The sequence below is a fragment of the Phascolarctos cinereus genome, unplaced genomic scaffold (assembly GCF_003287225.1).
Source record: "Phascolarctos cinereus isolate Bilbo 61053 unplaced genomic scaffold, phaCin_HiC Scaffold_2;HRSCAF=192, whole genome shotgun sequence".
NCBI classification, from domain to species: domain Eukaryota; kingdom Metazoa; phylum Chordata; class Mammalia; order Diprotodontia; family Phascolarctidae; genus Phascolarctos; species Phascolarctos cinereus.
Genome location: NW_027555625.1, coordinates 40,095,867 through 40,240,045, shown reverse-complemented (window position 1 = coordinate 40,240,045; position 144,179 = coordinate 40,095,867). Strand labels below are relative to the sequence as shown.

At 40.9% G+C, this 144,179-nt stretch overlaps 4 protein-coding genes across 4 annotated transcripts; all 4 read left to right on the top strand.

The window, feature by feature from the left end:
• Positions 1-33,831: 33,831 nt before the first annotated feature.
• Positions 33,832-45,750, top strand: LOC110192544 (interleukin-36 alpha-like). Its single transcript, XM_020963763.1, is given in 7 exon segments — positions 33,832-34,127; positions 34,703-34,750; positions 35,482-35,661; positions 42,287-42,317; positions 42,319-42,421; positions 44,656-44,818; positions 44,821-45,750. Coding segments are annotated over 6 exon segments (576 nt in total). The 5' UTR covers positions 33,832-34,127; positions 34,703-34,725; the 3' UTR covers positions 44,895-45,750.
• An 18,959-nt stretch (positions 45,751-64,709) lies between these two features.
• LOC110192400 (interleukin-36 alpha-like) lies at positions 64,710-72,728 on the top strand. Its single transcript, XM_020963531.2, has 4 exons — positions 64,710-64,734; positions 66,876-66,986; positions 68,013-68,152; positions 72,314-72,728. Exons 1-4 carry the CDS (start codon positions 64,710-64,712, stop codon positions 72,524-72,526), a joined length of 489 nt encoding a protein of 162 aa, XP_020819190.1. The 3' UTR covers positions 72,527-72,728.
• Positions 72,729-92,137: 19,409 nt separating this feature from the next.
• On the top strand, positions 92,138-100,237 carry IL36RN (interleukin 36 receptor antagonist). The gene is made up of 5 exons (XM_020963519.2): positions 92,138-92,190; positions 92,488-92,550; positions 97,342-97,427; positions 99,284-99,411; positions 99,691-100,237. The coding sequence occupies exons 2-5, from the start codon at positions 92,522-92,524 to the stop codon at positions 99,907-99,909; spliced, it is 462 nt and encodes a 153-aa protein (XP_020819178.1). The 5' UTR covers positions 92,138-92,190; positions 92,488-92,521; the 3' UTR covers positions 99,910-100,237.
• A 13,836-nt stretch (positions 100,238-114,073) lies between these two features.
• On the top strand, positions 114,074-122,279 carry IL1F10 (interleukin 1 family member 10). Its single transcript, XM_020963521.2, has 4 exons — positions 114,074-114,144; positions 116,629-116,714; positions 118,392-118,519; positions 118,946-122,279. Exons 1-4 carry the CDS (start codon positions 114,113-114,115, stop codon positions 119,156-119,158), a joined length of 459 nt encoding a protein of 152 aa, XP_020819180.1. The 5' UTR covers positions 114,074-114,112; the 3' UTR covers positions 119,159-122,279.
• Positions 122,280-144,179: the final 21,900 nt, after the last annotated feature.

The window sequence follows — 144,179 nt, the reverse complement described above, 5'->3', positions numbered from 1 at the left end:
CCTCGAGCTATGTGCTAGCCAATTCCTTCCATGGGAGGGAGCCCCATTTGCAGTCCTCTTTCTGCCTCCATCCCTCCCTTCCCCAAGTCCCAGGCAAATTCACATTACTGTCAACCAATCCACTCACATAAAGAGAACTGTCTATATGTGTACATGTGATTTGCTCTGTTAGAGTTCAAGCTGTTTGAGGACAGGCATGGGACCTATCACATAGCTTGTGGATTGATTGATTGAAGGATATCATGTCCTGTTCAACTTGGAAATAACACAGTGCCTAGATTTTTGTGTTTCTGCTTTCACTACTTTTCAGGTGGAACAAAACCAGTAGAACCAAAAGGTGAAATGTGGCTATGTCACCTTCCCTCCCCCAAGCCTGCTTGTCTGGGATCCCAGGGTGGGGTTGGGGGAAGCCTGTCCTAGGCTCACGCAGTTCCCTGCTGACACAAAGACCTCCAGGAATGGAGACATTCTAGGTCCAATTGCCCATTACTACCTTAATGGTTATTTGGGAGTGGGTAGCCAAGGTAAGGAAAAAGATATTAAGAGAGCTACTCTTGAATTCAAGTTACTTGGTCCAAGTGAGCTACCTCTTGGCAGATGTGGGGAAGGTGCTGGCAGTGAAACCTAAAAGATCCTAGAGAATGGTCATGGTGCTGTGGGCCCAGAGAAAGGCGAGCATCCTAATTTCCATCAAAAGGGTAAAGAATAGGATCTTTTCTGCTAACTATAGGCCAATGAACTTGTCTTGGATTTCTACAAAATTGAGGAGAGAACCATTCAAGCAATGCTGGTTGAATAGCTAGAGAAAGAAGAGGTGATCACAAATTGTCAGCATAGCTTTACCAAAAACAAGTCAAGTGATTCTAAATTTGTTTCCTTGTTTGATGCAGTAACTGGACTGGAGGATCAGGGAGATGCCACAATTAGAATTCAGATGAATTTGGCAAAGCAATAAAGGCTCTCATGCTATTCTTGTGGGGAGAAATAGATTCTGCCTTTATTATGGGACAATTGGAATCCAGATGGATTGAGAATTGTTTGGGTGGCTGGACTCAAAAGATGATTTATTAGTGGTTAGGTGGATAGCTCAGTCGTGGAGTCAGGAAGACCTGAGTTCAAATGCAATGTCAGACATTTACCAGATGTGTGACCCTAAGCAAGTGACTTAACCCTATTTGCCTCAGTTTCCCCATTTGTAAAATGAGCTGGAGAAAGAAATGGCAAACCACTCCAGTATCTTTGCCAAGAAAACCCCAAATGGAGTCATCAGACATGACCTGAGCAAGAACAAATCCAATTTTTTTAAAGTGTACTTGGAAGGAACTCTCTAGTGGAGTAGCCCAGAGATTTGTTCTTGACCCTGGGCTGTTAAACAATTTTTTCAGTAACAAATGGGATGCTCCTCAAGCTTGCAGGTGATAACAGAGCCAAGGGGGATAGTCAATACCCAGAAGTATAAAATCAGGTTTCAAATAGATCCTGGCAGGCTAGAACATTGGTTTCATGCTAATAATAATCAAAATAATAGGGATAAATGTCAAGTCCTACATGTAGGTTTAAAAAATGGTCATAACCAGAACTATGTGATATGGATAGACAGCAGTTTGCCTGAAAAAGACCTGGGGTTTTCATTCCGTAAGGACTTTAATAAACTGGTGAGTACTCAGAGAAGGGAGGCCAATTCAGTGTCTCGATATTGACAGCAGTGAGATTATGACAGGGAAACATATATACGCACACACCCTTGATGTGATATGGGGATGCTTTGAGAGAATCCCTGATGTGATATGGGGATGCTTTGAGAGAATCCATCACAGCTTCCAGGAATAAGGAGGTGATTATGACTGTTCTCACACCTGGAAGGTTGTGTTCCTTTTGAGGCATGATGGAGGATGCTGAGAAGCTGGAAGCAGCCAGATGGGGGCAGCTTGATGAGGGACAGGCCTCAAGTCCATTCCACATGAGGGTGGTTTACAGAGACTGGGGAGGTTCAGCTTGGAGAAAAGAAGACTCAGTGGGGAAATGATCACTGTCTTTAAGTATATAAAGCGAACCCTGGGGAGAGAAATTAAACTCATGTTGTTTGCCCACAAAGATAAGAAAAAGAGTAAAAGGTCCAGTTTACAAAGAGGTAAATTTAGACTCAGTGTCAACAATGAGCTGTCCCAAAGTGGAACTGGGATGTCTCCTGATGTGGTGGGGTCCTCTGCATTAAAGGTTTTCTTAAAAAAAGATATTTTCTAGATGTACTCAGTGTTTGGGAGTGGGTTGGTTAGATAGACTCTAAGTTCCCTTCCATTTCTGAAATTCTGCAGTCTTCTTCTTCATGATCACAGCTCTCTGGTCATCACAGTAAGGATTTATATATATAGAGAAAGTGGCCATGTGTGGACTCTGTTGGGGGCTATATTCTATGAACATCAGTCCATCCTTCTCTGTGTGCTTGATGAAAATCAGCAATCTAGTGGAAACCAACCCATTAAATCAGCTTTAATCCTCATCAGTTAATGACACTTGCATTTTAACAATTTTCATTTGAAAGTATTAGGGGAGCCTCACTTCCTGGGAATTCGGGACATCTATTAGCATGTCTTGCTCCTTCGAGAGAAGACCCTCATAGCAGTTCCTCACAATGGAGTGGTGCACCCAAGTGAGTAGTAAACCTGACCCTATTTTCTCTTTCTTTAAGGCAGTCTCATGCTTTGGACCCTGTCTTTACAGTGTTGCCTAGGACAGATGCCTGTAGCTCAAAAATTCCAGGGATGACTTGGGCAGTTATTAGGTATAAATCATGGGAAAAGGGTTAAGTCCGATACCAGGCACTGAAAGATGGCAAGGGAAAGGGCAGGCTGGCCTTTATTAGAGATAAACTGTGCTGTTCCATGAAGACAGGGACAAAAGTGCAGCAGAACAATACTTAGGAAGGATGGAGGAGGGGAGGAGAAATTCAGATTGATTGATCTTTTGCAATCCAACCTGGAAGGGTTCTAATGCCAGGGAATTATGAGAAGAATGGGGCTGGAAGGAGGGGTAATCAGAGGAGAGGAACAGAGTGGAACACATGGATGGAGCAAATGCATTTGACCTGGGTTGCTGACATCCAGGAAAGAGATTGGGAGCTTCCTTCATGTGATATTCCTTTATAGGCAAACTAGGGTGGCACAGTGGATAGAGCAATGAACTTGGCATTAGGGTGATCTGTGTTGACTCCTCCCTAAGATCCTTAATAGTTTCATCAACTTAGGCAGTCTTTAGACACAAGTGAGGCTCTCTGAGCCACATTTTCCTCATCCGTAAAATAAGGGTGTTCAATTTGATGACCCATAAGGTCTTTTCTTTGTCCAAATCTATAACTTTATTGTAGCAAGTTGAACTGAACTCAAGGTCCCAGAGTGTACATCAACAGATGGATCTGGGATATGGAGTGCCCCCACTTCACACCTCCCAGGAATAATGTCACTTTTGCCTTTGTGGAAAGTAGGGGGATGACTGTGAATGTATGACTACTCCCTAGCTCTCTAATCTTCCCCAGGAGTACAGGGCCACAACTATATATAGCTATTGCACATCAGATATTTGCCATCTAGAAGTAAACTTTTGCTAGTCACTCTGGTAGTAAGTAGTCCTACCCTAGAACAAGAGGGTAACACTCAATGTAATCTCAGCCAGCTTGTATCCCATTCCACAAAATGCTAATTACATCAAAGACAAACATGTATAACGAACAAATAAAACTACCAAAGCAAACAGTAAAGCAATAATTAGGGAAGTTATACCAATTAGTTTGGGCAGAAGGATACATATGAGTCAGGTGTGTCTGGGATTTGGAAGGGAGGTAAAATCTCAGTTCCACTAAGGAAAGAACAATCTCACCCCAGAGGTCTGCTCTTTGTAGCCTTTGGGGGTGCAGGTTCTGGGGATTAATGAACAAATATGTTGAGGTGCTAGCTCCTCCTGGGCATCTCCTGTTTGCCAAAAAATCAATCCTTTCTCATTCCCCATCTTTATTTCTCTCTTTCTCTGCTTCTCTATCAGAAGTTTTTTTAGCTAATCAGGAGTCATATCTCCCTCATATATACTATACACAACATAACAGGACTCTCTTTCAGGAGACTGCCAAGCCTGCCTGGTTAGGGTGTTACCTGAAGGGAAATCAGAGAAGGCAAATTGCAGTCATGGCTGAAGCAACAGTCTGGGAGATTGCTCTTTTGTGAAGTCAGAAGTCCCTCCCCATGGGATGCTTCCTGGGAGGATTATGCTCAAATTCAGGAGCTAGAATTCCTAACAGGGATTCCAAAGTCCAAAGGAAAAATGGAATCAATATGATGACTAGGCCATTGAGCAGATGATCTCTCCAACTGGGAATGAATGGAAGATTCTTATAGACCTAGGCACTGCCCTTCCCTTCCCTTCCCTTCCCTTCCCTTCCCTTCCCTTCCCTTCCCTTCCCTTCCCTTCCCTTCCCTTCCCTTCCCTTCCCTTCCCTTCCCTTCCCTTCCCTTTCCTTCCCTTTACGCTTCCAACTCAATATCCCTAAAGCTCAAGTCCAACTTTGGCATTCCCTTGCTCTTTTCTTTAGAGGGATGGTGCCCTCTCCCATCACGCTCCTCTTTGTCAGAAATGGATTCTTGATCCTCATATTTTTTTCACCCTGTGTGGTCACTGATTCTTGTATTCTCAGTCACCTTGATGGCTGCACCATGCCGAGATGAGTCTCTTGAAAAAGACAAAGGCAATCCTATTTACCTGGGAATAGCAGAGACTAAACTGTGCCTGTGCTGTGAAGATAGTGGAGGGCAACCCATATTGAAGCTGCAGGTGAGTGTTACAGCATCTCAGAATTTTAGAAAGGGAAGGAATTTCCAAGGTCACCAACAATAGCTGAATTATAATCTTCTAGAAAGTATGACCAAGTAGGGGTCATTTAGGTTCCAGTGAAAGCTCTTGGGTTGTGATAAATGAGCTTTTGCCTCAGCTTGCTCAAAACCAGGCCATCCTGCCATGTCCTGGCCATTTCCAAACCACACCTACCCTCCATATGCTTTCTAGCTTTGTTTTATATGTTGTCTTCCACAATTTAAATGTAAGCTCCTTGAGGGCAGGGACTGCCTTACTTGCTGATATTTGTAACTCCAATGCTTTGCACAATGTCTATCATGTGTAATCTCTCAATAAATGCATTTTATCTTCCTCTTTTCTTTTTCCATTCCTTCCATCATTTTTAGTTCTTTCCTTCTTTCTTCTTTCCTTCCTTCCTTCCTTCCTTCCTTCCTTCCTTCCTTCCTTCCTTCCTTCCTTCCTTCCTTCCTTCCTTCCTTCCTTCTTCCTGTCATTGCCTTTTAAAGTAGCTGATTCTTCTTTAATCTTAATTATTAATAATTAATCTTTAATCATTAAGTTGTTATGCCTTATATTAGTTGTGAATTTTTCCTGCAATATTCACACTTTCTTCCTAGTTCTGCTCTGTGGGACCAAGCAGAGAATATTTAAATCCTTCTTCTATAGGAAAGAAAATCTGAGTCTTGAAAAAAGATATCATATCCTCCATAGAACTGTTCTGGAAGTTAAATACCACTAGTTCCTTCATTTCATTCTTATGTGCCATGATCTTAACATCTTTCATCATCCTGGTCGCCCTTCTCTGGATACTCTGCACTTTTAAAGTCCTTACTGAAATATGGTGCTCAGAACTGAATGAATGAAAAACATTGAGTATTTGCCATGAGCTAACACTGTTCTAAGCATTGAGAATGTAAATAGAAAAGTCCCTGCCTTTAAGGAGCTTAACTTCTAATAGGGAAGATGCCACACCTAAGGGAGTGGTGGCCAGCAAAGGGAGTTATGGTCTGGAAAGTCCCAGGTATAAGTTCAACAACAGGGCAGTTAACTGACATTCCCTTTGAGAGGCAATGGTGATGGCTAATAATAGCTAGCATTTATATACCACTTTAAGGTTTGCAAAGCACTTTATGAATGTGATCTCATTTGATCCTGAGGACAACCCTGTGAGGAAGGTGCTTTTATCATCCCCATTGTATAGATGTGGAAACTGAGGCAAGCAAAGGTTAAGTGACTTCCTAGGCTTACATAACTAGTAAGTATCTGAGGCAGGATTTGAATTCAGGTTTTCTTGATTCAGCTTCCACAGAATTTAGGTGCCAGTGGGAGGGTTGATTTGCTTAAAATTCTCAGGGGAAGAAGCAGCCAAAAATAAACTAATGCAAGTTTTGGCTTCATTAAAAGGGATGGTTTCCAGGAAGAGCTGATAGACAGTCCAATTGTACTCCGCTCTTGTCCCACTTCATCTGGAGTATTGTATTCAATTTTGGACACCCCAGCTTAAAAAGGACGTTGATAAAATGGAGCATATTCAGAGGAAGGCAACCAAGATGATGGAGGGTCTTGATTCCTTGTCATTTGAGGATTTATTGATAGACTCTGGCATGCTCACCCTGGAGAAGAGACTTGGGGGTGTTGGAAGGTGACACAATATCTGTCTTCAAGTAGCTGAAGGGCTATCTCATGGAAGAGGAACTTGACATTCCATTTGGCCTTGGTGGGCAGAACTGGAATCAAGCGGTGGAAATTGCAAAAAGGCAAATTTGGGCTTAATATCAGCAAACCCACCACAACAATTAGAGCTGTCTCAGAGTTAGATGGACAGCCTCAGGAGGAGATGGGTTCCCAGTCCTTGGAGGTCATACTAGGGATTTTTTTTTTGTGTGTGTGTGTATGGGTTGGACTGGATGGCTGTTGAGATCCCTTCCAGTTCTCATATTCTGAAATTTGATAACACCATCTGATGGGTCTTTTCTTCTTGCTTTTCAGGAGAGGGACATAATGGAATTATATCGTAATGAAAAAGCAGAGAAGCCTTTTGTGTTTTACCAAAGAGTAGATGTCCACATTTCTAACTTTCAATCAGCTGCTTATCCTGGATGGTTCATCTCTAGTTCAATGGAGACAGGGAGACCCATCACAATGACCAACAATGTGGGAAGAGATAATATAGCCTTCTATTTCCATTAATTGAGCCTGGCCTGGGCAAGAAGCCTCAGTTCAACAAAAGCTTGCCCTGCGTGCACAGTATATTACATGTTCCAAAATACTTTCATGGATATTAATCTTGTGCCTGTGTTGGAAGACATGAATTATAACTAGGATGTCTTCCTGCCTTCCAGGGGCTTAGATTTAATACCACTGAGTTAAATAAACATATATGTCAACCATTGCAGTCATTGATATAGAGGTCCTGGGTGACTGAAGCTTTTGGTATGTCAACTTCTGAACTCCCCCTCCAGCCAATTTCCCTCACATTCTCCAAGGGAGCAGTCACTCATATGAGAGGTCTCTAATGACATGGGGGAAGGCTGACATAGACATGGGGGCCTTGGCCAGGTGGAACTTGGGAATGTTTATCTTCAGGAATTTCTTTGAGGAAGATGGGTTCCATACCAGACCTGTCCCAGGTGCTTAAGTTTTGTGTCTGTTTCTCAGACCTAAAGCATTAGCACCAAGGTTCATGAAGAATTTTCTAAAAAAATATTAAAGATGCTGTCCCCAGTGGTCTATGAATATGAACTGAATGAGTTTGTCAGAATGTTAGGATTATTAGAAGAAAATGGGTGGGCATATGTTCCAACATGAAAGGACTTGATCATATATATATATGTATATAAAATCCATATTTGTACATTTAATACATCATTATATATGAATATGTGATATATTTTATAGTTATGTTTTATATAAAATATGTATTTAATGGATTATACAGCACACACACAGACACACAAACTCATGCACATGAACCCAGAAATGTATGCATAGTCTGAACAGGTTGCAGAGTATAGTTGATAAAGACATTGAATGAGATTCAGAGGTCTTGGATTCAAATTCTAACTGTGCTTCTTATTACCTGTGTAACTGTGTTCAAGTCACTCAACCTCCTCAGGCCTCAGTCTCCTCACCTGTGAAATGAGAGGATTGATCTCAATGGCCTCTGAGATCCCTTCTAGCTCTAAATCCAGAGTTCTACCATCCTGAGGCCAAATTAAAGTTGGCTGTGTCTCAGGAAATAGGTGGAGTGATTGCTGTTCAGACCCACAGAAAGGGAGAACTGGGAGGCACCTCTCACTTTGGAAATGAAGATATAGAGATGTTGTGTCTCCTCTTAGCTCACACAGTTTGCTGTGAGAGAGCTAGGATGAAAAACTGGCTAAGAAATAGAGTGGTGGATGTGTGGAATAGGTTAAACATGCAAGACACAATAGTCAATGACTACAGTAATCTATTATTTGACAAACCCAAAGACCCCAGCTTCTGGGATAAGAATCTACTCTTTGAAAAAAACTGGTAGGAAAACTGGAAGGAGAGTATGGCAGAAACTATGCATAGACCCAAATCTCACACCGTATACCAAAATAAAGTCAAAATGGGTTCATGATTTAGATATAAAGGCTGATACTATAAGCAAACTGGGAGAACAAGGAATAGTTTACCTATCAGATCTGTGGAGAACAGAAGAATTCATGACCAAATAGGAGATAGAGAACATTATGAAAAGCAAAATGGATAATTTTGAATACATTAAATTGAAAAGTTTTTGCACAAACAAAGCCAATGCAACTAAGATTAGAAGGAAGGTAGAAAATTGGGAAAGAATTTTTACAACCAGTCTCTCTGATAAAGACCTCATTTCTAAAGTATATAGAGAATTACGACAAATTTATAAGAATACAAGCCATTCCCCAATTGATAAATGGTCAAAGGATATGAACAGGCAGTTCTCAGATGAAGAAATTAAAACCATCTATAGTCATATGAAAAAATGCTCTAAATCATTATTGATTAGAGAAATGCAAATCAAAACAACTCTGAGGTACCACATCCCACCTATCAGATTGGCCAACATGACAAAACAGGAAAATGATAAATGTTGGAGATAATGTGGGAAAATTGGAACACTAATACATTGTTGGTGGAGTTATGAAATGATCCAACCATTTTGGAGAACAATTTGGAACTATGCCCAAAGGGCTATAAAAATGTACATACCCAGCAATAGCACTTCTAGGGCTATATCCCAAAGAGATCATACAAATGGGAAAAGGACCCACATGTACAAAAAATATTCATAGCAGCTCTTTTTGTGGTGGCAAAGAATTGGAAATTGAGAGGATGCCCGTCAATTAGGGAATACTGAGCAAGTTGTGGTATATGAATGTAATGAAATACTATTGTGCTATAAGAAATGATGAACAGGCTGACTTCAGAAAAACCTGGAAAGACTTGCATGGTCTGATGCTGAGTGAAGTGAGCAGAACCAAGAGAACATTGTACACAATAACAGCCATATTGTGTGATGACTAATATTGATAAACTTAACCTTTCTCAGCAATACAAAGATCTAAGACATCTCCAAAGGCCTTGTGATGGAAAATGCTATCCACATCCAAAGAAAGAACTACGGAAGTTGAATCGCTATTATTTTTTTTTCTCTTCTGTTGAGTTTTGTTTCCTCTTTCTGATGGTTTCTCTTATTGCTTTTAATTTTTACTTACAACTTCACTAATGCTAAAATTTGTTTAATAAGAATGTAAATGTACAGCCTATATCAGATTGTGTGCCATCTTGGGGAGGGTGGTGTGGAGGAAGGGGGAGAAAAATTTTAAACTCTAAAGCATATGGAAGTGATTGTTGATAAATCAAAATAAATTAATAAAATTTAAAAAAAAGGAGTCAGTGGGAGAAAAAAAGAGCTAGGATGAGAATCTAGACCTGCTAACTCCAAATTCCCTCCACCTCCACTCCAATGCTTCCCTGCTTCCTTGAGTTATGAGTATTTTGAAACACAATTCCACAGATCATTAAAGATTGTGCAGAGTCTGATGAGAAAGGTATTGTAGAGGCACCCAACTCACATCCTCATTTCTATCTAAGTGTCAAAATCAGAGCAATCATTAGCCCTGAGTCAAGAGCATGTTTGGGTAGATGTCAGTGTATACTGTTACTTGGGTGTGAGAATTAATATTAACATCTAACAATCTCTGTGAAGCTGTGGGTATGAATGAATGGACGGGTGGGTGCATAAGAGATATTTAGCTTTTTTGTGCAGAATTATGTCATTGCTATTAATACTGTTGTTGTTCAGTTGTGTCTGACTGTTCATCAATCTGTATGGGGTATTCTTGGCACAAATACTGGAGTGGTTTTCCATTTTCTTCTCCAGTGAATTAAGGCAAAAAGAGGTTAAGTGAGTTGCCCAGGGTCACACAGCTTGTGAGTATTTGAAGCCAGATGTGAACTCAGGTCATCCTGACTCCAGGCCCAGCACTCTCTCCACAATTCCACCTAGCCACTCAAGTTGACAAAAGGTATACATATTATGAGCAGGCTATCAATTGCACAGTGCTCTGCCCTCCTCTTACCTCCTGGGCTCTGACCAGGAATTACCAGTCAACTCTCACTTATCAAGCATTGAAACATATCTCCATCCTTTGCATCTCAAACTTGTGGATCCAGGGATTCAGGCTATTAATATTCACTTTGATCTCAAGTACCCAGTTAAGCAGCCATTTCACTGGATTAGTAAAAATCAAGAAGCAGTATACAAGTGTACCACAGAATCCACCATTCCAAACATTTCTCAGCCCCAGTCCTCTCCAGGCAAAGACTCTCTTGTCGGTCGAAATATGTTTTCTCCCCTTTCCTCCTGCCATAGGTATGGGAGAGTCATCAACACAAGGTTCATTATTTTACCATAAAGCTCCCTTGTCCCTGTGAAGTGGGACTGAGACCTAGACTGTTTCAAGGACAACAAGCATTTATTACCCACCTACTATGTGCAAAGCCCTGTTCTAGGAATAGAAAGACAAAATTGAAGTAGTTTTTTTTTTTTTACCTTCAGGGAGCTTAAAGCGAGTATACATAAGGGACAAAAGGCCTTCAGTGAGAGAGAGGGAGTGAGACAGAGAGAAAGGAAGAGAGAGACAAAGAGTGGGGAGTAGAGGGAGAAAGAAAGAAAGCAAGAGAGGGGGAGAGAGAGAGAGAGAGAGAGAGAGAGAGAGAGAGAGAGAGAGAGAGAGAGAGAGAGAGAGAGGAAGAAGGAAGAAGGAGGGAGAGGGAGAGAGATCTGATTACATGGCACAGTGGAAAAACCAATGGAGGCAGAAAATCTGGGCTTGCAACCAGGTCTGCCTTTTTCTAGCTGTATGATTGTGGGAAAGTCACTTAGAAGTGAAAGGTTAAGTAACTTGTCATAGTAATGTCAGATGCGACATTTAAACCCAGGTCTCAGTCACAGATACATAGGCAAATAAGGCAGCACAAAGTTGGGGGGTAGGAGGAGAGAGAGGAGAGAGAGGGACCAGAGAGAGAGATAGAGGAAGGGAGGGAGAAGGAAGGAGGGTGAGAGGGAGGTGGCAGAGGAAGGGAGAGGGAAGAAGGGAAAGTGATGAAGAGAGAGACTTGTCTACTTTGACCTAGGTCAGATCCAAACCTTAAACCTTCGGAGAGATACTAGTACCTTCCATTTGTAAGATTACAGAGTTCACATAATCATAATGAGAGAGTTGGAAAGTCCTTGATGGTTATTTAATCCATATCCCAAAAGAATTCCCACTTAATACCCCTGACAAGTGCTTATCCAGCTTCTGTTTGAAAACCTTGATGGCTCCAAATTTCAGGAAGTCTTTCTGGTCTCCAATGAAAAATCCCCTCTCACTCTTAACTCATGATTCTTTCTAGGATCTCTGCCTCTCAGAAGCCTTGGTTTCCTTCAAAGTTCAGGTGAGGCATCACCTCCCACATGATCCTCCAGTGCAAGCACTTTTTTGGGTGTCATGACCCCCTCTGGCACTCTGGTGAAGCTTATGCACTCCTCACAATCGTGCTTTTAAATGCATAAAGTATAATCAATCAATCAATAAACACTTATTAAGCACCTGCCACATGTCAGGCATTTTACTAAGCTCTGAGGATACAAAAAGAGGCAAAAGACAGTCCCTGCCCTCAAGGAAGTTATAATGTAACAAGGGAGACAACAAGAAAATAAATGTACACAATGCAAGCTATATAAAAGATAAATAGAAAATAATTAATAGAGAGGACACAGGAATTAAGAAATGCATAAAATTTCATAAAAATATGGAAATGTATAAAAGTACAAAGGAGAGCAATCACAGTGAAATATCATTATCGTAGTATTAAAAAAGGAAAAGAATCTTGTTGTCCCCAGGTTGAGAACCCCTGTGCCCAGGGAGAGAACCCTCCTTCTCCCATTGTCTCATGGCGGCTTTTTGTACACATTTCCTAGATACTTATATGCCTCCATGTATCCCCTGATACAGTGTAACTTCCCTGAAAGCAGGGATCAGTTCCTTTCAGTCTTTGTATCCTTAGCACATGGGCAGTGTCTGATACATTTTGAATGCTATGACATATTTGGGGTGGTGTCCTGGTGGGGACTGGTGTCCCCACCTGACAATTTAATTTGGGCACACCCTGCATGGAGGAAAGATAGTCAAGTGATGTAATGCAATAATGTAATCTGGGTGAGACCCTGAGATAGGATATTGGACTTAATTATCAGGGACCACTGTTTTTTCACTGGCTGTGGGATGGGGTGGAGAATGAATCCACTTGGAGTTACAGAGTTACTGGAGGTTTAGCTATGGTGGTATGTGGTGTTTTGTAAACTTTTATCCCTAATGCAACCATGGAGAACTTAGAACATTTTAAGGGGGGGGGGGAAGAGCTGTCCTTTGAAAGCCTGTCTGAGAAAGATGCAAAGGAGAAGAAAGAACCTCTTGATACAACTATTCCATTCAGAAGTGAAATTAGAACCCATGTGGAATCATGGGGACCTTAGAGTCATCTGGTTCACCATCCCACCTCCCATTTTACTGATGAAAAAACTGAGGCTCACAAAGTTAAGTGACTTGCTTAAAGTCTCACAAATACTAAGCATCAGAGATGGGCATTGTACCTGGGCCCTCTGACTGTGCTTTATTTGCTCCTCTAATTCACGTTGGTCCTTGGGTATGGGAAGATGGGTAAGGAATGAGGCTTTGGGAAGCAGGGGTGGAGGACGGATTGCCAGCAGAGATCATGGTCTGGATTATGCTTGCTCAATCTTTGTGGGAGAGGGCCTCTCACAAGTAAGAACATAGGCAGCAAAGTTAGAAGCCTTATAATGACAAGTTTATTGTTTGTTCAAAATGTAAGCACTCACGAGGAAGGGGTATTTTCCAAATTACTGAATGGAGGTAGGTCTAAAGAAATGTGTTAATTCTACATCAACCTCAGTAAAAACTATTTTGTACTTTTTAAATATTATTTTCTTTATTTTTATATGAGTTGTTTTCCTCTAGCAGACTTTGGTACCATTTATTTTTATCCAGGTATTCCCAGCCCCAAGCTCAGTATCTGGGCTTACTAAATTATTGTCAAGTGAATTGAATACATTGCCTCCCCCTTCAAGGAACTGTACGTGTAAGGCAAGTGTGAGTTGTAGGCAGAGTCCTGGAATCCTTTGAGTGAGAGGTTTAGGCAGAAATAGAAAAACTAACAGTGAGCTTTCTCCATTCAGCCTTTGGTTCCACCTTCCTTCAATGACATAATTACATATGATCCTGAAATGCTATCTTCTGTTTCCTCTGATTCACAATATGGTTGAGGTTTTGTTCTAACTTATGCCTGATTTTTAGACGGCAGTGGCCTCAGAGGTTGTTTGATCTTTGTTTTGAAGAAGACCAGTGACATCACACATGATGGCTTTACTTGCACATGGATTGGATTGAAGTGAGACAGAGTTGCATAAAGTAGTCAGCTTCACTGTCTTCCAGAGTCATCAGTGACAAGACAAAAGTCACATGATGCAATGGATACTTTTGGCATCTTTGATGTCTAACCAGGGCTCTAAGCTCTCCACTGCCTTCGTGGTCATTAGAATAAATTATTCTCATTTGCCCATTCTGCCAGGGGAAGTCTTCACATGCTTGGGGTAGACCCCACTCTAAATTACTGACTGATTTGAGGTTTCAAATACTTTGGGGAGGAAAGTCAAGTCGAGTGTTAGGGAGGTAGAGAGAAAAGGGGGCTAAGCAAATTTTGTCATGGCCCTGGGCCTCATTTTCCCCTTCTGTAACATGAAGACTTGGACTAGGTGATGATGGAAGGAGGAAGAGCAGTGCAATGAGAATAACATTGGATTTAGAGTCTGAGGACTTCAGTTAAAAATCTCACTTCAGCAACTTATTGTTTGTGTGATCTTGGGCAAATCATACAACCTCTCTGTTTTGTCTTCCTTATCTGTAAAATGAAGGGACCTCAATTACATAGCTTCTAATGTGCCTTCCTGCTCTGAATCTCTGGTTCTATGACCCTTTCTAGGTCTTGACCTTAGCTACTTTGGTACTATAACCAGATACTGAGATTCTTTGTGATGCTTCACAGATTTGGGCTTCCAAGGGAAGCCCTATGATTCCTCCTAGCCACTACGTCTCAGTGACTCACCAACACCCATACAATGATCTGCCCCACACATGAATCGTAGGATCGTGGAATTAGAAGAGACTGAATTTCATTAAACACTAGCTACAACTGGCCACTAGGCGGCAATCTTGGGAATTTATTCCTTCAAGAAAGTATAGAGCATTTATGTAACTGACAAAAACTCAATATTCTTTTAAACAAATCAAATTTTGATATTAAATACACCTCACTTCTTAATAAATCCTTACTATACTGAACTGTGGAATGACAGCAACTATTATTGTTATTATTGTTAGCCTAGACTCTTGATTGATACATAGTATACAAAGAAATGGTAGAAAATACAACAATAACTACAAGTTACGAAAATTTAGCACCTAATGAATATCTAATATGGCAAGTGTCAACGAATCTCACTTGCTGGTCACTTCTTGGTCTGCTACCTGATTTGTTGACGTGCTCATTTTTATCATCCCAAACTCTAGAACAATCCAATTTTGTATCTTTCCTCATTAATTAGCAAGTCAAAACATCTCTCACTAATTAGTCAATTAGTTCAGAATCTCACCCCAGGTTTTAAAGAAGAAGTTGTTCTTATTTCTTATATCAAAATCTCTTATTCTCTAGGACTAGCTCAGTATTAAAAATACTGGCTACACAATTTATTAACAATATAATTGATAATAACACAAAGATGTAAAAATGATGGTATTTTAGTGGAGAGCAAGAACATAGCCTGAATCACCTCAAATCATCACAGTGACACAAAGTATTTGTCCTTATTTCTGGAAACGTAGTTGCATCATTCATTTTATTCAAGATACCAAGCAAAGTCTCCACTCAAGAATTCTCTTCACCTGTTCAACAAAATAGATGTTAAGAGATCAAGAGAGAATTTCTGTCTTTCTCAGCTTCTTTCTAACCATGATAGGAAAACAATCTCTTCAGATTCTCTTAAGTTATTACTCTCAACATTTTCTTCAAACTGACTGTTCATAGAAAGATAGGCAGCACTTCATAATAATAATAAAACTCTTCAATTTGTTGTCATTTAGTCACGTCCAACTCTTCATGACCCCATTTGGGGTTTTCTTGGCAAAGGTACTGGAATGTTTGCCATTTCCTTCTCCAGCCAGGGATGTGGTGTCTTCTGGACAGAGCCAGGTCTCAGTAAGTGCCAGAAAATGGAAGGGGGTGGGGGAGAGAGAGAGAGAGAGAGAGAGAGAGAGAGAGAGAAGAGAGAGAGAGAGAGACAGAGAGAGAGACAGAGAGAGAGAGAGAGAGAGACAGAGAGAGAGACAGAGACAGAGAGACAGAGAGGAAGAGAGACAGAGAGAGAGAGAGAGAGAGAGAGAGAGACAGAGAGAGAGACAGAGAGAGAGACAGAGACAGAGAAGGAGACAGAGAAAGAGACAAAGAGACAGAGAGATGAGGGAACTGAGGCAAACAGGGCTAAGTGACTTGTCCAGGGTCACACTACTAGTAAGTGTCTAAGGCTGGATTTGAACTCAGGACAATGAGGCTTGGCACTTTAACCACTGTGCCATCTAGCTACCCCAAATTCTCCAAACTGTCAAACTGACATTTCCAAAATATCCCAATGAACACTTAAAGATATAATAAAAGTATCTGTAGTTACTGTTGGGCACCCTAGTGAATTAGGTGCTACAGTAGAAAGACATGATAAGGTGGCCAGAATTATAAACCATAATTGCATTAATCTGTTTAAACAAAGAGACAAGAAATTTCCTTATTATAAATACAGACCTTAAAATATCTTCAATAAATCAATAATGAGCTTTAATGGAACTGGAGCATCATAACAGACAAAACTGTTGCCCACAATTGTAAATCCTAACATTGATCCACAAAAATTTAAGAAAAACCTTTTTAATGCATGTCACTATACTGAATATTCCTCCTCTCTAAACTATGTTGATTGAAAATCTTTCAAAATATAGATATCTAGAGGAAGAAATCCAAGCTATTTGGGAAAAGCTACTTATAATTCTTTAAAAACATCCTCAAACTACCACTATAGATATTGCCTCTGTTTCTTAAGCAAACTCCTAGGGAAAAAAATGCTATCTATATATATTGTTTCCCTTTCTTTTCTCTCATTCACTCCAGTCTTTGCTCTCAGGTTTTTGACCATACAAATGTTCTCAATGGACAAATCTCATACTCTTCTCAATCCTCACCCTTTTTAACTTCCACTGAAGGACATTACCACTACCACTCATTCCTCATTTTTATCCCATTCAACCCTAGTCTACAAAGTCCCATTCCAGATCTGCCTTCCTCTTCCATCATGCCTTCTGTAATATCTGCCCCATAATTGACAAACTTCCTCGACTTAAATTCCTCTCTTTCCCTCCCCCTTTCTCCCCATGTCTCCCTCTCCCTCTCTCCCCATCTCTCTCTCTCTCTGTCTCTCTCTCTCTGTCTCTCTCTCTGTCTCTCTCTCTGTCTCTCTCTCTCTTTCTCCTTCCATTTTCTGGCACTCACTGAGACCTGGCTCTGTCTAGAAGACACCACATCCCTGGCTACCCTTTCCACTACTACTTGCAATTTCTTTCTTATGATAGTCCACATCCCTGCTCCTGCCTTACTGGCCTGAGGGGGAAAACTTCTTGTTCATGTTGCCACTTCCAGACTCTTCCCCCTAAGGCCATCACTCAGCCCCTCTCCTCTTTTGAAGTTTGTGCTATCTAAATTTATCTTTCAATTCAGATCTTGGTAAAGTTATTTTTAACCCAGATCCAGACATTCATCCACCCTCCTCAATTAATTCAGTGACTCAGAATCTCCTCCCTACCTCAGTATCTGCTCCCATTCTTGGGGACTTCAATGTATGTGTTAATATTTAGTCAAGTACCCAAACTTCTCAGTTCCTGATTGTATTCAACTCCCACCACCTAGTCCTCTATCCTACCTGAGATACGTGCAGAGATAATCATAACCTTGATGTTGCCATCACCCACAAGTGTTCCTCTTTCAAGTTCATGAATTCCAAAATTTCTTCATATGGTCATATTTTATCACACCATTTCTCTTTAAGCCTTACAATTCCCCACCTTGTTCTTTGAGCCTATTCTGGCCACCAGTTCACCCACCCCCTCACCAGGCCATCACCCCCGAACTGGGCTATACTCTTCTCTCTTCTAAACCTTGGCCCCTTGGTGAACTAGTTCAACTCTATACTGTCTTTACTTTCAAATCCTTTGTCCCTTTGTCACAACATCTACTACACCCTGACAACTAATCTTGGAATACTGCCACAAGCTACCTTCTTTGCTCCTACTCACATGCTACTGAACAGATCTGAAGGAAGTCAGAAAACCTTGTTGACTGAGTCTATACTTAACTTCAACTGGGCCCTCACTAAAGCAAGGCAATCTTTCTGCTAATGGTTAACCAAACCTATCCCATTCATCACAGTGGCAGTTCCAAACTTCTCTTATCAAGCCACTTCCTTCAGCCTCTTACCTCTCCCCTTAAAAAAAAAAAACAAAAAAACCCCTAAACCCTCTCATTAGATCCTACCATCTTTGATAGGTATTGTTATACATCTCCCCCCCTTCTCAGCTGAATTCTTCAACAAAACTATCTATATTAGTTGCATCCATTTACTCTCTCCTCCCTCCCTCCTAAACTCTCTTGAATCTGGTGTCCAACTTCATCCTTCCCTTAAAATCATTCTCTCCAAAGCTGCCAATGATTTCTTAATTGTTGAATCTCATGGCCTTTTGTCGACCCTCATTCTTCTTGAACTTTCTGAGTTATTGGACAGCATTGCTCATCTTCTCCTCAATACTCTCTCCTTTCTGAATTTTTCATGATATTGTTCTATCTTAGTTCCTCTTCTACCTGCCTCACTGCTCCTTCTCAGTCTTCTTTGTTGTATCTTCATCCATTAACTGTGGCTGTACCTCGAGGATCTGTCTGGGGACCTCTTTTCTGGATGGCAATGTATTCTTGAGGTATACTACTGCTGGGGAGGTGGGGTGGATTTCAGGATTTTGTTGGAGGAACTGGGTTGTGCTCTAAGAAGCTTCAGGAAAATTCAGTTCTCCTTGTCAGAGGAGTCCCAGATTGAGAGGGACCTGACTGGAGAGGCCAGAGGACTGAGGAATTCTGGGTGAGAAGTCCAAGTGGTTTTATTAGGGCCTCTGTAACAGGATTAAATGGGGAAAGTGGAGTACATGGGAACTATGTCTATATCAGGTCCCTTTTCTTCCCTGACTTCAACTGCTCAGAGTTAAATGGGGATAGTTGAACAGGGGTTCTGAGACAGTTTTCCTTGGAAAATTTGTAGGAAAAATGCCCAGGAGAATATGGGCTCAGTCAGAGATGAAGAACTGAGATGGCTTTTCTCCCTTTAGAACCTAACCTGGGGGAAAGGAAATCAGAAGGTCTTAGGCTCAGATTTAGGGCTGGAAAGGAGCAGGTTATTGACACCAACACTCTCATTTTACAGATGTGGAATCTGAGACCGAGAGAGGCTACAGAGTTACCCAGAGCCACGCAACTGTTACATAGTGAGTGGGACAGGCTTTGAACCTGACCTCAAGTCCAGTGCTCCATCTATTATGCCGCTTGCATCATGCCATCTTCTCAGTCCCTAGATTCAGGATACGCTTGGAGATTCCCCAATGTTTTCAACTTTGGTTCCAGTTTTGTCCTTCAACCCTCATTTGTTTTGGGGATAGAGTTTCTTAGGGGTATGAGCTTCCTTGTCCATCCCCATTTCTCAGACTGACAGTGCTCCAGGGTATCAGTACCAACAAGATCCCATTCACATTGATCTCTTCCTAGACATTTCACAGATTTTTCAATCTTCCCCTTCTCCTAGCCTGATCATTCTACTGCTTCAGGGGGACAAGCAGAACAGTGTAACTTTCTCTATCTGGGGGAAAGTGGAAGACCACCAGTATAGAATGTGGAAATAGGTCCAGGAAATGGAGACAGGTTGACCCAGCTCAGTTCTGTATATCTTAACCCATCCTTCCCCAAGTACCTAGCTTCAAGTTGGCCAGTCTCTTGGACATCAGTCCAAGAAGCCAAGTCTTCCTAGATTAACTGGATTGCCATTTTACATATGTACTATAGTCCTCAACAGACCTTACAAAGGGAAAATTCAGGACACTCAACTGATCTTTTGGGATCATAATCTCACTGTGATAACCAAGAATGAAGCTATGATCCCAGGTGACATTTGAGGGCCTTTCCAAACCTGAAATTCTATGAAATTTACCACCAGCTACAGGGTAAACTACCTTCCATTCTACACAGGACGACAGAAATTGCGGTCTTTTATTCTGAAGTTAGTATTTTCCCCAAGAGAATACTCATTTCTGCATTTTGTGATGTACAAAGTCATTGGGAATGAAGTCAGTGGAGAGAAAATCAGCGACGATGTTGTCACAAAGAGGAGTGAATAAAGATGTGGACCCAGAATCCCTTCCTAGGAAAGAGGATAAGGATGGAGCAGAACTCCTGCTAAGGACCATAGGATCCTCAGGACAGAGATGTCTTTCGGGGCATCTCCTTCAATGGAGTCCTGAATAGAGACTTCCAGCCCTCAGGCACAACTGTCCTGTTCCCCACATATCTTCACATCTTGAGTGAATTTTGCCTTGTGAATCCCTGGTGGAATAGGGTCCCATTTTAGCTCTCTTTTCCCCATCCCCTCTGAATACCTCCCAGGGGACAGGGAAAGTAGCCTTTATACCCATTCCTCTTCTACAGAGCTTTCCTTTCCACTCCCAAAGCTGCCTGGATAAGCTTATCACATGCAAATCAATACTGTTACTCTATAACATGTGGGCCAGAATGGCAGCCAAGGTGGCCCTCTCTACATCTCAGTGAGCTTTGTCTGGGTAACTAGACTCTAGACTCCCACACTCTTTAGGTCATTATCGAATGACTTCATGGTAGCATAGTGGAAGAATACTGAAGTAGGAGGCAGGTGACCCGGGGTCTTGTTTCACCCTCTCCTTCTCCAGGGGAGACTTAGGTTCTTGTAAGGCAGAATGGAAAGAGACTGGAGCCTGAGGCTTTGCCACTCTTCTCTCCTCAGTGAGAGTAAGGGTACTGGGCTAGAATTGAAGCTATTTGCTCCATTAAATGTTATTAGTCTAAGGCAGGGGTGGGGAACCTGCAGCTTCAAGGCTACAAGTGGCCCTCTAGGTCCTCAAGTGCAGCCCTTTGACCGAATCCAAACTGCACGAAACAAATCCCCTTAATAAAATGATTTGTTCCATAAAACTTAGATTCAGTCAAAAGACTGCACCCAGGGACCTAGAAGGCCATATGTGCCCTCAAGGCCATAGGTTCTCCACCCTTTATGGGATGTGATTTTTAGGCTCAAGCTGAACTCCTGATCAGTGTTTCTTATTGGGAAAGGAGGCCCTCAAACTTTATATCAATAGCTTGACTTCCCTCTCAGCAAATACTAGCTCCACAATGAACATGTATAATAAATAACAAATAATTCCAAAATTATCCAAGTTCATAGCAAAATACATACCTAGGAAAGTGTATGTAGGAAAATATATACCAGACAGTTCAAAGTAAAGCAAATCTCCCAGCGCAAGTGAGTTTAGTTCAGCCAAGAGAGAGAGTCCCAGATGTCATCCAAAGGAGAAATTCCCTGATGTCTCTAGTGTAGCAAATATGGGACATCGCAGGGACTGCCAGCTCCTCTCATGTTGGCCTCTTCCCAGCCTTTTTCTCCCTTCAGGGTGCTAAAGAGAGGAATCTCATGAAGACAGGAATCTCCCATGTTTTCTCCCTTGATGCTGGAAGCCAGAAGAACCTAGAGACCGAATCCCTCTTCTCTCCTGCTCTCTATAATTCCACTTCTCATTCAGGTGCAGCACATTGATCTTCATCAAGGAGGAGAGCTCCCCAAATTGACCCTTCAAGCTAGGGTTATACCAAGAAGCCCTGGTTTCAAACCTCACCTCTGACACATACTGGCTGGATTTCATAGAAAAGGTGCCAGCCTATGTCCGCAGAAGAACTTTCCGCTTTTAGGCATCCTCTAGACCAGGGGTGGGGCACCTGCAGCCTCAAGGCCACATGTGGCCCTCCAGGTCCTGTAATGCAGCCCTTAGACTGAATCCAAACTTCACAGAACAAATCCCCTTAATAAAAGGGTTAGTTCTGTCAAACTTGGACTCAGTCAAAAGGCCGTACCTGAGGCCCTAGAAGGCCACATGCGGCCTTGAGACCGCAGGTGCCCCATCCCTGCTCTAGACAAAAGAAATCGTGAGTCCAGTCCCCATCCTTTCCTCTACACAAGCCCTATTTTAGTGCCTCTTCATGGTATGAAGGTGATGCTGAACTCTTAAAGGCCATGCCAGGGCAGGGCAAGCTCTAGAAATTCCTGCCAAGCCAGAAAGACCAAACGAATCCAGTCAGTGATAGATGCTGTGTCCACTCCCAGTCTGGTCCCCTTTGAGGAGTTCCTAACAAGCAGCTTTTCATCAGATGATGCATTTTTTTTTCAGTCACAGCAGCCCAGGAAAACTGTCTTCTAAGGCATAGAAGGGTTGCAATCTGCACTGGCAGGGGGGAGCGGGGAGGCAGGCAGGGATTTCTGTATTTTTATATAAACATATTTACACATTTTACATAAATTTATATTTATTATATAAATAATATAATATATAATTAATTAAAATTAAATATATTTTTATTTTAACTTTAAATTTTATTTATTTATTTAAGTTCTGAATTTATCTCTCCCCCTGCCCTATCTGCTAAGCCATGCCACAGAACAAAGAATGCAAAAGAAAGAGAAGGAAAAAAATGCAGATTACTGAAAATAACCAACACCCGTTGAACCTGACTGTACATGCAGTTTTCACTCCTATAGCCCCGTACCTCTACAAGGGGCGAAGGGAAATGCATTTTCTTATCTCTTCTTCAGGGATAGGCTTGGTCGCAAAGGGTTCAATTTCATTTTTAGTTTTCCACCTCTGCCCCTCATTTTACAGGTAAGAAGAATGAGGCCCATAGAGGGGAGGTGATTAGCTCTGAGTTACACAGCATGGCATAACCCAGGTCTCCTCACTCCTAATCCAAGGAGGGGGTGGGGTGCCTTTCTACCACAGCATCCAATGTCTGGTTTTTCAATGAGTTTTCAGAGATGAAAGATTACTTACAGTATCAGCCTTGGGGGGCCAGATCTTTCACCAGGTCCTTACAGTTGTCCTCTGCTTCTCTTCACTGCCACTGGCTGCAACTGTCATTGACTGCACTGCCATTGCTAGGTTCTAGCTTTGCCTGGGAGCTGAGCGAAACTCAGTTTAATCACAGCTCAAGCTGTTCTCTTTAAAATCAGGAAAGAGAAGCAGCACATTCCACTCTCAATTCTCCTTCCTGGGATTCTTTCCTCTGTGTCTCTTAAAAGTGGATTCCCTAGCTATCCTGTTAATTTCCTTCCCAGACAGAAGGAGCTTTGGGCTAAAAGGAGACACAGTCTAGTGTGATCACCAGAGACTTGATGGGAGGCAGCTGTGGTCTAGTGGGAGGGCACCAGACTGGGAGTCAGGACTCTTGGGCTCTAATCCGAGTCTGCCAGGAAGCAGCTGCCTAGCCTGGGGCAAATCACCTCATGTCTTTAAGTGTCAGTTTTCTCATATGTCAAATGAAAAACTAGAGTAGCCATCTCCCAGGTTTCTGCCAACTTGAAAATTCTTTCATTCTGCCTGTCTGGGACATGCCTGGGCCAAATTAAGGAGTCCCATGTATAGTACAATGGAAGACAGCTCCCCTCCCTCTGAAAGCTGATAGGCCTGCCAGTCACCAGGAGAACAATGATTTCTTTTAGTCAACATGGATAACATCATAAACCAGATCCAGAAAGCATTCTTAGCAAAATTTCAGATGACACGAAGCCAGCAGTGATGGCTACTATACTAGATAAAATTATTGAGTTAGTATTCAAAAGTATCCCATGTGACTTACAGCCTGGGTTGAGAATGATAAAATGCAATCTAAGAGGGATAAATACAAAATCTTGCATTTACATTAGTTTTTAAAAAATAACTTCCAGAACAAGTTATGGTATACGAATGTAATGGAATACTATTGCACTATAAAAAATGATGAACAGGCTGACTTCAGAAAAATCTGCAAAGACTTGTACAGACTAATGCTGAGTGAAGTGAGCAGGATCAGGAGAACATTGTACACGGTGACACCCACGTTGTGCAATGACTAATGTTGATAAACTTAACCCTTCTCAGCAATACAAGGATCGAAGACATCTCCAAAGGCCTCGTGATGGAAAATGCTATCCACATCCAAGCAAAGAACTATGGAGTTTGAATGCAGATCAAAACATACTGTATACTATTTTTTTTCTTCTGTTGTGTTTTGTTTCCTCTTTCTGATGGTTCCTCCTATTGATTCTAATTCTCACTTACAACATCACTAATGTGAAAATATGTTTAATAGGAACGAATATATATAGCCTATATCAGTTTGTGTGCCTTGGGGAAGGGTGGTGGGGAGGGAAGAGGAGAAAAATTTTAAACTCAAAAGCATATGGAAGTGATGGTTGATAAATCAAAATAAATTAATTAAAAAAAATTAAAATGACTTCCGTGAGTATAAGAGGAGATCTGACCTGATAATACTTTATGTGAAAAAGATCTTGAGATTTTAGTGGACCACAAGGCAATGTTAGGCAAAGTGGTAGCAGTACAAAGTAAAACAAAGCAAGACAAATAAAAGCCCAAATTTTTAACATATTGGGGGCAATGAATTTCTTTTTTTTTTTTCTGGGATATGAGTATCTGCACCAGGAGGAGATGGTGCCACATTAGCAACCACCTGGTCAACATGTTTGCCTACACACCACAAGTCAAAAATAAACCACTTCCCCATATGTGCTGCAACTTTGTGCATTATCATTATCGTAAGACTAAAGACAGTTTACTTAGATGTAGAGAATATTTTGTAGGTTAGGTAATAAATAGAGGAATGCAGCAAGGCAGGAGGAAAACAATGACATTATCCCCTGGGCTTAACTTCATCCTGGTGAATACAAAACTTAAGATGAGGTCTGATGAGGACAGAGTAAAGTGATACTATCACCTCCCCATTCTTGGAAACTCTGCCTATTTTAATATAGCCCAAGACCACACTGGAGGCAACTAGGTGACTCAGTGGATAGAGCTCTGAGCCTAGAGTCAGGAAGACCTCCATTTAAACCTGGCCTCAGACCCACACGAGGTGCATGATCCTGGGCAAGTCACTTAACCTCTGTTTGTCCTAATCCATTGGAGAAGGAAATAGCAAACCATTCCAGTCTCTCCGAAAAACAAAACAAAACAAAAAAACCACATGAGGTCATGAAGGATCAGACATGACTGAAAAGCAGCAACAAGACCACATTAGTTAGTTTTTTATTTTTGAGTGCCGTGCTTCATTGCTGACTCAGATTGAACTTACATTCCACTAAGACCTCCAGATCTTTTTCAGAACCACTGCAACCCATGCTTTCCCTTCTGGTACTTGTGAAAGTGACTTTTTGTACCCAAATGCAAGACTTGTTGAATTTTAGTTTATTCAATTCAGCTGAATAGTCTAACCTGTTCTGATGCTTTTTTGTTTTTATCCTACCTGTCATCCAGCAGGTTTGTAATCACACCCAGCTTTGCACCATCCATAAATTTGATGAATACGCTATCTACGCCATGATCTAAACAGTTAATAAAGATATTAAGCAGCATCAGGCCATGCACAGATCCCAGTGTTAATTCACTGGAGACCTCTTACTATGTCGATATTGAACCATTAAAAACGACTTTTTTTCAGTCTAGCCATCCAAGGCAGCTCTGAAACCATTTGATTGTATTATTTGACTAACCAAAATTTCTCCATTTTCTCCACAAAAATATTTTAATATTTTGTTTGGTTTTAATGGTTTATTATTTTTACTTTTCCAAATAACAAGTATTTTAAAAATTAACCTGTCCCTCTACTCTATCTTCTCCCAATTCAGCTTACTTTGCTCTGCCTCAGTTTATGAAAATCTCCCTTATTTCCTCTGAAATGGTCCATTTCATTATTTTACATGAAATAATAACATTCCACTACTTCAGTTTGTTTAGTCATTCCTCAATAGGAAGATACTCCTTAGTTTCCATTTTCTATTTTTCCAGTTTTTGTCTACTATGAAAAGAGATGCTATAAATATTTTTCAATAGCTTTTCCTTCTTTTTTTCTTTGGTTTCTGTAGTATATTGATCTGGTAGTAACATAGGTGGGTCAAAGGATATGCATAATTTGGTGACATTTTAGGCATAGTTTCAAGCTGCCTTCCAGAATGGCTAGACCAATTGACAGCTTCACCAACAATGCACCAGTGAACCTACTTTCCCACAGTCCCTCCAACATTTATCATTTTTCTCTTTTGCCATATTTTTCAGCCTGATATGAAGTAGAACCTCAAAGTTGTTTTAATTTGCATTTCTTTAATTATCAATGATCTAGAATATTTTAATGTTGTTGTTGTTAGCTTCTATTTTTTCCTTTAAAAACTGCCTGTTCATATCCTTTGAATATATACTGGGGATGCCTGTCCACATGAATAATATGAGATACTCTGTCAATAGACTTGCTCAAATCGAGATAAATTATATCTGCAGAATTTGCCTCATGTACCAATATAGCAGTCATTTCAAAGAAAGAAATGGAATTCGCCAGACACAATTTTCTCTTAATGAATCTATGCTGGCTCTTTGCAGTCATCGCTTCTGTTGTTCAGTATGTTTATCATCCTTTTATTGATATGTTCTCGAATTTCCCTAGGAATCCAGGTCTAGGTCACTGACCTGTAGTTCACAAACTCTATTCTATTCCTTTTTTTTTAAAATTGGGATATTTGACCCTTTTCATCTTCTGGTGCTACTCCTGTTTTCCACGATCTTTCAAATATTGCTGACAGTAGCTCATCAATTACACCCACCAATTCTTTCAGGATGTGAGAATGCCATCCATTTCAGTCAATTTTTTGTTATTCAGTTTTGTTTTGCTGATTCCAGTGTAAATGTGTTCTCTTTTTCTGAGAAAATAAAAACAAAATAGATAATGAACAGCTCTGCCTTCTCTCTGTGGCCAGTTATCATCATCCCATTTGCTCTGAAAAAAGATTCATTCCTTTCTTTGGCCCTACTTGTCCTTAGCTGCCCTTGGCTCATCTGTGCCTTAGCATTCCCGACATCATTTTTCTAGAACCACAACACAAATTCACCTCTAGTTCCTGTCCTTGCATGCATCTTCTGAATAATTTTTTTATATCTAAATTGGTTGGCAAGTTTCCTGTGCAGCCATATTGGTCTATTTAGACAAATCTCATTTTTCTTCTTCAAAACAATTATTTTTCTTTGCGTCTTCAAAATTTTATTCTTTTTTTTAAAAAACTTGCTTTTATTCTGAACTTAACAACAAATGAAATGGACATTTACGCATGCATAGTAGAGCAGAAAAATGCAAATAAAACTACAGATTTCTATTATGTGCAGTTGGTTTTTCTTTAACTTCAACCTGTAACTTTCAAAGCTATCTTGCTTGACTGTTCTTCAGTCTGGCCTTCCCTCTGTTCTTTTCTCTGCATAAAAAAGATGCCTTAATGACCCTCTTTTGTGTTTTTCTTAATTTTTACTACCTTATTTTTATCCTCCATCCCCAATGGCCTTTCCTGAATCCTCATCTATCATGATAACTCTGTTGCCTTTTATAATGTTGATCATCCTCTCCTCCTTCTTTCTAGGTTTCATGACTTCCTTCCCTCCTAATTCTTTACTTATTTGAAGAACACTTTCACAATATCCTTTGCTATATCTTCATCCAGGGCACATACACTAACTGAGGGTGTCCTCCAAGGCTCAGTCTTGAGTCCTATTCCCTTTACTCTATGTTATTTCTCTTGGTGATCTCATTAGCTCCCACATGTGTGTGTGTGTGTGTGTGTGTGTATAAATATATATATTTATTTGTGTATAAACATATATGTATATTTGTGTATATATACATATATATAAATATACACACACATTTGTATATACATATGCATACATATTTATAACACACACATATATACATATGTGTATGTGTGTGTGTGTGTGTGTATGTACAGCTCTAATCTCTCTTGTGAGCTCTACTCCAGTAGCACCAGTTGCTTTTTATATATTTTGAATTAGATATCCCATAGGCATCTGAAATTTAACATGTCCAAAACAGAACTCTTCATCTTTTACCCAAAGCCCACCTTCTTCTCAACTTTCTGATGATTGTAGAGGACACCATCATTCTCCTGGTCAGCTGGGCTCACAACCTAGGTGTCATCTGCAACTTCTCACTCAAACTTATCACACACGTCCGATCTATTGTCAAAGTTTATCATTTTTACCTTCTCAGCCTCTCTCATACATCTCCTCACTCACCACATTTTTATAAGTCTTAATCATCTCTTGCCTTAGATTATTTTAATAGCCTATTAATTGGTCTCCCTTCTTCAAGTCTCTCTTCATTTCAATCCATTCTCCTTTCAGCTGACAAAGTAATTTTCCTAAAGTTCAGGTCCGATCATGTCATCATTGTGTTCAAAAAACTCTATGGCTCCATAATAACTCCAGGATCTAATATAAAGTTCTTAGTCATTCAAAGCTCTTTATGATCCTTCCTACTTGTCCAGTCTTCTTACATTTTGTTCCCCTCCACACTCTTTACAACCCTGCTATATGGGCTTAGTTATTGTTCTTCATACAGGAAACTCCATTTCCCAACTCCATCTTAGGCTTGTCACCCATAACTGCAATGTTCTACCTCTTTATTTCTTTAGTTTTCCTGGCTTCCTTTAAGATTTAGCTCAAATCCCCCCTTCTCCATGAAGGCTTTTCTAGCCCCCCACACTTCTATTACCTTCTAAGATTCCCTCCAATTTACACTGTATTTATCTCGTCCATACATAGTTATTTACATGCTGATGCCCCCATTAGCCTGTGGGCTTCTTGACAGCACAGACTGTATTTATGCTTTTTCCTCCCTTTTATCCCCAGTACTTAGCACAGTGCCTGGTATATAGGAATCCTTCAATGCCTGTTGACTGACTCAGCGACTGACTACCATCCCTTTTCACCAGGCTTGTGATCTGTTTCTCAAACTCCTATTTTACTTTGTCTTTCTGTCCATGTGGTCTGTAGCACACCCCAATGACAAAAATCACTTCTTATTTCTCTCTTTAACCAAATACTCCTGCTTGTGCCCTCTGGTTCTTGGATTTCCTTGCATGAGTATGCCTTCTTAATCTACAGTACTCACTTTACTTACTCATTTCCTCTTGACCATCGTATACCCACATAGCAATATGGTATGGTCATGGGTTTCTTCCCACTGACTCTTAATGATACCTATGAAGTCTAATTCACTTTCATGTGTTGGGGCCTTTACTCAGTCACTGGAAGTCAACAAGCACTCATTTATGCCTTTGTATCTCTAACACCTTCTTGTGCATAGGTATTAATAACTGCTGAATTGAAGTGAGTTGAAGAAAGAGCTACATTTTTACTCTAGATCACCTGTATAGGAAGATGAAATAGGGAATTTTGGAAACAGACCACAAGCCTGGCAAAGAAGAACGATATAGAAGCCAGCCAGTCAGTCAACCAGTCAAAAAGCATTTATTGAGGGTGAATTTATGCCAGACACTGCATTAAACACTAGGGAAAAAAAGAAAGGCAGAGCCTAAGTCTTCCTGTTTGTTGCCTAAACTTTGGACATTTGTATATAGATAGTTGAGATCATGAATTTTCCTACTGGCTCTTCTCTGGGATTTTGTTTCCTATAAATTTCCAATTATCTCAGCTACTATTCTTTTTCTCCTTTGTGCCTGCTTTCTATAGCAAATAACTCAGAAGATACATGCATACATGCATGCACACACACATATCCTCATACACTTATTAGCTTTCAGCTTGATCTTATTAGGGAGAGGCTTCCTAGTCATGTCACTTCAGTAGATAGGAACAGTGAGCAGTAGATGACTTTGAAGACCCAAAGCTCAGCAGATGGTAGCAGAGAGCAGTTTGGAACACCAAAGCCAGAAGCAACAACACAAGGGAGAGCAGAGGTAGTATACCCACCAGAGGTAAATATGATGACCCAAAGAGAACAACAGAAAATATGTGCCACATTGATTGCTGACGTGTATGCCCTCAACGCATGTACCTTGGATGCACAGATCTCTGGTGTGGGCCCCTAGCCACATGTATTCCTTAATTGTGTGCTCTTCATGTGTATTTCAAAGAATCAGAGAATCAGAGCTCGAAGGGACCTTATAAGTCATCCAATTTAACCTCTTCATTTTACATAATAGGTGTTTGGCTGGGAGAGTGATTAAACACTTTGCCCGGGATCACATGGTTAATAAATTATATGAGGCACAATTCAAATTCAGTTCTTCCTGATTCCAAGTCAAGTATTCTCCACTGTTTACCTGTGTGCCTCTCACCTCTCCTGCTATTGTCTACTTTCCTGTATTCTTAGATGAAGTATGCCTTCTCCTTGCCAAGGTCAATCTCTCTACATGTAACCTTTATCTCATTCTCTTTCATCCTCTCCAGTAGATCACCTCCACAATCATATTCATTCTTTAATCTTCTATTTCTCGCTATCTACTTATTTGTTCCTTGATGCCTACAGACAGACCCATGTCTCTCTCACCCTTAAAAAAAAACTCTAAGTAGATCCTGTCATGCCTACCAGCTATTATCCTTTATCTTTCCTCTCTGCTCAGCTAAACACCTTAGAAAAGACATCCACAATTTGTATTTACATTTGAATTTAACTTTGATCTAAGGAAGAGTCCACACTCACCACTCAGTTGATCAAGACTGTTTATTTGCAACATAAATATATACATTTTGCTTAAAACTACCTATGGTCGCTAGATTTTAGAACATAATTAGAAAAAAATAATGGTGTGGTATTTGTTCAATTGGATGTCTGGCAGACACAATGTCTTTAGCAATTCTTCTTAAGGTATTACTCTAGCTCAGGGGTGGGGAACCTGTAGCCTGGAGGCCACATGTGGTCCTCTAGGTCTTCAAGTGTGGTATTTTGATGACTGAATCCAAACTTCATGGAGCAAATCCCCTTAATAAAAGGATTTGTTCTGTAAAACTTGGACTCAGTCAAAAAGCCACCCCTGTTATACTCTTGTTATACCCACACTTGTTATAAACAAGTAAATTAGATTATGCAAATAGAAGTCAACCAGGTAACAGAATTATAGCTTCTCACACTCAATTATAACCAGTTGCCTTGGATTGAGGATCTTATCTGTATCAGATAAGGCCCAAAAGTGTTGAAAAAAAGAATAATTCTAGGAAGTAACATGCAGTTACATGATGAGTCTAGAAATAGAGATGGGCTATAGAATAAATGTTTCATCACTAAAAGGCATGTAATTGGCAGATCTTTTGGACTATTTCACAGAGGAAAAGTCAGGCAATGTTATCTTGCTTCAAGGTTTGTCAGGAATCTGCCATTTGCTGTCATAGCATTAAAATGAACATCAAAGATCATAGAAGTCAAACTGCTTCAATAGACATTTACCGTTACCATGTCCCAGGAAAAGTAGGTATTCAGCCTTTCCTTGAAGACTTCTCAGTAGGGGGGATGTCCTACTTCTAAAGGAAGGCCATTATACTTTGGGATAACTCTATTTTAAGGATTTTTTCCCCTTAAATCAAGATTAAATTTGCAAGAATGATCACATGACTGTTGCTTCTAGTCTTGATGTCAAAGCACAGTCTTGAGGGCAGAGCATAACCACACTATCACTTCCCTAGTCCTGGACACCATGCCTCTTGTCATGTCACATCATCTTTTTTGGCTGGCATACTATAACATTGACTCAATGTTGGAGTCTATTAAAACTCCCACTAAAACCACTAGACTGCTTTCGAGTAAATATCTAATGAGCCATTTCTTCCCCATCTTGTATTTCTGAACATCTAATCCATATTAACTATTATGTTATTAGAGTTGATAGCTTGTTGAGATCTTTTTTGGATCCTGACTCCATCATCTAATATATTAGCTAAGCTGTCCACTCCCACTGTTGTCCTTCCTCAAATCTGATAGGGAAGCAACCGTGCCTTCACTCAAGTCAAGAATAAAAATATTAAACTAGTATCATGTCAAACATATTCTTGGGCCTGTCCATCATATACCTCTTTCCAAATTAAGATGAAACCACTAAAAACTACTATTAAGTTCTAGCTATTCAATCCACCTAATTGTAGGCCTAGTTCATATCTCTCCAAGCTGTTTGGAAGAAGAGCATTTAGTCTGAAGCCAGTATATTTGAATGGTACAGAGAAGACAAGGAACTCAAGGTGGAGGTTGTCCAAGAATGAAGAGATGCTTTCAAAAATAAGGTTCTGAAGATTCAAATAGAAACAATTTCAATGTAAAGGAAAAGGGGAAAAAATGTTATGTAAAGAGAATTTCTGGATGCTCAGGAAATACATTTTTAATCTAGATTTTCTTTGTTTTCAAATTTCATAAAGATACCAGAGAGTTTTTTATTTTCCCAGTTGAAAAAAGGAAATCCTTAACTGAGTCAACACTAGAAAGGTACAATATTTACTTTATAAAGTTGCTTTAAATTGGGAGTGTTTATGAGAAAATCATTTGAATTTTGAAAAAAAATTGCTGTGAATGTAATGACCACTAAAACCATGAATAATTCAACATGCAAAAAGAACCAAAAATTTTATAAGAAATTATAAGCTTTAGCTATTTACAGTTTTTTTAAAGTTTAAATGTTAAAATTAACATGGTAGTACCAAAATTGCCCTGTTGATCTGTTTGTCCTTAGATTCTATGGACTCTTTATTATTTAATTTAAATTTTCTTTTTTTAAAAATATTAACTAAACATAAAATGAACATTTTAATAGAAAAAGAAAAACATAAAAAGACAATTGTAGATGAAACTGTGCACTTCTATTACATGGAGTGTTTTAAAACATATATTAAATTAACTTGATGGTAATAAAACTTTCCTGCTTGTCTCTGTCTCCTTCTGAACTTGTTTCTTCTCACATTTGTGTTTTCTTAAAATATTTTGCTTATACTTTTCTTTTTTTAAAACTTAGATTTTTCAAGCTGTTTAGAAAATGGAAACAAGGTCAGGTATGTGAGGATGAATACCAATGTATAGCAATTAGAATAGTGTCAGGAACACAAAAGTCCAGAAAAAGATAAGAGCTAAAGAGGAAAAAAAGACTTTTAAAACTAAATTGGGAAAAGAAGAAAAATCAAAGAAATATCTGGAGTACTGCAAATAGAAGGAAAGATGATAATGGTTAGTGAAGAGAAGGTAGAACTACTCACCTCCTACTTTGTATGTTTCTTCTTTGTTAAGGAGGATGATCTTTGTCCTGGAAAGGAGAGAATAAGAATGAATAATAGGAAGATGAAATTCACAGTAAGGAAGGAGATGGTAGAAACATACCTAGCTGTGCTTGATGAGTTCTAATCACCAGATCTCAATGAAGGCCATGCTGGGGTGATGAAAAAAACTGACTTTGTTATTGCTGAGTCTGTGTTACTAGTCTTTGAAAGATCTTAGAGAATATTAGAGGTAATATAGATTGGGAGAAAGGCAAATGCTCCAATTTTTCAAATAAGCGAATAGTGGAGCCTGCTAACTATTTCCTAGTGAGCTTCCCTTTGATGCCTAACAAACTTCTTCTGTGTATTCAAGGGATAATTTGCTTTTATATCACATTCACTTCTTAATACATTTGTCTCCCTTCCACACCCATTGAACATAATAAAGAATAATAAAAGAATAAAAGCAATAAAATGAAAATAAAAAGAATAAAGAACAAAGAAGAAATAAAAGTTTTTAAAAAGCAATAAACGAACTATATATGCATGTACATACTGTTTGTATGTATGACATATACTCTCATACTTGCAAGTATAGCAGTAATATTCTATGCCCATGTTCCCTCACCCTTGCAAAGAAGGGAAGAAAATTTATTTTTTTATCTCTTCTTTGGGGACAAATTTGGTCATTAAAATTACATAGTATTCATTTTTGCAGTTTCTATCTTGTTCTTTTATGGAGGACTTTCTATCTCTATTCAATTTGAATCCCTTCCAACCCCAGAAAAAAAACCCCAGGAAAACACAATGACTTCTTTCAGGACACTGAGTTACTTTCATTTCTTTGTTGCTCATATCCTCCCCACCTCCCCTTGGAAGCTCAAGCTCCAAGGAATCGCAGAATACATATTAAGAGTTGGAAGGGATCTCAGGGGCCATTTGGCCCAGCCACTAGACCAACAAGAATTCTCTTTACAAAAGATTCTTGTTCTGCAGGATTCCACGACACCAGGAAATATCTCTCCCTTTGGTATCGCGTACAGCTACAGAGACACAGTGTCGTCTTCTTGGCTTGTATGGATATAAGGCTGAGAAATCCCAGAAGAACCTATCTGGGCCTCTGAGACCTGAAGGAAACACAGCTCAAGTCCTCAGGAACATAAGAATTGGTGGTTAGTTCAGGTACCCTCTTCTCAGGTTCAACCTGTGAGTGGAAACATTTGTTTTGGGATCTTTCTCTTTCTGCTGCTCCTCTGGCTCTAGATGCTGGTGTGGATCTTGACCTATCTCTGTGCAGGGTTTGAATACGAGGTTTTCCATTCATCAGTCCCATTGTGGAGGGCAGAAGGGTACTCTCTTCCTCTGCATTTCTGCTGCATGCAGCACAGGGACAAGCTAAGATTCCTGAAGACTTCAGAGTTTTCTGAAACTTGAAATGGGGGGAGGCTAGTTAACATTGTCTCAGCTTTGAGATCCTTAGGCACAGACACATAGAATGCACTTTTCAGGGGACAAATCACAATAGTGGAAGAATCTCTCGTGGATATTTATTTTTGAGATGTTGTTCATTATCTGTTCTAAAGAATGCTGCAAGAAGACAGAGCTTTCATGGAACTATACTGGGTTTTAGGATGTTGCAAGATAAGGTACATACCTCCCATTCTGATTGTCCTAATGGTAAACACTCATCACTCAGCAGCAAGGATGGGGTTGTTTGGGGGTGTCCCTTGCTACTCCCTTAAGTCTGATTCTTTAGGCCACTGACTCTTTTACCTCTACAGGTACCACAGGGATCCACTTAGCCATGGAAATGAATGATGGACCTTCAGGTAGGGAAAACACCAGGGACCTCACGAACTTTTCCTCTGCAGAAATGGATTACAAATCAACTCAGGGGTTTGATAGGATTCTCTCTAAAATAGGTGAGTACAGCAACCCCAAAGTTTACAATACTCCCTGAATGGAGCCTGTCAGAGGAAAGGGATGCTGGATATATGTAGTTCATTGATAAGTTGGAAATGTCTGAACCAAGACAACTAAGACAATGAAGAGACTTGAGGCTCCATCCTACAGAGATCAGTGGAAGGTTTTTAGCCTGGAGAAGAGAAAGCTAGGGGGAAGGGGGAAGGAGCAAAGCCATAATCCCTATACTAAGGGCTGTCATATGGAAGATTTTTGGCTTGTTCTGTTTGATTCTAGCAGCCACGTTCTGTTCAGACTTCCATAACAGGACTAGGCGGGTGCTAAGTGAGGCTTTTAAAGCCATCATTAAGTGACTAACATAGGAATTCTCCTCTCCTTGGCCTCTGTTACCCACCTCTATAAGGGGACTGCAGCAAAGAGTTTCAGAGGGAGCTCTACCTGGGGAATTTGTAGGAAAACATCCAGGTAGATAGAGGCCAGAATGGGCCAAATAGTGCATTTCCCCCTCTCTTCTCCCTGGGCCTTGGCCTAGAAAAGAGGAGAGATCATCACACCATCCTTTCTATGGACTTGGGAGCACTGGGGGAATTCATCAGTTATAGTAAGATTCCTTAGTTATCCTCACCTTCTGTTCCAGCATTCCCTAACCCAAGCAATATTAAAAAAAGAATCTGGGGAAATTTGCTGTGGAATTGTCAGGAGTCACAATCCATAGAACATCCTCCTCTTGGGAAAATTCATGACATCCATCAACAGGTCTGGATTCTTCTGAATGGGACACTTATAGCAACTCCCTATGAAGAGAATGTGAACCCAGGTGAGTCAAAGCCTCTGTCCTATTGCTTCTTTTTATGAGGCAACCTTGTCTTCTGTTCACAGTGCCTCCTTGGAATGGAAACATTGTCATTCTCATTTCCAGTGATGTGTAATTTATTGTGTTTAATGGACGTAGGGAAAGTCCCACATATATCGGTGAAAAATGGGAAGGAAAGGTGGGGTTGGCCCTTTTTTGTAATTAAAGTAAGCTTTTTCAATGGAGACAGACAGATGTACAGGATGAAAGGATGCTCAGATGGGTTGAGCTGAAGAGAACACCTCTAAGACAGTACCTAGGTAGGACTCTCATTCCAGAGGAAAAAGTGAGAAACAGGGAGAATGTAGAAGATGAAAGGTACAGAAGGGGAATAAAGGAAAGCAAAGTAGGGGTGGCCCCAGTAGCAGACCTTGAACTTACTGTCCTATGCAATCTCTTCCCCTGAGATGTTTCCTGGGAGGTTATTTCTCTAGATCCCAGGTTCTAGACTTTGCGGCCAGTGATTCTAATATGCTTCCATTTGCATAGCACTGTTATGTTTGAGAAGCATGCTCCTATGAGCTCCTGTAAGTTTTACAAGAATTTGGTGAGGGAGATAAAACATGAACTGTCACCCCACCTCCCCTCTTTTTATACATGAGAAGACTGAAGCCCAAAAGCAGCTATGTAAGTGCTCAAGCTTATAGCTAGCAGGGCAAGGTCAGGACTAGTACTTGGGTCTCCTGCTTTCTGGCCCCATGCTTTCTCATTGAACTGGCTTTCCAGTTTGGAGCATTCATAGCTGCTTGCTCAGTGTAAAATTCTCAGTCTCTTTCTCTCTGCTTGCCCAGAGAGACTTCACTAAAATCTGCCATGGACTCGCCAGAGACCCCCTATAAACCCTTTGTGATGCAATATGATTGTTGTCCAATGTAACTGAGTAAGTATATAGCTTTGGGAGTCAGGAGACTTAAGCACTGGAAAGCCACCTACACTCCTCCCAACTTCTGTGTTTCTGTTGAGGAAATCTCGATCCTTCCAGTCACCTGAGTTAGTAATCTATAAGGATTCTCAGTACCCATCCCACATTCAATTGTCACATCTTGTTGATTACAACTCCACAACATTCCTGTCTTCTATCTTTTTTTCTTCAATCCCACAGCCATCACCCTTGTTCAGACTCTCATCACTTCTCACTGGGAATATTATAGTAATCTCCTAACTCACAAATTCTTAGCCATTTTTACATAATGGATGCTTTTGGTGATATCATTAAGTCTATGGACCATTTATCAGAAAAAGTTATTTTAAATAATTGAAGAAAATGCTAAATTTCAGTTACAGTTCAGTAAAATAAAAAGTGTTATCTTTTCTATACAACTTCATGGACTCCCTAAATTCTATTTATGGACATCAGGTTAAGAACGCCTGTCCTAACAAGACTTCCTGACTCCAGTCTCTCCTCTCTGCAATTTATATACAACTGCCAAAGTGTTATTCCTTATGCACAAGTCTGACAATGTCACTCTTTTGCTCAGAAAGTCTCAATGATACCCTCTTATCTTTTTTCAAATTATATTTTATTTTTATCAATTAATAAAGATCTGCTTTCTTTTCCTCCGCATCCCTCACCCTAGAAAAAAGAAGAAAGCCCTGCAACAAATGTGCCAAGCAAAACTTCCCACATTGGCCACATCCCAAAACATATCTCACTCTGTATATCTAGAGCATCTTCTTTTTGTCGAGAAGTGGGCAGCATTCCACATCTTAGGTCATCTGGAATAGTGATTGATCCTTTTGTTGATAAAATTCTTAAGTCTTTCAAAATTGTTTGCTTTTACACTATTGTTGTTATACTACAAATTATTCTCCTAATTCTGCTCACTTTCCTTTCTATCAGGTCAAAGTGAAGTTTAAGTGATGCCCACTCCCCTCATCCTTTTCTTGTTTGTATAACTTTTATTTGTACCTTCTGATTATTCTTTCCTGTTGACATCCCAGTTCCTAAGGGATGCTTGTATTATCCTCCCCCCTTCCATTAGAATGCAAACATGTCATCCTTGAAAAAGACTTTTCTAATTGTTTGTTTGCATTCACCTTTTTGTGTTTCTTCTATGTTTGTATTTCAAAGTTTCTACAAAGCTCTGGTCTTTTCATTAAGAATCCTTGGAATGCCTTTATTTCATTAAAGGTTCAATTTTTTTCACCTTTAGGTTATATTCCATTTTGCTGGGTAAATTTAAGCCTGTATCTTTTGCCTTTTCGAATATTGTGTTCCACGTTCTGTTTGTAGTGGTAGCTGCTAAATCTTGGGTGGTCCTGATTGTGTCTCCTTGGTACTTGAATTCTTTCCTTCTTGCTGCTTTTCAAATTTTTTTCTTTGCCCTGGAAGCTCTGAGTTTTGGCCATGACATTTCTAGAAATACTAGGAATCCTAGCACATTCACTTTAAGGTTTCTTTCAGGAAGGAACTGATGGATTATTTTTATTTTTACTTTGTTCTCTAGATCTAAGAGATAGAGCAAAAATGAAAAGGACCTATTTGTACAAAAATATTGATAGCAGCTCTTTTTGTGGTGGATAAGATTTGGAAATTGAAGGGATGCCCATCAATTGGGGAATGGCTAAACAAGCTGTGGTATATGATTGTAATGGAATATTATTGTGATGTAAGAAATGACAAACAGGAAAAATCTGGAAAGGCTTACATGAACTGATGCATAGTGAAGTGGACAGAACCAAGATAATGATGTACATAGTAGCAGCAACATTGTTCAATGAAGAACTGTGAATGACTTAGCTATTCTCAGCAATACAGTGATCCAAGACAATCCTAAAGGACTAATGATGAAGCATACTATCTACCTCCAGAGAAACAACTGATATTGATTCAATAAGGCTGTTTTTCCACTTTCTTTCTTATTTTTCTTTTATTTGAGTCTTCTTGCATAAAATGACTAATATGGAAATATTTTACATAATTGCATGGGTATAATCTATATATTATTGTTTACTGTCTCAGGGAGTGAGGGGGGAAGGAGGAAGAGATGGAGTTTGGAACTCAAAACTTTAAACAAAAATGTTTAAAAAATTAAAAAAGAGCAACTTTCTCTCATGATTTTCATGATTTATTGAAACAGGATATTTACTCTCTCTCTCTCTCTCTCTCTCTCTCTCTCTTTCTATCTCTCTGTCTTTCTCTCTCTCTTTTGGTCATGGCTTTCAGAAAGTCCATTGTTTTTTTTTCAGTGTTAATACCTTATTTTTTTTTCCACGCAAAACACATTTACATATTAGCCATGTTACAAACAAAACAAAACAAAATTAAAAAAACCCAAAACAACAAAAAGCAAGAAACATAAAGAAAGTGGGAAAAACATACACTTCAGTTTGCATCCAGGGTTCACCAGTTTTCTCTCTGGAGGTGGATGGCATTATTCATCATGAGCCCTTTGGAATTGCCTTGGGTCATTCATTGTCTTTATCAAAGTATCTAAGTCTTTCACATTTGATCACCATTACCATACTGTTGTTACCGTGTACAATGTTCTGGTTCTTCTCACTTTACTTTACATCAGTTTATATACATTTCCCCAGGTGTTTTCCGAAATCATTGTGCTCATCATTTCCTATAGCACAATAGTATTCCATCACAACAATATACCACAACTTGTTCAGCTATTCCCCAATTGATAGGCATCTCCTCAGTGTCAAATTTTTTGCCACCACAAAAAGAGCTGCTATAAATATTTTTGTACATTTGAGTCTTTTCCCTTTTTTATCTCTTTGTAATATAGGCCTAGCAGTGATATTGCTAGGTCAAAGGGTATACATAGTTTTATAGCTCTTTGGGAATAATTCCATTTTGTTCTCCAGAATGGTGGAAGTCCAGTGATTGTTAAATGATCCCTCCTTGATCTGTTTTCTGGGTCAGTTATTTTTGCCATGAGATACTTTACATCTTCTTCTGTTTTGTGAGCTTTTGGACTTTGGTTTAGTCTTTCTTTTTTCTCTTGAAGTTATTAACTTCTATTTGGTCTTTTCAAAGTTTGGGACAATATGTCCCTTGGGTATGGGTTTGCTGTTAATTCTCTCTCCAAGCCTCTCTTCCATAACTCTCTCTCTCTCTCTTTTTTTTTTTTGATTCATATCTTTCTCTCGTCTTTACGATCAATGAGAACTCTTCTGATTGGATTGGATTTTAAAGCCATTCACAATCTGGCTCTTGCCCACTTTTCTCGGCTTATTATATACACTTGTACATAATAAGCCTAGAAACTCCTATGTACACATTTCTTAATATTATCTCCCTCATTTAGACTATGAGCTCCTTGATATCAGAGACTATTTTATAACTTCCTTTGTAACCCTACCCCTCAACACAATGCCTAGAAAATAGTAGGTCCTTAATAAAATAAATGTTTTTTAACTTACTGACTTGATGGACTTCATGTGCAAGTAATATTGACTAGTTTCTTTTCCCTGTACCTGGCATTCCATCTCCCATCTCCAAGATTTTACAAGGTTGTTCCCACTTCCTGGGATGCCTTCTCCACTAACTTTAGCCTCATAGAATCCTTAGCTTCTTTTCTAAATTAGCTGAAAGGACATTTCCCACAGAATATCTATTCTGTACAACCCAATCACTAATGCCCTCTTTCCAGGAACTACTTTGGATCTATTTTGAATATTTTTTTGTGAGTGTGTGCATATGATAGAAATAAAATCTGGATTTCTTATTTCATTGGTGTAAGGAACTCCTGGACAAGGAAGTGCCTTCTAACAAGGCGGGTCTCTGCAAATTACGTGTTGTAGAGTTGATGGTACCTACGTGTGAGATAGGCATGCCTACATGGGTTGTCTAAATGTATAGATGTGGTTCATGGGGGGCATGGGTAGATATGATCTAACGCCTGTCCTACCTCTGTAGAGGAGGAAAGCCAAGCATTACGTCCACATGCTGGCTCAGAGAGGAGGTGAGAGGTAAGGGGTCTGCAGGGATGAGGAGACAGACTCCAGTGGTAGTACAGAGGCTCTGCACTCTTTTCTCCAGTTTCTGAGAGGAGTATCATGATAGAATTATATCTAACTATTCCTCTCTCCTTCAAATACCTCTGATCTCATCTAGTGTAAGTCTAGGTTCAGATGGAAAACTGCTTCCATGGTCATCCTTAATGGGATATAGCTCTTGACTTTCATTCTCCAACTTGGCTCCTCCCAACAAAATACTAGTTACACAAAAGACCATCATAATAATATCTAACATGGTACCTTCTATGTGCCAGGCACTGTGCTAAGCATTTTACAATTATTATCTCACATGATTCTCACAACACCCCTGGGAGATAGGCGTTACTTTACCCCCATTTTACAGATGAGGAAACTGAGACTAAGTGACTTGCCCAGGGTCATGTCTCAGGCTGCATTTGAACCCAGGTCTTCCTGATTCCAGCCTGGTCCTTTATCCACTATGCCACCTGGCTGCCTCAAATATAATAGATCACTAGTAGACCCCATTTATCTATGTGAAAAACAAAAAGTAGAAATTGGAGCATTTCCATCAATTAAAACATATCAGAAAATATACAATAAAGAGTATCTTGCTTTTCAATGGAGACCAAGATAAACATCTCATCTCTAACCACAATAGTGTCTATTCTCAGCCAAGAATATCAATTGTAGCAGCTTCTAGGGAGGCAGGTTAAAAATCAGGAACACATTGTAGAACTGGCTTCCTTTCCATGTCTGCTGCTTCTCCCTTCCCATGTCTCTCCTGAAAAGTCTCAGTCTGGACTATCTCTCTCTCTTCCTCCAAATGCTGGCACCAACCCTCTAAGTCTTTCAACAGACAGGAGGCACTATGCTCAGCCTTCTCTGCCAATAAGGAGTCACATCCCAGGGTGGCTAGGTGGCTAAGTGAATAGAGTACCAGCCCTGGAGTCAGGAGAACCTGAGTTCAAATCCAGCCTCAGACACTTGACACTTTCTAGCTGTGTGACCTTGAGCAAGTCACTTAACCCCAATTGCCTCACCCCCCCCCAAAAAAAAGTCACATCTCTCTCTGCATAAGCTGTAGCATGCAAAATGCCCCAGGCTTGGTCAGAAGCCTGCTTATATTTATTATCTTAAAAAGTTGCCTGGCACCCCCCAAGAGGCTAAATTATATTTCCAGGGCCACACAACTAGTATATTTCAGAGCAGGACTCAAAACCAGGTTTTCCCATCTCCAAGTCCCATTTTCTATCCACTCCTAAATAGAATACAAGCTGTATGAAGGCAGAGACTATATGTCCAGTGCTTAGTACAGTTTCTGGTGCATAGAATGTACTTTAAAAATATTTGTTGAAGGAATAAATAACGCATGGTGGAGACCTAACCGTAAGGATTGTGCAGATGAGAGCAAAGATAGGGGCCAGAACAGTAGTGCCCAAGATTTTGGGACTTCTTTCTAGAACTTCCCTGAAGGAGATAGATACACAGAGACCCAGGCTGCATCTGCGAACCACTGACCTAGAAATGGAGGGTACCCTAAAAAGTCCTTTACCCTCCATCTACTTTTCCACAAACGATCTATTGCTACATTAAGTGTACTGTCATCTGTGTGATTGATCTGGCCATTTGACACCCTTTTCTTCTGTTGTATTTCCAGTGACTCTGGAGATATTACCATGTAGAGATGAATCTTCCTAAAGACAAAGGGCAGCCTATCTACCTGGGTATAAAGGCATCAGGCCTTTGTCTGTGTTGTGCAATGAGTGGAGAACAGCCCACGCTGCAGTTGGTGGTGAGTTGTTGAAAATGGAGAGAGTAAAACTTGGCAGAGAAAAGCCAATATAGAAGTTTCATATCATTTATAATTTTTATGGATATGTTTTGTTAAAGAACACTTTTTAAAGAAATTTTCTTTGACAGGATAGAAGAGTGGACAAAATCTAATATGATGAAATTTAGTAGGAACTAACAAATTTGTTTACTGGAGAAAAAAATTTCATAAGTTCAAAATTGTGGAGACATAGATGAATAGAACACAAGACTACAGTATTTATAAATTAGGGCTGGAAGGCACCTTAGTGGTCATCTTGTATAATACCTTTATTTTATAGGTGAGGAACCTAAGGCCAAGAGAGGCTAAGTGATTTTTCTGTGCTCATGTGCCTACTATATGTCAGTGCTAGGATGGAAATCTAAGTCCTGTAAAAAAAAATCTGAAAGTTTAACAAACTGCAATGCTATTGAACCTCCCAAATCTCTCAGGATCTAAGAACAGACCAGTGGACTGTCTGGAAAACTCATCCCACAAAATAAGACACGGTTTTGCTCTCTTATTAGGAAAGTATTTAATGTGAACCATGAAGCCCATGGACTACAGATGAAACTCTTAGTTCAGTAATGACCCCAAAATAAGTACAGCACAATTTGAGACCAGTCAAGACTGTTTCTCTGCATCAGGGGAAATTCCTTATTCAACGTAATCTCACGGATCCTTTACAATGGCTTCAATAGAAGGAAAATTGAATCTTTCACAACAATCCTAAAAGTATGACACAATTATTTCAGAAAAGAGGCTACCTGCCTTCACAGAAGGCCATGTGGATTTCCCAACTGCTAGAATAAAGGGGGGGAAATGTGAAAAAAAAGAAACTGTTGATTGTTTCTCCTCTGCCTTCAATCCTTTTATCCTACGTCTGAGCACAGTACTGGGCACAGAGTAAGTGCTCAATATAAACAAATATCTAATTGATATTGAGAGGGCAAGGAGCCAATATGCTCTTTATTACTATGTCCTCCAGAAGAGAATGGAAACGGGACAGAGAGAGCAGAAGAAAGCAGTTTCCACTCTTTTGGATATCAGATAGAGAAGAAAGAAAAAAAAAAGTCAAGAGATTATTGCTATGACCATCTGGGAGGGAAGAGAGGGGAAGGTTATTAGAAAGTCTTGGAAGTCTTGTCTTGAAGTCTTACCTACTTCCACTCTAGTCAAGTCACATATCTCTAGGCACCTCCTTTTTTGCTTGGATCCAGGCCTGCTCAGCTCTGTCTTCTTGAGGGTTAGAAGTAACTTCATATCTTCTATGCTTATTAGCTCTGCCAAACCAAAAGGTCACAGAATCCAAGAGCTTCAAGGATGAAAGAGATGTTAGAGGCCATGATGGAGGTAGGTTGCCTTTTCCAAGGAAGTATTTAGTTTTAAATTAAAATAGTCCTGCTTTATTTATAATAGAAAACTGTGTCCTAAGTCCTTGACCTGTTGGGGACTATTTTTTCCCCTGAGACCTATATTCCTGGCTAAAGCTGAGTGAAAGAAGCATTTTCCTTCTTCCTCCCCTTCTCCAAATTATATATATATATATATATATATATATATATATACACTTGTTATTTTAACTTAAGATATTTCCAAGGATGCTTGAACAGGAAGGCTCCTAATAGTAAGATCAATATGAATTAGCAGAGTGAAATAGAAGCCAAAAACCAAATTATACTTTAGGCTGCCTTGAGAGACATAACTCTCAGAAAAAAAATGAGGTAGCAGTTGTGATGTACCTGTGCCTTAGTCAAACTGCACGTGAAGTACTATGTTCAGTTTATGGTGCTACATTTTAGGAAGTACATAATTAAGCTAGAACATATTCAAACCTGATTTTGTTAGTATGAAAGCTTTTCAACTTCATGTAATTGAAATTATCTTTTTTACATTTGATTGCCTCTATTCCATGTTTCCCTAAGAATTTTCCCCAGCCACAGCTGTAAAAAGTAGCTGATTTGGTTATCTCCTAGGTTTCTTTTTTTGTATAATCTTCAATATTTAGGTTGCATATTCATTTTGAGCTTACTATGATATGTGGTGTAAGAAGATGGTCTAAATTTGATTTCACCAAACCTTTTCCTAGCAGTTTTTGTTATATAGAGGGTTCTGCAAGCACTCCATGCTTATCAAACACTGGATCAATAAGGTCAATGGTTTCTTATTTAATCTGTTCACTGACCTACTAACAGGGTTTTTCTTTACTCCCTTAGGAGAAGAACATAGCAGACCTGTACAAAACACCTGAGGCAGTGAAGCCTTTTGTCTTTTACCTGAATCAGACTGGCAGCACCTCTACCCTCGAGTCAGCTGCCTACTCTGGCTGGTTCATCGGCACATCTTCAGACAAAAACCAACCTGTTACCCTGACTCAAAACTTAGGAGACAGTATAATACTGACTTCTTTTTAGAAATAGAAAACCCCAAATTGGAGCCCCATGTCTCTGCATAGAATTCTCTTTTTTCAAGGCATTTCACACACATTAGCTCATTTTTATATTTATAACATATCTGTGAGATCATCAGGATTGGCATTTTAATCCCCATTTTGCATATGAGGAAATTATGGCCCAGAGAAGTCACGAGATTTTCCCAAGTTCACATAACTGGTGACTGGCAGGCTTCCTTCAATGGATTGAGAGATGTTGGAACGGTGAAGCTCATGATTCATCTCATGCTCATGGTTGGTCCCTCTAGCCTTCAGAGATGCAGCATTTGGGGATGTTTCTCTCTAATCATTCTCAGCACTTGGTAACACATTCATCAGTGCCAGCACAATTCACTGATGGTGTCTGGAGACCACGATACATTCTGATTTAGTGACCTGGTCCTTCACAGCCTCTTGAAAGGGGCTTCAACTGCATTGGCTCTCACTTCATTGACCACTGAAAGATCTTAACATAGGAAATATTAAGGAAGAAGCTCTGTCACTAACAGTGTGACTTTCATAAATCACCTCCCCTTTGGGGACCCAGCTTCTGTATTTTAAAAAATGAGCAAGATGGTCTTTTAGGTCAGCTGCCCCTTTAATCTAGAACCATAACAGGAAACCCTCCCTTAAATCATATGTGTGAGTGTGTGTGTGTGTGTGTGTGTGTGTGTGTGTGTGTGTATCTCCTCCTCCTTAGGAGGAGATAGTGACATCCTAAGTCAAAGTACTAAATCTTTCCCAGACTCAGTTTTCTCACCGTCCAAATGGATAAAATTGTACATACTGTACATGGTTCTTCGGAGGATCAAATTAGAAAGATACATGAAAATGTCTTGAAAATCTAAAAATGTTACAAAAATATGAGGTAGTACTATTATCATGCCTCTACTGTCCTTCTATTTTATACTAATTTCTGTGCTATTGGCAGAGCCTGACCTGAGCAAAATAATAAAGTAAATGAACTTTTTTTTTGAGGGGTGGGGTGAGGGGAGTATTCCCGGGCTTTCCCTTCTGAGCTCTTTTTCACTTAAAGTGGACCCATTCTCCACCCACCCATTCCTTTCACCCTACACTGTTATAGTGTATACATACACACACACACACACACATACATATATACGTACACACACACACACACATATATATACACACACACACACACACACACACACACACAAACATATATCCAGACATGATTTGGGTCAGCATCACTTCATAACTATAGTTAACAGCAAAAGACATCTAAGGTAAATAGCAAGGGAACCTCCATCCCCTTTTCATGTATATAGCTATACACTGTCCAAGGTGTATAGCTATACCTTGCCTCCTGTAAAAGAAGCACGTGGGGAGGAACATGCATTGTTAGAGTGAAATGGGTGGGAAAAATTAGACATATGGGGACACATGTGGTTAGGGAGCACATCTAGCCAGGCCACTCAGGCACCTAGGTTGGTGTGACCCATTGGATTATCTCCCTGTCTCTGTTGCTGATGCTTAATTCCCTCAACAGCTGCCAGTGTCATCTGTTAATATGGAGAAGTCAACAGGCTATAAATTACCTTCTCTGCAGGAAGTTACACACTGTTAGGGGTGCCCTCTGCTGGTTTATTCTATCATATGCCATTTTCTAATGTCGCTGTAGAGCGATTCTTTGCGGGATACATTGCTGCCACCTTCTGGTTATTTCCTGAATTGCAGTTGCTATGTGGCCTTTTCTCCACAGTTCTTTCAGCTTCTAGTCACAGGGGGCTGTCTCACCTCTTTTGTGTGTCAGACCCTGCCACCCAGGCAATCGGAGAATGTTCAGGCATTTAATGTGTCTTTTAAACTGCTTTTCTTCCACCTACTTCCCATGCTACCACTAGCTAGTCATCTTTTCATTTCCTACAAGGCTGCACTCCTCTGGATTTCTCTACCTTGTCCCAGAGAGACCTTTTCATTTTAGAAGATCACTTCAGCCCTGGAGCTCACACCTCTAAAGTTCCCTCTACCCAGGAGCCCCTCCCTTTTATTGAATAAGCCCTTCCAAAACTTCCATGTGTGAAAGGCACCCAATTCAGATATCTCTTAATTTCCCACCGGGTGACATTCCTCTGGATTTCTCCATCAGGCCCCTGTGCCTTCTTGCCTCCTCCAATTGCTTTTACACTCCCTTTTGTATGTTGTTTCCCCTATTAGAATGTAAGCTCTTTGAGGTCAGGAGCTTTCTTTTTGCTTGTATCTCTGCTTAGAACACTGCTTGGCATATAGTGGATGCATAATGAATTGGGATTTTTGGGGTTGTTGCTGTTTGTTCTTTGTTTTTGAAGAAGACCAGGGATATCACGAGTGATGTCTTGGCTTGCCCATGAATGGATTTAAGCGAGGCAGAGTTGCACCAATGCCATCAGACGCTCTCTTCCTGAGTCACTGAGTTCCAGTGGCAGGACAAAAGTCAAGACAAATGGAAATGATGCAGGATGCAGTAAATGACCTTGGCTTCTTTGATGCTTGGCATCAAAGTAAATTCACATGGTACATTTTTTTTTTGTTTATTGACTTAGTCAATATATATAAGACCCAGTTCCTAAAAGCACCATCTGAAACGTCCATATTTTTAATACTGTATCAACGAAATGAAATTATATATTGACATAGATTCCTTCATTTGTTCTTATAAATCAGATCCAAATCACCACAAATTGTGCTTTTATTTTCTACAAGTTGAGATCAATACTTATAAAAAACGTGCTCCCAAAATATGTCCGAAAAGATGCCAAGCTCTAGGGGCTCTACAATACCTGCTTCAGCCGCCTTTGTGGCCATTGGAACAAATTGTCATCTGCTCATTCTGTTGAGAAAAGTCTTCACATGCTTGGGGTGGACATCCCCCTAACTCAGTGATAGGTTTGAACCCTGTTGGTTACCCTTAACTTGGTTTAGCCCGTCTGCTGAGGTGGTTTACCAGGGTGCAGCCACTGTGCATACTATAGCTTCTTAGAGCTACAGGTGACAATTGGGTGAAGGTGGACACCAAAGGTGGACAAGCAGCTCTGGAAAGGACTCAATAAACCCTCACACCAGAGGTGCTCGTCATCCCTGAACATCCATACACCACTTGAGGCATATTTAGGATGCAGAGACTGTGCCATTTGGCTGGAGGAAGAGAGGCCAGATCAGGAAAGGGATGGATGAAAAGACCCAAGGAATATTTTCTCCTCTCTTCTATAGCACTCATAACTACCATCTTCTGAGCCTGAGCAGAGAATGAGGCAATTCTATCCCCTTGATTATCGGGGGTGACAAATAGTTTTAAGGCTGCATGTGCCTCCCTGTTCTAATTGGGGCATGCTTGTTGACTGACTGGCTACTATGCAACTTTAAGCAAATCACCTTGGGAGACTTGCTTAGCAAGACTGGAGGGAGGGCAGTTTCCCTTCCCAATGCTCAGCTACTACTCAGGGCACGAATTCCCAAGGAGGAGGCATCATTCATTTTATTTTTTAAATAATTGGCTTCATTAATGCATTTTTATTAGAAGATCACAGTCATTTTCCAATAACCCCCACCCTGTCTTCCGCTGCAATAATTGATTACATGTGACAGTGTATATAGCATTCTACACGTATAGTTCCCTAGTGCTTTCTCAAAAGTAGGAAAGACTGTTTCGTCCTCTCTTCTCCAGGGCCAACATTAGTCATTGCAATTGTTTGGAATCCAGCTTTTATTTACATCATTTTAGTGATGGTCAATATTGTTCTTGTCCCATATGCGGCACTTAGTTTTCTCTGAATTCCTAATATTAATCAGTCCCTCAGATGCCATGGCATTCTGTTCCATTCATATGCTACAATTTGTTTAGTTATTTCCTAGTGGCAAAGATGACATCCTTGGTCCAACATGATTTGAAGGAATAACTATCATAGTGATAGCTGCCATTTACATAGCACCTTAAAGTTTGAAAAGCACCTGGATGTGTTATATCACTTGATTCTACTGACAACCCTATAAGGGAGGTGTTATTACTTTGTAGATGAGGCAGAGAAAAATTAAGTGACTCACCCAGGGGTCATAAGCTTTTGATTTGAGGTAGGATTTGAACTCATGTCTTCTTGATCCCAAGTCTGATATTCTACCCCCTCCAACATCTCAAAATTAGCCTCTACTATTCCTATGCACTGCTCCTATGGGGCCAAGCAAATAAAGTGTATTACTTCTGCACTATAGCCCTTAAAATTCCTGAAGGCAGCTACCATTTATCCTTAAGCTTTCTCTTTTTCACAGTGAATAATTTCAGTTTCTTCCACCAGTCCCTTCAACGTCCTGATTAAAGTTGCTTAAGCTAAGATGAGGTAGCACAACCTGTCAGTGAGGGGAGATGTCAGTCAGTGCTGGGGAGGGGTCCCTGGCTGAGGGAGGAAGCAGGGTTGGTTAAGCTAAACAGCCTCGGGGCCTTTGCAAGGATTGTCTTCAATGCTTGGCACATTCTCCTTCCTCTTCTTCTACCTCTGGGAATTCCCATTTTCCTTCAAGGCTCAGCTCACATGGTATTGTTCAGTCATTTTTCAGTTATGTCTGACTCCTTGTGACTCCATTTGAGATTTTCTTGGCAAAGACACTGGAGTGGTTTGTCATTTCCTTCTCCAGCTCATTTTATAGATAAGTAAAGTCAGGCAGACAGGGTTAAGTGACTTGCCCAAGGTCACACAGCTAATAAGTGAAACAAGTTGTGAGCCTAGTCAGAGGTGTACTGGTAAATGTTTAACAATTGGCTTTCCGTGTGTGTGTGTGTGTGTGTGTGTGTGTGTGTGTGTGTGTGTGTGTGTGTAGGCTTACATTTATATAGTGTTTACTATGCATCAGATACTGTGCTAAGCACTTTACGTTTATTAGCTCATTTTTTCTTCACAACAACCTTGGGAGGTAGGTGCTATTATAATTCCCATTTTATAGATGGGGAAACTGAGTCAACTAGAGGTTAAATAACTTGCCTGGGAGAATATAGCTAGTATGCGTCTGAGGCTGGGTTTGAACTCAGGTCTTACTCATAGCCTAGAATCAGGAATGAAGAGCTGGAAGGGACCTCAAAGGACCACTCCCTCTCACTTAACAGATGAGGAAATGGAGGCACAAAGAAGTGAAGTGAATTTACCAAGGTCTCACCATTGACAATCGTCTGACGGTGCTGATCTCTGAGGTCTCTTCCAGCTCTTCATTCATGATTCTAGGCTAGACCTGAGTTCAAACCCAGCCTCAGATGCATACTAGCTATATTCTCCTGGGCAAGTCATTTAACCTCTAGCTGCCTCAGTTTCCTCATCTTTAAAATGGGAATTATAATAGCACCTACCTCCCAGGGTTGTTGCAGCTGACATCGAACTTGGACCCATTTCCACTCCAATAGGCCAACTGTCTGACAATTCTTTCTCAGTCCACTCCAAATTTATGTTTTCTAATCTCCACTGGGCCTTCAATGAACAAGACAATCCTTCTACATTCCCTCTAATTGATTCTTTATTCCTCACCACAGTGGTTGTTGTAAACCTCTTCTTGTCTCCTCCAGTTTGCAGGGGAACTCTTTCAGCTGAGGGCCTCATACTTCACTGAAAAAAACTGCCACCATTTGCTGATAGATGCCCCCTTCTCCTCTTCTTCTTGTACCACAACCCCTCAGCATCACCACTGATGACCTTTGCTTTGCTCCAGTCCCTGAAGAAGAGGTGGCCCTTCTTCTTGATAAGGTCAACTTCTCTACATACTTTTAATCCCATTCTTTCCCATCTTCCTCAACCAACCAATAATGCCCCATCATCATACTTACCCTCTCTCTAGTCTTAAATCTCTCCCTCTCTTTGTTGCCTACAAATATACCTGGATTTCCCCTATTCTTAAAAACAAAAGCAAAACAACTCACTGGATCCTATCATTCCCTCATAGGTAATTGGCCTATATTTTTTCTTCTCTTTTCAGCTAAACTCCATGACAAAGTAATTCATCCTTTCACTCTAACCCTTTGCATTCCAGCTTCTGGCCTGGTCCCTCCACTGAAGCTACTCTCTCTAAAGTGGCCAACATTCTCTTAATTACTAAATCTAACGGCCTTTCTCAGCGTTGATCATTTGTGATCCCTTTGTAGTACCCCTCACTGTTCACCACCTTCTTCTGGATTCTCTGTCCTCTCTGGTTTTGTTTTTTTTTGTGATATTCCTCTCTCTTAGATCTCCTCCTGCCCTTCTGGCTGTTCTTTCTCAGTTTTGGGATCTTTATATGTGTCATGGCCACTAGCTATGGATGTTTCTCAGGGTTCTTCTTTTATCTCTACATTCTCTCTCCTCTGGTATCTTTGAGGATAGCTCTTAAGTTGGTAGCTATCACACGGGATACCTAATAAAGTCTCATGGACTGATAGAGCCTGGCCTGGACTTGACCATGATCATGGTAGACCTTTCCTGCTCCATCTTCCACATTTCCATAAGCTATCCATGCTTTTCACTAGGGCACCTTGTGTTGTTAAAATTAGTTTTAAGACAATTATTCTCATGGTATTTGGTAAAAATACACTATTTTCTCAAGGTTTTCTATTTCCTTTACTGATTATCAAAGTGCAATGATATGAGGAGTTCTCAGCCCTTTGCTGAGTATAATTTGTACCTGAGATGAAACATAAAAGGTGTTGACTTGTAAATAAAATTATACAGCCATAATCCTGCTTTTCATTTTTTTAAAAAAATGTTTACATACATAAAAGTACTTTTCAGTGTACTATGAGATGAATGAAAAGCCTGAGAGGCAGAGTTTCTGGGTACTTAATAATCAATTGATTAATTAAGCTAACAAATAATAAAATGATGGTCAGTGGTCTCTCTTGATAATCAAAGGCAAAACCATAGAACTCCCTGAATGCTTGAATACCTTTGGAAAAAGAGGTGCCCCTGACAGTGAAAATAAACCATGATTGGTTAACAATTGGTAGAAATATTAATAAGGGTGTGGGCTGAAAGTCTTCAGCTCCTCCTGCTGAGAACGTGACTTGTTCATGAGACTCAGCCACCTTCAATAATCTGGACAAAGGAATCCATCTCTACCCAGAGCACTCTGGTTGGCTTTCTTCTTCATGAGTTGGGTCACCCATAATTCTAATGGAAGGTTCCAAGGACAAGGGCTCATTTCCTAAGGGCAAGAATTTACCTAGAGTAAATTCTGTATGTAAGGTCTTCTAGTCGGGTGGGTCTCACTCAATATCTCAGAGCATGTACTCATAGGATTTGGGCAATCTCACCTATCAGCAATGGCAAGGGCTGGTCCCTGAATGAGGAAATAGAAAGGGAAAACCTCCATCCTGATTTAATAATTGGTTATTAATCGAATAGAAAATAATAATTTCTCTCAACTGTAGTTTTAAAATTTCTCTCAGAAAAGCCCTTCTTTCTCCTCCCCCCACTCCTGGCCCTTCTCCTGCAAGTAAGAGGCCCAGAAAATCTTAATTTATCACTGTTAAGACCTCTGGGGGGCAGCTAGGTGTTGCAGTGGAGGGGCAGCTATGTGGCACAACGGATAGAGCAAAGGCCCTGAAGTCAGGAGGACCAGAGTTCAAATCCAGCCTCAGACCAAACACTTGACACTTACTAGCTGTGTGACCCTGGGCAAGTCACTTAAGCTTAATTGCCTAAAAAAAAAATTTTTTAAAAAAGAGGTGGAGCCAAGATGGTGGCATGAAAGCAGTGACTTGCTTGAGCTCTCCCCCAAACCCCTCCAAATACCAATGTAAAAATGGCTCTAAACAAATTCTAAAGCAGCAGAATCCACAAAAAGACAGAGTGAAATGAATTTCCAGCCCAAGACAGTCTGGATGGTTGATCAGAAAGGCATATTGAGTGGGAGGGGAGAGGAGCGCAGTTCAGCATAGGCCCGCAGGCCGCAGTAAACCTGGAGCAGGCCTCAGAGGAATGAATCACAGGCAGCTGTGGCAGTTTCCAGACTCCTCAATTCGCAAATGCTGAAGACAGCTTAGAAGGTCAGTGGGAAAAGTCTGTTTCTGTGGTGCTGAGAGAGGAGCTAGGTCAGAGCCAGCTCCAGAGAACAGAGCATGGGCGCTGGGGCAGTGGCTGCGGCCTGAGCTTCTGGCCCAGAGACTGAGGGGGAATCAAGTGGCTGATCAGAGGGGACTGCAGGGATCTCTTTGCTGGTGCTGAGGCAGGAATCTCTTGCTTTGCCCGTGCTTGGATCTGGGTCACAGTTCTGGGTGGCAGTCCTGGGGTGAGGAGGAGCACTGGAGTGGTAGAGCTTATAGTGGCGGTGGAGAGGAAACCCTCCTCACAATTTCAAGAGAGAAAACACTGCTTGTGGCCAGTCACTCAAAGACCAGAGCACAGGTCAGGAAAAGAGTAAACACCTTGACCCTTATCACACCACTTTGGAAGAACTGAAAATTTACGGGTCCCTAGAAGTATCTCCAAAAACATCTGTTCAAACCCCTGAAGCTTTTGACAGTATATTCTCCACATTGGAAGCAGACTCTTACCTTAACAAAGAGTTTAAAACTCAAGTAATTGGGGTCATGAGCAAACCTTGCAAAAAGAGTCAGACTATATTATCTTACTTCAGTGACAAAGAAGATCAAAACATACAACCAGAAGAAGACAACAAAGTCAAAGCTCCCACATCCAAAGCCTCCAAGAAAAATATGAATCCATTCCAGCCCTTGGAAGAGCTCAAAAGGGATTTTGAGAAACAAGTAAGAGAAGTAGAGGAAAAACTGGGAAGAGAAATGAGAGTGATGCAAGAAAATCATGAAAAACAAGTCAACAGCTTGCTAAAGGAGACCCAAAAAAATACTGAAGAAAATAACACCTTAAAAAATAGCCTAACCCAAATGGCAAAAGAGGTCCAAAAAGCCAATGAGGAGAAGAATGCCCTAAAAAGCAAAATTGGCCAAATGGAAAAGGAAGTCCAAAAGATTACTGAAGAAAATACTTCCTTAAAAATTAGAATAGAGCAATTGGAAGATAGTGACTTTATGAGAAATCAAGACAAAGTAGAATAAATCCAAATGAATGAAAAATTAGAAAACAATGTGAAATATCTCATTGGAAAAACAACTGACCTGGAAAATAGATCCAGGAGAGAGAATTTAAAAATTATTGGACTATCTGAAAGCCATGATCAAAAAAAGAGCCTAGACATCATCTTTCAAGAAATTATCAAGGAAAACTGCCCTGATATTTTAGAACCAGAGGGCAAAATAGAAATTGAAAGAATCCACCGATCTCCCCCTGAAAGAGATCCCCAAAGGAAAACTCCTAGGAATATTGTAGCCAAATTCCAGAGTTCCCAGGTCAAGGAGAAAATATTACAAGCAGCCAGAAAGAAACAATTCAAGTATGGTGGAAACACAATCAGGATAACACAAGATTTAGCAGCTTCTACATTAAGGGACTGGAGGGCATGGAATATAATATTCCGAGGGCAAAGGAGATAGGATTACAACCAAGAATCACCTACCCAGCAAAACTGAGTATAATCCTTCAGGGGAAAAAATGGTCATTCAGTGAAATAGAGGACTTTCAAGCATTCTTGATGAAAAGACCAGAGCTGAATAGAAAATTTGACTTTCAAATACAAGACTCAAGTGGAACATGAAGAGGTAAACAGGAAAGAGAAATCATAAGAGACTTATTAAGGCTGAACTGTTTACATTCCTGCATGGAAAGATGATATTTATAACTCATGAGACCTTTGTCAGTATTAGGGTAGTGGAGGGGAAAAATTATATGTATGTATGAGAGAGAGAGAGAGAGAGAGAGATAGATAGAGAGATAGAGATAGATAGATAGAGGGCACAGGGTGAGTTGAAGATGAAGGGGTGATATCTGGAGAATAAAATTAAGGGTGAGAGAGGATTATACTAGGAGAAGGAGAAAGGGAGAGGTAGAATGGGGTATATTATCTCACAAAACAGACAAGAAAAGGTTCTTACAGTGGAGGGGAAACAGGGGAAGGTGAGAGGAAATGAGGGAATCTTATTCTCATAGGATTTGGCTTAAGGAGGGAATAACATACACACACAATTGGGTATGGAAATCTGTCTTACCCTACAGGAAAATAGGGGAGGAAGGGGACAAGAGAGCAGGGGGATGATAGAGAGAAGGGCAGATTGGGAAAGGGGTAATCAGAAGGAAGTACTTCTGAGGAGGGACAGGGTCAAAAGAAAGAATAGAATAAATGGGGGGCAGGATAGGATTAAGGGAAATAGAGTTAGTTTTTCACAACATGTCTACTATGGAAGTGTTTTGCATAACTGCACATGTATGGCCTGTATTGAGTTGCTTGCCTTTTCAATGAGGGTGGGTGGGGTGGGAGGAAGGGAGAAAATTTGGAACCCAAAGTTTTAGAAACACATGTTTAAAAAAAAGTTTCCACATGCAGCTGGGAAATAAGAAATACAGGAAATGAGGTACAGAAATCTATCCTGCCCTACAGGAAAATAGAAGAGGAAGGGGATAAGAGAAGGGAGGAGAGATAGATGGGAGGGCAGACTAGGGGAAGGGGTATTCAGAATGCATGCCATCTTGGCATGGGGGGAGGGGCAAGATGGGGTGAAAATTTGGAATTCAAAATCTTGTGGAAGTAAATGCTGAAAAGTAAAAATAAATAAATAAATATATATATATATATATATATATATATATATATATATATATATATATATATATATATATATATATATATATATATATATATATATATATATAGACCTCTAGGGCCATCAGAGGATACCTGGGAGGGCTCTCTCTCTGCTCCTATTCTGGTGCCAGAGGAAGCTGGTGGGGTGAGAAGAGGAGGGAAACTAGTCTTTAGGCCCTCACTAGCAAAAATAGCTCTCTCTGCAAAAGTGATTGTGATTGAAGGAAAACACAGTTGATTGTAACGGGATGTTGAAATAGGGCCACAGGTATTCCCAGATTGCTAAAGTAAGTTGTAATATTTGTACTAAGTTTATAGATCTAGTTTACGAGGTGGGTACTCTGGAAACCATATAATTTTCTTGAGGTGCTAAGACTGCAGGTTGAGTGACAGTCACCAGGTTAGCAATGACACCCAGTTTGTGAGTACTTGCAGCTAGAGGGCTTTGCTTTTTTTTTTTTTTTCACAATTAAATAATAGGCTAGGTGGCACAGTGGATAGAGTGCTGGGCCTGGAGTCAGGAAGTCCTGAGTGCAAATCTGACTTTGGACTCTTACTAGTTCTGTGACCCTGGGCAAGTCACTTAACTCTGCTTGCGAGATCAGAGGGTAGGCACAGTTTTATAGCCCTTCTGGCATAGCTCCAGAATGCTCTCCAGAATGGTTGGACTAGTTCACAATTCCACCAACGGTGCATTAAATGCCTCAGTTTTTCCACTTCCCATTCATCATTTGTTATTTTCCTTCTTTGTCATGTTAACTAATTTGATAAGTGTGAGGAATAAAATAAAATTTAATTGTGATAAATGTAAAATCCTAAACTTGAGTTCAAAAGGCAGCTAGAAGGCACAGTAGAAAGAGCTCTAGGCCTGGAGTCAGGAAGACCTGAGTTCAAATCTGGCCTCAGACACATAACACTTACTACCTGTGTGACTCTGGGCAAGTCACTGAACCCCGATTGCCATCCCCACCCGGAAAAAACAGTATTGTTGACTTGGGAAATATCCAGAGGATGAATGGTCTTGAGTCCATGTCACACAAAGATTGGTTGAAAAATTGGGGCTGTTTAGCCTGAAGGAAAGAAAACTTGTGTGAGAATGGAGTGTCACAAAAGACACGATAGCTATGGTCTGGTATCGGGAGAGCAAGCACAGGAAAGATAAATCAGAGCCAGCCACCACTCAACAACTGGGGCTGCCCTTTCAACTAGGAGTTTCTGTCATCCTGCATTTGGTTCTGAATGCCACATTTTAAGTGGGACAACTCATTGAAATGAGTGCAGAGGATGGTGACTAAGACATCAAGAAGCTTGAGAAGCTAGTCCTGTGAGGAAAAGTTGAGGAATCTGGGGATGTTTAGCCTTGAGAGGCTAAGTGAAGGCTAGAATAGCTACCTTCAGATATTCAAAAGGCCAGCTTGTGGAAAAGGAAATCGAAGGTGTCTTTGTTCTAATGAACTGAACTGAGGCCAGTTCAGTCTGACAGCCTACCTGTTGCCAAGATTTCATTTTAAGGCGGCAAATAGAGTAGAATTTCCGAGTAGTATAAAATGATCTGCCTGGTAACTGGGCTACTCAACACTTACTTTAGTACAATATAGTTCAATATGGAAGTGTTCCAAAGGAGGCCAAATTCTTATCTTTTAGAGAACTTAGAGATAGAATTCCTCTATTGATGGGAAGTTGGATTTGATAATTGACAGATTCTTCCTGATATGACTATTCTGTTCCTAACACTTTTGGGAGTCACCGTGGAAAATGGAGTTGGTTGACCATTACTTGCTCCTTTCTAGTCCCTCTATGCTGTTGAATAGGGGCACAGGTGAATCCTTCCCAGGCCTTGCCTGTGTCATGGTTTGGGGTGGTTTAGGATGCAATCTTTTCTTTGATCATTGTCCTTCCAGGGACTGTCATTTTGGGGATGGATCTAGGTTGGCCATGATTCATTTCCTCCTTCTGTGCTTCTAAGGCTCCCAGATACCTCTGCCATAATTGAACTGCCATCTCACCATGGAATTTTTCTCAGTGCCTGAGGCTTTCTTACCCAGCATCACCCTTTCACCATGCTGGATCCCTTCTCCCATTGATGAGTTCTTTCTGGGAGTGGGGTGTGTCTCCATTTTGGAAATGGACTCAGGGCAACCATGCTTTAGTCATCTTCCTTTGGTCATCCTTTCCACTTCCTTACTTCTATTTGCTGTTATGTGTTGTTTTTCACCAATTAGAATGTAAGCTTTTTGAGGGCAGGGATTGTCTTTTTGCTTTTATTTGTATCCTCAATAGCACAGTGCCTGGCACATAATAAGTGTTTAATAAATGCTTATTGCCTATTGCTAGTCTACCCTTCCTACCTATCCCCTTCTCTTTGGACATTTGATCAGACACACTTTTTGATAACAATTAACTACCTTCTTATCCTATGACATGATAGCCCTTGGGTCCATGTGATTCTCTCTTACGTTTTATGGAATTTATATCAGATGAAAATTTAGTAGTACCCTCAAAATAGTTCTGAGCTCCCAGTTAAGAAAATTCCACTGAGATGGAGGTTTGGCTCTCTGTCCCAATTTAATTTTTTGTATACTTAATTAACCCTTTGCCTCTCTATTTTTGAGGCAACATCAACATATGGGCAATATTCAGGTAAAAGAAGTGGGGAGAGTATATTGTAGTGTCTGTAACTGGACAGGCATAGGAAGGGGAAATCTGAGAAGGAGAAGACTTTTGGGGGGGGTGTATAACTGAAAGCTTCAACCTGAGGTATCTGTCCTAAGTTGCCTGTGAATATTGGATAGTCAATCTCAATTTCCCTTTCTTCTGCCCCAGCTCCACCCTTAGTTTCCCATTTTCTTTTCAGTTTCTGTCCACCATTGCAGCATGCCACTAAAGGGTTTCCAGTTTGGATGGTTAAGTCTCAAGCAAGTGGGGCTGGTGACGCTGTCTATTCATTCCTTCCTCTCAGTGTGCTCTCTCTCAGACTACACATGGGTCTGTTTTCAAACTCTCAAGCCCTGGCTCAAATTTTTCTTCTGGCTCAAAGATGAAAATAGTCCAGAAGGCTGTGTCCCTGGGAACTACAAATCCCAGAACACCACTTGATTCTCAATCTTCCTTTATATACAGTGTTTATATGAATAGCTTATCTACATGCTTTCTGCACAACTTCCAAGCTGTAACTCAGTGCTGCTTTGCCCAATTAGTAATGCTTTCTCCAGATGTGGATGACTGAGAGGGCTCATAGTCTTTTGACTTTCAGCTTGCTACCTTCCCCTCCTCCCAAAGCCCTTTAATGATACAGGGTGTCCCAAAAGTCTTAGTGCAGTATTAAGCTATCACTGACTTCTGGAATGACCTGTACAACAGAGCAAATATGAGTTACTAATTATTCATCAGTGTCATTCAGTTTCTTGTATCTCATCACACACTGGAACACATTCTATCTTTACCTCTATTTCTTGGCGTCCCTTGCTTCCTTCAAATCACAACTCAGGTGCTGGAGTCACAGGACCTGGGTTCCGATTTCATCTCTCATACATACTACTTGTGTGACCATAGATGAATGACTTTATTTCTCCGGGCCTCCATTTTCTCATCCAAGAAATGAGGAAGTTGAGGTAGATGACCTCTGATCTCCCTGCTGGCTCTAGATCCATGACTCTTATCTTTATCTACTCCTTCTTCTGAAGGATTGATTCTTCTCTTCCTCTTAAAATTCCTTTTGAGCATCAGGCGCTGAATTATCAGAGTGCTTGTATGCCCTCAAAATTATGTAAGTTCCTTGAAACCAATGGCTACTTTATTCGTTCATCTTTATATCCCCAGTAGTTGTGGAATTCTTACCTGTGGGTAAGACCTTTAAATTCTCAGGCCTCAGTTGCCTAATCTGTAAAATAAAGAGGATGGAATAGAGGGTCTCTGAGGTTCCTTCCATCTCTAAATCTAAGCTCCTAAAGCATATATGTGTTAGATGGATTGTTGACTCATTACAAAGGAAAGGTACAGTGTAGACTGAGATTTAAAATAGGTATGGACAAGTGGTACCTTTCTCATCTTAAATTCCTATTGATACCAATTTCCTGATTTAACATTTGGGTATTCTATTACATGACTTTCTTCTTCTCATTCAGGGACTCTATTGGCAAATGTCTAATGGTTCCCCTCTCCCAATCAGTATCTAGTTCACTTTGAATGGGCTTTATAGGTGTTATCAGAAAAAGAGCTTGTAAAAGTCATCCAGTTCCACCCCCTTATTTTATAGATGAGGAAATTGAAGCCAAAAGAAAGTAAACACTTTGAACAAGGCCACAGGTGGTAAGTAGCAAAATCAGGGCTGGACAGCCAGGTGGTGCAATGGATAAAGTGCCTGGCTTGGAGTCAGGAAGACCTGAGTTCAAATCTATACTCATATACTTCCCAGCTGTGTGACGCTGAGCACGTTGCTTAACCTCTATTTCCTCAATTTCCTCATTTGTAAAATGAGAATAATAATAACATCCACCTCGCAGGGCTGTTGTAAGGATCAAATGAGGTCATAATTATACATAGTAAGTGCAATATAAATGATGGTTATTGTTATAATAATGATATTTATTATTATATTATTTATTATTATTATATTAATTATTATTATTATTATTACAAACTAGGTCTTCTGACAGCAAATACAGGGTTATTTCCATTGTGTTGTGTTGCCCCTGAATATTACTAAGCTTTGCATTCTAAATTTGGGTCTTATTTTTTACACAGATGGCTTCTTAAATGGACTTTCTTTTTCTTTTCTTTCTTACATTTAAAGCACATCTGAGCAAAAGAGAGCAAAGTTAAAAAGGTAGTCAATGAACAAATGAAGTATTGATCAGGTTTATTCCCACATAGAAAAAGGACAAGCACAAGGAATCACAAAATATTAACTTAGTACTATTAGTACAATCATTGGGAGCCTAATGTTCAAGCCTTATTTGGATATCTTTTTTTTTGCAAGATTTCTAATTAACCATTTTACATGTCACCTTCACTGAGTACAGTCTGATGAAATGTTAAGCAAGATCTTTCTGGTGGCCTCTCTCTGTTTCCCATGCTGACACCAGCCCATTCCCAAGATACAGCCACATTCTCACTGGTACATGCTTCTGTTTCTTAATGGCACTCAGGGGTCTTTCAGGACCTTTTGGTACTCACAAGATTGGTGCTAAAGGAAAGAAACACATGAATGAGGCAAAGTTTAGCCAGGGCCATTGGTGAAAGTCAGGCTAATTGAATCCATACTCAACCTAGGGAGCCCCTGACATTATTATGTCAGGAAAGAGAAGAGTCATCTTTCTTCGTACCTTCTTGATATCACATCTTGTCACCTGGGAAACCAAAGGCAAAAGGGTGGCTAACCAAAAACCTCTTTTTTTTTTTTAAATCAGGTTTATGGCCCTGTTCGCTTTCTGCTATTGTGAGGTGGGGAGAATGACTAAGGGACCATTCAGAGCCTATCACCCTATTTTAAAGTCCCTTCACCTCTAGGCCAGCACATAGTTGAGAGAAATCTGGAAGTCTATCAATCACAAAGGGCAGAACAGTCACCTTGTCCTTCCGGAGTAGTTCTGGACATGCATGCTGGGCTGGCCTCTCTAAATGCATTTAGTCTGGCTACACTGACTAACATTAAGTGCTTCTTGGATTGGATTGGATTGCATTGTCTTTGGGAAAGAGTTGTAATTTCTCTGAAAAACTGAAAATTAATATCATATGAAGGCGGATGCAGAGGCAAATGGTGAATGTGAGCAGGATGCGACGTGTAACCAATGAAGAACTCCAAGGAAGAAAGGAATGAAAACTGTCATCTGGGAAAAGTATGCTAGGAAGAGAAGAGGGGTTGGTTGCATGGTGAGGACATGGTGAGGATGACAGCTGGGAAGCCAGAATGCTCCACTGGTCTCCTCAAAAATATCAGGGGAAAGCAAGGAAGGCCTTTGGCATGTTGCGTGAACCCCTTGTGGCAAACTTATGTAAATAGGTGGGCAAAAGTCAGGATGGGAAAACATGGATGAGTTGTGATCTGTATCATGGCAGGGAATATCCAAATTGAGGAGACTAGTTATCCACTTGAGAAAACTTGGAAGAAAGAGAGGACAGAGGAAAGTTAATGAATGCATGTGTGTGCATATGACTATGGTAAAATTAGATAAATCTTGAAAGCTGGAGGAAAAGAGATTCATGCCCCTGCGGAGGAAAAAAAATGGTAGGGAAGAGGGAATTGATGCCAGTTCAATTCAGTTCTATTCAATAGACCTTTATAAGTGTTTGCTGTGTGCAGGAGAGATTACTGGGCCCTGGGAGAGATACAAAGTTCATTATAAATCGTAGTCTTTGCTTTTCTGGTCTGGGGAGTATGACAAGTTAATTCAGTCTTTCTGGAAGAAGGCTATTTGCTGCTTGGAACTGGCAGGAGGGATGGAGATTTGACAGGCGATGTAACCTCAAGGTAAGCAGTAAGAGGAAGAAGCTGGAACTGGCCATTAGGGTGTGCTAACATTCACAAGGCTGGTGCCTATGACTTGGGGATTGACCATATGCCTAATAAATCACTATGGAACATCACAGGCACATATACAATCAATGAGTGTTTGAGGGAGAGACACATTACACAAAGTAGGCATGAACACCCACAGCCATGCCCAGTGACGTGGCTCTGGCCACATGGGATGATATGAATGTCATCAGGCCAGCCTCTCTTCCTACAAAACAGGAGGATTCCCAGGCCCCTTCCAGAGGAATTTCTAGTGAAATCCTTTGACATTAAACTCCGACATGCATGTACAGGTATGGCTGGCATCCTAGAAAGAGTTTCAGCCCAGACACAGCCAGATTCAAGACAGGCTCCCAAAAGCCCTTTCTGGCTATGACTGTGACAAAACGACTCACCTTCCATGCTTCCCCAGAAACAATCATAGATTGAATGGTAACCCTAGAATGGGAGGGTGAGCAGGTGTCACCCACTCACATAGAATTGTCCTTCTATTCAGCGTTTAAAGTTTTCTGGGGTATAGCAATGAAAGGAGTAGGAGACATTGGATGACAATTTGCATGTATTACAAACTCAATGGAAGGGCAATTTTTTTTTTAAAGGATGGGTGGCACTAGAAAATGTTTGTAGCAAGCAGGTAAGGAATGAATACATTGGGAGAGGTTGGAAATGAGAGAGCATGAATGAGCAACAGGGCAAACAGTTCCCAAAGCAGTCATTGGAAAATGAGATCAAGGAAGCTCTGAAAGGGACCAGTCTTGGTAAAGAGAAGGCAGCCTCATCCAAGGAAGCTGGAGGGAAGTGGGAGAGGATTAGCAAAGATGTTCAGCAGTTCTGATACCATCAAGGGGTGATGGCCTAATATAGAGCCTTCATCAGACCAGGGCACATAAGCATCCATAGAGCTAGGGCTGATGCACACATACACCTATGGCAGGTCATTTGTTGTTATTGTTCAGTCATTTCAGTGATGTCCTACTCTTCTTGACCCCCTTTGGGGTTTTCTCGGCAGAAGTACTGGAGTGGTTTGCCATTTCCTTCTCTAGTTTATTTTACAAATGAGGAAACTGAGGCAAACCAAGGGTAAGTGACTTGTCCAGGGTCACACAGCTAGTAAGTGTCTGAGGTGGGACTCTTGTCCACAGAACCCCCTTTCTCCTTCAAGGTAACTCATGATGAAGAAATCAGGTATTCTAGAAATATTGAAGTGGGTTCCTAGGGGTCCAAGCTCTGTACTCTAACTGAACTATGATAGAATCTGCCAGGTAAAGTTCAGGACCCTCAGGACATACTGTCCCTGGAAGATGGTTGGCTCATTCTCTAAACTTTACATCTCTGGATGCCATACTAAATCCACAATTCTGGAGGTAGATTCAGACTCAGGAGCAGCAGATAAAGTGCTGGACCTGAGTCTGGAAGATGAGTTCAAACCCAGCCTCAGATACGAACTAGCTGTATGACCTTGGGCAAGTCACTTAACTTCTGTTTACCTCATCTGTAAAATGGAATGGGAGGGGTGGACTTAATGACCTTGAAGGCCCCTCCCATCTTTTAATAAAGGATACTTCCAGCTCTAAATCTACGATCTCATGAAAACCAGAAAGTCTGTTCCTTTTGGGAAACTCATCTGATGTCACTCTGTACATTTCCTGGTGGCTCAAATGTGGCTTGTCCCCTGGGGTGTCCTGACTGACCCACCTTGATGCTGCTACTAGGGCAGCTCCCCACCCAAGAAACTCCACCCTCAGAAAGAGCTATTTCTTGGTGACTTCAGCCTGTGGAGACATTGCTGTGGAAGTACTGAGGCTCCCACTGTGTCTATTTAAAAGGCAGAGAATTGCAGAAGAGAGTTTGAGACCTCCCAGAACAACAGCTCGGACCCGGGGCCACAAGGACAAGGGTGTCACACAGGTACCCTCTTCCTCAGACCTACCCTGTGGGGGAAACTCCTCATATTGCTGTACTTCAGTCATCCATGATGACTGTGGGTTCTAGTGGAAGTTGGTCAGTCAGAATCTAGGGCTCCGATGCAGTTCTTGGCTGTGAGATTCTCTGGATCCCCAGGAGGTCCCTGACCCCTTCCCTGTGCCCTAGGGGTGGGAGCAGAGTCAAGCTGAGGCACATTGGTTTAAATGATATTCCCTGGAGCCTTTGGGTTCAGAGTATATAGGTACCATTTAGACTTATGTCAGAGGCAACTAAATGATACAATGGAGAGACTGTTGGCTGTGGAGTCAGGAAGACCAGAGTTCAGATTCAGCCTCACACACTTAACTGGCAAGTCACTTAAACTCTGTTTGCCTCAGTTTTCCCATATGCAAAATGGAATAATAATAGTAGCACTCACTTCCCAGTATTGTTATAAGAAACAAAAGAGATAATATTTATAAAGCATTTTGCAAACTTAAAGCACTGTATAAATAAATGCTAGTTATTATTATGATTGTGGCATATATTTTTATATTACTTATCTGTTCATATGTTGTATAAACTCAGTAGATGATAATCTCCTTGAAGGCAGGTGCATTTTTTTTCTTTTTTTGTCTCTACATTCCTAGTGGTTGTCATATAGTAGCATTTAAATTCATGTTCAGTGAATGAATGAATATACACTATTGACATGACTTCTATCCTGTCTCTACAGGTGTTGAGAAGACCCAACCATGGACACAAAAGATGACCACCTATGTAAGTAGCTGGGCCAGTGAATCGCCACCCGATATCAGAAAGCGATAAGAGCAGCAGTTAAATACAAGGAAAATAGCCTAGTTTCCTTTGGTCCTAGGCTACATCTGTCAACTCGGCTTGGCCAATGAATGGGGAGCCAGGGTAGAGCCATGAGAGTGTCAGGTTCAGAGTGAGAGATTCAGTTAGTCCATGGAGAGAAGTATTTTATAGTAGTAAAAAGTACACTAAGGTTTGAGAAATGTTTTACATGGATTATCTCACTTGATCCTCACAGTGGAAGGGAGGGGATATTCTATTATTATCCTCATTTTATTGATGAGGTAACTGAGGCTGAGAGAGTATAAGTAAGATCAGGGTTACTCAGCTAAGAAGTGTATGAGGCAGGATTGGAATTCAGGTCATCCTGACTCCAGGCTCACTACTTAATCCATTGACCCCAAACATGGACACTCAGGCTGAAAAAAAGCCTGCTGACCCAGAGCTAGACTATTTATAGCCCATGTAGTTATAGGTGGAAGTGACTTCAAAGTCAAAGGTGGAAGTAACCCAAAAGACCTGACTAGTGGACTTTGTTTTAGGAAGACAGAAGAGAGACACAGCTAGGGCATGACTATGTATAGCCCCCAAGTACCAGAGCATGGAGACTGTGCAGAAGAGGACTGAGACAGCATGAGGTCAAAACCCACAAGAAAATGATGGCTTGGGGGCATGTTAAGGAACAGCTTCTTCTTAATAAGAACTTTTTTGGGGAAAGGTGAATATGAAGAGGGAAAGGAATCCCTTTCCTCATCCATAGCCCAGGGGTCATAGAAGGTGTCAAAGGTATTTTTGAATTTTTGATTTATGGGAAGTTTGTTCTTGGCTAAGACCTGGACTCCTGAACCCAGAATGAAAGGAAAGAGAAAGAGATTCCTGAGAGTTGAGGGATAGCTACCTGCTCAGGTATCCACCTGGTGGTAGATAGAATGCTGGCCTTGGAGTCCAGAAGACCTACGTTCAAATCTTCCCTTAGATAACTACTGGCTGTGTGACTCTGAACAAGTCACTTAAACTCTCTCAGTTTTCTCACCTATAAAATGGGCATAATAATAACACCTACTTTGCAGGGCTGTTGTGAGGATCAGATGAGATAAGTCAAGTGAACAACCATGTGTTAATCACTTACTAGATGCCAGGCACTAAATGCTATATAAATCATCATCATCATCATCATCATCATCATCATCATCATCATCATCAATTTCCCATAGAAAAGGAGCTAGAACTGAGTTAACAGAAAGAGCAAAGAAATCAAGTCTAAATGAATCAGTTAATGGTGAGGGCTAGGATTAAGCTATTCATGCTGTGTGTTCCTGTTGTTTTTTTTTTTCATCTTGTTTTATCTTCCACCTTGTCCCAGCTACTCAATTATATATTCCTATATAGTGTATTATAATGTGTCCTTTAAATTACATTGCTGTTGGGGTATAGTAGAAGGGATGTGAGGGGAAAAAATCCTTTTGCCTTCTCCCACCGGGAGGAGAACCCAAAGTAGTAGCATTGAGAGTGCAGAGGGCCGGGCCATGCACTGCCTAGCATGGAAAGGCATGGGGATGACGTGGGATGAAAAGAGGTGCTGGAGAAGTCAGAGGATGTCTCTTCCCCTCCACTGTGACCTGGACCCGGGCTGAGCAGAACTACAGTTATATATCTAACACTTATTTTGCAAATTTGGATTTTTTTTTTTGCCCTATATATAGGAACCTGAAAGTTTGAAGCCTTCTCCTTATCCCTGCTGTAGTCTATGATTGTCTCTCTGTGCCTGATTGATTTGGTTCCATCACTAGCTTCGTCTTAACTAGATCAGATGATGCCTGGCCAATCTAATCTGTCACAGAGATGACATATCATTAAAATAGTTTCCAAATGATTTTTCTAAGATACCCTTGAGTCTTTGACTTTCTTGAGAGTTTTAACATTCATGGAGAGTCAACCAAGGTGCTTAATTTTTAAAAACTTTTTTCTTCTCTCCCTTCCATTCCTTGTTTTTATTCTGCCTTATTACAAGCCTTGTCCATCCCTTAGGAAATCAGAGCATACTTCCATAGCCCCAGCTTCATCCCTAAAAGTTAGATTCCTGGAATTTTCATTTTATTCTCCAGTGTCATCAGGAATTCCCTATGTTTTCCGTATCCAAGATTTCAACCAGCAAGTTTTGGCCCTGAAGAATAACACTCTCATAGCAACACCACACAGTGATCACGTGACTCCTGGTAAGTCATCACTTGAATCTAGTTGACTCAACTAGCAACTAGAGGCTGCCTTGAGATGGCCTCCTGGGGTGTGGCTGCTCCTATAGTGGTCTCAGTACACTAGCCTTTATTGACGTACTAAGTAAGCACTGGGGAGCCAAACAAAGGCAAAAACACAGTCCTTGCCTTCAAGGAACTCACACGCTAATTGGAGAGACAACATGTAACTATCTAGGTCCATACAGAATATATGAAGATATTCTTCAAGGGGAAAGCATTAGCAGGTGGGGGTTGGGGGTTGGGAAAGATCTCTTGCAGAAGGTGAGATTTTAGCTGGGACTTGGGAGAAACCAGGAAAGCCTGGAGACTGAGATGAGAAGGGAGAGCATTTTATCCATGGGAGTTCTTAACCTGGGGTATAAGAACTTTAAAAAAAATTGGTATTTATATTTCAGTATCATTAATTTCCTTTTATAATATTGTACATTTTATTTTATGCATTTAAAACATGATTTTGAGAAGGGGTCCATAGGCTTCACCTGATTGCCCAAGGGATTCAGGACACAGAAAAGATTAAGAGCCCACCTCCTAGTTCTATGACAAGGAAGTTGTGAAGTGGGGAGGGTTTGGGAGAAAGGGAGTAGATTCAGTTTTGAACATTTTGACTTAAAGATGTCTATGGGCTATCCAGTTAAAGATGTCCACTCTCAGTTTAGAAGATAGCTAAAATTTCTACCTTACAAGAAAGAAACCCTAATGATTTTGGAGGAAACATGGGAAGCATGGTCCTTGTGACCCATTGGTCTGTCTGGGCCTCACCTGAGTGTTCACTGAGAGAGACAGAGACCCAGCATCTCCTTTCAGGACACCAGCCTTGGGATAGAGGGTGCTCTGGAGAAGCCCTCCTGCCCCTGTGCTTAAGGCTTTCCCAAAAGCAGCATCCACATTACTTTCCTCCCCTCCCTGATCCTGGACTCATGTCTATGCACTCATTCCATTGTGACAAATATCGTGACTTACTCCATTTGCTCTCTCTCTGTCCCCCAGTCTTTTTGGAATCGATGCCATGTAGAGACAAAGAGTACCTTGTGACAGACAAAGGAACAGCTATTTATCTGGGAATACAGAACAAAGAACTCTGTTTGTTCTGTGAAGAAAGTGGAGGGCAGCCCATCTTGAAAATGCAGGTGAGCAACTAGGAAAAACATTCACTTCTCCCTAATAGACAAAAGCAAAGGCATGGATGAACCCCAAATCCTCGATCTTTACTTTTAGTGTTCTAGTATCTCATGTGAACACATTCGTGTATGACGTTCTGGAAATCTGAACTCAGCAGAAACCATTGCTGCTGCTGCCATTTCTGGTGGTGACTCTGCTAAGCCCTCCCTGGAGCCCACCTCCTTTTTAGAGGAAAAGACTTGGCAAGAGCAAAGCACCTGCCTATATAGAGCAGACCTCCCTCACTTTTTCCCCCTTAATGTTCATTAAAACCTTAATATTCATTAAAACCTTAATATTGAACACAAATACAAACAATGACATGGATGAATACTTAATGATAACTTATATTTAAATTCATTCGTCTCAGTGCCTCCAGAGTCATGGCATTATTTTAGTATTTTCCTTTAGATCTCCCTGAGCAATCTTTGTCCATTCATTTCCCCCCACTTTTCCCCACAGGTTGTTATTGAGCCATTTCAATCATATCCAACTCTTTGTGACTCCATTTGGGGCAAAGACACTGGAATGGTTTGCCATTTCAAGCTCATTTTTCAGATTAGGAAACTGAGGCAAAGTTAAGTGACTTCAAGATCACATAGCTAAGCAGTGTTTGAAGCTGGATTTGAACTCAAGTCCTCCTGACTCCAGGCCCAGTGCTCTATCCACTGAGCCACCTAGCTGCCCTTTCCTCATAGGATCCCAGTGCATTGTGGGGCACAGGATAGGGAGCTTGTCTCAGAGCCAAGTCAGCCTGGATTCAAGCCTAGACTCTGACACATTATGGCTATGTAGCCCTGGGCAAGGCAATGTGGTATGGTAGCCAGCAGGCTGCACTTGGAGTCTGGGAGATATTGGCTTAGATCTCATCTGGTAATGGCTAGAACGTACGGAGCTTTAAAGTTCGCAGAGCACTTTACTTGGGTTATCTCATCTGATCATCCCGACAACTTTGTGAGGCAGGTGAAATTCTTTTCCCCATTTCACAGATGAGGAAACTAAGAGGTGGTGACTCACACAAGATTTCAGAGGCAGGATTTGAACCCAGGTTCTCTAACTCCAGAGAGAGAAAGATGATAGACAGACAGACAGACAGACAGACAGATAGATAGATAGATAGATAGATAGATAGATAGATGGATAGATGGATGGATGGATAGATGAATAGCTGGGTGGTTGGATGGATAGATAGATAATAGATGGGTGGATGGATGATAGATAGATATAGATAGATAGATGGATAGATAGATAGATAGATATGATGGATGGATGGTTGGATGGATGATGGATAGATGAATAGATAGATAGATAGATAGATAGATAGATAGATAGATAGATAGATAGATAGATGGATAGATGGATGGATTGGATAGATGGATGGATGGATGGATGGATGGATGGATGATGGCAAGATAGATGAATAGGTAGATAGATGAATGGACAGATGGATGGATGGATAGATAGACAGATGGATAGATGGATGGGTGGATGGACAGATGAATGATTGGATGGATGGAGAGATAGTTGAATGAGTAGATAAATGGATAGATAGATTTATAGATAGACAGATGGAAGGATGGATAGCTATCTAATTAGATATTAGATATAATAAATGGCTATAATCAGATAGAGTCCCTTGTCTCTTCATGATGTGAAGGTGACCTTATATACAAAGGCTATGTTAGCAAAGCTCACATTATGACAGGTCCTTCTAAGATGGAAAGACTCTGAGTATGGATATGGCAGAAAACTCAGTGTCTGTCATTTTCAGATCACGCTTACTAAATTCAGAGAGGCTCATCACCAGGTGAGAGACCAGGTGAGGGACATAGCCACTCATGAAGACCATCTACTATCCTCAGGTCACTAAGGTGTGAGTGGAGGAAGTACCCCTATCACTGAAATCAGAGATCTTGGGACATGTTGAAGAATCTATTGAGTAATAATATGCTTGGGAATTAAGGGGGGAGGGATGGACAGACAAGATTACTATCTTCATCTTTCTTCCCCACTTCCAAATGTCTTTCTTCTGAGAGCTATGTGGTGTAAAGGATAGAGCCTTAGGTCTGAAGTCAGAAAGACCTGAGTTCAAATCTGAACTCAAACACTTACTAGCTGTGTGATCCTGGGCAAGGCATCTAACTTCTCTGTGCCAGTTTCTTCATCTGTAAAATGGGAAAAAAACAGAATTTACCTATGAGGTAAGTAGGGTTGCTTTGAGGATAAGATGAGTTAACATATATAAAATGCTTTGCAAAACTTTTTTTCACTTTTAAAATTTAATATTTTATTTCCCCCCAATTGCATGTAAAAATTTTAAACATTTTTTTCAGATTTTGAATTCCAAATTATCTTTCTCTCTCCCTTTCCTTTCCAATTGAGAAGGCAAGCAATTTGACACAGGTTATGTATGTGTGGTCATGAAAAACACATTTCCATGTAAGTAATGCTATGAAAGAAAAAGAGAGACCAACCCTTTCTCCCCTCCAAAAAAAAAAGTTTAAAAAGTATCTTTGATCTGCTTTTAGGCTCCACCAGTTCTTTTTCTGGAGATGAACAGCATCTTTCATCATAAGTCCTTCAGAATTGTCTTAGATCAATGTATTGCTGAGAATAGCTAAGACATTCACAGCAGTTCATCATACAATATAGCTGTTACTGTGTACAGTGTTCTGGTTCGGCTCATTTCACTTTGTATCAGTTCATGTAAATCTTTCCATGTTTTTTGAGAGCACCCTGCTTGTCATTTCTTACAGCACAATAATATTTCATCTCAATCATATACCACAACTTGTTCAGTCATTCCCCAGTTGATGGACATCCACTCAATTTCTAACTCTTTTCCACCATTAAAAGAGCTGCTATAAATAGTGCTTGCAAAACTTAAAGCGCTATATAAATGTTAACTATTATTTAAAAATTTCAGTCCATCAGAACTCCCCAACTAGACAGAAGATGGGCCTGTGATTACATTAGCTACACATTTATTATACATGTTCTCTTTGTGTTGCCCTGCCTCACACCACAGATTATTTATATATATATATATATATATATATATATATATATACATATACACATACACATATACACACATACATACATACATACACACACATATATACATACATACACACATATATTTTCATATGTATAATATATATGTATGTATGTATGTATGTGTGTGTGTGTATGTGTGTGTGTGTGCATTGCATAATCATTGCCTAGAGGAACCCATGCCAGAGTCCTAGGGCCAGGAGGAGACTTTTGGGAGTGCAGCAAGTGACTGGCCAGTTCTTAGAAGCATACACATTTGGTGAAACAACTTCTTACATTCAGTCATTTTTCAGTTGTGTCTGACTCTTTGTTTCTCCTTTTGTGGTTTTACTGGCAAAGATATTGGAGTGGTTTGTCATTTCCTTCTCCAGTTCATTTTGCAGATAAGGAAACTGAGGCAAACAAACTTGCCCAGGGTCACACAGCTAGTAAGTGTCTGAGGTTCAGGTCTTCCTGACTCCAGGCCTAGCACTCTGTCCAGTGTGCCACCGGGCTGCTGAGACAACTCTACAAATGCTTATGGAGGGATGCAGGGGACCAGTTTTCCACTTCAGAACATGCACAAGTGTTCTCTAATTGTTTCTTGTCTATTCACTGTTTGGTGAAGAATTTCTTTTGGAATGCATGCTGACTGAGCCTAGGAACTGGGGGAAACATTTCCTATATAGGCAACCAGGTCGGGAGGAGCTCCACTTCGTTCAAATGGCTTGGGGGTGAGAAGAGACACATGATTTGGTCAGTTAGTGACTTTTGTACGCATGCTCATTTCTGGATCAACAGTTAACTAAAAGGCAGGAAACAGTTACAGAATAACTGTACATGTTCTCTGTTCTACTTCTTAGGAATACTCAGAAGCAGGCTCACCTCACCTGCCCATTCCCAGGAGCCAGCTGCTACTAGCCAGTCCCCCACTGCACTAGCAATTGAAAAAGAAGGTTGCCCCACATCTCTTTCTTTGCTTCTGTTTTCTTCATTCACTACAAGGAGTCTTTGAACCATGGGTCTGTTTGGTCCCTACCTGCCCCCGCTCTTCCCAAGTCATCTCTAAAAGGTCTTTTCTTCCTGTTCCACAGGGTAATAACGTAATGGCCCTGTACTCTTCAGTGAAAGCACAGAAACCTTTTGTCTTTTACCAAAATCAGGCTAATAACACATCAACCTTTGAGTCAGCTGCATGTCCTGGATGGTTCATCTGTACCTCAAACGAGAAAGACCGACCCGTCACAATGACGCAAAACAGAGGGACAAAGTATAATACAGACTTTTATTTAACATCCATGAGCTGAGTTTGGGATGGGCAACCTCAGCAGCAAAAGAACCTGACCTTGCTGTAAAGTAGGGACTCTCAACCTTTTCTTTCCTTTTTTTTTTTTTTAAATGTCATGGAGTCCTCTGGTATTCTGGCAAAGCTTATGGATGCACATGAAATAACCCTTCTAAGAATTATGGTTTTTAATTAATAAAATTCATAATTTAATTAATAAAATATAGAGAATCACAAAGGAAACCAATTAAATTGAACCAGTTCTCAAAATATTTTAAGTATCTGTTTATTTGGAGGAACAAAAGGTCTAGAATCTTGAGAGTAATAATTTTTAAAAAGTGGGAAATTTATCAGTACCAAAACTCAAATTTTACCCCAAAGCGATAATCATTAAAAGTTTGGCACTGGTTAATAATCAGCCAATAAATACTTATGAAATAACTACTATGTGCTCGGCATTATGCTAAACACTGGGGATAGAAAAAGGGGCAAAAGACAGTCCTTGCCCTCAAGAAGCTTACAATCTAAAGGGCTGATCAGTGGTTTATCAGTGGAGCAGATTAGACAGAAAAAGAAGAGAGGCAAACAAATACAGTAGCATAGTTTTGCTAAACCCAAAGATCCCAGTCAAGTGGCGGGGCGGGGGGGGGGAGGAAGACTCACCATATGACAAAAATTTCTGGGAAAACTGGACAACAGTCTGCACAAATTAGGACCTACCTTCTCACACCACATACTAAGATAAGCCCCAAATGGTTACATGGTGGATTAAAAAAAAAAGTCATATCATCAACAAGATTAGAGAATAAAACAAGTGTCATTTTGATCCTCACAAGATCCCTGAGCTATGTCTTATGCTGGTGGCTAAGGAATAAATCTGGTCATAGGGCAGGGCTAAAAGAAGCCCTGAACAAAAGACTGTTACAGGCTGAGGATATATGGAAAGCCCTCCCTCAGTGGTACAGACAGGCTGTCCCAAAAGTCTTAGTACAGTTTTAAGCTATGGTAGCTTAAGGCTGGGACACCCCATATTTTCATCTAGCTACTTTGCTGTTTATTTTAAAAAAGACAATGTTTATCATTTTATTTTTCTTCTCAACTTATGAAGTGCCAAAAAAAAAAGAGCATTCCCATAGATGGTTATTTCTTCCGCATCGTGGGGATTAGGGGCACAATGTCCCAGCCATCTGGAAAATCCACATAAAACTTTTTGGCTCTCCTTTCATAGCAGAGAAGTTTGAATTATTTGGTATTAAAAGATAAAACATGCCGATATCATACAATGCTATACACATATCTTATGCATTTCTGAGTTTCAAAACTTTTTCTATGTTGTCTGCTGGTCTTCCCGGCCACGAAACTCCCCCCAAGTTCTCATTTCATTTCTTACACTGGACTGCGATATATTGAAACCACAGTGGGGAAAGTCAAGATGTAGAAGGGATAACTGTACATTATGGAGCAGAAGGAGAAGACTGTACGTGAAATTGTGAATCTATTGTTTAGAGCTCGCTTTTCTTTTTAATGTGATCTGAGTTTCTCTGGGCATGCCTAGCTCGTCTAACATGGTGCCCACTACATCTCCGCTGCATCCCTTACCACAAGGTGGGGGTAAGCCTCCTTTGATTGGCTCTCTGCATCTTTAACATTGGAGAGACCGAGACCTTCACTCTCTTTTCTGATTCTCTCTTTCTACTGCTCTCCTTTCAGCCACTCTTATCAACTGAGTCCACAAAGTGGAGATCCCAGTTCATCCAGTGATGAAGCCATGATCTGAACTAGTGAGAGGAAAGGACGCTCCTTCCCCCGCTCCCTCTTTCTTAGCCCAGCTTTGAGAAATGGGATTGGAGACATTTGGTTCTGTTTGTTTCTGCATTATTTGTCCTCCTTGGATTCAAGCGCTGATTACTCTCACAGAATCTGGGAGTTTGGGCCATGGTGACCTTGGAGCCAAAATCATAGGCAGGATGGTGCATCTAGCTAGCCTGGCATAGAAGCCTGAGAAGGACTCAAGCCCAAGAGGGGTTTTAGATGGATGACTGGGACTATGTTCTTATGGGAACCAAGTTAAAATACGACCCTAATCCCTTTCCCCTCCCAGAGTCACTGAGGCAATGCAAGGGGGAATCAGGGTTGTAGTATGTGTATTTGTGATCATACTTTTGGAAATAAACATTCCTTTGTAAGAGCAAATCCAATTGTTAGTGGCTAACTGGAACTGGGGTGCCACCTCTACCCTTGAGGAAATACCATCCAGGAGTCGGGGAGCTGGAGCCATTGGAAGAGAGTCCAGACATCCCCCAAATACCCTTAAGTGCACCAGAGGGCCCTGGGAAAGGAGTGAAACATGACATACTCTGGTCTTCAGGCAGGAGGGGCCAGGGTAGTCTGTGTTACGTGAAGTATATAATAAATTCAACATGTACCTTTCAAAACTGCCCTGTTTATTTGTGATTCCTTCTGCCTTTCTCTTCTCTCTCTCTCTTTTTTTTTTTTGGAGGGAACCTTATCCTTAGTCTCTTTCTTCCTCCCCTGCCCATTAGGATAAAAAAGAGAAGAACAAAGTCCTTATAACACATACGCAGAGTCAATCAAAACAAATCCCTACATTGGCAGAGTCTAGAATACACATCTCATTCTGTGCCCTGAATCCATTGCCTCTCTGTCACGAGGGGGGTAGCCGGCTTTTTCCATTGGTCTTCTGGAATTTGGGTCCCTTGTTGTCTTGATCAGAGTTCCTAAATCTTCCAAGGTTGTTTGTCTTTACAATTAAATGAAACGTCTTCAAGATACAGGTAAAGACGGAACAGGAAAAGAAATGGGGTCTTGTATTTTAGATATTAATTTAGGATATACTAGAAACTGTAGAGAAAGTCCCTTGCAGGGAGGGCCCGGATGGAGAGGAAGCTGCAAAAAGGGCCTTATATTTAAATATTTCTCTTGGTTTCTGTTTGTGTCTTTGTTTGTACAAGGATGTAATATCAGCTGAACCTCAATTAGGATTTTATTTCATTTCAATAAGTATTTAAGCACCTAGTATGGGCCAATCCAATCCAATTAATAGTTATTAAATCTTAGCACAGTTTTAAGTTATTAAGGTTTGTATAGATTATGTATAAATTTATACATAATCTATACAAAATGAATACAAGGTTCTTTGGGGAAAGAGTGCCCAGGATGCCCAAGGAAGGGCAAAGGGCTGAGATGAGAGCAGTTCTTTGTCACCTTCAATGGTATATGCAGTCATCTGCCTTTCTTTCTACTGCCCCCCAACCCCCGGCTATGTTGCTTATGCTGAGGGCATGGATTTGGCTTGTTCCAGCACTTAGGGGTGCTACCATTCCAAGTTTTAAAATTGTAAGTTAAAAATGGTGCACTCAAAAAGGAAAAAAAAAAGAAAAAGAAATGGTGCACTTTAGTACAAAATGCCCATCTCAGCCCAGCACCACTGTCCCCTTGTGCCTCACACCGTGCTAAGGGGTGGAGTCAGAGAACCAGAGTTTCAAATCCGAGCTCTAATGCTTCTTAACTGTGTGACTTGGGCAAGTCATTATAACCTCTCTGGAACTCAGAAACTCTCAGTTTCCTCATCTGAAAAATGAAAGGCTGGAGCAGAGGGTCTCTGAGACCCCTTCTAGTTCCAAACCCATGATTCCCTGATTTCATAACTGGGATCCCAGAACTGTACATCAAGGATCCTTGCAACTTAGGAAAATTTAATGGAAGATGAGGGGAGCAGTGTAGAGAAGAGAAAGGAGGAAAGGAGAGTTCATTGCTACCATTGATGTAGTTGTGCTGGGAGAGAAGGTAGCCCAACCTCCTGGGTCCAGATCTTATCCCTGTGGGAGATGAGGTGGCAGAGGCAGACCCAGGAGATGGGCACACATGTGACAGGATCTTAAGGATTGCAGGCTGGAAACAATTAGACTGAAACGAGGGGGAGGAAAGGAGAGTTCAATGCTACCATTGATGTAGTTGTGCTGGGAGAGAAGGTAGCCCAGCCTCCTGGGTCCAGATCTTATCCCTGTGGGAGATGAGGTGGCAGAGGCAGACCCAGAAGATGGGCACACATGTGACAGGATCCTAAGGATTGCAGGCTGGAAACAATTAGACTGAAACGAGGGGGAGGAAAGGAGAGTTCAATGCTACCATTGATGTAGTTGTGCTGGGAGAGAAGGTAGCCCAGCCTCCTGGGTCCAGATCTTATCCCTGTGGGAGATGAGGTGGCAGAGGCAGACCCAGGAGATGGGCACACATGTGACAGGATCCTAAGGATTGCAGGCTGGAAACAATTAGACTGAAACGAGGGGGAGGAAAGGAAGGGAACACTATTTTGAAGTGCCTACCATGTGCTAAGTGCTTTACAAACATTATCTTATTTGATCCTCTTAACAGCCCTGGGAAGTAGGTGCTATTATATCCCATTTTACAGTGCAGGAAAATGAGCCAGACAGAAATGAAGTGACTTGCCCAGGGTCATGCAGCTAGTGAGGGTCTGAAGCTAGATTTGAACTCAGGTCTTCCAACTCCAAGCCCAGCTCTTTACTCATTATAGGGCTTAGCCCTAGCTACCACAGGAAAGCATGTTTCTATACAGGAAAAAATAGGGCCCATTGAGGGCTCTGAGATACAGTATTGGGTCAGTAGTGCTCATGGTAAATAAGTGGGTCACCAGGTGGAGTAAAAGCAGTGACTTGCTTGAGCTCTCCCCCCAACCCCTTCCAAATACCTATAAAAAATGGCTCTAAACAAATTCTAAAGCAGCAGAACCCACAAAAAGACAGAGGGAAACAAATTTCCAGCCCAAGACAACCTGGATGGTTGATCAGAAAGGTGTATTGCACCGGGCTGGGGGAAGAGCGCAGTTGGTGTGGGCACACAGGCCGCAGCGAACCTGGAGCAGGCCTCAGAGGACTGAATCAAGGGCAGCTGTGGTGGTTTCCAGAACTCTCATCCCACAAATGCCAAAGACAACTTAGAAGGTCAGGGGGAAAAGTCTGTTTCTGCGGTGCTGAGAGAGGAGCTCGGGGTCTCAGCTCCAGTTTCCGAGAGCGTGGCCCCTGGGGACTGCTGCCTCCTGAGGTTCCAGTCCACAGACAGAAAGGGAATTGGGTGGCTGATCAGAGGGGGATTGCAGGGATCTCTCTGCTGGTGCAGGATTCTCTTGCTTTGCCCATGCTTGGATCTGGGTCACAGTTCTGGGTGGTGGTCCTGGGGCAAGGACGAACGCTGGCATGGTAGAGCTAGTAGTGGCTGTGGAGAGAAAACCCTCATGGTTCCAAGACAGAAAAGACTGCTTGTGGTCACTCAAAGACCAGAGCACAGGCCAGGAAGGATCATAGCACCTTGGAAGAACTGAAAATTTACAGGTCCCTAGAAGTATCTCTGAAAACAGCTGCACAAAACCCCTGAAGCTTGGGACAGGACATTTTCCACACTGGAAACAGACCCCTACCTTAACAAAGAGTTTAAAACTCAAGTAATTGGCTGGGAGCACAAGCAAGCAGCGCAAAAAGAGTCAGACTATATTATCTTACTTTGGTGACAAAGAAGATCAAAATACAACCAGAAGAAGACAACAAAGTCAAAGCTCCTACATCCAAAGCCTCCAACAAAAATATGAATTGGTCCCAGGCCATGGAAGAGCTCAAAAAGGATTTTGAGAAGCAAGTAAGAGAAGTAGAGGAAAAACTGAGAGTGATGCTAAAGGAGGCCCCAAAAAATTCTGAAGAAAATAACACCTTAAAAAATAGCCTAACCCAAATGGCAAAAGAGGTCCAAAAAGCCAATGAGGAGAAGAATGCCCTAAAAAGCAAAATTGGCCAAATGGAAAAGGAAGTCCAAAAGCTTACTGAAGAAAATACTTCCTTAAAAATTAAATGGAGAAAATGGAAGCTAGTGACAATTTGAGAAAAAAGACACTGTAACACTAATACAAAAGAATGAAAAAATAGAAGAAATGTGAAATATCTCATTGGAAAAACAACTGACCTGGAAAATAGATCCAGGAGAGAGAACTTAAAAATTATTGGACTATCTGAAAGCCATGATCAAAAAAAGAGCCTAGACATCATCTTTCAAGAAATTATCAAGGAAAACTGCCCTGATATTTTAGAACCAGAGGGCAAAATAGAAATTGAAAGAATCCATGATCACTCCTGAAAGAGATCCCCAAAGGAAAACTCCTAGGAATATTGTAGTTCCCAGGTCAAGGAGAAAATATTACAAGCAGCCAGAAAGAAACAATTCAAGTATTGTGGAAACACAATCAGGATAACACAAGATTTAGCAGCTTCTACATTAAGGGACCACAGGGCATGGAATATAATATTCCAGAGGGCAAAGGAGATAGGATTACAACCAAGAATCACCTACCCAGCAAAACTGAGTATAATCCTTCAGGGGAAAAAATGGTCATTCAATGAAATAGGGACTTTCAAGCATTCCTGAGGAAAAGACCAGAGCTGAATATAAAATTTGACTTTCAAATACAAGACTCAAGTGAAACATGGAAGAGGTAAACAGGAAAGAGAAATCATAAGAGACTTATTAAGGTTGAACTGTTTACATTCCTGCATGGAAAGATGATATTTGTAACTCATGAGTCCTTTGTCAGTATTAGGGTAGTGGGAGGGAAAAAAATTATATGTATGTATACATAGATAGAGGGCACAGGGTGAGTTGAAGATGAAGGGGTGATATCTGGAAAATAAAATTAAGGGGTGAGAGAGGATTATACTGGGAGAAGGAGAAAGGGTGAAGAAGAATGGGGCAAATTATCTCACATGAAACAGACAAGGAAAGGTTTTTACAGTGGAGAGGAAATGGGGGATGGTGAGAGGGAATGAGTGAATCTTATTCTCATAGGATTTGGCTTAAAGAGGGAATAACATATACAATGGGGTATGGAAATCTATCTTACCTTACAGGAAAATAAGGGGGGAAAGGGACAAGAGAACAGGGGGTTGATAGAAGGGAAGGCAGATGGGGGAGGGGATAACCAAAAGCAAACACTTCTGAGGAGGGACAGGGTCAAAAGAGAGAATAGAATAAATGGAGAGTAGGATAGGATGAAGGGAAGTATACTTAGTTTTTCACAACATGACTACTATGGAAGTGTTTTGCATGACTTACACATCTATAAACTGTATTGAGATGCTTGCCTTTTCAATGAGGGTGGGTGGGAGGGAGGAAGGGAGAAAATTTGTAACCCAAAGTTTTAAAAACATTTGTTAAAAATAAAAAAAAATTAAAGAAGTGGGTCACCCCTGGCTCACTGGGATTCCAAAATTCTGGACCAGAACTCCTTCTTCTACCAATGGAGGAGCAGGGATAGAGCTGCATTTCTTTGGCCTCTTCTTCCTCCTCCACAGAGAAATACATCGCTGAGAAGACCCAAATTACCCAATCTCTATGAGAGTCACACCCCACTCATCCCTGCTGCGTGTGAAGTATGACTGCAAAACCCCCAGCTCAGCTCTGGAGTTGATCATTCTGGTTTCTGTGAATAAGGCAAACAAGAGAAACTTGTTTGTGGCTGGTGTGAGAAGGGGGCACTAAGAGGTCCTGCCCTTGGTGACTCAGTTTCTAGAGGCACCAATTCTTTATGGAGCCTGGCATTTCCATCATGACAGCTGAGAATTTCTGTAATGCTCCACACTACCCTCTTCCTTTCCCCTAGACTATATCATAGAATGAGGCACCTGACAGAGCTGTCATTTCCTTGTTGCTTTTTTTTCCCCCTCGTGTGAGTATGGATTAAAGCTTACAGATGAATTCATCTGTAGCCCAGGAAGAGAAGCTTGCTTTCTCTCCCATTCCCCAGGGGAATATAATATTCTGCCTCTATTTCTTTATTTGTCACTGGGGCAGACAACCTGCTTTAGAACCTAGTCCCTAGTGGTCATCCTCAGGCACCGGCTTTCTCAAGAATACATGGACATAAATTCACATAGGTCTTTGGAGCTGGAAAGGTAGACAGAAGGCAGTCATTGTATTCTAGTTGTACCTTGGGCACCAACACATGGCATGTAAGAGGGTTTTTTTCCTTCTAAGATTCCTTTCAGATTGAAATCGATGATCCAATGACTTATTTCTGTTATTTGTTTTGTTTTCTGTATATATGGATATGTACATATATGTGTGTATACACACATATATAATATTCAAACATTATATATGTACACACACACACACACACACACACACACACACACACACACACACACACACACACACACCACTATATGGAATTTAGTTGCTGGAAGAGATGTATATAAAAACAGGAAGAAGAACAGGGGCCAAGACTGACGGCCCCATCCATTTCATCTAATCCTTTTATTCTTACCCCTAATTTTCATGGAATTTCCAGAGCTAGAAGGAATCTCAAGGGACTGGACCAACACAACCCCTCCCCACTTCAAATCCCCATTACAACACTCAACAAGTGATAATCTTCCTTTTCTCGGAAGGTCTCCAATGAGAGGGAATCCACTAAAAACAATAGTTAACGTTTATGTAGCCCAATAAGACTTGCCAAATGCTTCACAGATGTTATCCTCACAACAACCCTAGGATGTAAGTGCTATTATTATTCCTATAATACTGTTGAGGAACTGAGGCAGCAGAGGTTAAGTGACTTACTCAGGATAACACAGCTAGTGTCTAAGGTGGGACCTGAACTCAGGTCTTCCAAACTCCAGGTCCTGAGGTCTATCTACTGTGCCACCTAGCTGCCACCCTTGCCTCCCAAGGCGGTCCATTTCAGGATAACCTGAATTGTTATGAAGTTTTTTCCGTATGTCAAGTCTCAGTTTACCTCTTTGTAACTTTTACTTACTCCTACTTCTGCCCCATAGGGTCAATAGAACAAATGTATGCTTCTTCCACAGGGAAGCTCTTCATACACTCAAAGGTAGCTATTGTGCCCCCTTGAGTCTTCTCTCCTCCAGGCTAAACATTTCCAGTTGCTTCAATCGATCCCTTTATGGCATCAACTCAAGTCCATCCTTTTCCCATCCTGAGGACCTTCCTTCAGACTATCTCTGACTTTTCAATGTTCTTCCTGAACTGTGGTGTCCAGATGCAATTTTAGCAGGACTGTTACCCCTTATTCCTGGAAATTATGGCTCTCTTAATTCAGGCCAAGATGACATTTGGAGTTTTTTAGCTGCCATATCACACTGTTCCTTCATTCACTCACCCATTCATTCATGCATGCATACATGCATGTGCTCATTCAGTAAGCATTTATCAACCACCTACTATGTGCCTATACGCTACTAGGTATGGGGAAATAGTAAGATAAAAATCAAATATTCACCACCTTCAGGGAGCTGTACATGGATTATTTATTCAGTCATTTCAGTCATGTCTGACTCTTTCTAACCCCATTTGGGGTTTTCATGACAAAGATACTGGAGCACTTTGCCATTTCCTTCTCCATCTCGTTTTATAGATGAGGAAACAGGCAAACAAGGTTAAGTGACTTGTTCAAGGTCACATAGCTAGTAAGTGTGTGAGGCCAGATTTAAGCAAATACAGATATACATTGTATACAGATAAGCAAATGCAATATATGCATGTATATGTACATATACACACATGAGTGTGTATGTGTATTATACATGAGTATATATCTATATCTTAAACACAAAGTAATGTATCCAGAGGAGGGTACTAATGGGTGGATGGGGGGGGCAGATTAGAGTAAGCCTTTGAGAAAATGTGACCTTGAAGCTGAGTCTTGAAAGAAACTAGGGCTTCTTCTAGCTGTATTTGGAAAGTTTTCAATTTAATTTTATTTTCAATTCCAAATTCTCTCCCTCTCTCCACCCCCTCTCACACTCATTGAGATGGCAAAAAATACAATACCTATAACACATATGAAGTCACACAAAACATGTTTTTGTATTAGCCATATGAAGTTTTCAAAAGAGGAATTACAAATTATAAATAACCACATGGAAACATGCTCCAAAGGATTAATATAGAAAAATGCGAATTAAAACAATTCTCACACCATGCAAATTGGCAAAGATGACAAAAGCATGAAATGGTATTGGAAGGAGAGTGAGAAAACAGGCACCCACAAGAACTGTGGGTTTGGCTGTAAAATGGTCTATTTGTTCTGGATATCAATTTTTAATTATGCAAGAAAAGGTACTAAAATGTCCATCCCTTTGCTTGACCAAGTAGGCATACACACCAAGGAAGTCAAAGATACTAACAAAGGTCCAACATAGACTATTTATTCATAAAAGCCCTCTTTGGGGCATCAAAGAACTGGAGACAAATGGGTGCCCATCCATAAGGGATGGATGGAAAAACTAAGGTATGTGAATGTAAAAAATATTGTGTAACAAATGACAATTATGAGAAATTCAGAGAAAGGTGGGAGGCTGCAAAGGGAAATAAATAGAACCAATGGGCAGCTAGGTGGCACAGTGGATAGAGCACCAGCCCTGAAGTCAGGAGGACCTGAGTTCAAATCCAGCCTCAGACCAAACACTTGACACTTACTAGCTGTGTGACCCTGGGTAAGTCACTTAACCCCAATTGCTTAAAAGCAAAAAAAAGAAAAGAAATAGAGCCAAGAGAATAATATACTCAGTGATTGCAACAATTTAAATGAAGAGGTCACTCAAAGGGAAGTTGAATTCTGAGCAATGGGAAAACCAGTGGAGGACTCAAAGAATAGGTAATAGAACATCACACTCCTTGTCAAGGCACAGAGACAGGCAACTACTAGGACAGAAGATTGTATACATTGTCCCATGTGGGATGTGGCCACTGTATTATATGTTTTTGTCCAATTATATTTCTTTCTTACAATGGAGACTTCAGTCTACAGGGGGCAGTTAAATAACTGTGATATTAAGACAAAGGTAAGGCATCCACTATATATTATATGTATATGTTTATATGTGTATATATGTATATACCTATGTATAGATACATCTGCTGCTTTGCATACACTCATTGATAAAGAGAAAGGCATTGTTTACAGCAAAATATTTGTAGAAGCATGTGTGTGTGTGTGTGTGTGTTGTGTGTGTGTGTGTCTGTGTGTGTTTTGGCAAAGAAGGAAATTGCTAAATATCATTGGTATTTGAAAAGGATCAAAACGCTATCATGTTAGGGTCAATATACAGTGTGTCTAACTATGGGTGATCAGAACCAATGCGAGCTCAGAAGGTTCTACACTGGTCAGACACAAATAGTCCATGTAAACATTTGGAGTGGAAATGTCTCTACATTTGCACATCTCACATTTCTTTTAAGCTACTGTAATTCTGCTTTGCTCGTAGAGTACAACACCTTTGAAGCAGGCATGCCATGCTGGGCAATCCTGTGCCAGTGTCTCCCATATCTCTCACAATTGATTCCAAAGTTCTGCAGAGACCTTGAGAAGTGTCTTGTATCTTCTGTTGTGTGGGTGCTTGCCTTGTGTGTGTCTCTTAGGCAAAAATATATTTGGCATTTGAACAATGTGGCGAGCCCATTGAAGTTATACGCCTCTGCAGTAGATTTTGAATACTTGGAAGTTCTGCTTGAGAAAGGACCTCAGTATCCAGTACTTTTTCTTGCCAGGTGAGCTTCAGAATCTTCCTAGAACAATTCAAATGGAAGCAACTCAGTTTCTTGGCATGGCGCCAGGTTTTACGGACATACACCAATAAGGTTAGTAAAATGACTCTGTAGACCTTCAGTTTGGTCAACAACTTAATACCTCTTCTCTCCCACACTTTCCTTTGGAGCCTCTTAAGCACTGAGCTTAGCTCCGGCAATGTGTGTATTAGCCTCCTCATCAATGTGTATACATCGTTAGAAATTGCCAAGGTAAGTGAACTTATTCACAGCATTCAAAATTTCTCCTAAACATGTTGACATATTGGAGCGTATGAATGTATTGGAATATTCCTATGCTGAAATAAATGGTAAATATTCAGAATTTAGAAGATAGAAGAATGCTTACGTGAACTGATACAAAATGAAGTAAGCAGAGCCAACAACAACAATCCCAAACCAATATACATAAAGCCAATGACAATGGAAATGGAAAAAACAACAACTACAAAATGATCAGAAAATGAATGCGGCAAAATTACAAAGAATAAGCTTGCCCCCAAAGAAGAGATGTGAGAAAATGCCTCCCCCCCATTCACTGTTTTGCAGAGGTGGGTGGGATCCATGAGTGAAACATAGCATTGACAGATTTTTTTCAATGTATTGTTCAATGTCTTTTAATTCAATGTTTTGTTTTCAATGTATTCAATGCATTTTCAATGCAATATATTTTCAATGCAAGGTTAGATTTTTTTCTTCTTCCTTTTAGAATTTTTTCTTTAAAAAATTATGTTTATATGGGATGACTCTCTGGGAGAAGGGAGGACCACAGATACAGAGTAAAAATAGATACAGAATCAAAACAAAACAAAACAAAATCAGTCAAATTTAGTTCAAAAAACCAACAGGATAGTAAGAACCCTTCTGACTTTGTGTTACATATGGAAAGGTTACTTCAGTGGCTGGTCATCGATGGAGTGGTAGATAAGGAGAAGATGGTTAGTATCAGGGTGTCACAAATGGCTTATTATCTTTTGGTTGTGCCCTAAAAGTTTTCATGTTGGTTAGGAAGAGGCGGCCAGCTTACAGAACCCCAGCAGGTGGTGGCAGAGAGCAGCTGAAGGAGCTGAAGTGCCTAAGACCAGCAGATGGAAGCAGAGAGCAGTTCTACTTAGCAGAGGGAAGATATGGAGCAGATAGCAGAGATGCCCACTCAGAAGTGATGATGCGCCTCCCTACAGAGAGGACCATAATGTTATCCTTAGGGAACAATGACGCAACCACATCCAGGGTTCTTAACCTTTTTGGTGTTATGTACCCTTTTAGCAGTCTGGTGAAACCTACAGACCCCTCCTCAAAACGATGCTTTAAATACATCAATACACAGAATTACAAAGGAAAGCAAATATAGTGAAATCATTATTAAAGTATCTTTTAAAAATTCACAGAACCCAGATTAAGAACCCCTTCTCTACAGCATCAGAAATGTGAGTCGCCCCAGCTATTTCTGCCATCTGGCCACATACCTGTGGGCCTTCCATGTGTGTTCCCTGGTCACATTTGTGCCCTTCCCCACTAATGGCCAGTTATAAAGTATACCCCATGTATATGAGGGGATCTTTGTGCATCACTTAGTTTGCCCTGATTGATTAAATGTCTTTTGGTTTGAAGCCATGTGTCCTTTGGGTGGAAGGAGCTCCCAAGCTATGAATTTTAGTGAATGCTTATCAGTAGAGTGCCTCAAGCCTGGAATAGACTTCTAGGGGCCCATATGTGAAGCAAACCCAAATTCTATATATAAAACTGTGTTGTTTTTACATAAAACTATCTTTAATTTTACATTCATATATATATATATATATATATATATATATATATATATATATGTATTATACACTCATATATGGTTGATTATGCGTGACTGACTTGTAAGCCCATTTGGGGTTTTCTTGGCAAAGATACTGGAGTGGTTTACCATTTCCTTCTCCAAGCTATAATATTAGATCAGCATAATTAGAGAAGCAAAAGGAAATGCTCTGGACTTTGTGGCAGAAGAAGAGATCTATTCCCATCACTACCACGTATTAGTTGTGTAATATTGGGCAACTCCCTTAACTTTGCTGAAACTGTTTCCTTACTTGTGAAATAGGGATCATATTATCTTAGATTACCTACTAGTTGTTAGAATAAGGTAAAATGGCTGTATATGAAGGGCTTCGAAAATGGCAAAGTGCTATTTAATACAAATGGCTGTGTGGTTAGCCTTTGTAAAATTCAGGATGATTCAGGAATCATCTAGAAAGGTATAACAAAGCAATTAGCATTCCTTAGAATTTTCACTGGGAGACAGAAGGGAAGGGAAAAATACTCAAAGCATTTCTTTCCTCATTGAATGTTCTGAAAATACTTCTTTTCTCCCTCTGCTCCTGACTCTACAGAATTTTCTACTTGTCTTCCTTGGTTACTTGTGTTCTCATCAGCCTTTATCAGCCTTCTCTCCCTGGAGGTGGCTCTGCTTCCGTGATTCTCTCCTCCAGTGTATGAGTTCTTGCTTGGAACCTCCATTTAGAGGAGTTTGCAGTCCAGTCATGCTTACTCCTGTCCTGGGTCGGCTCCTGTCTCTCCAGAATTTTCTACCTCTGCATGTACCTTTCCCCATCTCCATTCTCTGACTCCCACTTCTTATTCTTCAGCTTCTTTCTATGTGTCCCCCCCCCCCCAATTTGAACGTAAGCTTTTTGAGGGCAGAAAGTATCTTTGTTTTCACTTGCATTTATATTCTTAGTGCTCAGTACAGTACCTGGCACATCATAAGAGCTTAATAAATGCCTTAGCTATCCTTCAGTCAGGTCTTAATTAGTAATATTTCATTGGATCTGATCGACACAAAAATCAATACATCATCCCATGATGTCATTTGTCCTCTTTGAATATGAAGGACAAACAACAACAATTAGTGAGAATAGGAGCCCCTGAAGTGATCATAAGAATTAGAATTCACAGTATTCAGAGTTATAATTATGCAGAACATGATAACTGATTCTAGCCTAATGGAAATATGCCACATACATTTCAACAATTCAATCACTTCAGCAGATTTTTCATTTGCATTAATTAAGATCTCTCTTTCTCTCTCTATCTCTCTGCCTGTCTATCCATCCATCCATCTATCCATCCATCTATTGATTCATCCGTCTATCTATCTATCTATCTATCTATCTATCTATCTATCTATCTATCTGTCTATATACTTTGTCTTGATTTCACTTTCGCCTCTCCCCAATTTCATGTCAGATTATACTTATCTGTGTACTTTTACATACAGCTGAAACGTATCCCAGTAAATTCTAAGCTCTTTGAGGTGCATACTGTTTCCCTATTTAATCTTTGCAAAAATTTATTGACTAACATTGGTTCACCTAGCTTATTTTCTAAGCATTGTTGTAGTTTCTAATGTCACTTCCCAAGTCTCATTATGAGTCAGGACTGAGGCTGACAGGTGGGTGTAGGGAACAAGGAAGGCCCAAGCTAAGACACTCGATACTGGAGGCTGGTCTATTATATTCTCACCTAGCAACGAGCCTGGAAAGAGGAATCTAGTAAGAGGAAATCTAAATTGGGAAGAGGTACAGAAACATATGTGCAGCTTGAGACTAAGCAGGATGCTAGACAGCAGTTAGTAGCTCCAAGTCTCAATAAGGAAATCAATTATTCACTCAAACAACAAGCATTTTTCCAACAGCTCTTATATGTCAGGAATGGTGTTAGGCAACATGGTACAGAAACAAAAATGAAAATGTTCTTGCCCTCAAGGAGCTTACATTTTACTGGGGGAAATGGCACATACAACTATAGGTATAATCCCCTCAAACTGGTGAGATAGTTCCTCAAAACTGTAGCTATTCTTCCCCTCCCCTCAGGTATAAGGTACTCTGTGAGTCGTCACTCCTAAAACTACAGCTCAGTGTGCTTATGTGTTAATAGTCACCCAAGAAGACACGATTAGCTCAAAACAAAGAATTTACTGAGATAGTATCAGAAAACAGTAATAACAAAATATTTCCTCCATGAAAGGGGGGGCACACTCTCCCAAGATTAGCACAGTGTCAGTGGAAGGAGTGGAGTGTCCATTGAGTACATCAATAGATGTGACTCTGGCATTGTAGGTCGCCATTATCCTTTCCCTTGTTTTGACATCCTCATGATTTTCTCCTTGGGCAAAGTGTCTCTGGGCAGCTTGCTCAGCTGGTCTCTCTGGACCTATTCCTCTTCAGAGTTCAAATTCTAATAATAATAATAATAACTAACATTTACACGCTGCTTACGAAGTGCCAGAGACTGTGCTAAGCTCTTTACGATTATCATCTCATTCAGTCCTCACACCAACCCCAGGAGGCAGGTGCTATTATTATCTCCATTTTGCAAATGATGACCATTCCCTGGCTCTCTTTTCTACTCCCAGTGTCATATTCTTTAGAACCATTTCCTACCTCACTGGACTCCTAACAAGTTTGTTTCAGTTTTTAAAGGGCCACCAAGAGCAGGACTGATCTTTATTCTCTACTTACATCAATTTTGGTGAGAGAAATTTTTTCACATCTTGTAAATGATTAATATTCTCTACATCTATTTAAAACTTTGTGTAGAAAGAAGAAGCGGGGGGAGAACTCGAAAAAGCTGATGCTTTGATACCTTTTTCTCTATTATCAGCTTCATATCTTCTATGACAGCAACTGAACTGGGAGGAAATTAATTGATCAGTGATTCCCTGATCTCCTACTCACACCTCCCGCCACCACTACCACAACATATCAACAAAATAAAAGCCAGGGAGGTCATGTGGGGTTAGGACCTTGTCCTGGAGAATGATGGAAGTCATAGATTAATTTGGACTGAAAAGTTGGGATTAATCTGCTTTGTGGACCAATTAAACCATGGCTGGGACAGAGGCATTGGTTTCAGCCTTTGCTGCTTTAAGGAACTTGATAGCGTTCTGAGGCTTTTGTATGTTTATAACTTTTACTCACATAGCTTTATTTTTGTTTGGTCTTAAAGCTTTATAGCCTTATTTCAATAATTCTCCCACTTTTTGGTCCATGTCTCAATATTCTTTGCCATGAGGAATTGTGGGACACTGAATGCTTAATCTGGCAACACTACAGGAGATAGAGACTCATGCATGCACAGTTTCTACTTGATACGATATCATACGACATGAGAAGCCTATTCTATTGAGTTCTTTGAGAGATTGAAGGCCTGATGTGTCTGATATGTAATAAGTAAGTTAATTTGCTTTTCAAATACTAAACTTATGATACTCAGTATGCTGGGTCAGTAAAATTTATATTAAGCCATAATTATAATGTTTAAAATTTGCAATACCATAATTTCCAAAACTTTATGGCATACTTAGCAATGCTCAGTGGTTTGAGAATCACTGATTTATTACTTTTATGGCTTGGAGTCATAGATTTCCCTCTTTCCCTCCACTAAAATTATCCTCTGGTGACTCATAATGATGGGCAGTTAAAAAGTTTTTACACACACATACACACAAAACATCCAATGTATCTAAAAATCAGAAGGAAAGCAGGTAATGGGGAGGGGAAAATCTTTACAGCAAGTTTCTTTGATAAAGGTCTCATTTCTAAGTTATATTTCCAAGGCACTTGCAGATAGGGAGTATAATGGATAAAGTACTGGGCCTGGAGTCAGGTAAACCAAGTTTAAATCTGGCTTCAGACCTGCACTAAGTGTATAATCCTTGACAAATCATCTAACCTCTGTCTATCTCCATTTTCTCACATGTAAAATGGGGAGAAAAAAGGAAATAATATTTGTAAAATATTTTGCAAACTTGAAGTACCATGTAAATGCTAGCTATTATTTATGAGGAACTAATTCAAATTTGTAAGAATAAGAGTGATTCCCCAAGATGGTCAAAGGATATGAATGGGAAAATTGCAAAGGAAAAAATTCAAACTATCAATATTCATACACAAAAATACTCCAAGTTATTAACAATTAGAGAAATTCATATTTAAAAAACTCTCTGGTTCTATAGTGTTCCCATTAGACTGGAAAGATACTAAAAAGGGGAAATGACAAATGTCGGTGGGGCTGCAGAAAAACAGGTACAGTTCATGCACTGTTAATGGAACTGTGATTCTGGAAAGCAATTTACAACTATGCTCAGAAGTTACCAAATTGGACATAACCTTTGACATAGCATTACCACTCCTAGGGCTATATCACAAATAGATCAGAGAAGGATGGAAAGCACCCAAAGGTACAAAAACATTTCTAGTAGTTCTTTGGGGGAGGGCAAAGAACTATAAGCTAAGTGGATACTCATCAATTGTGTAATGGTTGAACAAATTATAGTTTATGAATGTTATAGAATACTCATGATGCAAGAAATGATAACAAGAGGGGGCAGCTTGGTGATGCAGTAGACAGCATACCATCTCTGAAGTCAGGAGGATCTGAATTCAAATTCAACCTCAGACACTTACTAGCTGTGTGATCCTGGGCAAGCCACTTATCCCCTTCCCACGTGTGCCTAAAAAAAAAAAAAGATATGATGAAAGGGATGGTTTTGTAGGAACGTGGCAAGAGTTATGTGAATTGATACAGAGTGAAGTGGGCAGAACCAGGAGAACAATTCATATGATAACAACATTGTAAAGACAAACAATTCTGAATGATGCAAGAATTCTGATCAATGTAATTGACCAACCATGATTCCAAGGAGCAATGATGAAGCATACAAAGAAGTGATGAACTCAAAGGGTGAGCCATGCATTTTTTTGGATATGACAAGTGCAGGTTATTTATTTTGTTTGACTATGAAAATTTGTTACAAGGACTTTGTTTTTCTTTTCTTTTTCCCATGATGAGGGGAGGAAAGTGGGAGGAAGAAAAAGTTGATTTTTGTTGATTGAAAAAATTAAATTAAAAAAATCATAATGTGCTGTTAATTTTTGTTTCTTGAAGGCTTTGCTAGCAGTAGGCTTAGTGTAGGAAGCTACCTTGGAAGCTGTTGCATTCAACCCACTCATTTCACATATGAGAAAACTGAAGCAGACAAAGATTATGTGATTTGCCCAGTGTCACATAGTAAGTGTCTAAAGAAGGCTTTGAACCTCAGATCTTCCTTCCTCTAAAACCAGAGTTTTGTCCACTGTTGCCTCTTTACCAAGCTGGCTAGCTTTGAATACAACCCTAAGGCTAGATCGTGTATCTCTTATCTGAAGAGCAAACTAGCTAAGTTAAGGGGCTCATCCCCAGATTGGCCACAGGTAATTCCGCCCCCCGCCCCCACACTTTTGGCCATTCCTGTAGTTACAGAAGGGCTGTGATCTATGTTGATGGAGAGAGGATCCACTCCCACAAAACTACTTAGATTATAAATTATCAAGGAGGGTGTGGGGTAAAGTTCAGGATAAAATACATTCTAGTGGCCCCAGAAAGCTGAGAGGACCGAGAGAGATCAAGTCCACTCCCTGTCCCTACCCCAGCCCCCAAAGGCTATGAGGGAGTTTGCCTGAGGAGGTTGAGATTCCAAAGCACCCTGGACAGATCCCAAATTGCTGTTGTTTCCTTAAGTTACACTGAGACATTTAGGTTGAAAGAGCAGAGGTTGTGTCTCTGGAGTCTGGTCAAAGGAGCAGGTCTCTTCGCTCACAGGATCACACATCTAGACCTGGAAATGACCTCCAAGGTTGTCTAGTCCAACTTCTTCATTTTGTAGCTCAGGAGACTGAGTCCCAGAAAGGTAATAAATAGCAGCTCCAAAATTCAACCCCCATCTTCTGATTCCAGTTCCAAGCTCTTTCTCCCATGTCACAAGCCTCTCTGTCCTAAGATATTCTCCATAGGCAATGTTTTTCTAAGCTACCACTAACACTGACTCATTAGGTATTCTGGAGAAATTGGAAAGTCCTTAAATTACTAGGAATGCTCATGGTGCTGTAGTGACATGTTCCAACCTGGGACTTCCCTCTGCATGGAAAGGGTTGGGTCAGTGGTTTTCCTCCTCCCCTTGTTTCTTATATAGCATGAGCTGATCTCTTTAGGAGCTGATAGAGCATTGACTTGGAGCAGAAGGCAGAAAAGGTACTGTCAGGGCAGACTCTGGTGTTTCATAGCTCTACTTTCTAATGCCTTGCTGTTTCCAAGGTGGCTTTGGGAACTGTTCCAAGTGGCTCCTCTCCACCTTTCCTTGGGCTGGGAACATGTTTTCCTTTTCCTTTTTACAGAGAGGAAGGGGCAAGGTGGAAAAGGGGACTTGAGGTCAGGTTCCTGCTGGGGTCTCAACCTTCTGTTTAGCTTCAGGGACCTGCCTCCTCTTCCTTTTCATAACAACTTAGATCCTACCCCTCCCCCCCAATTAGGGCTTTCTTTTTTTTTCAGAAGGCAGAAGATCCTCCAAACTGGGGAGCTCAAGATGGTTCTAAACAAGGCCTTATGTTTCCGGTGAGTCTTCTCTGACCAAAACTGTTCAAATTCTATAAAATGCTGTATGATCAAGGCAAAGCCTAGTTCTAGAGGGGAGGTCTCCCACTGCCATTGCATCCCTACTATCGTTGTCATCCCTTCAGAATTGGTGGAGCTCAAATGGGTGAGTTCCTAGGGTTTCTCTGTAGACTCTAGTTTCAAACAGTGGGTGCCAGTAACTGTTAGCAAAACCTCTTGGCCTTGTGCTATTGCTTCTTAAAATTTATTATCCTGGGGTACCCCTGCCTCATAGGGAATTAGACTTTATAATTGTTTTCATTGTCTCTCCAACTTAGAATGTGGATTCTTTGAGAGCCAGGACTCTACATTTTTGCTTTTCTTTCCTCAATGCCTGGCTCACATCACATGCTTCTGTGATTGTTGACTGACTACATGACTGACCTGTTTCTGATACTGGCCACTTTAGGGGAGCACAAGATCCCTATATTTAGAGCTGGAAGGGATCTTTGGGATCATTTAGTTCAACTCTCTCATTTTACATATGAGGAAACTGAGACCCTCCTCACTGTGCTGCAAACTTACATGGCTAATGCTAAAAAGTCTCCTGAGTTCAGAACTCTAAAGCTAGAAGAAACCCTAGAGATCATCAAGTCCAGTTCCTCCGTTTTATAGATGAGCAAATGGAGTCTCAAAAAAACTTACCCAAGATCACAGAGTGGGATTTGAATCCAGGTTCTCAGACTCTAAACCCTATGCCTTTTTCCACTATACCATTGTGCCAGTGTGGAAGGAAGGAAGGGAAGGAGGGAGGAGGGAGGGAAAGATGGAAGGCAAAGGAAGGAGGGATAGAGGAGGAATGAAGGGAGGGAGGGAAAGAAGGAAAGATTAGAGGAAGGGAAAAAGAAAAAGAAAAAAGGATTAAAGGGAAGGAGAGAGAGAGAAAGGGAGAGAAGGAAGGAAAAAAGAAAGGAGGAAAGAAGGGAGAGAGGGAAGAAGGGAAGGAAAGAGAAAAGGAAGGAGGACGGAAAGAAAAAAGGAAGGACAAAAGGAAGAAAGAAGTAATCATTTATTTAATGCCTACTTTGTGCCAGGCACTGTGCTAAGTACTTTACAAATATTATTTCATTTGATTCTCACAGCAACCCTGGGAGGTAGATGATGTTATAAACCTCATTTTATAATTGTGGAAACTGAGGAAGACAGAGTTTTTTTTTTAAAGTGACTTGTCCAGGGTCATACAGCTAATAATTGTCTGAAGTTAGATTTGAACTCAGGTCTTCTTCACTCCATGCTCAGAGTTTTATCCACTGCTACTCCGACCCGGGGCAAGAAACAGAAGACCAGTATGTCTTTACCATTAACTCAGCTGTGTGACCAACAAAGGAGTAACTTCTCTGTGTCTTAGTTTCATGGAATTCTAGAATGTCAGAACTAAACAAAAAAAAAGGTTCTAGGTTTCATTTAGTCTAACCATTTCCTTTTTTATACTTTAAAAATATAGATACCTTTTGTTTCAATGCAGCAGAGGCTTTCTAGTAAACATCTAAATAATGCCCCCCAAACAAAAAACAGCAAGCTTATTGATTATTTTTAAATGAGGGATATAACTATTTCAACTTTGACAGTATCAATCTCGATTTTAAAAAGAAAGAAACAGGCCCAGAGAAGTTATACAACTTTCCCAAGTCACACAGCAAGCTTGTGGTGAAGCCAAGTATTGAAATGGGAGTCTCCTCTCTCCTGGTCCAACTCCCTTTTTGCTTTCTATATCATCTCAGCTGTCAAATGGAGATAATTGTCTCACCTCCAATGTGGGAATGCTCTTTATTAAGACAGGATCTTGTCTAATTTAATCTGAGCCTCCTCTCCCTTCCCTCCTCATACCTTGTGCACTCCATTCACAGGATGGACTCTCAAGAAACATTTGCTGAATGCTGTGGGCATTGCATGAGGTAGTAGGTGGGAGAGTGGAAATCCCAAATATGTGGAATTGTTATTAGAGACACAGAGACGTTATGACAAAAATGTGAAGAGTGAGGAAGAAAACTTACTTGGAGAGAAACTTTAGAGAGCTTCTGGTCCAACACCATCATTTTACAGATAGAGAAATTGAGGCCAAGAGAGGTGATGGGGTTTGTGCAAAGCCATACATTTAAGTGATGGAAGAACAGGGTCCAGAGATCAAGATTCCCAACTCCTAGGTCCTTCCATTCTACTTCCCCCAGGAAGCCGGTTATAGCAAATGAGATAGAACAGAAGAGGGAAGGAAAATGGACTTTGGTGTCTGGATAGGGACTTTGAGGTGAGCCCATTGGGTTGTGCATCAGTTCAGAAGAGCTGGGAGAGAAATGTCTCATTAGTAAAATGGGCATAGAGACAGAGGTTGGAGAAAAAGTCAGAGGAGCTTAGTAGGGACAAAAGTAAGGGGGAAAGAGTAATGGGCCTAATCTTGAGGAAAGTAAAGAATCATAGACTTTAGAGATCAAAGGTACTTTAGAGATGTTTTTAATCCAGGGGTCCTTAACTTTTGGGATAATGTCTGGTGAAGTCTTGGACTCCTTTTCAGAATAATGTTGTTATATTTATTTAATATTTTATTCTTCCCCAATTTACACATGAAAACTATTTTTAAGGTTTGTTTTTAAAATTTTTGAGTTCCAAATTCTCTCCCTCCCTGCTGTCTCCCCTCATTGAGAAGGCAAGCAATTTGATAGGTTATACATGTGCCGTCATGCAAAACACATTAGTCATGTTACAGAAGAAAATATAGAACCCCTTCTTCCCTCAAAAAAACCAAAGAAAAATAAAGAAGTTTTTTTTAAAGCATGATTTGTTCTGCATTCAGACTCCATCAGTTCTTTCTCTGGAACTGGATGGCATTTTTCATCATAAGTCCTTCAGGGTTTTCTTGGATCACTCTGTTGCTAAGAATAGCTAAGTCATTCACAATTGATCATCACATGATATCACTGTTCCTGTGTACAGTGTTTTCCAGGTTCTACTCATTTTACTTCGCATCAGTTCATGTAAGTCTTTCCAGATTTTTCTGAGAGCATCCTGTCCATCATTTCTTATAGCACAATGGTACTCCATCACAATATACACCATAACTTGTTCAGCCAGTCCCCAATTGATGAGCATCTCCCTCAATTTCCACCACAATAAGAGCTGCTATAAATATTTTTGTACGTATAGGTCATTTTCCTTTTTGTTTCTTATCTCTTTGAGATTCAGAACCTAGCAGTGGTATTCCTGGGCAAATGGTTTTATAGCCTTTGGCTACAATTCCAAATTGCTCTACAGAGTGGTTACATCAGTTTGCAACTCAACCAACAATGCATTAGTCCCAATTTTCCCACATCTCCTCCAATATTTGTCATTTCCTTTTTCTGTCATATTAGCCAATCTGATAGGTGTGGGGTGATACCTCAGAGTTGTTTTAATTTGCATTTCTGTAATCAATAGTGATTTAGAGCATTTTTCATGTAACTGTAGATAGCTTTGATTACTTTGTCTGAAAGCTGCCTGTTCATATCCTTTGACCATTTATGAAACAGGGAATAATGTTTTTAAGTACATAGTAGAAAATACACAGGATTACAAATGAAGCAAATTATATTGAAATAGTTATCAAAATATTTTTAAAAACAAGTTCAGGCCGCCTCCCTCCTCACCCCCTCCCCTTACCTCCTTCTCTGATTCTTCACCCTTCCCTTTTTCTTGCCTTCCCTCCACTCCCCCCTCCCTTTCTCTCCTCTCTCCTTTCCCTTCCCTCTCCCCCTCCTCTGCCATCCTCATCCTTCCCTCCATCCATTGTCCTTTTTCCCTTCCCCAGCCTAGCCGATGCTGTGGTGGAGACTGCCAAGGAGGCTATGGAGCCCACTGAGGCAGACATCATGGGACTATGCCAGGTCATGTTCTCCAAAATGGCCATGTACCTCACAGGCGAGCTTACATCCACCAGTGAAGACTATAAACTTCGGGAAAGTATGAACAAATAGACTAGCTTGAAGTATCTAGAAATGAAAGATATTGAAGTAAACATAAGTAGAAATCAGCAACACTTCAGCCTTATCTGGATCAGAGCACTTTAACTGAGGAGCAAGTAGGAGCTCTGGAGCAGGCAGCTTGCAAGTTAGATGCATGTTCAAAGAAACTAGAAGCAAAGTACAAGAAGTTGGAGGGGTGATGAAGGAATTCTTTAGCATAAAGACTTGTGCTACAAGAATGTTTCGTAAGAGCTGAAATTAGTGGGATGGGACTTATCACTATGCTTCAGTTCCTAAAAGGACAAGGTGTTGCTCATCCAAGGAGAATCCCAGCCCCCACCTCTGGTTGGATGTGTTACTTTGGCCACCCCTTGATGTTTCCTATATCTGTAGCCCCTGGAACCTCATTTTATCATGTGCTTCATTGTGCGTCCTGGACCAAGGCTCAGAAATCAGGATCAAGCCCTTCTAGAGAAGACACAGAGGAGACACTCTCATCTTCCTGTCTCCTCCCTTCTTCCGTCTCCCCTAGGGCTCTCCCCAACCCCCTTCATAACCTGTTCTTCAACTTAAATAATAAATGCTGATTTATGACCCTCAAAACAAATCAAGTTCACCTCCTGATCCCCTTTTCCTCTTCTGTCTCATATAAAGGAGGACACTGAAACTCAGAGCCTTTCTCCAGGTCACCAAGAGAGTAAACCACAGAGCCTGGATTCTGACCTGGGTCCTCTGATTTGGGATCCAAGGCTGTTTTCATTGCACCACGGAAGGCCCAGTTGCTGACTTCATCAAACTTAAACAGACTCTTGTGTTTCAGAATAAAAGATGCTACAATGAAGGCCATTTATGTGCAGAATAACCAGCTCTTGGCTGGAAGAGCGCAAGCGGGAAAACTTATCGAAGGTTAGTTACAAAACCAATCTCAGTTTTGCCAGGCTTTCTCCATATTGTCTCTTGGGAGTACAGAAAGGATCACCATGCAGACTAGCACAGGCTCACAGACCCAGACCCTAGAAATACAAGTTATATTTAAAGTAGGATCTTAAGAGTTGGAGGGCACCTAGGCTCCAGACTTCATGAAGTCATTTATCCTGAAAGCACAAATCAAAAGCCTCTAACAAAGAGACTATATCTCAACAGGTCCCCAAACATTCTTATACTATGTTGCTATGACATTTGAAGGGCTGGGAACATTTTCTCACATAGAAGGACTTTTCTCCATATTTAGGTTTTGTCCAGACCAGGCCCTTTGCTTTCCTGGGAGAAGAGATTGGTAGAGAGGTCTTTGCTTCTCCTCTAGCTGTTAGAGATAAAGTGGAGCATATTCCTGCCTTTCCCATTCACTGATCTCCTAATGGTTGAGAGGATCTGGGTACGGGTAGTCATATGCTCTGGAAAGAGAGGATATAGCAGAGCAAGGCAAGCACATTTGTGCCTTGGGAAGGAGGCAGAGTTTTTCCTACTGTGTCTCTCTTGCCTTGTGTCATCTGCTCATCCAGATATCTGGCACATTCCTGGATGCTCAGAACCAGAGACAATAAGCACCCACTTTCCAGAACTTCCATTCTGCCTTCTGCCTTATTGAAACTTATCTGCTTTGTATCTCCAGCTGCCAGGCAAGAAAATATATGGATAAGTAATTCCTTCAGGGCTGATAATGTTCTAGCCCTTTGAGAGTATCTTCATTTTAATAGAGTCCAGGTACCATGGAAGGCTGGGGTGTGTGTGTGTGTGTGTGTGTGTGTGTGTGTGTGTGTGTGTGTGTGTGTTGGGAGGGATGTTTGGGAGAAAGAGGACTTTCTCATGGCATCCACATAATAGCCTATTAGTACTACATATCTTCTAAATGATGCTCAAGTAGCGTAGACACCTTTCACTGATGTTGAGGAAACTGGACACCACTTCACAGTTGTGTCTTCAACAAAGAACCAGAGGCTTAAATACTCCTAGATCTAGACAGGTGTGTACCTTAGAGCTCATCTAGTGCAGTGCTTCTTAAACTGTGGTTTGCTACTCCATACTAGGCCGTGAAAAATTTAGCAACAGTAAAAAGGTTTCTGAATGCACAATGGCCAAAAATTAATTAAAAATCAAATGCATAATGAACCTGAGGTGTTTCTGGCAGTGCTTGCCCATGTTGCATCATGCAACTTCACTGCAGCCTTGGTTCAAAACACAAAGCATGGGCACAGTTGCACTGTGCATGCCCTCAGGCCATGCGACCCCTATGTACTCTGCTGAAACTCAAAAAGGGGTCACAAGTGGAAAAAATGTAAGAAGCCCTGATCTAGTCCAATCTGCTCCTTTTCCAGCAGAGAAGTTAAGTGACATGTCCAAAGTCTCACAGTTTGTTGTGGCATAGCTGAAATTTGAAATCAGGTCACATGACTCCAAGGTCAGTGCTCTGTGAATAACACACAAAATAAGCCAAACTGACTGAATGAGTGGATGGTACTCAAAAAAAAGGAAGGTCCTTTATTACAACACTCTTCCTCCTTGATGGAGGGCCATTCCACTCCCCAATTCAAATGAATTCAATCAGAATTTTTTTTTTGTCCTCCTGTTCAGCCAGATTAAATGAGATCGCATTCCCTGGACCAGTTAGTAAGGGTACATTTAATCATTCCAGTCAGGCAGCCCCTTACCTTCTCCCAGTGCTACAGGTAGGAACTTAGGGGGTCCTGCTCCCCAGGCTCACCCATAGATTAGAAAGGTTAGAAGAGAGGTCCTCTTTTTCTCCATCTGGCCCCTTTTTCTAGGTGAAGAGATCAGCGTGGTCCCCAATAGGTCACTGGATGCCAAACGGTCCCCGATTATCCTGGGCATTGAGGGAGGCTCCCAGTGTCTGTCAGTTGGGATAGCTCAGCAGCCTATTCTTCAGATAGAGGTGAGTTCTGACCTGCAATGCCTCCAAGATACCTGAATCTTGGTTTACAACACATAGCCTTGGGTCAAGACCCAGGACGCAGTCAGTTGAGATTTGTCCCTCATCAAACTAGTAGTGAATGCTTGGGGAGGGGGCAGGGAAGCCCCATCTACATTAACTTCTAAATGCCTTTGAAGTTTACCTCCCCTAGGGAATCCTTCAGTGATCCCTTCTGTCCTCAAGGAGGTCAGTAGGCTCAGAAGATAGTCTGCCTATGTCCTCTTGCCTCTTTGCCCTCAGCATAAGAACATCATGGACCTTTATCGCAGCAAGGAGGAATCCAAGAGCTTCACCTTCTACATGCGCAACACCGGACTTACCTCTAGATTAGAGTCAGCCATCTACCCAGGCTGGTTCCTCTGCAGTATCCATGAGGAGAACCAACCTGTCACCCTCACCAACCATCCTGACAATTCTGAATCTGTCATCACTGACTTCTATTTCCGACAATGTGCCTAAGCTTTAACTTCCCCTAGCAACCTATTGGAGAGATGGCTCTGTCTAGCCTCTGGCTCTCAGCTTCTTTCTTCTTCAGATCACAGAATTTGAGAGTCAGAAAAGAACATCAGTAGCCATCACTGAACCTAGAATCAGGAGGATCTGAGTTCAAATGTGACCTCAGATACTTATTAGCTGTGTGACCTGGGCAAGTCACTTAACCTCTGTTTGCCTCATCTGTAAAATGGGGATAATAATAGCACCTAGCTTCCAGGGTTGTTGTGAAGATCAAAGAGATAACATTTGTAAAGCACTTTGCAAACCTTAAAGAAGTATATAAATACTGTTATTACTGTTGTTGTTGTTATTTTAAACATGAATGAAAGGAATCAGTTATATAACCTATCTGACAAGTTGTCATCTAGTCTCTTTCTGATGACCTCTAAGCAGAGTGAACCCACCACCATTCTACTTTGGACTACTCTAATTATTAGGAAATCCACCCATCCAAAAGAAAAAAAAAACAACCTAAATTCACCTCTTGGACCCCTGACTGAAGTGATGACGGGGACAAGCCTAGGTTTTATCCACTCTCCACTCTGACCTTCTGATCCTTACTCTCTTCCTCATGAGGGCCAAGCACATAGGGACCGTCCATTCTCCAAATATTACCCAGGCTGGGGCAACTCCTCCAACTTAACCGCTAGAAGGATGAGCTCCCTATGGTTTTTCATTAACTTCCCAGGCCTTTCTTATTGTTCAGGGAATGAGGGGCTCCTTTAATGTTACTGCATCATGTCAGATTTAGGAGGAAGCAGCTTAAATCAGCGGCTACAGGTATTGCATTGTGAATAGCAACCTGCCCCTGGACCACACACTAGTCTCCACAGGTTGGTTCTCAAAGGCCAGATACCCACACAACATATATGACATAGGATTTGGGTGCTGAAATGCTTCCCATGTTTTGGCACCACCAATTTTCTAGATGACCTTGAAGAGGTCATAAAATCATAGATTAAGAGGTAGGAGGGAACTTAGAGGCTATATAATCCAGCCCCTTCTTTTTATTGATGAAGAAACTAAGGCTCAGAGAAATTAAATGATGTGCTCATGGTCATATAGTTAGTGTCAGTGGCGCCATAGTGCATAGAACACTGGGCTTGGAATCAGGAAGACTCGTCGTAAATTCAAATCCAGCTTCAGATGTTTACCAGCTATGTGACCCTGGACAAGTCATTTAACCCAGTTTCTTTACCTGTAAAATGATCTGGAGAAGGAAATGGCAAACCCCTCCAGTATCTTGGCCAAGAAAACCCCAAACGGGATCACGAAAAGTCTGACACGTTGAAAAATAACTAAATAACGACAACTAGAGAACACATTTTTTCTTCATCTTCAACCTACCGGCAATATGGAGCTGTAGCTAGGATGAAAGAAATTCACATAAAAGTTTCCAGGAAGCTTGTTGGAGGAGACCCACATTAAATCAAAGTAGACCATAGTGAGATCCAGGTTTCTACCTAAACCTGGAACGTTTTTCCCCCAGGATATCCTAGGTCACTCTTAGTTGTTTATGTTATTTATTGACATTCACTGTGGCTTTGATCATTAACATGATAATAATTTCCAAAAACATCCCCCCATGTGAATCACTCCTCTTTCTCTGGGTCCTAATTTCTTTATCCATAACACAAGAGAATGAAATGAATTGTCTTAGAAATCCCTCTCAGTTTTCTCATTTTGTTTCTATGGTTCCTACACAAATAATTTAATTCCACAATTAAGTAAAATGTTTGATTGTTCTTCCAAAATTACCTGAAGAATTTTTAAAAAATAATAATCATAGAAAAAAATCTGGGACTGATAGTGAGATCACTGCCACTAGAGGACAAGGTTCTTAATATTTTGAGGACATCTATTCTGATTTGTCTCTTCTAGTTTTCTTTTTAAATTTTCATCTATTTATTTATTTGAAGAAGAATGTATCATGTCTCCCTCCTACTTCCTCCCCCTATTAATTAATTTGAAAAACATTTACAATAGATACACACAGGCTGGCAAACAAATTTGCATATTGGCCACGCCAAAAAATGAATGTCTCATTCTGCATTTTATGTCCATCGCTTCGCTGGCAAGAGGCATCTTCACCTAGATTCATGGTTTATGATTGCCCACATCAAAGTTGTCCTTCCAAGTTGTTTTTCTCAATAACATTGTTATAATTATATCAGTTTTTTTTCTCTGAGTTGTGCTCATTTCACTCTGCATCAGATCATAGAGGTCTTCCCCATATCATCTGAAACTGTCCATTTTGTCATTTCTTATGGCATAATATTCAATTACATTTATATGCCACTATTTGTTGAGTCATACTCAAAAGGTCAGAATTCCCTTAGTTTCCAGTTTGGTACTTTTAGGAAAGGAGCTGCTATAAATGTTTTTGTGCACATGGGTCCTGCCTAGTGGTGGTATCACTAGGTCAAAGTCTATGCACAGTTTACTAACATTTGAGGCATTATTCCAAATTGTTTTCCAGAATCTCTGGACCAAATTACAGCTTCACCCACAATGCATTAGTATGCTTCTGACATTCATCATTTTTCTCATGTAATTTTTGGCAATCTGATGGGCATAACATAGAACCTGAGCGTAGCTTTGATTCTAATTTCTCTTATCACTAGTGATTTGGAGCAGTTTCTCATATGAATATTGGAGCTTGGATTTCTTCCTTTGAAAATTACCTGTTCATATCCTTTGGGCGGTTTTCAATTGGGGAATGGCTCTTAGTCTTATACGTTTCAATACGTTACTCTTATATCTTGGATATGAGACCTCCTCTCTTTGCATTCTCAGTACTCAGCACAATGCCTGGTAAACTCAATAAATGCTTGTTGACTAACTGATTGAATGCTTGCAGAATTGTAAACTCAACAGAATTCTAGAGTTGGAAGGCACTCAAAGGCTATTCTTGTGAATATATTGTATCCCTCTAAAAGAAAAAGGTTTTTGAGAGCAGACTGATCTTGCTCTATCTTGTTCTTGTATCTGTATCCTTATCACCTAACATAATTCCTGATGTATAGTAATGCCTTAAAAATATCTGGTGATTGATTCAAATTTCCCACCTATAGAATGAGTCCCATCTATACTGTCCTTGGGGAGGGATCATCTAATCTAACTTCCAGGAACAGGACTTATTATTTCATAAGGCAGCCTCAATTGTGCAGTGGATAGAGTGCTGGGCCTGGAGTCAGGAAGATCTGAATTCAAATCTAGCCTTAGATACTTATTAACTATGTGACCCTGGGCAAGCCACTTAATCTCTGTCCGCCTCAGTTCTCCCAATTATAAAATGGGGACAATTTCAGCATCTATCTTGCAGGGTTGCTAGGAGGATCAAATGAGATAATATTTTTAAAGCACAGTGCAAAACTTAAAGGACTATATGAACACTAGTTGTCATTATTGTTGGGAAATTCTTCCTTATGCCGATTTGAAATTTGTCTCCTTGTAACTTCCACACACTGGTCTAGGTCTGCCCCCTGGAGTCATACTAGGTAAGACCATTCATGATCTTTTGAAAACAGCTCCTTGAATCTCTTCTTTAGATTAAATTGTCCCACATTCTTCAAAAGTTTCTCATATGAATGACATCAAATACTCTCATTGTCTTAGTCAACTTCTTCTGAACATGCTCCAGTTTGCCAATGTCCTTCATTAAAATCTCTGCTGTGGTTTTATCCAGGCATTCTGGGTAGAATTTGGAATTATATCAAATAAGTTACTAAACTGAATGTACCTTCTGACCTATTAACTAACAATATTAGGCCTAGATTCCAAAGCAATAAACAAAGAGGAAAAGGTCTGACATATACACAATTATAGAAGCTCTTTTTTTTTTTGTAATGGCAAAGAACTAGAAACAAAGATGGTGCCCATCAATTGGGGAATGGCTAAACAAATTATGGTTTATAAATTTGATGTAATACTATTGTGCTGTAAGAAGTGATAAAGGGAATGGTTTTAGAACAGCACTTCTTGAACTGTGGGTTGCAACCCCATACCCAGAGTTTAGGAATTGCTGAGGGTGTTGAAAATGGAAAGAGTTTAAGAAGCTCTGTTTTAGCAGAATCTGGAAAGATTTGCATGAACTGATGCAGAGAGAAGTGAACAGAACCAGGTGAATAATTTATGTAGTAACAATAACATTGTAAAGAACAGTTTTGAAAGACTTAAGAACTCTTGATCAATGCAATGACAAATGAGGAATCCAGAGGATCAGTGATGAAACCTGTTACCCATCTCCTGACAAAGAGGTGATGAATTCAAAGAGCAAGATGAGACATACATTTTTGGACCTGGTAAATGTATAGGTCCATTGTGATGGTCTTTGCTTGCTTGTTACAAGGATTGTAGTTTTCCTTTTCCTATTTAGGTGTGGGGAGGGGTAAGCTGAGGAAGTGGAGCTAGTAACAGTGTTGCCAAAAAAAAAGAATAGGAAAAAAAGAGGGTCATTGAAGTAATTTTCACAATGTATAGAAAATAGATAAGTTTAGAAGGAAACACAAACAAGACAGCTTTGAAAGTGACATGCTAAATTTATCATATATTTTTTTAAAAAGCAATTTGTATGGAATAAAGATGTAAAATTTCACATGAAACCTTTTTCCTTTTCTACTTTATATGTGGAAATCCTTTGTTTGGTGTTTTGAAATTCAAAATAAAACTTAAAATATGGTGCTGGATTTAACACTCTTGATGTTGTTTGACTGGCACATGATACTGTAGGATCAACTATTTTCTTGTTTGGAAAGTTATTTGGGTGAAATAATAGAGGAGGAATGAGTATACCATTAAGGAACCTGAACATACTTGAGCAGGAATTCCCTCTGAAACATACAAAACAAATAGTCATCCAGTCTTTTGTTGAAGACAATCAGTTGCCTAAATGTTGTAATTTCTTTTCTCCACAATAATTCTTGAATATATCCCCCTCTCTCTACTCATACAACCACTACCCTAATTCAGAAAATTATTTGTTTATAACATTTAATAAATTTAATAACAGTATTTAATAAATGTATCATAAACAGACTTTTATTTTCACTGTAGTCCCATTAAAGTTTGTATCTTCTTCCTAATTTTAATGACCCCAAAGGAAAATATATTCACATTATTTAGCAGACATTTATTATACACAGTTGAAGGGATAGGGACTAGACTTCATGATTTTATTTGTACAGGAAATGACAATGGTAGAGAAAGAATTTTCCTTTCTACTAATCTCTACTACTGGTAGAAAGGGAAATTCTCTCTACCAATTCAGGGTGTCACTTCAAATGTTGGACAGTTGTCTATCATCCTGGGAGATTAAGTGATCTGCCCAGGGCCACACAGCTAGTACGTATCCAAGATGGAACTTGAATCTAGGTCTTCCTGATTCTAGGCTGGTTCTCTACTCACTATATTATGGCTATCATGCAATTGAAATATTGTGAAATATGGTGTTGAAGCTCCCCAATGGCTGGACTGATGCCACTTCTAAGGATGTCTAAGCCTTTGATTCAGTTCACTACTTTCCTTTGTCTATGGGAACAGCAGTGGCACTCTTCATGAGTCTCTCAACAATGTGTCTGGGCATGCTTTCAACCCTACCCCATCCCATATCCATCATGGTGCCCTCCCAAAAGTCTTGCTTCTCTAAATTCTAACTGTTTGGTTTGATGGGACAATTTCATGTCAGTCCCATCACTTTGCAGTTCTGGGTACTTCTATCAGTCAGACAATTATCAAACATTTATTAAGTACTTTCTTTGTTGCTTGGTACTGTGCTAGGTATTCGGGAGATAAAGATAAGGGGATAGAGTGCTGGGCCTGGAGTCAGGAAGACCTGAGGTCAAATCCAACCTCAGACACTTACTAGCTCTGTGACCCTGGACAAGCCATTTAACCTCTGTCTGCCTCAGGTTCCATAACTGTAAAATGGGGATAATAATAGCCCTTTCCTCCCTGAGTTGTTTTGAGAATTAAATGAGATAATATTTGTAAAGCATTTAGCACAGTGCCTGGCACATAGTAGGAGCTATATAAATGTTAGCAATTATTACTCCAGTTATCTGTTTCTTACCCTTTGTCTGAGTGGAAACCAGGAGAATATGAAAAATAAAAGTAGGGGTGTCTAGGTAGGTCTCATACAACACACATTTATTAAGTACCAACTATGTTCCAGACACGATGCTGTACTTGGTGACAAATAAGATGCAGAATCATAGCAACATCATAGTTGTGAGAGACCAAAGAAATCATTGAATCTAATCTGCACTGGAAGGAGAATTCCTCCTTTGAGATCACTAAGAAATGGTGGTTTAGTGAGATATTGTCAAACTCAAATAGAAATGGATCCATACCAGTAGCATGTTGACTCTGAAAACCAGAAATTAACATTATCTGCATTTTATTGTATTTTTATTCATTTTATTCGACATCTCCCAAATTACATTTTAATCTGGCTCAGGACTCACTTGGGAATTTTGCTGGCAGCATGTGGTCATCATCAGTGAGCTGGACACCCCCAGTCTAGTCCCACCTGTCCTGAGCCAAGCGTCACTTGACTGTCTCCAGCATCACTAATGAGGGCTAATTCAAACTTTGACTGAAGTTTTCCAGTAAGGCAGAGCCCATTGCTTCTTCAGATTACCCATTTCCTTTTTAAATAGCTCTAGTTATCAGGAAAACACTCCTTACCTCAAACCAAAATCTGTCTCTGTATCTTCTACCTACTGCTCATAGTGTAAGACTTTATGTGTATCCTGATTAAATTTCACCTCATTTAATCTGACCCAACATTCTAGCCCTTTGATCTTTTGGAATCCTGACCCAATCATTAAATTGTAAACTATCTGTTTTAGTTTTAATAAGCATTCCATGCCCTCAAGGAGTGTACAGCCTCAAAGGGGAGCTAATTTACCCAAAGAGAAACATAATGCCAATTAATATGTGCTGAGTTTAAGAGAAGAGTACAAAGTACCCTGAGATGAAGGAAAGATTACTCCCAGGAGAATAAGTATGCTTTGGGAAATTCCATGATGAGAACTTTCTCTACTCCATTCTAATTTGAGCACAGTGCCTATCATAAACATTTTCCATAGAAACTTCATTCATGATTGATATTATAAGAGAGCTGTCTTACTGGTTTTTCTTTTCTGCCTATGATAGCATCTGGGCTTACAAATCAAGGGCAATATTGGGTCCTCCACCCACCATCTGTCAGCATCCCTGCCTCTAGTCCCAACATGTTTGTTATTTGAAAGATGGCAGGTGGAGATACTGAGAAGTCTATCTGTCCAGGAATCTAGTTACTGGGGCCAGGGTGAAGCAGAACAGTGAATGCCAAGGTTCTGGTCAATGCTAAGGTCTGGATCAGCTGGTAAGAGAAGAGGCATAGTTTTGTTTTTCCTTTTTCTCTTTTTAATCTTTGCCACAAGGAATGGTTTGCTAGGCTGGGAGGGTGAGAGATGGCTTGGGAGACAGGGAGGGGTGGGAGATGGCTTTCGAGGCAGGGAAGAGTGAAGGATATCTCTTCAAGCAAGGGCAATATAAAAACTAAAGATAATAGAGTAAGATTTTAAAAGGAAGATATACTTAGAGGTTTCATTTGGGGGAATATTTGTTGAGCCTAAAGTAACAGTAGAATAATAAGGAAAGATCATACATGTGTGCTCGTGAATGTGTCTTGTAAGTTTGTTTCTCATTTCTATCTCTGGCAAGGGTAGTTCAAGATTAATCATGAGAGGTGTAGATTCATATCCTGAATAAAATGTGACATACCATGGTCCAAAGAGAACAGCTAGGCAATGTGGTATAGTGAGAACTTTGGAACTGAAATTAGGCAATCTGGTTTCAAATCCTTGCTCTGATACTTACTAGTCGTATGATCTCAGACAGGTCATTTATCTCTCTGAGTTTCCTTATGTGCGTGTATGGGGGGAGGTGTTTCATTCAAAAAGTGCCTACTGTGTGTAGAGCATGTGTTGGACGTTGAGGAGGATGCTAAGTTTAGACAAGACCTGGTCCCTACTGTCATGGACCTCACAAACTCTCAATATACCTGGGAGACATCAGTAGTCACTTCACAAGTTTTTGTTTCTATTTTTTTATTTGTTTTTGTGCAAGGAAAATGCTTTGTAAACCTTAAAGCAGTACACAGTGTTATTATTAGCCCTTTCTAACATGGCCCCTGCCTGCCTTTCCAGTCATCTCAGACCTTACCTCCCCCCACATTTTCTATGATCCAGTGACGCTGGCATCCTTGCTTTCCACACACAAGACCGGCTCTGGGCATTTTCACTGGCTGTCTCCCATGCCTGGAATTCTCTTCCTCCTCATCCCTGACTCCTGGCTTCTTTCAAGTATCAGCCAAAATCCAAGAAGGAAGAAGCCTTTCCCAATCCCCCTTAATGCCAATACCTTCCCTCTGAAATGGCTGCAGTTTATCATGTCTGTATCTTGCTTATATATAATTGTTTGCATATCGTCTTCCCCACTAGAATGTATATTCCTTGAGGGCAAGGACTTCTGATCTTTGATCGTCTTTGGTGCTTAACATGGTGCCTGGCTCGTAGTAAGTCCTTAATAAATGCTTGTTGAGTTGACATTGTCGGAGGCAGGTTGGAGATGTTTGCAAAGGGGAAAACAAAAACAACACAAAAACCTATGCTAGTCCCCTCCCTGTTGAGCATTTTCCCTTCACAGTGTTTAAAAGAATCAGCATCTTAGAGCTGGATGGGATGGTAAAGGACAGATACTCCAACTTATACCCGGACAGGAATCCTGTTTATATCATTTCTCCTAGATCTATAGTTACTACAACTCCCCTTCCATTTTCCCTGTTCACCCTCCAGCACCCCAACTTCCCTTCCGCCTCTTCCTCTGAAAACAGTGATCAAATCAATCATAATCAGTCAGTAAACATTTATTAAGCACCTACTGTAGGCCAGGCTCTGTGCTAAGAGATATTACCATGACAACTGGAAAGGGCATGACAATCCACCACCTAAAGACTCTCTTCATAGCACCTACAACTCCCAAGACCAAAGCTTCTGTCCCAAGCCACTACTGCCTTCAGTGCATTGAATCCCCTGATTAGAAGTCAAGTTCCTAGAGGGCAGGGATTATTTCACTTTTGTAGTCATATCCCAGTACTCAACACAGTACTTGACATATAGGAGGCACTTAATCAATGGGTTTTCATCCATCCGTTCATTTGCTGTCCTGTCACTGAGACCATGCAGCACTTTTTGGAGCTTGTGGAAAATGTACAAATTGCCCTCTACGTCTGCCTGCTGGAACAAGACAAAGCTTGTGCTCTGGCATCAGCCTGAGCTTTAAGTATTCAGAGATTGCTCTCCTCTCTGCCCCACTCACAAATGCTCCCAGGTACTCCTCGACCTACTCTGTCCTAGTCTGTGCAGCTGCTAGGAGTGGGGGAGAGGACTGGGGATAGAGACAGACTTAGAGATACCCAAGCCCAAGACAGGGCAGGAGAGGGCACAGGAGTGAAACTGGCTTGGCCGTGCACCAGCTCATATTCATTTATTTGGCTACTGAAGCCACAAATGACAACAATCATGATGGCAGTGGCAGCAGCAAGGACCTAAATGCTTGGGATCTCAACCCTCACGGCAAACATTCATTAATTCCCCCATCCCGCTTATTATCCTCAGTGACCCAAAAGAGTTGGGAAACCCTTGTGCCTCTTCTTTTTGTTATCCTTCCTAAACCAATTATGGGGGGAACAATTGGTTTGACCCACATTGACCAGGACCTATAAACACAGGCAGACACTGAGACAGACAGACTGAGTTTCCAAGACCCAGGATTTAAGAGGACCTACAAGGACCTACAGGTCAGTGATGGTTAAGAAGGGGTGTGTGTGTGTGTGTGTGTAAGGGGGTGATGATAACCTCTCAGTTCACTTCTTTCTGTCTGTTTCTATTTCTCTGTCTCTTTCCTCTTATTTTTCTTTGCTCTCTCTTATTTTCTCTTCCTTTCCTCTCCTTTCTCTATTTTTCTATCATTTCTCTCTTCTTTCATTTCTATCTCTTCCTATTTCTCTTCTCTAACCCTGTTTACTCTCTCCTCTATCTCTCCCTCTCCCTTTTACTCACTCTTTCTCTTTCCTACCTTCTTTCCCTTCCTTTATATTTCCTACTCTCCTACTCTATCATTGTCTCTATGTTTTCCTCCCTGTCCCTCTCTCCTCCCTTTGCTTTCCTCTCTCTTCTATTTCTGTTTGTCTTCTTCTCCCTTCTATTCCTCTCTCCCTCCCTCTCTCCTTCCTTCCCTCCATCTCTCCCTCCTCTGTCTTTCTCTCTCTCTGTGTATCTCTGTCTGTCTGTCTCTCTCTTTTTCTATCTACCCCATTCCTTAATACCCATGCCCATTCTCCTCTCCACTTCATTCTCTCCAGGTAAATTTTTGAGCTCTCTATAGATTCCTGCTAAAGACATGATTGAGTTAGGAAAAGGTTTAGGAGCTCTAGGAGACAGTAAGGACTGGTCAGAAATGAGTCAGTCATGGTCAATATTTATGAAGCCCTTCTTGTAGGTTGTCAGCAGAATACAACCTGTGGCAGGTCCAACCAAGGTAGAAAGGTTTTGAGTAATGGGCAGGGTACGGGTTGTATATCTTTTGTCTAAGAGTGATCCTAGCAAAGTGAGAGGTGGCTCATCTCCAGAGTGGCCACAGGGTGAGGCATTTTTTGACCAAAATTCATAAGGTCTCAAAGATCTTCTACTTAACTGAACAGGGGTCACTGAGTACCCACAATGACAAAATTATGGATCTATGAGACATTGGAAAATAAATGCCACTGATAGTAAAGGATATTGTTTAGGGTTCTATGGCTTCCATGTAAATACAGGGGGAAGGATGTCTCTGAGAGATGCTTTGAAGGAAGAATTAATGAAAGTTTAAATTGGATGAAAGTTTAAATAGCAGATACAAAGACAAAGAAAGAGTCAAAACTGATGCCTAGGGAATCCCCGTTGACTGGGGGAGAAGAGGATGACCATTAAATCAGCTCCATGGTTCAGTGGAATAAGCACTCCTTCTGGGGTTGAAGAACCTGGGTTCAAATGCTGCTTCTGACAATTACAACCAGTGAGACTTGGGACAATTCACTCAATTTCCGTGGGATTTGGTTTCCTCATCCATAAAATGAGAGAGGCTGGATTCAGATCCCTTCCAGTTTTTGATTCATGCTCTTGGGAGTTAGGTGCTTCAGTGGAAAGAATGCTGGGCCTGGAATCAAAAAGACTTGAGTTCAAATCCAGCTTCAGAAATTTGTTAGCTATGTGACCCTAGGTAAGTCACTCAACCTGTCTGCCTCAACTTCCTCAGTGGTAAAATAGAATCACAACAGCACCTACCTCCCAAGATTATTGTAAGGATCAAATGAGATAATACTTTTAAGCTGTTTATCAAAGTGATTGGTACATAGTAAGTGATTAATAAATGCTTGTTCCCTTCTCCCTAAAAAAATGGGGAAATTGGGACAAAGAGTTAGTTTTAAGGGGAAAATAATGGGCTTGATTTCTGGACATGTTGAGTTGTAGCTGTTGCTAGGAGACCCAAATGGAGACTTCTGGTAGGTAGATGAGTCATTAGTGAAGAAGTTTCAGTGGAAACAATACACAATGAGAAGTGGAAGATGGGATCAAAGTATTAGTGATTAAAATATTAACCACATATTTATAATGCATTTTTACAGATCACAAAGCACTTTCATAGACATTATCTCATTTGATGCTAACAACAGCTCTGTGTGGTAAAGAGACAGTAGCCAGGAAGCTATGATTATGCCCATTATATAATGAAGACAAGGAAATTGGTGCTCAGTGATCTGCCCAAAGTCACACAGCTAATAAGAATGGACTTAGGCTGAAACCTTGCTTTGGTTCTAGAGAAATCTGTCTAATCTGGCTCAGATGATCAGATGTCCTCCTATAGGAAAGTCAGTCCTGAGATGTGCCTTCCTGTACCTCCTGAAACATCCCTCAGTGACATGTTACACACACACACACACACACACACACGCACACACAGAGTGAATCTTTCCTTCTTTTCGCTTTCTTTCTCTCCTTGCTCATGGGGAATCAGATAGACTTTCTAAACCAGGCTTCTTTTCTCATACTTCTGCTTTGAAGGGCAATTTTGCAGGTTGGGACCATCTTCCTCTTCTGCCTGATTGACACTCCTCTTTCAGGCCACAGCCAGTATTATTAGCTGGGTCCCTGACCCCCAACACCTACAATGATTTAACAGTTTTTGTGAACACCCAAAGGATTCACCTAAATTCCCTCTCTCCTTTGTCCTGCATAGGTCCATCACTTCAGAGAAAATTCTAAGGGTGGGACAGAGTTTTAAATTTTATGGACTGGAAAAAGCACAACAGAAAGAGAATAATGTGTTTAGGGGTCAATAACAGGATGCTTTTTGCAGCAAACAAAGCTGGAGACTGATGGGGGAGGGTTGGCCAACTTTATAACTTAGCATGATACCTCTAAGGCCGGGAAGGGATCTCAGAGGTCATCTAGCCAACCCCCTCATATTACAGATGAGGAAATTGAGGCCCAGAGATTTAAAATGACTTGCCCAAGATCATACAGCTAGTAAAAGTCTTGCCACGGGACTTTGACGACTCTGGAGGAGAGAGCGAGGCTGATGATTTTAAGCAGTTCTGTCTAATTTAAATTCAATTCTCGTGCAAGTCAAGACTTCGTTCTCACGATATCACTGGTCCTCTTTGAGAATGAAAGATGAACAACAACATCAGAAAATATCAAAGACAGGATTTAAGCCTAGGAACTCTGACTCTAAAGACAGTCCTTTAGCCAGAGCATCTTGTCCTCTTTGAATCCCTCAGATTTAGAGCTGAAAGGGAGCTGGACGGCCACCTCGATTTCTTTTAAAAAGGAGGAAATTGAGGCGTGGGGAGGTGATGTTACTGATCCAAGTTTACTTAGAGCAGGCAGCAGGACTAGAACTCAGTCCTTCTGACTCCTCCAAATTTCAAATTCATACCAATAAGGGCAAATCACAACCCTAGATTCTTGCATCTCAAACCCTCTCATAGCTCTATGTTCTTCTTTCTGAGGCCAGTTGGAAAGCATGTGGATTTCTCTTCTTTAAAAACCTTGGGAGAATGAATAGCCAACCCCAGTCATGATATTCCAAGCTCATCTCTTGTAATTTACCAATTCCAGCCAAATCCTGGTATTTCAGTCCATAAAGAGCAGGCCTCTTGTCACTCCACTCCTGCACTTTTCTCCCTCCCCACCACCAAGGACTAAGGGCTAGGCCATATTCTTCCCGATGATACATACAGGCAGGACCTGATCCTAGGGGAAAGTCTCCAGACAGGGAGGGGGAGGACAAGATTCCCAGCTGTGCCTATCACTGCCCCCACCCCCCTCCAACTCCATTGCTGAGCTATATTCTCCAGGAATTTGGAATTTTAGAGCTACCCAGGGCTGTGGGAGAGAGAGCATCGTGTCCAACTCCCTTACATTACAGGTGAAGAAACTGAGACTTGAGAGAAGTAAAGAGGCTTTGTCCAAGTTCACAAAGCTGGTATGTGACAGAGCAGGGTTTCATAGTAAGACCTCACATTTTTCTAATAGTGCCTTATGGCTTACAAAGGGCTTTCTTCCTGATTCTGTGGGGTAGGACCTCAGGTATTACATTCCCATTTTACAGACAAGGAAATTGCAGCTCAGAGAGGTTTCCAGCCCTGCCTGTGGTCAAGTAGTAGATTCCTGTTTCAGCTGGTCTTCAAAACAAGATTTTTGGCCCTGGAGCCCAGAGCACATTCCACTAAACTGCACTGTGTCTATTCTAGTGATTTTGTGACTGAGAAGTAATGGGTATTGAGCTTGGGGAGGTCAGTCAAATTCAGATTGTGAAGGGCTTATGTGTTAGAGTTTGCATTTTTTTCCCCTTAAAGTCAGTCCATTCTCCAATTCCAGGAATGGTTGACAGATTACGCGTTCATTCATTCTTCATTACTGCCAGCTGATCCCTTCCTGGTAAAGGAGACCTAAAAATCAGAATATGGAGATTGTCAGGTCCACAGGCTTCCCAATGCCTTCCTTTCCTAAACAGAGCTTTCTCTCCCTTTCCTTTCTCAGCAGGGCTCAGGTGCACTCCGCCTTAGACCGAAGAGATGTGTTCCCTCCCCATAGCCCGGTACTTTGTGTAAGTTTTGCCAGTTTCCTGGCAGGGACCCTCCTGAAGATCCTTCAGCCTTCCTTAACCTGCTGAAGAGGAGATATGGGGGGACAAGAAAGCTGTCTTTATATATTTGAAGGCTGTCATATATGATAGGGTTTAGACTCATTTCATCTGGTACAAAAGGATAAAAGCTTCAAAGAGGAAAATTCAAGCTTCAGTGTCAGGAAAAAAGCTTCCTAATGAGAGCTGCCCCAAGTGAAATGGGCTACTTCCAGGAACAGTGGTTTCCCCTAGCTGGAGAGCTTCAGGCATGGACCAGATGACCACTGGTCCCCTATCTCACAGGGGAGTTTCCTTTTGTGTCTGCATTGGATTAGATGACCATTGAACTCTCAGATTCTGTTGATTTGGGAATAAAAGAAACAGAAGGCAGAGCTCAGTGCTGGTTTACAGGGGAACAAAAGACACACATACACAAATCAGCTGAGTCTATGAATGTCACACAATAAGACCTTTACCCAAGGTGGAAAATTCTAAAGGAAGAGGTTCCAGGTCCTAGTGTAGGACTCTGACCCAAACTGAAACTGACTTTAACACATGTAGGTGTTAGCCAGGGCTGATACCTAGTTAGAGGAACCTCATGGGGAGATGAGAATCTAGCTTTAGCCCGGTCAGAATGAATTAGGAGCTCCCAGGTCCTTAAGAGGTATGACTCATGCAAAGTGAAACCAGCCCAGTGGCCTGAGGTAATCATGCATTACTTTGATGTCCCTCACACCCCTATTTCCTTTCCTCCTCTCCTCCAAAGCCCCATATTCAGCTTCTAAACCTATTATTATAACACAATGCTGGCCATGAATGATGATGAAGGAGCCTTGGCCAACTCCAATGATCTCTTTTTAGCCATAGGAAAACAATTGGCCAAGCAAAGCTGTGACAGTCTTGTCCCATGTGAAAACACTTCATCCCCATTAGGAGAGAACTCAGGAACAGGCTAGGAAAAAAACTGAGATAGACAGATCTGGGGACAGTCAAACCAGTCCAAAATCTCAGCACCTCTGCAGTGAGAGTGAATTTCTATCCTGGGGTGGTTCCAGATGTTTTCATAGATTGTTGAGGAGGGGAAGAATATGGCAGAAAAATTATTCCTGTAATTATGTCACAAAAATGTCTACATTACCAGAAGCAGGCTTGGGGGAATAGGGAGGCGATAATCCTGTATCATTCTATAGCTTGATAACCGATCATTGTGTTTGGTTCTGGGTACTGTGTTTTAGAATGAGCATGGAATGGGTGAAGACCTCCCTGGCGGAAGCTAGGTGGTACAGTGCATAGAAGGTTGGAACTGGATTCAGGAAGACCTGAGTTCAAATACAGCCTCAGACATTTAATAACTATATAGCCACAGGAAAGTCACTTAACCGGTTTGCCTTAGTTTATTGATGTGTAAAATAAAGATGATAATAATAGCAACTACTGGGGGCAGCTAGGTAGCACAGTGGATAGAGTGGCCCTGGAGTCAGGAGGACCTGAGTTCAAATCTGACCTCAGACACATAACACTTAGTAGCTGTGTGACTCTGGGCAAGTCATTTAACCCCAATTGTCTAAAAAAAAAATTTAAAAAAATAGCAACTAACTTCCAGGGTTGCTTTGAGGACTATTATTTGTGAAGTGCTTTGCAATGCTTGAAGCTCTGTATAAATTTTAGCTAGAATCGTTATTAAAGGGCTTTGAGTCTTGACTGGGAGGAACAGTTGAAGGAACTGGGAATATTTAACCTGGGGAAGTGAAGCCAATTTGGTCCTGATGTTGGCAAAAGCTTCCTGACTATTGTTTAGTCAATTAATTGTGTCCAGCTCTTCTTGGCAGAGATAATAGAGTGGTTGGCCATTTCCTTCTCAAGCTTATTTTACACATGAGGAAACTGAGGCAAGCAGAGGTAAATGACTTACCCAGGGTCACACAGCTAGTAAGTGTCTGAGGAAAGATTTCAACTCAGGTCTTCCGGGACTCCAAGGCCAGCACTCTATCCACTGCACCACCTATTTTCCTCCCAACAATCAGAGATATTCAAAAGTAGAGTGTGCCGCCTTTCAGGATAATGGGTTCCCCCTCATTGGGGGTACTGGAGCAAAGACTGGAGGACCAATTGTTAGTTTATTATGAGGAGAATTCCTTTTCTAGTGTGGGTTGAATTAGATGACTTCCTTCATCTGCAGAATGAATGGGTTGGATGGTATAGTTGCTGACCTCAACCCCCCATTGTACAGATGAAAAAGCTGAGGCACTGGAAAAGTCAAGCAGTTTGCCATCAGTCACATGTTGAGTCAGGACATGAATCCTGTTTCTCAGTCCCATGTTCTTCCTAATTCATTGTGCTGTTTCCTTTAGTGCATGGGGGGGGAAAGAGAGACTGACAGGCTGTGGGGTGGAGTACTGTATAGTTGTGTGTGTGTGTGTAGGAGGGTGAGATTTGGGGCCTCACACTAACCTGAAGGTTTTTCAGAATCAAGGATGCTGAACAGAAGCCTTTATACTTGAAGAATGACCAACTTCTAGTGGGAGAACCCAACTCAGAACTCTGTCGTGCAGGTGAGCAGCTCCTAAGCATTCTAGGTCACCCACCTGGAATTCCCATCTCCCTCTCCCCACCCATCTGGTGCCAGAGTTGGGCCCCATTGGCTATGTTTCTTTACAGGTACAAGAGCAGCTGCAAGGGGTCATAAGGATGTGGGTGAAAAATACCATATTCTTTGTTTGGGGCACAAATCTACTAGAGATAATTTTGTTAATTAAATATTAATTATTTAATAATCAAATTATTCTAACTCCAGAGGGACAGAGTAACACTGACACAGAGACAGTTGTTGGCAGACAGAGACAGAGACAGACAGACAGACAGAGACAGAGAAATACCAACACAGACACACACACAAAGACAGATATCAACAGAGACAAAAGGAAGGAAAGAAAAGGAGTGAGAGGGACAGAGGGAGAAAGACAGAGAGAGAAAGGAGGGAGGGAGAGAGAGAAAGATAGATGCAAAAGAGCAGAATTTCCCCAAGCCTTTGGAATTTTCTCTGCCACAAGCAGTTTTGGATTACATTGAAAATATCCCCAAACAATGACATGACCTCATGATAAATAAAACAATTACAGAGCTCAGGTGAAAATTTAAGTAACTGTTTTTGATTCTTCCAATAGAATATTCACTTAAAATGCCAGAGAATCCTGGGGAATCATTTTCTCAAAACATTCAGTCCAATCAAGTATGGAGATAGAGAATGCCCTTAATTAGATTATAGTGTACTAGTTTTAAATTTGATTGCCCTTCTAATCTGGGGCAGCTGGGTGGTGCAGTGCATGGTCAAGAAGACTCACCTTCCTGAGTTTAAATCTAGCCTCAGACATTTACCGGCTGTAGGCAAATCACTTAACCCTGTTTGCCTCAGTTTCCTCATCTGTGAAATGAGCTGGAGAAGGAAACGGCAAACTGCTCTAATATCTTGGCCAAGAAAACCCCAAATGGAATTAATACCACTCCCCTAATCTATCTTCTTTCCCAAGCTTAGAGTTTCTTCCTGAACTTTGACCTAGTTTTTCTTTTAGAAGCTGGTTAAGGGGCAGCTAGGTAGTGCAGTGGATAGAGCACTGGCCCTGGAGTCAGGAGGACCTGAGTTCAAATCTGGCCTCAGACATGTAATACTTACTAGCTGTGTGGCTCTGGGCAAGTCATTTAACTCCAACTGCCCTCACAAAAAAAAAAAAGAAAAGAAATCGTTTACATCTTTGATAAGAATGAAGTAAAAATGTTTTCAAGAAGAACATTGTTTTGGAATTGAGAGCTAAAGACAGACTGATAAAGATTTCTCATTCCAGTTACAAAAAAGCATTTCAGACTAAAGTATGTTCCTAATACTCTTTCCTAAGATATATCCCAAAGAGAGAATGGTGTGTGAGGAGCTCAGAATACTCCTATAACTCGTTTTGCAGGACACCAGCAGGGCCCACCTGACCCATCAGGTTGGACTGAACAAGGACATCTACCACAACACAATGCCTGGCAAACATCCCTTCAACCTTTCTATGTTTGGTGGCCCAGGAAAGCAAAGGGTTAACTCTAAGGCTCAGGCTCCCCACCCAGACTTATGAGACAGAAATATCCCTGTGTCTGAGGGAAGGGCCACTTCTGTCTAGATTCTTGCCTTTTTCTTGGTGATCATTTTACAGTTCCCTCAATCTCCAAGTTTATTTTTTCTTCTCTCCCAGAGAGGATCTGTGTGCTTCCTAATAGATCCCTTGATCGAACCAAGTTCCCCATCATTATGGGAATCCAGGATGGAACTCGATGCTTAGCATGTGCAGAATCAGGAGAAGAGCCTTTCCTACAACTGGAGGTGAGAATGCTCTAGGTGCCCTACCATGAGTCTTCTAGCATTGATATGAAATTCCTGACTCCCAGTTCCATGTTCTTCTTTTGATGTTTTGATGCCTCCTCTGGAATATGGAAAAAAGGAGAGGATGACAAGTTTGAGGTAGAAGGTCAGTAGCCCTATTCCTATTTTTCCCATCTCTTGTGCTCCAGTAGGGAGAGGAATGCTGTTGTCCTCATTCTCTCTTGCCTTTCTCTCAACATCCACATAATGGCAATACCTTCCTTCTTTAAAAGATAGCCCTCTCCCCTTTCCTAAAGAACTGCTTCTTTATTTCCTTCTCTGACCTCCAACTCTTCTGATCCCCAGTCCAAAGAGGCCTCAGGGGCTAATACTCCTCACTGTACCTCAATAACCTCCTTGTGATCAAGTGTCCCTTCTTCCCTATAGGATGTGAACATCGAGGACCTGTATAAGGGTGGAGAGGAGGCCACCCGCTTCACCTTCTTCAGAAGCTGCTCAGGCCCTACTTTCCGGCTAGAGGCAGCTGCCTGGCCAGGCTGGTTCCTTGGGGCTCCAACAGAGCCCCAAGAACCAGTCAGACTCATCAAGGAGAGTGATCCCTCCCCTCAAACGGAGTTCTTTTTTGAACAGAGTCGGTAAAGGCCAACGGCTTGAAAGCCCCAGCCCCATGTCTGCCTTCTAGACCCTGCTCCGTCTCCAGGCAAAGTTCCTCTCTGGCCCTTATTGTGTGTCCCTTTGTATAATGGGAATGAATCAGTCTTCTTTGGGGGTTATGAGGGGTGGTGGGGGCAGGGTTGCTTATATCAAACAAGAAGACCTTGGACAGATAAACCCAGCATCTCCTCCCACCCATTTGGTCCCATTTTTGTCGGCATAAGTGTCCACTGAGATTCAGAGTTTTCCAGACAGTCCAAGCCCTTCTAGTTCAGGAGGAGCAGCCTTAGACCCTAGAGTTCACCCAATACCACTCAGAGTCTCATGTTCTGTCCATTTAAAACCCTTGTGCCAATCAATCAATGTACTAAGGACCAAGTACTTTTGGAGTGCCTGTTGGTTTGTAGGGGAGGAGGATCTCTGCTATGGACAGATTGGATTTATGGTGCTGGTAAAAGCTCTAATTGGGTTCACGTTCTCACCAGACTCAAGAAGGAATCTGCTAGGAGAAAGTGGAGGTAGAGAAATATAACTCAGGAGAGAGGGCAGGGTCACAGAAAAAGATTCAAGGGTCACCAGCCCAGAGATGATAGTTGAACCTAGAGAAGCAGAGAGCCAAAGATAGGAGGAGCCTTTGAGGAGGGAGGAGAACCAGCCAATAAGCCCAAATTAGCTTGTCCATCTTTCCTAAGACCAAATAGTATCCTACTCCTCCAATATTTGTTAAGAAGAAGATGGGACAGGTGAAGGAAAAGGGGCTCAGCTCAGGTCATGAAGCCAATCAGTTATAGAGCTTGGTGAAGGATCAGGATGTTCGTTTTCATCATTGTTGTTTTGGGTCTATGCCTGTGACTTCATAAGTGTAGGCAACTCAGGACATGCAATCTTCCTTCACTGATGCTGATGCGCAGCTCAGTGGAAAGAAAATCTTTTCATGGTCATCCAGCAAGTACATCTCAACCAATAGGATGTAAATTTCCTGAGGGTAAATATTGTTTTATTTTGGCATCCCCAGCACCTAGCACAATATACAGAGTAGGCACTTCATAAATGCTTCTAGTTTGATTGATCAGAGGCAGCCTTCAAACCCAGTTCTTCTGATTGTCTGCCATACCACACTACCTCTCCAGATCAAGAATTAACATAATGAAAAAACACAAGCCAAAGGTCCTAGGAGCAAATCCTTACTCTGACTTACTTCATCCATGAACTTGGGCCTCATGTGGAAAATGAGTAGTTAAGCCTTCAGGACCTATGAAGGAATGAACTCTTCCTTTAAGATCTAAATCTTTTAATTACGGACATTGATAGGAGGATCCAGTGGAAAATCAGCATTTCCCTTCTTGTGTCCCGCACAATCAGTTTGTACTGAGCACCGACTGCATACCCATACTACTCTGTGGTAGACAATACTTGGGGCACAAAAGAATTGGGAAGATAATCCCTGCTTGCTTGAAGCTTCTGATCTTATTGAGGAGAACAGATGGACACGTCAGGCCCAGCGAGCAAAGAATTTGAGAGTCACATTTAAGTGATTGTGAAGGAGGATGATTAATTCTCTAAGAATTTAAACAGTCACTAGGATGAGGGTAGGAAGGCTCCATGATGGAGGAAGAAGCACACTGGCATCTGGATGAGTCAGTCTGCAAGCATTTACTAAGGACACAAGATGTGCCAGGCTCTGGGCTAAGCAGGAGGGAATACCAAGAAAGGTCAAATCCACTCCATGCCTCCAAGGAGCTCATAGTCTAATGGGGAAGGCAATGCAAACACCTATATCAGCAGGAGAAAGGCAAATGAATTCAGAGGGATTGGGAAAGGCTTCCTGCAGAAGGGGAAATTTTACTTGGAATTTGAAGGAAGCTGGGGAAGTAAGGAAGCAGAGATGAGGAAGGAGAGGAGGTTCAAGCATGGGAGACAGCCAGAGAAAATGCCCAGAGTCAGGAGATGGGATTTCTTGTGGGAGGAACACCCAGGAGGTCAGTGTCACTGCATCACAGAGTATGTGGAGAAGGGTAAGGAAAGGTGGGAAGGAAGGGATTAGGAAAGACTTTAAAATCCAAATAGAGGCTTTTATATTTGGTACTGGTGGTAAATAGAAAGTCAATGGGATTTCTTGAATAAAAGGGTGACATGGTCAAACCTGCGCTCAAGGAAGATCAATTAGAAAGCTGAGTGGAGAATGAGAAAGACGGCCAACAAGCAGGCTATTGCAATAATCCAGATGGGAGATGCTGAAGACCTGCACCAGGGTAATGGTAGTGCCACAGGAGAGAAGAGATCATGTGGGAGGGATGGTGGTGTTGACAAGGACCAAAAATGACATTACTATGTTGGGGTCAAGGTAAAGCATGTCCAACTGTGGCTGATCAGACCAGTATGAGCTCAGAAGGCTCTACCACAGGTTGGGCACAACTATGAACATTTGGAATGGCCAAAGTCACACAGCTAGTTAGTGACAGAGGCTAAGTCATCAGAAAGATGAATCTTCCTCACACCAGGCCCAGTACTCTATCCTCTGGGCCACCTAGCTACCCTACAGAGTGTCTTGCTGCCCACTAATTCCATCAAGTTTGATTAGAATTAAAGAGATAAGAAAGAAAACACTCCCTTACACTTTGTTTGGAATACCTCATTATCTCTGTTACCACCCCTTACATCCTGTAATCTCATCAATTGGACTGTGGGAAATCAATTTATCAAGGATTAGACCAGATGACCTCCAGGGTCCCATATTTGCTTCTTCCTTCAATTTCTGGAGCTCACCAAAGTCCAGTTTTCTCCTCAACATGCCATTGGTACCCATTCCAAGGTTGGCTACTCTTTCTCACACACACCCTGACCCAGATAAGGCCAGGAGGAGTTATCAGCCTCCTTGCTTCCCACTGCCACTTTCAGATAATCCTTTTGCTACCATCATCCCCAAAACATCTCCTTTGAAGTCTGCTCTTATTTCAGCTTGCTCACATCTTTGCAGCTGTCATCTATAGAAGGGGTTCCTTACCCTAGCTAATGTCAGACAGGCAGACAAACAGAGAGAGACAGACAGACAGACAGATAGATAGATAGATAGACAGACAGACAGGCAGATAGACAGACAAGCAGATAGAGAGACAGGCAGTTAGGCAGAGAGATAGATAGATAGACAGAGAAAGAGATGATAGATAACTATTTCAGTATTAGTTTCCTTTGTACTCCTATGTATTTCATTATTTATTTAAAACCATGATTCTGAAGCTTCATAGGCTTCAGTAGACTGTCACTGGAGGGTTCCATGACAGAAAACAGGCCAAGAACTCCTGATCCATGAATGTTCAAAGGTGAAATCCCAAGTCCAGATGAAATAGTTTGGCACTAAGCTCACACCCCGCCCCTCTCAAATCCCAGCCTCCTTCAGCTGCCTCAAACTGCTTCATTCTTGTGATCTTTGAAGTCTCCTTCAACTATGGACAGGGGTAATCATGTCTACACTCTTCCTTCCACTCAACCCTACCCACACCAACCTTAACTACATTTTCCATATGAACCAGAATTCTTGGTTAAAGGTTTGATATCAGCAAAAAGATAAGATGAGCATGGCCCACAAAGGCAGCAGTCAGGAGCCTAGCTTGATGAGAACCGAGAAATTGTATCAGAGCTGTGGGTCTCAAAGTGTGATCTATTAACCCTTGAGAGTCCCCGAGACATTCAGGAAGTCTGTGAGGTCAGAACTATTTTCATAATAATGCTAATGGACTTTACTTTCTAAAGTGGCAAATACTGGTAAGACTCCCCCACAAAAGGGGATGTCATGAGACAAAAAGTTGACTGTATTAAAGAATAATTGGAAAGTCAGGATGGGTTCAGTTGAGGGAGGAAAGGGAAGAGAGATCAGCCTAAGATTGCTTTTGAATGCCAACCTAAGGAGTTTGGACTTGATCCTATAGGCAACAGGGAACCATCAGAGGATGGAAAATATATCAGGGCGGTTAGGTGGCAGGCACCGTCGATAGAGCACCAGCCCTGACATCAGGAGGACCTGAGTTCAAATCTGGCCTCAGACCAAACACTTGACATGTACTAACTGTGTGATCCTGGGCAAGTCACTTAATCCCGACTGCTTCACCAAAAAAAAAAAAAAGAGGATGGAAACTATATAGTAAAGTAGGCAGAAGGACCTCAAATGATATTTAACTTTGGATCTTTTGAGCTGAGGGGAAAATATATACTTCTGAATTTATCTGAAGAGTAAGAGAGCACTGGATCTCACTTCTGGAAATTGTCTAGGGGCTTAGCATCCTAGGAATTTGACTGGCCTGCCTTGTGGATGCCCAACTTCAGCTCTGAAAGATGAGATAATGAACAGGCAGGATTAGCTGCTGCTCTCTCTTTGACATTCTCAGACTCTGGGATTCTAAATCTGAGGCTGGTCATCTCTGCTCTGCTTCCCTCCTTATCCTGCTCTTTGCCTTTCTTACCCTTTATCTGAGGGATCTTGATTCAGAGAACTGTGCCCCCTTGTAGAACCAGGGCCTGCACTGCTGACTTTGGGCTGCAGGTGGGGATAGAGACCACCTTTAATGAGGTTTGCCTTCTCCCCTTTGGAAAGTAGGGGTGTGTGTGTGTGTGTGTGTGTGTGTGTGTGTGTGTGTGTATGTGTAGAATCTCTTCCATTGGTCAAACCAAGGACTCTGTGCACTCTTCCTTCCAAGACCCTTCTCCCCATAGCCAACCCCCAAACTACTAGATGCCTCCAAGCCAAATCTGAACCAATAAATTGTCCAGATTTCATTATTCTCACACAGGATGAGTAAAATACTCTACCCTCTTCTTAACCACCTTCACCTATTTCTTTTCTGTGACCATGGGTTTCTGGGCTTTGCGGGACTGGGGCTTTGTGAGAGAGCAAGGTTGTATGATAGAAGGTACAATGTTATTAGAGTAAGAGAAATTGTATTCATCTCCTGATTCTGGTGCCTACTACCTGTGACCTTCAGCAAGTCACTTCATGTCCTTCAGTTTCCCCATCTGTAAAATGAAGGTGCTTGGCTAGGTGACCTCTGAGGACCCTTCTAGCTCTGGGTCTATGATCCTATGAGACTCCCAAGCCTAGGAATATGTTGACAGGCTCATCATTTCCATCATCCTCTGCCTTCCCACAAGGCAATGCCTAAACCATTCCAGACACAGTGCATGAACCTCTTCTCCCATATTCTCAGAGATAAATGATGCTTCTGGGGGTGAGACCTAGCAAAACTCCAGGATCCCTTCATCTTCTCTGGCTCATGCTCATCCTAAGCTCCCAGTGATGCTCCACCCAAATTCCCCAGAACATACTTACCCCATGCTCTCTAGTTATGCCCTGTCTTCCCTAGGATATTTACCCCATCCTCCTGGATACAGTCTCATTCAATCCTCTTCAGGTCATAGTCACTATGTATACCCTTGGACCCTCAGATATTCTTACTCTGTCTCCCTTGGGGTATTCATTCCCTTCATCCCACTGAAGGCAGGTAGGTGGTTCAATAGATAGAGCAATGGGCCTGGAGTCAGAAAGACCTGAGTTCAAATCTGGCCTCAGACTCTCACTAGTTGTGTGACTCTGGGCAAGCCGCTTAACCTCTGTTTGGCTTAGTCCACTGGAGAAGGAAATGCCAAACCACTCCACTATATTTGCCAAGAAAACTCTATACAGAGTCATGAAGAGTGGGACATGACTGAACAACAGCACCCCACTATGCTCTCATGGCATCCCTTCTCCCTGGGAGAGTTTCATATTCTCCTCCCTGGAACTCTCTTGTCCTGTCTTTGGAAGAAGGACTGGTGCTGAAGGGTCAGCCGGAGCATCCAACAAATCTGGAGGTTAGATACGCACTGAAATTCACAATCTTCTCCATTCTATGAAAACACACACACACACACACACACACACACACACACACACACACACAAGCAAATCTGTGGGCCAAAAGTCTCAAGAGCTAAGATGATGCAGTGGGATGGGGTGAAGGGAAAATACTATAACTAAAGAATCATAAATCTAGAGATGGAAGGGACCCCAGAGGCAGTCTAGTCCAATCTCTTCATTTTACAAAAAAGGAAATTGAGGCCCAGAGAAATGAAGTGACTTGTCCAAGGTCACAAAGTGGGTCAATAGCAGAGTTAGAATTGATCCACAGATGCCAGATCTAGAGCTTTCTTGACTATACCATGTTGTTTCTGGATTTAATTGGGATCATTCAGGAAGCAGCAATGTAAGAGTGAAAAGAGCACAGAAGACCTGAGTTCAAAGCCATGCTCTGCTATGCACTTCCTGTGTGATCTTGGGCAAGCCATTGACTCTGAGTCTCTGTTTCTTCACCTTGAATATAAAGGAAGTGGACAAACTGATGTCCAATGTCCCTTTAACTATAAACCTATGACCCGAACCATGCTCTAATGTAGACCATGAGCACCCCTCTTGGAGTCAGGATTGCTAACCAGCCAATTCACAGGCTCCAGTGGGGGCAAAGGCTCAGGGCAGATCAAGACGACTCCCGCTGGGCCATAAGTCAAGACTTGACATGAAATAACTCTCATCCAAGGGATTAGTTTTAGAGAGCTTAGGTGTATCCTTCTGTGATTCAATTCCATTCAATTTAATTAAAATCAACAAACATGAATTAGGTGCTTACTATGTGCTAGGCACTATACTAGGCACTAAGGGTACAAAGTCCCCCTCATTCTACCAGGGGAAGTCTTCACATACTTGGGTTTGAGGCCTTGTCAGTTACTTTCAACCTGGTTTTAGCTCATGTGTCGAGACAGTTTTTCCGGAGTGTGGCTGCTTCACATGCTACAGCTTCTTAGGGCCACGGGTAGGAGTTGGGGGACAGCAGGCACTGTGGAGTGTTTAGAGCTTGTTCAGACATTGAAGATGCCAAGGTCATCCACTTCATCCCAGGCTACTGGCCATCATCTTGACTTTTGTCCTGCCACTGGACTTCGATGATTCTGGAAAAGAGAGAGTGAGGCTGAAGACTTTGTGTAACTCTGCCTCACTTAAATCCATTTTGCACACAAATCAAGACATGACCCATGATATCACTGGTCCTCTTCAAAAATGAAGGATGAACAAAAATACCAACAGTATTGTTATACTAGATGTGCTATTTGCTGTTGTTCAGTCATGCCTAACTCTTTGTGACCCCATTTGGGGTTTTCTTAGTAGAGATACTGGAATGGTTTGCCATTTCCTTCTCCAGCTCATTTGACAGATGAGGGAATTAAGGTAAACAGGGTTAAGTGACTTGCTCAGGGTCACACAGCTAATAAGTGTCTGAGGCAGGATTTGAATTCATGAAGATGAGTCTTCTTCACTCCAGGCCCAGCACTCTTTCCACTGCACCACACAGCTGCCCGTGCTATATTAGGCTATATTATTATATTGTATCAGAGAGTAGACCAACTGCCTGTGAACAAATCAGGGAGCAATGAAAGCGTGATTACTGTAAGCATGGAGGGATGCCTCTTGCCAGTTTTTTTGTGGTAAACCATGATGTCTCCAGCAGATCAGTGTCATTCTGAGATAAGAGCTTGACCCTGGCTGCTGGCCTCTGTTCCCCTCCCAACTCTATTTCATCAGTAGCTGTACTGTTGACCTCTTTCCCCAATTACACGTGTATCTGTTGTATTTGTGTTTGACTAGACAAATATCATCACGTTGTGATTGTGGATTTGCTTTGGGTAAAAAGTGACCTTGACAGTATTGAGGAAGAAACAGGAAAAAAGGGGGAAGGGAAGGGATGAACTTGGCCCCAGCAGAATGGAGGAAGGGACTGAGGATAGCTACCAAGATTGGGCAACTCCAAGTTGAATTCAGAATAGGAGGTGATGGCTCATGGGAGTGAAGAGACTGCCAATTTGGAATCCATCCCCTCTCTTAACAGTGTGCATCTTCCTGTCTTGAGGATGCCACCTGCTACTGGACTCAGGCTTCTTGGGATAGCTCTATTTGCCTTCACCGGAATGGATCTCAGAAACATCCGCTCCAACCTTCTCATTTATTTTACAGATGAGTAAACTGAGGCCCAGAGAGGTCAAAATGTCTTTTTCAAGGTCTCCCTTACTACATCAAGGTAATAAACCTCCAAGGCAAGATTTGGGTCTGGGAATCCAGGAATTCAGAAGTAAGTCCATGCTGTGTTTTGTAACCAGTATGTAAACAGACTGCCAGGAAGCAGAGCAGCCAGAAGTGGGAATGTCAGGGGCTATGGTCTATGCCTAGGGATTTGTACTTCACCTAAAGCTCTTCCAGAAAAGAGGTGTTTTTCCTCAACAGAGGGTTAAGATAGATAAAGCCAAGCTGATCTGGAGAGAAATCAGAGCAGAATACAGGAGGGAAGTCAGGCTTTTGTGTTAAGTTGTGCAAAGCTTGACTTTGGATCTAAGCTGTGTACCTATTATTGGCTTACCTAAATGGAGTACCCACTTTACTAGACTCTCATAGTGACTGTAGATATTGTTACTGTTTCTTTAAGAGGCAACAGAATCTTGAGAGACCTCCAGTTCTATAGTCTTTATGGAAGAAGCTATTCAAGGGGGGAGAGAATGAATATAGTTTGTACACCACGGCTAAAAGAAATATGATTTCAATGGCTCCCTCTGGTAGAGAAATAACAGGGAAAAAAAAAGAAAAATATCTCACATTCATATAATGTTTCAAGCTTTGCAAAGCTTATTATGTATACACGTAATCTCATTTTGGTCTTCCCGATAGCTCTAATGTAAAGGTTATTATTCCCACTTTAGACATGGCAGGATCACAAAGCAAGTAATAATAATATGTAACTATTTATAGAACATGCTAAAACATTCAAAGTGCATTACAAATAATGATGAGAAGGATAATAATAACAGCTAATAATTATGTAGTATCTTGAGGCTTTCAAAGTTCTTCAGTTATTATTATAATACCCATTTGATAGATGTGGAAACATACTGAGAAGGGTTGTGACTTGCCCAAGGTTATACCTGTAGACATACAAGATGATCTCATTCAGGGCCATGTGGTTCATGGAAAGGAACAACTCATTCTGTTTCTTGGAAATACTAAAACAAGATGTGCTTGGTAGTGACTGGAACTTTTTCTTCATATGTCTTTGAATGTATTTCTGTAAAGCTTGTCTCACTTAATGAGTAAATTAATTTGTAACAATAATGGAAATGTACATAGTTCCTGTACATTTACAAAATGTATCACATAAATTGAGAGGCAACATAGAGTAGTGGACAGATACAGGAAGACCTGAGTTCAAATCCTACCTCAGAAACTTAGTAGTATGACTCAGACTTGAACTTCTGTGGACCTCTGTCTCCTATCTGTAAAGGAAAGAGGTTGGACTCATTGGCTTCTAAGGCCGCTTACAGATCTAATTCTCTGATCCTCTGATCTCATTTGAGATCTCACTTAAGATCAAACCAATTCCAGGAGGGCAGTGCTACAGGGATTATTACACACAATTTCCATATGAAGAGACTGAGGCTGACAAAATTAAGTGACTCCCACGATCATGTGAGGAAATATATTCACACCCAGGTTTTCCTGAAGGCAAGTCTAACACTCTATGCCATACAATGGGGTAAACATAACTATAAATTCACTTATGACTCAGGACCTCCAAAAAGTCCTGGTCCTGAGTGACAATCTCTTTGCCATTCCACATAAGGCAAGCCCCTATCATTGAAAGAGAAGCCTGCTGGGCCTGTGAAGGGTTCTCTCCCTCTGAGACTCCTTCAGTCTCTGAAATTGTATGATTTAGGTAGTTGTGTCTTGAAGATGCTGGGAGATCCTGGGTTCTACTGGATGCTGGGATTTTTCTGCTTGGACTCCAGGACCCTAAATACCATCTAAGCTATAGGCCCATCTCTATGCCCCACAGCCAATGAGCAATGGAAATAACAGAAGTAAAACGATCAGTGAGAGAGTATGTGTAAGGCACTCTGTAAACCTTAAAGAGGAGAGGAAAGGAAAAACATTTACTAAGCACCTACAGTGTGTCAGATGCTTTGCTTTACAAATGTTATCTTGTTTGAACTCCTGTGAGGGAAGTGCTGTTGTGATACCCATTTTACAGTTGTGGAAACTGAGGTTGATAGAGATTAAACGAATCTCTCAGGATCACACAGGTAGTGTCTGAGGCCAGATTTGAACTCAGGTCTTCCTGACTCCAACCCCAGCTTCCTGACTCCAGGCCCAGCACTTCATCTGCTATGCCACCAGCTGCCATTAAAATAAATATAATCCTACCTATATGGTTGTTGTGGTTGTTGTCATCATTGTTATTGTCTGCTCTCTTACCATGGTAACATAGTGTTATGTGTCTGAGGTCAGATTTGAACTCAGATCTTCCTGACTCCAGGGCCAGTGCTCTATCTAGCGCCACCTAGCTGCCTCAGAAGCTATTTCTAAAAGGAAACTCTAACAAGGAAAAGTCATGCCGAAGCATGTACTGTAGCACACCTCTCTTGGGCGTCATCAACAGAGGCGATGGAAGGAGTGAGTATGGGCGACAAGGACCTACTCAGCAGCATGGGCAGGCCATCAGCACCCTGGCCAGAAGAAGTTGCAAATACAAAAGCAAGTGACATAGGATTACCACTGTGGCAAAGCCCTTGTAATCACCCCTATGAAATTCAAACATTAACTCCCTGCCAGATCCATCAGTGGAATAAGAAAAGGACCTAGGTCTGTGGGGCCACTTGTTATGTCAGGGGATCTCAAAAACATCCTCAGGTGGAAAGTACAGAGACTTAAGACAGGGAAAAGGTCAAAGATTGCCTGTCTGAGGAAGACCTTATCATTACACAATCCCCTTATTGCATGACTGTCCTCCAGCCACAGGAGATGTGAGAAGAAGGGAAAGCATATGCTATACCCAGTGCTTAAGAGAAGCATTTATGTGTGGTTCACCCTCCCAAGGATCAGTGTGCCAAGAAAGATGCCCACATTGGGGAAAGCTCCCAAGAAAACCTACTAGCAGCCACATTTTCCCCACAGGGACTTTCTGGGTCTGGGTAGTTCTTCAAAATCCTCCAAATCTGCTACATGGCTACAAAGTAGCAACCAGCTTATTGTCAGTAGGAAATTCTGCTCTTCCTTCTCCCTGAATCCTTCCCTATGTACTGTATCTAAAACTGCAGCATTACCTGGCTCAGACACAAGGGACTGTGCTCTATTTCTTGCCATGATGCTGACCCAGCTTCCTGCTTCTGTATTTGCAACTTCTTCTGGCCAGCATGCTGATGGCCAGGACATGCTGCTGAGTAGGCCCTTGTTGCCCATACTCACTCCTTCCATTACCTCTGTTGATGATGCCCAAGAGAGGCGTGCTACAGTACATGCTCGAGCATGACTTTTCCTTGTTAGAGTTTCCTTTTAGAAATAGCTTCTGAGGCAGCTAGGTGGTGCTAGATAGAGCACCAGCCCTGGAGTCAGGAAGATCTGAGTTCAAATCCAACCTCAGACACATAACACTTACTAGCTGTGTGACTCTGGGCAAGTCACTTAACCCCAATTGTCCTTGAAAGGAAGGAAGGAAAGAAAGAAAGAAGGAAAGAAAGAAAGAAAGAAAGAAAGAAAGAAAGAAAGAAAGAAAGAGAAACAAAGAAAGAAATAGCTTCTATGCCTATCAACTAGGGGTTGGTTAAACAAATTGTGGCACATGAATGTAAAGAAATGCTGTACTGTAAGAGTTCAGAATTCAGTGTAATGGTGAGTATCCATGCCTGTCATGCAGGAGACTGGGGTCTGATTCCCCAGTGGGGACCCAGGGAAGCTACATGGTGCAGTGGATAGAGCACCAGACCTGGAGTAAGGAAGACCCAGGTTAAAATCTGGCCTCAGAAACTTATTAGCTGTGTGACTCTGGGCAAGTCACTTAATCCTGTTTGCCTCAGTTTCTTCATCTGTCAAATAAGCTAGAGAAGGAAATGGCAAACCATTTCAGCATCTTTGCCAAGAAAACCCTAAAGGGGTCATGAAGAGTCAGACATGACTGAAAGGACTGGACAGCAACAACAAAAAGAATTCAGAGAAGCATGTGAAGAGTTTTATGAAGGGAGAAGCAGCATGGAATAGTGGATAGAAAGCTGCATGTGAAATCACCTCTTGTTTCAGACACTTACTAGCTATGTGACCCTGCCAGGCACTGTTCTAAGCACTAGAAATATGAAGAAAGGTAAAAAGTAGTCTCTGCTGTCAAGGAGCTCATAGCCTAATGGGGATTACACCTTACAGACAACTGCGTACAAAAAAGATATTTCAGTTCTTGTTGTTCAGTCATTATCATTCTTGTCCAATTTCTCATGACCCCTTTTTGGGGTTTTCTTGGCAAAGACACTGCAGTGGTTTGCCATTTCCTTCTCCAGCTTGTTTTACAGATGAAGAAATTGAGGCAAATGGGGTTAAGGGATTTGCCCAGGTTCACACAGTTAGTATTTGAGGTCAGATTTGAACTCAGATCCTCCTGATTCCAGGCCCAGCACTCTATCCACTGTACCACTTACCTGCCCCAAACAAGATGGGAGCAGGATAAACTGGAGATAAGCAACAGAGGGAAGGCCCTAATATTAAGGGAGATTGGAAAAGACTTAGGGAAGGTAGGATTTCAAGTGGGACTTGAAACTGGGAAGTAGAGATGAGGAGGGAGGGAATTCCAGGAATGAGGGACAGCCAGTGAAAATGCTTGGAGTCAGGATATGGAGTGGCTTCTGTGATGAACAGCAGGGAATATCACTCCTTGCCAGTGTCACTGAATCATATATTATGTGAGGGTGAGCAGGAGTTAAGAAGACTAGAAAGGCAGGAGAGAGTTAGCTTCTGTAGGACTTTGAATAACAAACAGGATTTTATATTGGATTCCAGAGGTAATAGGAAGCCACTGGACTTTGTTGAACGGGGGAGGGGTTTACGTGATCAGACTTATACTTTATAAAAATCAACTTGATAACTGAGTGCAGGATAGACTCAAGCAGGGAGAGATTTGAGGCAGGCAGACCTACCAGCAAACTATTTCAACAATCCAGGAGTGAAGTGATGGGGGCTCGCGCCAGGGTGATGGTTGTGTCAGGGGAGAGAAGATACTAGAGATGTTACAAAAGTAAAACCAATAGGAATTGATAATAGCTTGGCTATGGGGGAGAAGGATAAGGGAGAGTGAAGTGTTCAGGATGACGCTTTAGTTGCATGCTTGGGTGACTGAGAAGTTGGGGGTATCTTGGAGAGTAATAAGGAAGTGCAGAAGAGTCATAGGTTTGGGAGGAAATAATGAGTTCATTTTTTGGACATGTTGCATTTAAGATGTCTATGGGGAGTTGGACATACAACACTAGAGTTCAACAGAGAATTTAGGTCTAGATGAGTAGATTTGGGAGCAGCTAGGGGGTGCAGTAGACTCCACCAGGTGAGGAGTCAGTAAGACCTGAGTTCAAATCCAGCCTTAGAGACTTAGCTGTGTGACCCTAGATAAGTCACTTAACCCTATTTGCCTCAGTTTCCTCATCTGTCAAATGAGACAGAGAAGGAAATGGCAAATCACTCCAGAATCTTTGCCAAGAGAACCCCAGATGAGGTCACGAGGAGTTGAATGTGCCTCAAATGACCCAACAAAAACAGAGCAGACTTGAGAGTCATTAGCAGAGAGATGATAATTGAATCCTAGAAACTGGTAAGGTCACCAAACAAAATAGATTAAAGGGAGAGGAAAAGAGGCCAAGAACAAAGACCTGGAGGACACCCACCATTATTTGTCATCATTTGTTCTCTGTTCTCAGAGAAGACCATGGCATCAGAAAAGTGATGCCATGACTTGTAAGTGAACTGGACTTAAGTGAGGCAGAGCTGTGCAAAGCTACCAGCCTCACTCTCTCCTCTAGAGCCATCTGGGTCCAGTGGCAAGATATAGATCAGGACAATATAGATCAGGATGACTGGAGGTGGCCTGGGACCTACCATTAGTAGGCATGAGCTGGATAAAGACCCAACAAAGGACACTGAGGACGGAGTGGTCTGATAAGTAGAAGGAGAACTAGGATAGAGAAAAGTCACACCTGGAGAGGAAAATAGTAAGGAGAAGAGGGTGATTGGGGGTGACAGGAATTACAGAAAGGTCAAAATGGATGACTGCATTGAGAAAAGGCCTTTAGATTTGGAAAGAAAGAGATCACTGGTAACTGCAGAGAGAATGGCTTTGGCTGAACCATGAGTTTGGAAGTCAAACTCATGAAAGTTGAGAGAGAGGAAAGGAAGTGGAGATGCCTATTATAGACAGCCTTCTCAAAGTTACTTTTCCTCTCTTGGCTTCAGTTTCCACCTCTATAAAATGAAAACATTGAAATTGATGGCATCTGAAGTCCCTTCCATCTCTAAATCTATATGTGTTTATGTGTGTGTGTGTATATATGTATGTATGTATGTATATATGCACACACACATGCACATACACATTGCTGTATGTGTATATATGTGGATATGCATGGGTATGCATATGTATATGTGTATAGACATAGATATGATACATGATAAAGTAAGCCAAATCAGGAGAACAATATACACAGTGACCGCAATAGTACAAATGGAAGCAACAACAGTAATAGCAGCCAGCACTCTTGGTTATCCTCAGAACAAGCTTGGTCCCCAGGAGAATCTGCAAGAATGAGTCTCTTCATGGCAGAAATAAGAGGTGGGGTTGGGGGAAGGGAGGACGATGACTGTGGCCTGGAATTTTACACGTACTCAGGCACAGTCAGTGTGCTGACTGTTTTTCTAAAGTACTCTTTTTCTCTGTCTTCTAAAATATTTGCTACAAGGGATGGCTCACTGGGTAGGAGATGGGAAAGATATATTCAGAAATGAATGTGGTGTAAAAACAAAAGGTATAAATCCAAAAGGTAATTTTAAAAAAAGAAAAATATATACAATTTAAACTTTTTATTTTTTTAATTAACAAAGATTTCTTTTATCTCCTACTCAAAAAACACTGCATTAAAAAAAAATAAAGAAAAATAGCATCCTGGTAAATGTACATAAGGATAAGTTTCCAAAATCAGCCAGAAATCACTGGGTGATTCATTTGGTTCAGCCAAAAGATCCTAAAGATTCCAGAGCCATGTGATGTGCACTGTTATCTGACTTGCCCTTGAATGGCATTTTTATATCTACCAGGAATTCTCCTGCCTCAGGTTGATGTCATCAGAAAGGACCTCAGAGAGAAGGGTGGGGGGAACACCTAGCAACAAAGTGGATATCACTCAAATGGGAAATAATTGAGCAGACTGTAGTGCCTGGATGCAAAGGGGTGCTATTGTGCTGTCAGAAATGACTATGAAAAATTCAAAGAAACTTGAGAAGACTTGTGGGAACCTATGAAGAGCAAAGTACTTAGAATTAAGAGGAAAAAATGTACAATAACCATAATGTTAAGGAAAACAAAGTGAAGAAACTTCAGAATTAAGATCAATAAAATGAAGAATTTTGACTCTAGATGAGAAATGATGAAATGTACCTCTCACCCCTCAATAAAGAGGTGATGGGTTACAAATGTAGAAAAAAGGAGAGAAAGAAGGAAGGAAGAGAGGGAGGGAAGGAGGAAGGAAGGAAGGAAGGAAGGAAGGAAGGAAGGAAGGAAGGAAGGAAGGAAGGAAGGAAGGAAGGAAGGAAAGGAGAGAGGGAGGAAGGAGAGGAAGGGAGTGAGGGAGGGAGGAAGGAGAGGAAGGGAACGAGGGAGGGAGGAGGAAAGGAAAGAAGGGAGGAAGGAAGAAGGAAGAAGGGAAGGAAGGAAATAAATGTTTATAAGTGTCTACTATACTATGCTAAGCATTTTATAAATATTATCTCATTCGGTCCTCACAACAACCCTTAAAAGTAGGTGTCCTTTTACAGTTGAGTAAACTGAGGCAAATGGGGGTTAAGTGACTCTCCCAGGGTCACACAGTTAGGAAGTATCTGAGGCCAGATTTGAACTCAGGTCTTTCTGTCTCCAGTTCCATTCCTCCATCCTGTACCACAAACCTGCTTCCATAATGTAAAATGGGCTATGTGTGGTTAGACACGGTCAGTGTGTCTGTTGGTTTTGCTTAACTTTACTTTGTTATAGGGAAAGTTTCTTTTGAGGGAATCTTTATTGGAAGTGTGTAAGTGATAACAATGTTTTTTTTTTAAAAGCCATCTCTAGCACTCAGGGTCCTCCTCTCCCATTTGTCCCCCAAACACCACTGTTGGCTCTAGGCAATTTGTAGGTCACTATCCTCTCAAAAAAAAAAAAACTCATGAATCCCCACCAATGTGGTTAGTTTTATTAATCAGGAGGAGGATATACAGGTCAACAAAAAGGCATTTAAAGAAATTACATAGTAATAAAAGTAACAACAGGATATTTCCCCCATAAATTTTAAGTTCACTCCAACCAAGTTCCCCAATAAATTTTAAACTCACTCTTTCTACTCAATGGGATGCACAGAGATCCCTCATGAGATTATAAAAGTGTGCATACATGTTACATGTATTTATAGATGCATGTATGCATGTATGTATATTTGTGCAGCTAGTGAGCTCCTTCCTGGTAGGGGAAGGCTGTATAGCTCACTCAGCTAGGCAATAACTAAGAAGCTTATCTCATCAGCTTGGCTTCCTCCAGAAGATAACACATATCTAGACTAAGCTTACTTTTTCCTCTCTTTTAAATCTTGTCTTTTTCTATCTTCTTCCCTGATTCCTTCAATTTATTTCTCATGAGACTTATGTCCAGAGACCTATTTAGCTTCTGATTTTTTTATTTCTCATTATACTACCAAACTGAGATAAGTATATCCAAGACCCTGCTTCCTTAAATAGAAAAGTAGAAACTGTATTGAGGAAACTGATTTCATACACACACACACACACACACACACACACACACACACACTGGTGTATGAAAAAGACAGATCTGGGCTAGTAAAGACTGAAAAGTCTAGTGACCTTTGTCCCACTTTATCCTAATTATAGTTTGGTCTCTCTATACACCAATAAAAAAACAGTTAAACTTTTTTCCAAAAAAAAAGACACTCCCCCCCCTTAATTCTGACTTTCTGAGGCCACTCAAAACTACTCCATTATTCCGGGTTGTAGTGGTTGCATCTAGTACCTACGTATGTTACTCCATCCATAACTACCAGAAGAAAGCTGAGCCTCTGGGCAGTAATAGAAGAGGCAGGATGTATGACTACCTTAACTGTAGTGAGTCAGTATCATTGTCAATGAATCGTAGTAGAGTTGATTAAGTCTATGACTCTTGTTCCTTGAAATCCCTAAATAGACTATAATGACAAAGGTTACTCAGGGGTCTTCTGCAGAAAAGCAAAGAAATCATCACTTTCAATACATTTGCTGTTACAGTGGAAAGGGAATCATGAAAACAGGAAGTCAGAACCCAAAGCCAATGTCCCCACAACAGGAGCACGTCTCCACAGCATGTGCGAACTTCTCAGTCTTAGGTAGTCTTTGTTAGTCACTTTACACATAAAGGGATCATGGAAAAATTAGCCTTGCTTATGGAGCTTTGTTGACCAGTCTTTACTTCCCTATGAGACCAGGGATACAAAGTGGGGGTGGCAGTGAGGAGGAAATACATGAAGACTTAGGCCAGGGGATTCCCACAAGAATTACTTTGTCCATGAGGAAGCTGTGTTTACATCATGCCATAGATTGGTCATAGCTTTTGTTCCTGGCTGGTTAGCTCAGTTGGTTAAAGTATGATAGTAATGTGCCCAAGGTTGAGGGTTTATGATTCAACAAGTCTCCTCATTCTTCAGGCTTTGACCAGATTACGGCAACAGTGATGCTAACAGAAGGGAGAAGTGTTTGATACTTCAATCAATCAAAGGAGCTCTTGTAGTCACCATTGCTTGGGTAGAAAAGAGAATGGTTTTAATTCTCTTGGATATGCTGACATTTTAAACTCAAATTTTAAACATTTAAACCTAAACTCTGGACTCTTGTTCAATCTCCAATGGAATTGTACTTATTATTTGAGAATATTACGAACTGTGACTCCAAAATCATTTGTTAAAGAGATTTTTCAGAAGCATTGGTTAACTCTGCCCACTTCTGGACTTTTCTCTAAGCAGAAAGGCTTAGAGTTAGTTTAACTTAAATTAATAAAAATTGCTTTTTGAATTCTTATATCTGAAATGCAGAGTACAGGATTTTCTTCCACAAGGTATACATTTTCAGAAGTGGGCAATGTTTTGGGGACTGGCTTACCTGAGGAGGGGACAACCAGCCCAGGTTGGAAGCAGAATAGGTCAAAAGGCCTCATGCCAGTCAGTAGAGGGATTGGACTAGTGAGCAGCCTCTGAACTTCCAGCCTAGGTGACATAGGGCAACTCAGTTTTTAAATAATAGTAATAAAAAAGGAAAATTAAAAAAAAAAGATGAGTTCAGACATATTCTGAGAGGCAGCTGGTTAAGGACTTTTCTAGTAATGCACGTGCAACTCTGAATCATTTGTGCCAATGATAATGGATCTCAATTTTTCTGTTCTCCATGTATTAAGGATACATAAGCTTTCAGTTTCTTGTTTGATCTTACTTCTGTTTTCATTATGCTTGATTTCTTATAACCATATGGACCAGACATTTTCCACATCCTTCTTCTTCAAGGATTCTTTGGCAGCTTTGATTTCTTTCCTTTTCAAGCCCCTGTAGTGAATTTTCCTAAGATTAATATTGAATGGTTTATTTTGTTACTTATTCTACTTTTTTAACTTCAAATTTTATTATTTTATTCTTAACTTTAACACCAAGAAAGAACATTTTTGTATGCTTTGTAGAATGTGAAAAGAGGATTGAACAGAAAACTACAAATTTCCATTTCGTATCTTTTGCTTTTTAAAAAGTACATAATAAATTCCAAACGTTACTTTACAAACTTTCTTACTCACCTTTCTTTCCTTCTGAGTTTCCTTCTGTTTTTTTTTTCTGTACGCTAAAAAAAAAAATTTCAGTGTCCCACTTCTTTTTACATCATTATTGCTAATCTCTTTCTTCCCATTAAGTCCCTTCCAACTAAAAACCAAAAGAAAGAAAAGAAAATCCTTGTAATAAATAAGCATAGTCAAGCAAAATTAATTCTCACAATGGCCGTGTCAAAAAAGAATTTCTCTCTGTGCATGTTGAAACCATCCCATCCGTCAGAACACAGATAACCCATTTCATCACAGATCTTTTGGGAGTATATTTGTTCATTGCTTTAATCAAAGTTCTCAAGTTCTTCCTCATCTCTATTTGTTTCCTGGTTAAGTTTGATGTACTTCTACACCAAACTCTCTGTGTATGTGTGTGTGTGTTAAACCTTCCTTTGTCCATTTCAGATAAAAGTGAGGTTCATCTGATGCTCATTCCACCCCCAACCCTTCTTTCATGTTTGCATACTCTTCTCACACACCCCAATTATAAAATATAGCAAGTTCCAACACCTCTTTCTTATCTATCCTCATGTATTTTTTCTTTTACTGTACCTTCTCTTTTCCCCATTTCATACCTCCAGAACAGAACCAATTTATTCTCAAGTCCTCTGTTTTTTAAAATTTATTTTTTTTACTTCTTCAACTCCCTTAGTACACTGTGAAGGGACTGACATTATGAAGACCCTACCCCCCTATCCAAATGTTAGCCACGCATCTTCCTATAGCCCCTTCCAGGTGCTCAAATAAAGTTACCTTTCTAGGTTTCTCTGAATGTGTATGTTTGTGTTTCAGAACTTCTTTTCAATTCCTGTCTTTTACATCAGAATGCTTGAAAGTCTTCTATTCTATTAAAAATCCATTTTTCCCCCTTTAGGTTCATAATAAGCTTTATAAGACAAGTTATTCTTGGTGGTAAGCCTATGGTTTTTGCCTTTTTGGAATATCGTGTTTCTAGGTCTCCCTTTATTTTAAGTAGGAGATGCCAAATCTTGTATGATCCTGACTGTAGTTTCTTGGTACTTACACTTCTTTCTGAAAGCTTACAATATTTTTTCTTTGATATGGGTACTCTGGATCTTAACAATAATATTTCCAAGATGTTTTCTTTCTTTCTTTTTTTCAGAAGGTTATTAGTGGATTTTTTTCACTTTGGCTTTTGTTCTTAATACATACAAGCAGTTTTCACTTACGTTTCTTTAGCGTCCAGGCCTCTTTTTTTTTTTCTAAATCATGGTTTTCAGAGAGAGAGAGTAATGATTAGTAAATCACTTGATTAATTAATCCTTGACCTACTTTCCAAGTTAGTTGTTTCTGATGTCAAAAATCTCACATTTTCTTCTACTTCTTAAATCTTTTATTTTATTTCAATATTTCTTGCTGTCTCGTGGAATCATTGATTTCTATTTAGTCTATTCTAGTTTTGGGGGAGTCCATTACAGTGGTAATGTTCATCACTTTCTCTCCTAACCTTTTATTCTCTTTCCAATTCTTTCCTCTTCACTTTTCATGTTGTCTTTGAGGAAAATTCATTTCTTCCTTTGAATTTGAATTGAAAACTTGAAGTTTTTAGTTACTTATTCTTTCTTTCATGAAATTTCTGAACTTACAATAATTTTTTTATACTGGCCAGTGTTTTCTTTGACTTACTCATTTTGCCAGGTTTAGTGTCTGAACTAAGACTTTGTACTAGGGTAAGGTTCCCCTCCCCACCCCACCCTGACTCCTGATGCTCTTTTGAGTGGAGCGGTGAGCTCTGTTTGCTCTCCTCTCAGGTCTCTTGGGTTCCTGCACTAAAACTGAACTCTGCTATTAGGCCTCCCTGGGTCTCTGAGGTTCAGAGTTCTGAATCCCAGGGCTGTCTGTGGCATCTCAGGACAGGTTTGAGTAGTGATAATCAGAAGCCCTACAATGCCCCATCTCTATTTCTTAAATTCAAATGAGCAATTTAGTCATGCTGGATGGTACAGTATCCCAAACAGCATTATCAACAGAACTCCACTGGTCAACATTTCAGTGTTTTCACAAGTCTTTTACAACTACCATAAACAGCCTCAGTGAATGTAGAATTCCCACTCTACATCACAGGCTGGAATTCCCTTTTCCAATGTTTTCCCCTTTCTCCCCCTTTCCGATCCCCAACATAGATAATAGGTTGAACTTTAAATTAGTCATCATCATCATCATCATCATCATCGTCATCCTCATTGCTTCCAGGCACTTTGAGCCTTCATCATATTATGCCATTTGACTTGCACCTAAATTTATATCCATGAATTACAGAGACATGTATTTTTTGGAGTGAAAATATGTTCATTTATTAAAAAAACATTCTGAACAATTTCTGGGTACAACTTCCCTGATTGTTATGGCTAGGTTATCTTGCCTACTGCTATTTCCATTCTAGCTCCTGGTTGACCATCACACAAATAGGTTTCAGTGCTTCCAAAGAGGGCATAAGAAGAGACAGTGCCAATATACTCCATCAACTGAAAAATACTACTTTGTTCATGCATCCGTGATGGGCTTAGAGAAGAGAATCTTTGTACTACTATATGAAGGACAGAACCTCAAAGTTGGCAAAGCTAATTAAGGTGGGGGGGGAGGGCTGGGAGAGAGGATGGGGAAGCCTGGAGGCAGGGCTCCATCCCTAGTTACCACTAGCAATCATGGGAGAGGAGACTGTAGACTTCTCCAGATTGCCTCAGCCAATCTACACTCTTGAAAAACAAGTTACAGGTTGAGATAAGCAAAGAGGAAGTGGTATACATACTCATCGACATCCAGACCTCTTGAAGGAGTCAGTTTAAGAGAAGCAAAACCCAACTTCCACATACAATTGCTCGTGCCTCAGTTCTGATAAAACCTAACAGCTTCAGATTGCCCGTATTAGTCATTCAATACACGAAAAAATGACCTTCATCTGTGAACATAAAAGGAAATTCAATTTCATAGCATGTCTAATAAATTGATTTATCTCAAATCAACAAAGACTTATTAAATGTCTACTATGTGTAAGGCAGTGTACTTGGCACTGAACATACAAAGACAAAAGCAAAAACAATCCTTCTCTTCAAGAAGCTTACATTCCAAGGCAGTTGTATCAAACTCAAATAGAAACAGGGGTCACTAAACTGTACATAAGGATGCCTGTGGGCTACATGTTGACTTAGCTTTAAAATGTAATGTTATCTATGTTTGGTTGTATTTTTATTTATTTTGTTAAATATGTACCATTTACATTTAATGTCATATTGTTAAATATTTCCCAATTGTAATATAATATATTATGTATAATATAATCCCAATATCATATTCTCCAATTACTCCAATTCAAGCTGCACTCGGGAGTGTAGTGGGGAGCATGCAGCCTACAGTTTGAGGGTTTGAACCTCTATTCTATGTGCACAAAGACAATTAAATATAATGTATATACGAAAATAATAGCTAGGTAGTATGTTGTACATGCAAGGAATATACAAGAGTGTATATGCATGAAGAGTCACCTGTCTTAGTGGATAGAGACTTAGACATGGGAGTCAGGAAGACAGGATTCAAATCTTACTTTTTACATGTATTGACTGTGGTTCCCTGGGCAAATCACTAAAGCTCTCAGTTCTCTAGGGAACCCTCAAAGACTCTACATGGCAAAGCAGATACTGATCTGCATTGGTAAAGAGAGGTTTTATACCTGGAGAGGAAATATAACTCAAATATGGTGGACCATGTGCAGAGGCAAGGAGAAAGGAGATGGAATTGAGTGCCCAGAGAGATGGGAGAGATATAAATAAGGTTTAAGAAGTATTTAGCTCAATCCATGGGTGAGAGATTAATAATAGGTTGTCAAAGGAAGTTAGATGTATTTCTGTGGAAGTCATTTGTACATTCATTTGTCATTTACTGTGAACCTATTATGTGTTTGGCATTATGCTAAGATGTTGTGGGGGCATACAAAAAAGATTAAGGCAGCTAGGTGATCTAGTGGAGAGAGTACTTGGCCTGGAGTCAGAAAGACCTTAGTTCAAATTCAGCCTCAGATACTTATTAGTGTGTGGCCTTGGGAAAGACACAATTGCTATTTGCCTCAGTTTCCTCAGTTATAAAAAAATTGAAGATAATAATAGCACCTACCTTACAGAGTTGTTGAGAGGATCAAATGAGATAATATTTGTGAAAATACTTAGCACAATGTCTGGCATGTGATAGACCACTATATAAATGCTTATTCTCTTCCCTTCCCCTATTAAGATAAGGTCCCTGCTCACATGGAACCTAGGGCAGTCAGGTGGCACAATGGGTAGGGCAGCAAGACCTGAGTGCTCAGTTCCTACCTAAGGCACTTCTAGCTGTGCGTTGTTTTTGTTCATTCCTTTCAGTTGTGCCTGACTCTTCGTGATCCCATTTGGGGTTTTCTTGGCAAAGAACTGGAGTTCCTTCTCCAACTCATTTTACAAATGAAGAAACTGAGGCAAGCAGGATTGAGTGACTTGCCTAAGGTCGCACAGCTAGTAAGTGTCTGAGGCCAGATTGGAACTCAGGAATATAAGTTTTCCTGACTTCAGACCCAGCACTCTGTCCACTGTGCCACCTAGCTTCCCACACTTTAGCTGTGTGACGTTGGGTAAATCACTTCTGTCTCTCTTAGTTTCTTCATCTGTAAAATGGGGATAATAACAACATACACTTCCCAGGGTTGTTGTGAGGATCAAATGAGATAATCTTAGTGAAGTGCTTTGAAAACCTGAAAAGTGCTATATAAACTCTATCATTACTATTATTGTTATTATTATTACCATTACTATCACAGTGTAACATAGAGTGGGATAGGCCCCATGAGAGAGATTTGAGCAAAGTACTTTGAGAATTGAAAAGCTTCATGGAATAGGTTGCATTTGAACTAGGCTTTGAAGGATGAGTAGATAGAAATACAGGCAAACAGAAGGGCATGATTTCTCATGTTTGGAGGCAAGCAATCATGTTCAGGGAATAATGAATCATTCAGCATTCACTGGATTATAGGGTACCTTTAGGAAGATAAAAATGGAGGGGGGGTGGACTCAGATCATGGAGGATCTTATACATGAGGTCAACGAATTTGGACTTTACTTTAGAGGCACTGGTGAGCTATTGAATGCTTCTGAGGAATGAGAAGATCAGAAATGTGCTCTAGGAAGATAAGTCTTTCTAAATTTCAGACATCCCAACTAGGCCACTTAGGCCTAAGATTCCCTTTAGGGAGAGAGAGAGATAGAGACAGAGACAGAGAGACAGAGAGAGAGACAGAGAGATTCTCTACCAGGCCGCCAGAATCTCTTTAGTAGATAGATAGACAGACAGACAGACAGACAGACAGACAGATAGATAGATAGATAGATAGATAAATAGATGGAAAGAAGGAAGGAAGGAAGGAAGGAAGGAAGGAAGGAAGGAAGGAAGGAAGGAAGGAAGGAAGGAAGGAAGAAATATAAATTCTCTACCAAGAGCTAAATCATTGAGTGACATCTCTTGTCTAAGATCCAATTGCTGAACTGTTCCCCAGGCAAAGAACTTAATTTCATATAAAAAGTCATGTTCTAAATAACAACATGAAAGAGTGCTTCAAGTAACTAACAGTAAGAGAGCTGCAAATCAAAACAATCCTGAGGTTTCACTTCATACCCAACAAACTGGCAAAAATAACGATAATAATAATTTAAACAGAAAGATGGGAATAGTCAGTATTGGAAGGGTTGTAGAAAGACAGGCATATTATTATATTGTTGGTGGAGCTTTGAATTGGTACAACCACTCTGGAAAGGAATTTAGAATTATGTGTATAAAGTGGCTAAAACGTCTGCATCCTTTGACCCAGAGATTCTACTATTGGAATATGCCCCCAAGGGGCTCATTGATAAGAAAACAGTCCCCATATACACCAAAATATTTACAGTAGTCTTTGTTGCTGTTGTTTTTGTAGCAAATAATTGGAAACAAAGTAGATGCCAATTGAATGGGGAATGGCTAAACAAATACGGTTACATGAATCGAGTGGAATACTATTGTGCTGT

Coding starts and splice junctions, on each gene's coding strand:
- IL1F10 (XM_020963521.2), top strand. CDS start 114,113: ATGTGTTCCCTCCCCATAGCCCGGTACTTTGT. Junction 114,145..116,628: donor CCCATAGCCCGGTACTTTGT/GTAAGTTTTGCC, acceptor AAGGTTTTTCAG/AATCAAGGATGCTGAACAGA. Junction 116,715..118,391: donor CTCAGAACTCTGTCGTGCAG/GTGAGCAGCTCC, acceptor CTTCTCTCCCAG/AGAGGATCTGTGTGCTTCCT.
- LOC110192400 (XM_020963531.2), top strand. CDS start 64,710: ATGGACACAAAAGATGACCACCTAT. Junction 64,735..66,875: donor CACAAAAGATGACCACCTAT/GTAAGTAGCTGG, acceptor TTTATTCTCCAG/TGTCATCAGGAATTCCCTAT. Junction 66,987..68,012: donor CAGTGATCACGTGACTCCTG/GTAAGTCATCAC, acceptor TCTGTCCCCCAG/TCTTTTTGGAATCGATGCCA.
- IL36RN (XM_020963519.2), top strand. CDS start 92,522: ATGGTTCTAAACAAGGCCTTATGTTTCCG. Junction 97,428..99,283: donor AGCGGGAAAACTTATCGAAG/GTTAGTTACAAA, acceptor CCCTTTTTCTAG/GTGAAGAGATCAGCGTGGTC. Junction 99,412..99,690: donor AGCCTATTCTTCAGATAGAG/GTGAGTTCTGAC, acceptor CTTTGCCCTCAG/CATAAGAACATCATGGACCT.